The 109,346-nt window shown below is 49.0% G+C and overlaps 1 protein-coding gene and 1 long non-coding RNA gene across 2 annotated transcripts; both read left to right on the top strand.

Annotated features, from left to right (window-relative positions):
• Positions 1–9,605: 9,605 nt before the first annotated feature.
• On the top strand, positions 9,606–14,957 carry LOC114773665 (uncharacterized). Its single transcript, XR_003744410.1, has 3 exons — positions 9,606–9,687; positions 13,329–13,434; positions 14,535–14,957. It is a non-coding gene; the product is annotated as an uncharacterized LOC114773665 (long non-coding RNA).
• An 8,309-nt stretch (positions 14,958–23,266) lies between these two features.
• Positions 23,267–107,713, top strand: LOC114773666 (ecto-NOX disulfide-thiol exchanger 2-like; the record flags this gene model as incomplete). Its single annotated transcript, XM_028965901.1, has 8 exons — positions 23,267–23,289; positions 54,886–55,029; positions 85,547–85,678; positions 94,571–94,726; positions 95,821–95,871; positions 101,787–101,993; positions 104,055–104,288; positions 107,417–107,713. Coding segments are annotated over exons 1-8 (1,243 nt in total), but the record flags the coding sequence as incomplete, so codon positions are not given.
• Positions 107,714–109,346: the final 1,633 nt, after the last annotated feature.

The raw sequence follows: 109,346 nt of genomic DNA, 5'->3' as shown, positions 1-109,346 counted from the left end.
GATATATTTCTCCAGCATGTCCTGGGTCGACCCGGGGGCCCTCAACTGGCTCCTTTTGATGAGGAGGAGCAGCAGTTCTACTCTGAGTCCCTCCCGAATGTCCGAACTCCTCAACCTATCTCTAAGGCTGTGCCCGGCCACCCTACAGAGGAACTTCATTTCGGTCGCTTGTATCCGCGATCTCGTTCTATCTCTCATTACCCAAAGCTCATGACTATAGGTGAGGATTGGGACGTAGATAGACCGGTAAATCGAGAGCCTTGCTTTCTGGCTCAGCTCCCTCACCACGACAGATCGGTTCAGCCCCAATCCGCCTGTCGATCTCCTGCTCCATTCTTCCCTCACTCGTGAACAAGACCCTGATATACGATTTGGAGGTGCTGATCCTCATCCCAGCCGCTTTACACTCGGCTGTGAACCTACCCAGCAAGAGCTGAAGGTCAGAGACTGATGAAGCTAGGAGGACCACATCATCTGCAAAAAGCAGAGACGAGACCAAACTCTACACCACGGCTGTGCCTAGAAATTCTGTCCATATAGGTTATGAACAGAACCGTTGAAGGGCAGCCCTGGCGGAGTCCAACCCTCACCGGGAAGAGGTCCAACAGCTATGCGGACCAAGCTCACGCTCCTCAGGTACAGGGACTGAATGGCCCTTAACAAAAGGCCATCCACCCCATACTCCTGGAGTGCCCCCCATAGGGTGCCCCTGGGGACACGGTCAAAAAACACATGTGGATTGGTTGGGCAAACTCCCATGCCCCCTCCATCACCCTAGCATGGGTAAAGAGATGGTCCACAGTTCCACGGCCAGCACTAAAACAACATTGCTCCTCCTCAATCTGAGATTCAACTATCAATCGGATCCTCCTCTCCAATACCTTGGAGTAGACCTTTTCCACCCTTTGGTCCCACTTCTTAAAAACGACGACCACCACCCCAGTCTGCCACTCCACCGGAACTGCCCACGATGTTCACACAATGTTGCAGAGACGTGTCAACTACGACAGCCCTACAACATCCATAGCTCTGATTCTTCATCGGTGGGATTGAGGAGCTCCTCAAAGTATTCCTTCCACCGCCTGACTATAACCCCAGTTGACGTCAGCAGCTCCCCATCCACACTGTTAACAGTGTGTGCGAGTTGCTGCCTTCCTCTCCTGAGGCGCCGGATGGTTTGCCAGAACCTCTTTGGAGCCGATCGGTAGTCTTTCTCCATGGCCTCACCGAACTCCTCCCACGCCGAGATGTTGCTTTGGCGACTGCCAATGCTGCACCCCGCTTGGCTGTCCGGTACCTGTCTGCTGCTTCTGGAGACGCACAGACCAGCCATGCCCCATAGGCCTCCTTCTTCACCCTGACTGCTCCCCTAACCTGTGGTGTCCACCAGTGGGTACGGGGGTTACCGCCATGACTTGCACCGGCCACCTTGCGACAGTTAGCAACAGCTGCCTCAACAATCGCAGAGCGAAACAAGGTCCATTCGGACTCAATGTCCCCAACTGCTCTCTGGACACTCTGCCGGAGGTGGGAATTAAAGACCACCTTGACAGGTTCTTCTGCCAGACATTCCCAGCAGACCCTCACTATACAGGGAGTGCAGAATTATTAGGCAAGTTGTATTTTTTAGGAATAATTTTATTATTGATGGGTTAAATGCAGAGGACAAATTTCACTGTGTGCACTGTGTTGCTGTGTATCACGTGTGACAATCACTTCACTTTCACTTTCAGTTCAGATCTGACGGGCCGTTCCTCCCAATCACGCCCCTCCAGGTCATGCTGTCATTGTCCAGCAGGACAATGGCGTCCCCATTCGGAGCACTATCTAGCACTCGTCCCAGCGACTCCAAAATGGGTGTGTATTCTGAGCTGTTCCATTTCCCAATAGACAGTCCTTGTCCCCGGATCAGACCGCCAAAGCTCCGGCCTCGGTCTGCCACCCGATCCTCATTGCACCGGGCCAATTTGTCATGGGAGACCCTACTAGGGGCACCAAGTGCACCAGACAACATAGCTCCTAGGAACATCAGGGCTCCACCACGATAAGGTGACAGTTCAAGGAGGAATTGCAGAGGTCTTGAAATAAAAGGGCCAACACTGCAAATATTGTCTCTGTGCACAAACTTGGTGTAATTGTCAATAAATGCTTTTGAAACTTCAATGCTTGTAAATTAAACAAGTGACAAAATAATCTAAAAGCAGAAAACGGTGAAGCAGCAAACTTTGTGAAAACCAGTATTCGTGTCATTCTCAAAATTTTTGGCCACTACTGTAAGGACTGTGAGATAAGTCAGTGATATTTAGCGTTCGCTCTGTTCTTATTATTCTTCACCATCATGTTGTGGAGCTCCTTGTTCTTCTGTTCCATGTTGTATAATTTCTCATTTAGCACATTTATTTTGTATTGGAGGTGGTTGTGTTTTAGCTGAAGGATCCTATATTCTTTGTCCTACTGGCAAACGTGTTTTTTCATCTTGTTAACTTCTGAGAGTGGAGAAAAAAACTGTGACTGTTGCAGGTTCTGTGCCTTCTGCAACTCCACCACTAGCCTCTGGACCAGACCCTGGTAGAAAGGAAGAGACGCATTTTCGATCATGCTTATTATAGCGTATTCGCTGTCTGTGGATCCTGCATCCTCCTGTTCAACATTCTCAGTGCCCTACTACTCTGAGGACAAGTCTTCATCCACATGATCGTACATTGTGCCCCATTCGTCACTTGTACGCCTTGGAAGTAAGAGTGAAGCTTGATGATTGCAGTGTGAAATCACTAAGTGAAGTCTTGGCTTCATTGTCACCATGCATGTCTTATGCATTGGCTTCATCAACACCCTCTGTGCACTCTGAGGAAACATCTTTATCCTTCATGTGCTTGATAGTATATTGTCCTGATTTGTCCCACAGCCGATCTCTTTGAGGTTTGAGAGAGGAGCTTGATGATTGCAGTGTGAAGTTACTAAGCGATGTCTTGGCTCTTGGCTTCATTGTCACCATGCTTGTCTTATGCAGTGGCTTCATTACTGGTCAGTGGAAGCTTGAAGATCTCAAGGTTCATAGCCTCTGCACTTTCTTGCACTATTGGTCTGGTATTTGCACAATCCAATGCTGCCTTCAGTATTTGTACTTACACAAGGAAAAGGACTATGCACATACCGAAAAGAATTATAAGAAACATATTCAATGTTCAAAATATAATATAATGAACTTAAATACATGTGTACAAGTCCTACATGTCTTCATTTTCTGGCTGTTGAAACAAAAGGTCTAATCTGATTGGCTGATCAGGATAGAATAAAGAATTTAAGAACCAACCTGACTGGGGTCAAGAAGTTAGGGTCTGCTTCTTTACATTAATTGCTTGTTAGTGAATCGACTCCCCTCCTGTGCGTGTATACTGGGACAAGGACAGTGGTTCAGTAGTCCGATTGAATGGTTAAAGTTGGCCGTCACGTTCCTAAGTCCAGGGGTCTAAGAAACGCGACAAGGGTGTGGAGAGGAGGACGTCCACTGTTACACACGCAACCAAACAAAGCGTACAAACAGTGCTTTTATATACAGTCAGCTAACAGGTACAATAAAACAGCGGACTCAGGACAGCTAACCTACATCAGTACAGCCTAAAGGAAGGGACGGTCCAGCGGGGACAACTCAAACACGCACAAACGTTAACGAAAAGGGCACATAAAGCTAACAGGCTAACACAGGCTAACAACAAAAGCTCTATCACACAAAGCAACAAGAAACATGAATGAGATCCCCAACAGATCTCCGTGGACCCTGGGGACCTCCCAAAAGAGTGCGGGCCTAGCAGACCCTGGGGACCTCCCGAACACCATCCGAAGTCTCTTTATATAGGTGGAGGTGACCAATAGGCAGATGGTAGGTGAGCTAGTAGGCTTCAACTCCTCCCACGAAGTCAACCTAAAAGTGACAGAACACGTGGGAGCGTACATCCATTGGCAAGGAAAACGTACAATACAACCCACAATCACTCATGCAGTTCGTCAAAAGTCTTTCAATCTGCTTGTAAGTAACGACTCATTAAGGAAGAAGAAAGGGACATTTTATGATATGATTGATGTCTGATGACGAACCTCAGACAGGGCCTGCAATGGTTTCTCCCTGTTTCTCATTCTCTGTCAACATTACAGAAAACAATAGAATCTATTGAATACAAATGTGCATGTACAGGTGCAGTGGTTCCTCTCGATTGCCTGCTCAACTAAATTCAGAATATGATCAATAGCATTTACAATATTTACAAAGCAAATGGGCATTAAAATTAAATTTACATTTATGGCATTTATCAGATGCATTTATCCAGACCGACTTACAGTCAGTAGTTACAGGGACAGTCCCTCCCTGGAGACACTCAGGGTTAAGTGTCTTGCTCAGGGACACGATGGTAGTAAGTAGGGTTTGAACCTGGGTTTTCTGGTTCACAGGCGAATGTGTTACCCACTAGGCTACTACCAACCTGGTCTTGTTATTCTCTTTTCTGGCCTGTTGCATGAACTTTGGTCTTAACATTGCAGACATCTGGTCATTGATTCAGGAATTAGTATTTTGGTGATTCTGAAAGTGGCCTGGATGCACTCGTTCAGTGGAATTTTGAGAAAGTTCATTAAATACCAGTCCAGTGTAAAGCGTGTCCGCTGTTCTGGCTCCAATAAAAAGTTGAATAAAGTAACGTCTCTTAAAAATAAAATGGCTTGGCACAATTCAGCTCCTGCGTTCGCTGATGAGGGGCAGCCGTGGATGGCCGGAAGCCCCCGGAGATCCATCAGGTTGTCAAGTTTCTCATGCGAGTTTCTCATCCGTGCTCTTGCTCATCCGTTCCAGCTGGGAGTTCCGTAATTCTCCCATTTCCTCCTCGAGTTTCAAGTAGGGGCTCGATAGTGGCTCTTCCCTTCTATCTCTTCTATTTCTTTGTTCTCTCTGGTACTGTGTAATTTGGGGTGATTTTTCCCATTCTAATGCCCTTTCATGAATGCAGTTTTCCACACTGTCCAGGGAGCACGGCTCAGATCCGTATATTTATTTATTTATTTATTTTTTAAATAAAAGAGGCAGAAAGCAAAACAACAGCATGAAAAAAAAAAAACTTTAAAAAAAACTTTTTTTTTTTTCCTGGCGCTGAAATATCCTCGCCGTGGGAACCCGTCATTAGTGGTCGTTACACGCTGCCACTCCAGAGGTTTGAGTGCCGCCGGTTCGCAGGCCGCTGTGAAAAGTGCTTATGGGAAATGAAGAATATGAGAGACGATTTCAATAATGAATGTGAGGGCAGACTGCAAGGGAGGAATAAAGTAGATCGATCGAGAACTATTATGCTGTCACCAGCGTAGGCTGTTTTGTGCAAATATTAAATAGTCGTGTTTTATCAGTGCTGCTTGTGGGGTCATAATTGAAATCATTCTTTAGGTTTTTTTTTTTTTTTTTTTTATGCTGTTCTGGTGAGGAGCTGCTTCTATTCCATCCATCAGCTGAGCTTTTATTTATGGATGGATTTTATTATTTTTATTTTATTTTATTTTTTTGAGCCGAGTAGAACTCGCTGTCAAATGACATTTAATGAAGCTTTCAGCGATGATTACTGCGCCCTGGACACAAACAGGTGGAAATATTTGGTGCGGCTCCCTGCACGACGCCTGCCTGGCGCACACGTGGGAACGTGTGTTGGCCCTTGCTCTTCGGCCCCCGGCTTTGTCCGCTCGCAGCCGGGGACGGGCGATGGAGTGCTGCTGCCCGCGGGTTTCCCATTACACCCTGGGCTGCAGAGTAAATTGAAGAGTGCGCCGAAGAACCTAAGTGCCTGTTCCTCGCCGGGAACCAATCTGAGGTTCGGCACCGGCCGGCTTCTCCCGTGACCCGAGTTCAGATTTGGAGCGGCTCGGTAAACACGCACTTACCGGCACGGCGACCCGGCTCCCGGGCAGAGTGCATGCTGGGAGCCGATTAACAGGCAGCCTGACTCAATGGAAATAAAAATCAAGGTGCTGCTGCTGGCTGATTCCCAATGTGCCACGTTTGAAATGTATTGATTAAGGGATCATTAATCGCAGGCTGTGTGATGGGAAGCTTGTTGCTTGCAGCAGTTCACCAAGCCCACATCTCGGTAATGGCTCGGTCATGGTTTCCATTCGGTATCACATCCAGAGATATGAACTCAACATGGTTACTAAATCAGGTTTTACTTTTAAAAAATACAGTTTTTAAAAAATATCCTGTGCATCTACATAAAGAACGACATATATTGCATGCATTGTGTTATTGGGGTCAATAGAACATTCAAAATGAGCATGAAACTATTCCAAAACACCTCAGTTCATTGGATGGGTAACCCTCCAGGAATGAAGATGGTAGAGAGGTCGGATTTAAAAAAAAAAAAAAAACTCCTTCTGGACTGCTAAATATATACGGGTCGACTGCCCATACATTTCCCATACAATAAAACACACGTTCAATTATACACTAATAAGAACGATCCAGTTTCTGCCTATAGATTCCCATCAAATTCTACATATTCCAGATGTTTTTTTTATATTTCACAATGCAAAGAACATGTAATTACAAGAACGTTGGAACGTTATCAGTCTGCTACCAACTGTAATCCCATTCATACGTTTGTCCTGGTTTATTCTTCCGAGGAAGAGACGTGGAACAGTCAGTCTCTGTCTTGTGAAAATGAAAGTGTCTGAATCATTAGTCACGGGCCGACGCCCGTGCTAAATGTTATTCAATCTCCAGCACGCATAACATAAACCACGTCTGATGCATCCAAAATCGCTTCCTGGCTGCGACCGCAGTCTGTTGTCATGGTTTCGCATGTCCCGCACCAGGACCAGCCCATACTCTTAATTCCTGATTTCCTGTGAGTCACTTTCATCTGGAAGCCAGGGTTTGATGTGTGTTCCTGGTTGTCAAGACGAGGAACATCTTCTCGAAAGGTGTAATTTGTATTCCCTTTGTTTGCTTGGCTCTTTCAGCTCGCCTCGTTTCCACTGGACGGCTCTTTATTGTGATCTGGCCTGGTATTCCGTAGCAATATAACTTGATGTCAGGTCCGCATTTCAAAAACCACCCCATGCCATTTCCACTTTCATACAAGAGGCGCAGACGCCCACACGCTGTCTGTGCACGACTTGATAAAACAACAACATGCACCGAAGCTGTGGGATGTTCTCCAGAAGAGGCTTGTGTCTGAGCAGCCCTGCTGGTTGTCAGGAATATTTTACACTTTCAACGGGGCAGCGGTGGCCTAGCGGTTAAGGAAGCGGCCCCATAACCAGAAGGTTGCCAGTTCGAACCCCAATCTGCCAAGGTGCCACTGAGCAAAGCACCGTCCCCACACATTGCTCCCCGTTAGGGACAGTGGTGGCCTAGCGGTTAAGGAAGCGGCCCCATAACCAGAAGGTTGCCAGTTCAAATCCCGATCCGCCAAGGTGCCACTGAGCAAAGCACCGTCCCCACACACTGCTCCCCGGGCGCCTGTCATGGCTGCCCACTGCTCACCAAGGGTGATGGGTTAAATGCAGAGGACACATTTCACTGTGTGCACCGTGTGACACATTGGTGAGGCAGGAAGTATGTTCAGAGCGTCTCCAAAAACGTTGCCGCTCTGCAGGGGTCTGGACCTACAAAACAGTAGTCCAATAGTCACATATTTTCTAACACTGGAAACAACAGGAGAGCTACTGTAGCAGGGAACCGCTGAAGACTTTGTCGACCCCACCACTAAAAGCTGCTACAATGCACTCATGAGCGTCTGAAATGGACTACGGGCCAATTTCGCTCCGGTCTTACATTGTTGCCTGGGTGATAATGGCTGAACTTGACACTGGAGCGTACTTGAAAAGGGCAGCGGTTCCTGGAAACGCTCTGGCCAACATGCATCTCGCTTGCTGAGGATCCCAGATCCCGTGTAAGATGTGCACGACGGTCACATGTGCACGGGCGGGGGCAAGATTTGCCAAATCTTCTCTGGATCTGGGGTCTGGTTATGTTTGGATGCTTGCAAACGAGATTAGCACTCGGCGCATTTGTCGGAAGAGATGATTCTTCAGCATCTCACGGATTATCTCAATATTTGTTTTTCATTTAGGCCAGGCTCATTTTGCAGCAGAGCTTTTTATAGAGCTCTACAAAAACGATTTTTACAAAACAATAAAAGAAAGGTGGGTACGAACAGAATGCTTTAAAACGAACGTGTACGAGCAACGTGAATCAGGTCGTGTAATTTGAGGTCCTTGTGCGCAGTACTTTTCCCCCTTTGCTTTTTCAAATTGTACCCGTCTTATTTTAGCAGCCAATGCAACTTTTTCCCAAGACTAAACCATCGCAAATACAATGGCGGTGAGGTGAAGAGGGTTTTCCTCCTGCGGTGCATGCCACAATATGTTGTTATTCTTGGACACTTGGAGGCTTCTTGGTTGTATAAGGCCGTTCTTGAGCAGACAATCCCTTCAATAACCTCTGAAGAGGTTGAGTACCGAGAACCTGGTCCATTGACGGGGATTCTCAGAATATCTTCGTTATACCTGCACGGTTTTTTAACTCGGAATTCGATGGTGGCCTTTGTGCGAACCCAGCGTAGAAGACATGAAAAGGCACTTGGCCACTCCAACGACTCAGAAGGAAGATGAGCGTGCTGTGGTCCTGTCTGTCAGCTCCTTCTGAAGGTGATCACGTAAGTTCTCGAGTGGTGGTAACTTTCATTAATAGCCGCAAATGGACGGAGCACTTAAAGCAAATGAAATCTGCTTCTCATTAGGCTGAGGAGGCGGCGTTATTGTCTGAATTAAAATACCATCATCGACTCTTTGCTCATTTGGCAAACAATACGTCTTGATTGACTAAATGTGCTTCTGAGAGGGCGATTGGAAGAGAGGGAGAAATTAACAATGGCTACGTGATTTTCAGGTGATTTATGGAAGTCGGACGGGAGAGAACGTGGAACAGATGTATTGTGTTATCATCCAACGCTAGTTCAGCAGTGAAATGAAACGCAGTTTTTCTTTATTTGACACTTTCTGAGTTTGAGTCGCAGCGACCCACCTCTTCCGGAGACGTGAGACGAGCACAATTTGGACTCTGTTCTTTTTGTGCCAGAGAGGTTGATGTGTTAATGAAGACGCCTGTTTCCGTGCTGAACTTCTGCCTTCCTATTAAAAGCAGGGGGTGGGGGGGGGTTCTTAGCTCAGATGTCCCCAATGTAACAGCTGTGGCTCCACGGATGCGTGCACGAATGAGGGGTCAAGACTGGTGCGGTGGAACTTGGGTCAGAGGTCAGGTGACAGGTGGCTAACCGAGGAGGAGAATATTGTTTCTGCTGTGACTCCTCCAGGATTATTCTGTTTTAAGTGGTTTGTACAAAGGTGGTGCTTGGACAGCCGTATATTTACCAGGTGGGACTCATCATTGCATATAAAATCAAAATATCGAGTCCACAGGTGATCATGGTACAAGACCTGCAGTTTTTTATCGCCCCCTTGTGGTCTCCAGACTGCATTAAATGGAAAGTTAACTGAAAATATATGCATATGCATGGATGCCGATTAGACAATATATAATTTAACAATATCTCATTTTTCTTTCATCAGGTCTGGAGCAAGCTGAGTGATGATCGCAGCCGGCCCATCCCCGACTGGTGTACACGTACATGGACCAATCCGGTCTGGCCAGAGGTAAGAGGCATTTTTTACCAACACGTCGGGGCCAGTGTCCAGATTGTCCAGAGTGTACTGCTCGCGCAGTACATGCGATAAGTCTGCACTTCGCTGTGACAGTCCTGTGTCTTCCTGCACTTCACTGAATCTGCCGCAACTTCGTCGTCTATCAGCAGCCCCGGAGCCCGGCTTCGCTCTTCTTCGCTCTTCTTCGCTTTTCTTGCTTTGTTTACTCGCTGGCTTGTTTGTAGTCCTGAGTGACAGAAGCTGAGCGACATACGCTACCTTGGTTTAGCGAGATGAGACTTGTTTACTGTGACTGTCAAGATTCCCTCACCCGGCGGTGTTACGCAAGTCTAATGTAAGAATATGCAGAGTGACACGCTCACATTCGCTCACATTCGTAGGGCGAGTCAGAAGACGAATCTGTTCGTTCCTGTGAGCCTATGTAAATGTGCATATAAGTCGTAATCATTTGATCTCTGCTTGTTTTATTGGGCTCCCTCTGTGGAAGTCGGACCAGTTGACCCGCCTCGGTGGGATGACTGGGATTCATGTTTCACTGGTGCCGGGCTACAGAAAGTGATAGAGGATTAGCACTTAGTGAAATGGAGCTGGGCCAGACGCCCACAGAGAAAGGGGGGTGGAGGGGAGGAAGAAAGGAGGAAGGGAGGAGGGAGGCGGAGGAAAGGGAAGTTCATTCTCTGAGAGGGATTTAGAAGATGAACGTGTCCGTTTCCATTAGGCTCCGGCCGCGAGTTGCGGGGCGATAATGAATTTGCAGGCGGCCGCCTGGCCTGCCGTGATGATCGCTGTCCACTTCGCCGGTGGTCTGTCTCAGATGGTGTCCAGCTGGGTCAAATCGGGCCCCTGACCGCCGCCTCAGTCTGCGCTGGCGCTGAAGCCGTTAATATGCTGCTGTGTATTTATTGTGCTGCGGCTTTGCTCAATGTCCACAGTCTGTCTGTATGAATGCATTTGACCTTGCACCATGCACCCAACCCATACAAAGGCTCCATTCTGTATGTACTGCAATTACGCTGCAAAAATGGAAAAGATGGCATCAATGGCATTCTTGCATTTTATTAACCTGGCACAGGATGTTTGTCACAAAATATTAAACTAAATATTAAACCATTTATGTTCCACAACAGAATACAAAAGGCATAACATGGCCATGGGCTTCCATTGCATAAATTGCATAATAATAGACTGTTAATTTTACATTTAAATGCATAAGAAATCCAGAAAAAGATGAAAAAAATGCATGATGTGCTGCATGTTGCACAAAAGCCAAACCGCATGGCGTGACAAACGCATGGAGCTGTTTTTGCCCAGGGTGCAGGGGACGCGAGGGCTGAATGTGGCACGCTGCGCTCGAGTCTTGGCTGGCGCTGGAATGCACAGTAATGCGGAGTGTGTGCACGCGCGTGTCACCCCCGTGAATCACTGAAACGTGGTGAGGACTTCGGAGGCGCCAGCACCGCGCCCCCCGCCGCTGATACGGTGTGACGGGGTTCGAGTCGGGCAACGCGTGGGTTCAAGCGTCGGTCTGAGTTGCACATCCAGAGTGAATTGAGCATTTCAGTTTTTTATCATTTAATATTATTTATTTCATATGAAAATGTTATGTTTCACTGATCCTGAAACCATACTAATCCACCATTGTTTTATATTAATTCTGTTTTTTTTCACTAGTTCTGCTGCTAACTGCTGTAGGCAAAGAGTACTTGCTCAGGGTTGCCAGATAACTGATTGTTTCAGGCCCAAATTGGCCAAAATAAATTGCCAAAATGCACATAATACTATCTAAAAGGGATCTGACTGCTGCACCTGTGTCCTGTATTTTGAGAGGTCTGTTCCCCACAAGCAAGTATGGCTGCAGTACAGCACCTTCCTAATGGGTATGCAGATGACCAATCCATGAACAAACCAGTGCATGGTGCATTCTGCATTGCTTTTGGTATCAAATGAAAGCAAATGACCTTTAACCTCTGAATAGAAACATTTTGGAGTGTTTCACTATTACTTTCAACTGTGTGTGTTTTATGTATTTTGCATAAATAATCATTTCCATCGGCAGATGCCAGTTCCTCATTATGCATTGTTTCCCTTGTCGGGCTGAAGTGAAATTAATTACTTAATCTGAACGTCCTGTCTCGTGTGGAATTTTACGCCCGTCTCCTCCTCGCTCCCGTGGCCTTTTTTATGACTTAATTGTGAAATTTGAGCGCCGTGACCCCACGGACGCCTCACCGATAATGCGCGCCGCCTCCACTGTTGACCGCTTTAAAGGTTAAAAGGTATTTGGTCTTCTGTGAGCAGCCGGGCTTCATTCATATTCATGGGTTTGGCACATATTCAGCGCCGAGGGAATTAATATTGCCCCGTTAATTCTGCAATAAAATCATCTGCAAATCCTTACATCGCTATGTGATCCACCTATACATGTGCCCTAAAGCACAAAATAGGACTAATTTTCCTGAAATTCATTTGCTGAAATCATAAAAAAAAAAATTTAACCATGGCTCCCACCGGGCTGTTTACACACACACAAAAAAAGTAATTTTCCAAAAATAATTGGTAATTCATTGAGGCTGAGTTTGGTGTGTGTGACCATCCATGAGACGGACTCACCTCAGTCTGTATTTAATCCGGTTTGTGGAATATATCCATTTTTTATCAGCTCGCACTGCTAAAAAAAAACTGAGCCTTCTTCCCAACTTCCATTTCCAACCCCTGGCTTCCCATAAATACGCGTTTGAACCCCTTGGGATGGTCTCTTATGAAGAGTGACTCAGATGAATCTGGAAAATAACCGAACTTCGTCTGCTCACTCTCGGTCCTCGAGGGGAATGGAGAAGAAAGAAGAAGAAAAAACGGGGAAAAACTGACTACTGAAAGAGGAAAGAAAAACCGGGGGGAGGGCATCAGGATTTATTCATGGCTCTTGGTCAAAGTCATCCGTTAGAGAACTCCCCATTTAGGGAGCAGTGTTCATGCAGCAGCGTGGACCTCCGGAGCTCCTCCCTGTCTGGGCCGCAGCAGGCGGGTTTCATCGATTCCGGAACGGATGACATCCCAAAACTGGGTAAAATGTCCATTATCGCTGTGATTATTGCTGTGAAGCGCACGTTTTACAGTGCAGATGACACTCCGTGGTGGCCCTGTTGCAGCACCGTCAATTTCCTGAATCCCGAGTGGATTTTGCTGTGCCGTGCTGGGCCACGGATCTGGGTTCCCTCTCTGCGGGGCTGGGGAGCAGATTTCAGAGAGCTCGCCTGTCACAGCACCATTGTTAAATGTTTCCACAGGGAACGACAGAAAGTCGTCTCTTCTCTCTCCCTGAATCAGGTTCTGATGCCGGAAATTATTTTTCAGACTCATTTACCCTTCAAATTTTACTGCTTACATCAATTCAAATTTAATTTTAAAATCCATTCTATTCGACCATTTTTTTTGCCATCATCCATGTTTGCTCCAAATTGATTGAAGTATGGAAGCCATTTGCAAGTTTGTAAAATTCAACTCTAAACCACCAAAAAACTAAGAAACTGGTTGTAATGTGAAAATTGGACATGATTTGAGTCCACCGGTCCCTTCAATGATAGAGATGCACTACAAGTTCAACTGTAAACACTACATCTTCTCTCATGCAGCCACAATCTGAGGAAGATGAAGGTTCTAATTTATCTTGTGACCCAGGAACGGATTGATGAGACTGTGGGAAAATCATATTATTTACCTTGGATTTATGGAAATGAGGTGATTGTTCTTTTAACTGCACATCATTGTTTGGGGGCACAAGGAGGGAAAATGCAAGCGTATTCCTTCGGGGGTACCAATTGAACTAGAAAAGTTTTAATAAACTTCAATGTTGGCTTGGAAAGCAGTTTAAAAAAAAATTAAATTAGTTCATTTCGTGAAATTGGTTGAAAATTTTGTTTATTTGGGCTTTTATATGCATAATAACATGCTAATTTTAGTATACTAGCATCTAATGCTAACGTCATTTCATGAGTCATATGAAATTTGGTGACGTTTAGGACTTGTTGAAAAATTAGCATGTTAGCATGCTAACATAAAAAAATGCTAACGGTACTTGGCCACGATGAGTCACTTGAAATATATGAAAAAATGCTAAATATGTTGCAAAAATGGTAATGTTAGCCTGTTAACATATAAAACGCTAATGGGGTGTGTCGTTGATGAGTCATGTGAAATTTGGTGACGTTTAGGCCATGTTGAAACATTTGCATGTTAGCATGCTAACATCAAAAATGCTGTCAGGGCTTGGCCACAATGAGCCTTGGTGAATTTGGTGACATTTAGAGCATGTTCAAAATTTTGCGTGTTAGTGGGTTAATGCTAGCATGCTTACTTCATTAATGCTTACAAGGTGTGGCCACAATGCGTCACATGAAATTTGGTGACATCTGGGATATATATAAAAAAAAAATTGCATCCTAGCATGCTAACATCATAAATGCTAACATGGCTTGGCCACCTGAAATTTGGGACATGTTGAAAAAAATTACATGTTGGTATGCTAATGTTAGTCTGTTAACATCTAAAACCGTAACAGGGTGTTTTTGATGAGTCACGTGAAATTTGGTGACATTTGGAGCATGTTCAAAAATTAGCATGTTAGTAGGTTAATGCTAGCATGCTTACATCATTAATGCTTACAAGGCGTGGTCACATGAAATTTGGTGACAGCATGGGCTGGTTTTTAGTAATTTTCTGTCGATAGATAGAAATAGTTGCTTTGTGAAAACACAGATGTGGAGCAGGCGAGTGACAATGTCACTGAGTGCTGCAAAAAGCCAAGCGTTTCGCTTTTTTACATTTTTTTTTTTTTGCAGAGTGCTGCGACCTACCTCTCTAAAAAAGCAATTTCAGAAGCGGAGCTCCTGACTCTCAGAGCCCTGATTCCATGTCGAGAGGTGATTTGAAGCAACACAAAGTCCTGGACCATCAAGCAAAACTACTTAGTGTCAGCTTTCAGGGGAACTCGGTCAAAGGACAGGAATGCACTTTATAAACCTTCACAACCCCAATTCTTCCCGAGCAAATAGCTGATGCTTTTAAATATGCCAAAGGTACGATCAAATAGCAGTAGACTCACAAAATGACATTAAAAACAACTCAGAAAACAGAGTGGCCGAGTCGACATGTAGACTACGACTTTCCCCTTATAACAGTCAAATTTTCTTCACCCACTACCTGAAAAGCAAGGTTTTTAAACCGGATAAAGGTCAGTTTTAATGTCACTGTGTAGATATACAGTACAGGCCAAAAGTTCATAACTCCACATGTGTTCATTCATAGTTTTGATGCCTTCAGTGAGAATCTACCAACGTAAATGGTCATGAAATAAAGAAAACACAGAAGGTGTCCAAACTTTTGGCCTGTACTGTATATAGCATGAAATGTAATAAACGACTAGCTGGTAACATGTTGGAAAGTGAAATGTTCATATGCAGTTCAATTCAAATGCATATATAAAGCATCAATAAAATACAGAACACACAAATGCCTCAGAACAGTCAGAAATGTAAACTGAGATTTTTTTCTTGTTGTTTGTGTTGTTTTTAAATTACTTTTAACCCACACAGGTAGACGTGGAAAGATAAAAAACACATTTACATTCAACAGATTAAGATGAATAAGAAAAAAATGCATAATGTCTGCAAAATACTAACACACTTCAACTGGTGTTTTCTGCAGTGAAACAACCCCCTCCATGACCACAAATTATTAACAACAATAATAATAATGAGGGGCAGTGGTGGCCTAGCGGTTAAGCAAGCGGCCCCGTAATCAGAAGGTTGCCGGTTCGAATGCCGATCCGCCACGGTGCCACTGAGGTGCCACTGAGCAAAGCACCGTCCCCACACACTGCTCCCCGGGCGCCAGTCATGGCCGCCCACTGCTCACTCAGGGTGATGGTTAAATGCAGAGGACATGTTTCACCGTGTCACCGTGTGCTGTGCTGCAGTGTTGCACAATGGCAATCAGTTCACTTTGCTCGATTATTTATTGTTTTATAATTATTGCATACAGTAATTTGGGCCTGTCAGCATGACAGACCACTTACTATTGTGCTGGGCAGCAAAAAAGGACACGTCTTACGTTCAAGGCTGCCACGCAAAAACCGTTAAACGTACAGAAACAACGGAGTGGTCAGGCCGAAGGCCTGACCACTCCGCACAATATGACGTATTGTTTATTTTGGTAGGTCGTACGGCCCGCCCACAAATCGGGTTCAAAGTGTAAAAAGTACCGTTTACTATCGTGCTATGAACAAGTTTTTGGCTCCCTGTGACCAGCCGTAACAGCTAGAGACAAGGGAGTCGAGGCGAGGCCGAAGGCCTCGCCGAGACACACAATCTGACATATGGGACGAGTCGGTGCCACCAACGTGGGTTTGGAAAACCCGGATAAACCCGGAACCTGGGAAAAAGGCAATAAAAGGACATGTCTTACGTTCAAGGCTGCCACGCAAAAACCGTGAAACGCACAGAAACAACGGAGTGGTCAGGCCGAAGGCCTGACCACTCCGCACAATATGACGTATTGTTTATTTTGGTAAGTCGTACGGCCCGCCCACAAATCGGGTTCAAAGTGTAAAAAGTGTGGTTTACTAATGCACAGAGGAAGAGGTTTTCAGCTCCCTGTGACCAGCCGTAAAAGCTAGAGACAGGGAGTCGAGGCGAGGCCGAAGGCCTCGCCGAGACACACAATCTGACATATTGGATGTGTTGCTACCAGCAACAGTGGTCAGGAAAACATGGGACATAGGGAAGAAGGGCAAAAAGGCCATGTCTCGCATTTGTGGCTGCCACGCTAAGGCCGTCAGACGCACAAAAAAAACGGAGAGGTCAGGCCGAAGGCCTGACCTCTCCGCACAAAATGACATATTGATTGCTTGTTTGGGGACTACAGGAGGGCCACAAATTGTGATCAAAACATTAAAAGTGTGAAAAAATTTGGTTTCTTAAGATTTGCGAACAAACGCTTCACAGCACACACACAAGTCTCATATCACGTCGTGCGGCTTTTCCTTCCGCACGGTTTGACGTATGGCTCGGCTCGGCCGGATTTACGGTCGGCGCGCAATTCGCCAAAAAGCGTTTTCGGAACGCGTTTTTATCCTAGTCCAAAATTGGACTTTTTTGGACTTTGTGTCCAGATGGTTTGACATAGAAAAAAGATTTTGATGTTGTATCGTAGATCTCTCCAAGACCGACGCTTTGACGTATGGTTTCTCTCTGTCTGATTTACGGATCATTGACAAATTTGAAAAAACAAAAAAGTGTCAATGGGCGAAAAAAAATTTATTTATTTATTATTTGGGCCTGTCAGCATGACAGACCACTTACTATTGTGCTGGAACCAGCAAAAAAGGACACGTCTTACGTTCAAGGCTGTCACGCAAAAACCGTGAAACGTACAGAAACAACGGAGTGGTCAGGCCGAAGGCCTGACCACTCCGCACAATATGACGTATTGTTTATTTTGGTAGGTCGTACGGCCCGCCCACAAATCGGGTTCAAAGTGTAAAAAGTACCGTTTACTATCGTGCTCGGAACACGTTTTTGGCTCCCAGTGACCAGCCGTAAAAGCTAGAGACACGGGAGTCGAGGCGAGGCCGTAGGCCTCGCCGAGACACACAATCTGACATATTGGATGTGTTGCTACCACCAACAGTGGTCAGGAAAACATGGGAAATAGGGAAGAAGGGCAAAAATGCCATGTCTCGCATTTGTGGCTGCCACGCTAAGGCCGTGAGACGCACAAAAAAAACGGAGAGGTCAGGCCGAAGGCCTGACCTCTCCGCACAAAATGACATATTGATTGCTTGTTTGGGGACTACAGGAGGGCCACAAATTGTGATCAAAACATTAAAAGTGTGAAAAAATTTGGTTTCTTAAGATTTGCGATCAAACGCTTCACAGCACACACACAAGTCTCATATCAGGTCGTGCAGCTTTTCCTTCCGCACGGTTTGACGTATGGCTCGGCTCGGCCGGATTTACGGTCCGCGCGCAATTCGCCAAAAAGCGTTTTCGGAACGCGTATCTTATCCTAGTCCAAATTGGACTTTTTTGGACTTTGTGTCCAGATGGTTTGACATAGAAAAAAGTTTTTAATGGTGTCTCGTAGATCTCATCAAGACCTAATTTTTGACGTATGGTTTGTCTCTGTCTGATTTACGGATTATGCACAAATTTGAAAAAACAAAAAAGTGTCAATGGGAAAAACAAAAATTTTTATTATTATTATTTCAGCCTTTTTTCGGCACTTAATGCGGGTCGTACCGAAGCACGCACACCGGCGTGCTACATATCAAAAATTAGTTCTTTATTGTGTGAGGTGTGCTATTACTTTTATAAGCGATCGGACTGGGCGTGGCCGAGCTATTAACGATCAAACAGGGTCATTTCCCATTGAAATGTATTGAATGCTAGTTTTAGCACTGGTAGCATTGGTAAAATGGGGCCCCTTTTAAGTGGTACTGCTACTGTGTCATTGCCAGCAAAGGGGGTCCTACAAGGGGTACTGATACAGCAGCAGCGACAGCACTGTGATTCAATGGCAGATTAAACCAGCAGCTTCATTAGGATGACAATCATCCACATTATTAAGACCCCCTGGTCCTTTGGCTGCTTTATTAGGGACATTGTCCAAACATCACCAAATCTAACATGACTCATCTCGGCCACACCCTGTTAGCGGTTTTGATGTTAGCATTAGCATGCTAACATGCTAATTTTTAAACATGCTCCAAACGTCACCAAATTTACAGTGACGCATCTTGGCCACGCCCTGTTACCGTTTTTGATGTTAGCATTAGCATGCTAACATGCTAATTTTTAAACATGCTCCAAACATCACCAAATTTAACGTCACGCATCTTGGACACGCCCTGTTAGCGTTTCTGATGTTAGCATGCTAGCATTAGCATGCTAACATGCTAATTTTTTAAACATGCTCCAAACGTCACCAAATTTACAGTGACGCATCTCGGCCACGCCCTGTTACATTTTTGATGTTAGCATTAGCATGCTAACATGCTAATTGTTAAACATGCTCCAAACATCACCAAATTTAACGTCACGCATCTTGGACCCCCTGTTAGCGTTTCTGATGTTAGCATGCTACATTAGCATGCTAACATGCTAATTTTTTAAACATGCTCCAAACGTGACCAAATTTACAGTGACGCATCTTGGCCACACCCGTTAGCGTTTTCGATGTTAGTATGCTAGCATTAGCATGTTAACATGCTAATTTTTAAACATGCTCCAAACGTCACCAAATTTACAGTGACGCATCTTGGCCACGCCCTGTTACCGTTTTTGATGTTAGCATTAGCATGCTAACATGCTAATTTTTAAACATGCTCCAAACGTCACCAAATTTACAGTGACGCATCTTGGCCACGCCCTGTTACCGTTTTTGATGTTAGCATGCTAGCATTAGCATGCTAACATGCTAATTTTTAAACATGCTCCAAACAACACCAAATTTCATGTGAAGCACCTTGGCCAAGCCCTGTTAGCATTTTTGATGTTAGCATGCCCGCGCTCCTACGAAAAACGCCCGGACAGGCCCATCAAAATTTCCCCTGGAATTTTGGCTTCTTATTATTATTATTTCAGCCTCGCTCTTCGGCAATTAATGCGGGTCGTACCGAAGCACGCACACCGGCGTGCTATATATCAAAAATTAGTACTATATTGTGTGAGGTGTGCTATTACTTTTATAAGCGATCGGACTGGGCGTGGCCGAGCTATTAACGCTCAAACAGGGTCATTTTCCCATTAGAACGCATTGAATGCTAATTTTAGCATTGGTAGCATTGGTAAAATGGGGCCCCTTTTAAGTGGTACTGCTACTGTGTCATTGCCAGCAAAGGGGGTCCTACAAGGGGTACTGATACAGCAGCAGCGCCAGCACTGTGATTCAATGGCAGGTTAAACCAGCAGCTTCATTAGGATGACAATCATCCACATTATTAAGACCACCTGGTCCTTTGGCTGCTTTATTAGGGACATTGTCCAAACGTCACCAAATCTAACATGACGCATCTCGGCCACACCCTGTTAGCGGTTTTGATGTTAGCATTAGCATGCTAACATGCTAATTTTTAAACATGCTCCAAACGTCACCAAATTTTCAGTGACGCATCTCGGCCACGCCCTGTTACCATTTTTGATGTTAGCGTTAGCATGCTAACATGCTAATTGTTAAACATGCTCCAAACATCACCAAATTTAACGTCACGCATCTTGGACACGCCCTGTTAGCGTTTCTGATGTTAGCATGTTAGCATTAGCATGCTAACATGCTAATTTTTAAACATGCTCCAAACGTCACCAAATTTACAGTGACGCATCTTGGCCACGCCCTGTTACCGTTTTTGATGTTAGCATTAGCATGCTAACATGCTAATTGTTAAACATGCTCCAAACATCACCAAATTTAACGTCACGCATCTTGGACACGCCCTGTTAGCGTTTCTGATGTTAGCATGCTAGCATTAGCATGCTAACATGCTAATTTTTAAACATGCTCCAAACGTCACCAAATTTACAGTGACGCATCTTGGCCACGCCCTGTTACCGTTTTTGATGTTAGCGTTAGCATGCTAACATGCTAATTGTTAAACATGCTCCAAACATCACCAAATTTAACGTCACGCATCTTGGACACGCCCTGTTAGCGTTTCTGATGTTAGCATGCTAGCATTAGCATGCTAACATGCTAATTTTTAAACATGCTCCAAACGTCACCAAATTTCATGTGAAGCACCTTGGCCAAGCCCTGTTAGCATTTTTGATGTTACCATGCCCGCGCTCCTACGAAAAACGCCCGGACAGGCCCATCAAAATTTCCCCTGGAATTTTGGCTTCTAGTATTAACATTAAACTCATGTGGATCGTTGGGAAAATGCTGGGCTGGGAAATGCTGTTGTAGTACATATTTCTATGGGCAAATAACAATAATCATAAGCACCCAGCATCTAGAAATTACCTACATACATTTAGCATTCATGATATGGTTATAAAAGCGTTAAAAATACCTTACAAACCAAAACACTAATGGATCATTACACTAACATAATTAAATGAATTATGTATTGTAGTAACCACAGTCGTATGATCTCTGTATGAAAGTACTTTCAAATTAATCTTCAAGCCAATTGTAATTTCGAGTGTTAAAGTTCATTATTTTTATAAAAAAGTTAAAATCCTCCATATCGATGTGTATATGCAGTCAGCTTTTAATATTCAAAGCCATGCTCGTATTGACACGCCCCCAGGGAGGCGGGATTTGCAGTGGCTCATTATAATAACTCTTAAACCCCCTGGCAGTTTTTCCAGGCAGGAAAGATGCCGGCGCGACTCCATGCTTGTGGCATTTCGACCGCAAGGCGCCGCGGGCATTTCACGAGACCTCAGGGAGCCGTCCGCGCTTTATAAAAAGGCGTATAATTTGTCACCTTTAAGTCCTGCTCTGCCTTCCATTCCAGATATGTCCCTCAGTCAGCACTGGCTTCATTTACATCCGCTTTGCAGGAGCGACTCGGTGTAATCATGCAATTTCCATATCCAGGAAGTGGCTCTGGAAGAGCAGCGGCAGACAAACACGGCTCGTTTCTCCTTCTAATTGCTTCAAAGTTGCTTAAAAAAATCAATGCTGCGGACGTTTTAATAGAGACGAAGCACATGTAGGCCCCGCCCACGCCGTGGGGCAAAACAGCGCCGCGCCTGCCATTGATTTGCGCGGCACAGTTCCCTTCGCCGCCTTAAAAGCGAACAAGGATGTTACAAGATTAAAAAAGTAATATCAAGGCTCTTGGGTCTCACCAGCAGATGAGACATTTCTCCACGGCAGTGGTGCAACAATTCAAACTTTTCCATATGCAGTCGGTTCCAAAGTTCGACACCTAGACCAACATTTTATTCATTTATATATATATATCTACAGCATTTACCAGACGCCCTTATCCAGAGTGACTTACAACCAGTAGTTACAGGGACAGTCCCCCCCTGGAGACACTCAGGGTTAAGTGTCTTGCTCAGGGACACGATGGTAGTAAGTGGGGTTTGAACCTGGGACTTCTGGTTCATAGGCGAGTGTGTTACCCACTAGGCTACTACCACCCAATATTCCAATTTCTACACAGGTTGATGTTAATAGTGTCATGGCTGGCCACTGCTCACCAAGGGTGGTGCTTAAATTGGGGCAGCGGTGGCCTAGCGGTTAAGGAAGCGGCCCCGTAATCAGAAGGTTGCCAGTTCGAATCCCGATCCGCCAAGGTGCCACTGAGCAAAGCACCGTCCCCACACACTGCTCCCCGGGCGCCTGTCATGGCTGCCCACTGCTCACTCAGGGTGGTGGGTTAAATGCAGAGGACAAATTTCACTGTGTGCACCGTGTGCTGTGCTGCTGTGTATCACATGTGACAATCACTTCACTTTAACACACACTGCTCCCCAGGCGCCTGTCATGGGGCCCACTGCTCACCAAGGGTGACGGTTAAATACAGAGGACACGTTTCACCGTGCGCTGCGCTGCTGTGTTTCACTATGACGATCACGTCACATTAACTTCGACTTCACTCGTGGCGTTGATCACGTCACAGTGGCAGCGTTTTTTTTCTGTGGAGTGGGTGTGTCCGGTGGCCTTGTCCCCGCCTCTGTCCCACCACGCACAGCAGGGGCAAGTGCTTCATTTCCACCCTGGAATCAGTCTGACAGCTGATCTGTTGTGAGAATAAAACAGGACGCGTCACAGTGAACTCCTACGGTGGCTTTCGGTGAAAAGGCAGAGGGTTTATTTTTAGTCCCGCGGGCCCGGCAGCACGATTGTGGAATATCTCGACGGCGGCGAGGAGGCCGCAGTTCCTCGCCGTCGTGGAGTCGTGATGAACCTGATTAGAGGTTCTTTACCTCGGCTTCGAGCGGCCGCCGGGTGTTAATGAGGTCGGGGATAAACAGCGCAGCCGGCCGCCGCCCGCCACATTCCACCCGAGCGCCACGTTCAACCAACGGTCAGAGGTCACGGCGCAACGCCCTCCTTCCATCACTGCCCCTCTCCGGGGCGCCCACGTCACCGCCCTCGGCCGCAGGTGCCCTCCAGCTCCACCCCGGCTGGGAGGGGTCCCGGCGGTGAGACGGGCCAGCAGCAGGGCGTCGCAGCCTTCAGGCTGACGTCACACACGCGGTCGAACCCGGCCCTGCGGGTCCCGCTTCGAGCCTGAGAGCAGCGCCCCCTGCCGGCCGTCCCGGTACACGCACGCAGGGCAGAACGCGGCGCATTTCGGTCATGAAGAACCGAGACCGTGAAACGGCTGCGGGGTCTGGGACCTGAGTGGACGTGACATGCGCGTCACGGCGAACGTTGTCGCTGCGGCGGCGGCGGCGGCGCGCTTCATCTAGCAGGATCCTCCTCCTCCTCCTCGTCTTCCTCCTCCTCCTCCTCCTCCTCCTCCTCCTCTCCCAGCGCGCAGTCCCGTCTGTCGAGCGGGCAGTCCGAGCAGCTGCGCTCCGTCTGCGGATTTTACCGACGAGAGGACCGCCGCGATGTTCCTGGTCCAGTACACAGGTAGGCAACTTCCGCCGCTCCGCGACACTCAGGTGACACGCTGCATGTCACCGCGGCCACGTCGGAGGAGTCCGTGGGTTCGGATCTTCTGGCGCGAAGAAGCAGTAGGAAGCTGCACCTTCATGAGCAGGTCCGTCAATTCCGTCGCCGCTCGGTTTTATTCTCTTATAATCACAGCTTCCAGCCAACACCGGCAATTCTGCGCAGAGCCGAGCTGTGTTCTTCTGGTCCGCAGATCGCGGCTCCCTCCGCTCCTCCGGGTTTAAATAAGAGAAAAGATTCAAGGACGGAACAGAATAAAGTCGTAACTGACCCCTCAAACACACACTCACACACACATACACACACACACACACACGCACACTTATATATATATACACACACATACACACACACACACTATATATATATACACACACACACACACACACTCACACACTATATATATTATACACACACACACACACTATATATATATATATTATATATATATATATACATATTGTATTGTCTTATATATATTATATATTAATACAATAAAGGTTTTTGTCTAGATTCAATAGATAAATTGCACAATGAAGATATCGTGATTTTATATTGTAATTGTGAGTGAATTTATTGTTGTTGTTTTTTCTGGCGTTATCGACCGATTTTGTCGGCGGCTCCTCCACATCGACCCGGCTAAACTTTGATGCCTGCGACGGGAAGTGGCTCATCATGCGCTGCGACGAGCCACTTGCGGTCCTACCACGCGCGTCCCAGTTGATGGATGGGGTGGGCCGGGCAGATCTTCACGCTTGAGGATGACAGGAAACTGTCCCCTCAAATAGTGTCTCTGCAGCTGAAATCCAAGTCGAATTTGCTGTGAAGTGAAAGTGAAGTGATTGTCATTGTGACACACTGCAGCGCAGCACACGGTGTCGCGGTGAAACGTGTCCTCTGTATTTAACCGTCACCCTCGGTGAGCAGTGGGCACCATGACAGGCGCCCGGGACCTTCATCAAGGGGACCTCGGTGGCACCTTGACTGTTCGGAATTCGAATTACGGGGCCGCTTCCTCAACCCGCGGGGCCACCACTGCTGTAGTGTGTGTGGGGGTCATTTTGTACAAAGCGCCATTGAGTTCTACTGACTGCGAGGAGAGCTGAACAACCGAATATAAAAATATGACTGTTATACTAAGACTTCAAATAGACATCAAAACAGGAATATTATCGTCCACAGAAAAGTAGCTGCGTCCACCCGTCCTCTGATTCCATCTGCGTCTCCTAATGGACAGACATAAAAAATAATTCTTGCTCAAGATGCTTTCTAATTGCACCATTTGACAAGCGCCCTCCAGGTGAAGATGTTGGGGGTCTTTACTGATGAGCTCGTCTGGACGATTCGTACCTAGGGCCCATTACAAGACATCTGGTGAAATATCTCGCCGCCACTTCATGGGCTGCGTGAGAGCTGCGTGAGGCTGCGGATTCCGCCGTTTTACGCCCGCAGTGGTGGAGGGTTCTGCTCCTCTCGCTTTCATCGAGTTGATCTGGAACATTTCTACTCTGCTGAGATGTTGTCGGCTGATCTTCTCCAGTGACCTTTCAAGAGCAAGGCTGAGCTGAGGATTGAAGTGGAGTGTCATTGTGAAACACTGCAGCACAGCACACGGTGACACGGCGAAACGTGTCCTCTGTATTTAACCGTCACAGGCACCCGGGGAGCAGTGTGTGGGGATGGTACCTTCATCAAGGGGACCTCAGTGGGATTCGAACCGGCAACCTTCTGATTACGGGGCCGCTTCTTTAACCGCTAGGATGACACTTTGTACCGTCGTAGCCACATAGAGGAACAGGAACCGTTGAATCATTTTCCAAGATATTGTACAAAATGCTCATGGAAATGCAGTGATTGACAGGCAGGGACCGCTGCATGGCGAGGCGTGGCTAACAAGTTATTAGGTGTATCTGATGCTGGCTGACACCCGTATACGATCCCACGGTTTCTCCATTCAAATTCACTCTTGCCTCATTTTGAATGTATTTAATCGTAAAACTCCAACTCGGCTCATGTTGCCACTCCGTCGAACCAACCGGCCTCGTCTTTCCATCCTTGGCGTGTCAGGGTCAGTAAAGACACATCGAGCTGGGAACGCGGCCGATGTGGCGTGAAACCGTACAGGCTTTGGCGGCACAGATTACGGTGCCTGCAGAAACTGGCGTAAAATAAGGCGTTAGCTCTGACGTGTCCGTTCAGTTTAATTAAAGCCGAGGTACAAGCACACCGTAGCTGATGTCACACGTGGAGATGTGTCGCAGAGTTACGTTCGGCCTCCGTAATTAAACCGATGTTTACGCTCTTTGCCAGATCCCGGCGGAGTGCGTGTGCGAACGTTGAAGCCGTAATTGAGTAAATATGAGAACTCGGGATTGTGGGAAGTTGGGTCGTCGTTGTCATTTCCTGCCTCCTCGGCAGCTTCAATCTCCACGCCACCCCGACCCGCCTCCTGCTTTCGCTCGATGACATTAAACGCGAGCGGCCGTTTCGCAATGTTCTTGTTTGTGCTCCCAGACTCGTGTCGACAAGAGCCGCGGAAATGTCCCGCGGTCCCAATGCGTGCGAAGTATTTGAATTATTCGGTGGTGTTTTGGATGTGGAATCTGCTCGGCGGATGGTGAAAATTTGGCCGCGGGAACATGGCCGAGTGCAAATGCAGCGCGAAAGCCTGAACATTCCTGACCGGGATCTCCTCTTCTTGCGTTTGATTGGAGCAGTGGGACTGGAGGGGCCTGACGGGTGTCTCCAGGGTTCAAGTGTCCGTGAAGCAGGAGAGAGAGAGAGAGCATGTGCGGACAGATGCAACCACATACGAATAACGAGGTGGAAACGATGGAAGATGGAAGGTCTCCGGTCCTGATTTTGCCCCGCGGGTTCGGATCTCCCAGCTAATTGTTTAATCAATTATTGGTATTGAACGGCCCGGCGGTTGATTTTAACATTTACGGCATTTACCAGACATTTTTATCCAGAGCGACTTACAACCAGTAGTTACAGGGACAGTCCCCCTGGACACACTCAGGGTTAAGTGTCCTGCTCAGGGACACGATGGTAGTAAGTGGGGTTTGAACCTGGATCTTCTGGTCCATAGACTACCAAATGGCGACTACCGTTTTTCACATGTTGGAATTGAACCTCGCCGATGGGGACCGTGCTTTTCCTTCCTTCTTCCCTTCCTCGGTGTGTAGAAACGCGTAAAAAAAACCCGTCCCGGTGATTCCTCAGAGAGAGCCGGCGCCGCCCGGGAGAGGCGCGGTGCAGGATGGATGAGGTGGAAATGGACAGAGGGAGGAGAACGTCAGGCGGTGATGGATCAGCGTGAGGGGCGGGGCGGCGGAGGTAATATTGTAAATATATCGCCTCTCCGGAGATAAAACGGACCCGAGTTTTTGTTGTTGCTCCGGCATTCCCCCCCCCCCTCTTTTTTTTTTGGTTTGTCGCCCGCAGCTCTGCCAGGAAAAACAATGGAAGTAGCGCAGCACGCGCCATGATGGATCGGCCATGGGCCACGAGACACTACTACAGCTTTTTACGCCGGGCCAGTATTCCTGGCGGCTCCTGGCTGATTACCGATTACCGTTCGTCGGCGCCTGCCGGCTGAGGGCTTTGACCACGGCCTTGCTCTGGAGTGTGACGTTCCCGTCGTGGAAATTATATGGAATAAATCGTTGTGAAGTGTCCGAAAAACAAACATACGCAAATCCACCTGAAGCCTTGTTGGGAGGAGTGCAGTCAGACGGTGAATGGATGGAATAAATACGAGTGGAGGCCGCGGCGACCTCCGTACCCGGAGCGCTGTGGCGTTGGAGGGAGATTCATCTCAACACTTGACTCTCTGTTTTGCCCACCTTGAGCCCCCAGAAATGCGAAGGCCTCGGAGGGGGAGAGGGAGGCTGGCTAGGCGGCTGCGTACACGAACGTCTGTGGGTTTTTTTTTTTTTTTTGGGGGTTTCGTGCTTGGAATTCGTTGTGCACTACAGTGTTTCTGAGAAACGTGGCAATAATGTTTTTTTTTTTTTTTTAAGGTTCCTTATCATGGAAATGTGATTAGTGAGATTATTGACCATTAATCCGAGTTCCTCCAGCCTGTCTACGGTGCTGCAGTGGCTAGAAATGGCGGTCGGTGTAAAGAGTGTTTCAGTCGTTCTGCTTCACCGTTCAGAGAGCGGCAGCTCAGACGGTCTGGTCTGGAATTTGTCCCCTAATGACATCATAAGGGGAAAGGTTACCTCTCGTTTCTCATGCTTTTTCTGCCCAGAGAATTTTCCACCCCGCCCCTAAAACATCACTCTACCACCGTCATGGCTTTGCAGTTGCTCGGTGTTTGGATGTTAGTTCCGTCACACGAGAACAACTCTAGGAACAACTTTTTCCATGGAAAAAGCGAAGACACGACTTCCTGTCTGCACCAAACATTGGTTGGTGGATGGTGCTGATGATGCCATTTCAACTTCTATAGGCCTCTCTCCTCTCATTAGCATTTAAAGTTACATTTAAAGACGATGAAATGGCGCATCCTGGGAAATCTCAGTGTGAGACGGGATCAAAGTGGCTGGAATTCTGCACCACGGCTGAAGAGACTTTTAGGGACCTTTTAACAAACAATTTCAGTGAACTCAATGAAAATCGTGATTTTAAAAAGGAATTAGACGTGCGTCAGTGTTTGAGTAGATTTATGGTCCGTGTTATCAGCAAGTCGAGTCAACAGCAGTTCCACTGCACCAAAGTGCTGTACCGAAATACATAAGAAGAATACAGCAAAAGACAATGACTGTAGAGGCAACAAACAGTCATAAAATACATTTTTAAAATAAAAAATGAATTCCGTTCAGTAGCGTGCTCAGTTGTGCTGCCCTCAGTAAATTTCCACCGCGTGGCGAAGGCGTTTTGCAGTCCTGTACTGTTTTTTTTTTTTTTTTTGCCGGCGAAGTGAAAACACCGAACCCATCAAAGACACCCTCTGTGTCGTGTTTTTCTTTCTCCCAAACCCCAACGTGGAGCTCGAAAGGCACATAACCAGCACGATGGGATCTGAGTGGACGTCAAAGGGAGGACTGTAGCTGGCTGTTTACCGCCCCGGCGGTGGCGGCTGTCCGGACCGGCCCCTACCTTTCCAGCGGATGAACGGCCCCCTGTGTGTGCGATTTGAGCCTAAAATCGTTTACCTGCAAGATAATATTTCATTTCCTCCCCACGTGTCGCACGGCTGAAGAATCAATGCCCCGGGGTGCGTGGCTTTGCAGCGATTTCTATTTTTACCGCAGGAATGTTTCGTATGAGAGGTCAGTCTGGAGCTTGAGAGCTTCTAGTTGCGATAATGCACCACATTCACATTTCACATGCAGATATGGCCGGGCGCATAATTCAGGAAGGTATGAATGCAGTATGCCCCTCATTAACTTTACCCTTCACACTCTTACTACCCCAATATTATTACCCTAAACCATGTTTATTGCAGGTTTTGAGCCAGAGTTCTTCTTAGTCTAGACGTCTAAGATCTAAAAACGCACAAACCTCAGAAACGAGAATAGATTTCTGCCATGAAATAAAGGACTGTGAGGGCTTTTTGTTGACAAAATTAAAGCCATGCAAAAATGTCCAACCTCCGTCCATACCGCCCATGACCTTCCGCTTGATGCGTCTGTGGTCCTGGTGTCCGTCTTTCCCTATTGTCCAGATCGCGGGACAAAAAAGGCTGCGGCGCTGCGGCCGGCCGCAGGCTTTTTCAAGGTCTTTCATCCATCAGCGTCTGGAGAGGAGATGCCGGCTGAAAGCGCCGGTGGAGCAGCCGCTGAAAGCAGGCAGCTGTGCCCTCTGCCCCCTCGGGCCTGCCAGTTAGGCGGACTGGCGGGGAAAATGGCTTCCTTGTGCGCTTCCGTTATGCGGGATTTAATCAGTAAATCACGTGCAAGGAATTTTTTATTTTTTTCGTATTAAATTAATGTTTTTACGTTAATTTAGCTGTTCTTTCCCCCTTCTTTTTCCCGTACCGTGCCCGGGGTCATGTGATGCGATGCCAGCATGTGGTTTCGAGCATGTGGCATGTGTGCACAGAAGCAGCAGCACCGGCAGCGATGGAGTCCAGAGGGACCCCGTCCCCGTCCCCGGCGTTCCTCTGTGAGAGCTCATCTGCGTCCGCGTCTCAGCGGCGTCCGCGGTGGCCGTACACGAAATCCCAGAGGCCATCTCGCGGCACGGCGCTGCATGCGTGCGGCTTTTCATGTCCTCCGCCTTTATTATCGTAACTCCACAGCCGGGGACGGCGAAATAAACTCCACACGCACACTGGCGTTACGGCAGCCCACGTCGGTAAATAAATCGGCATTTTCTCACAGCTACGCCGCGTGCTTTATGTCTGATGCCTGGCTTGCCGGGCAGGAATGAAGCCAGAGCTCCGTGGGCGCCGTCTGCTGACGCCGTTTTTTCATCGTCTCCACCGCTCTCCCCGAACTGTCTTCATTGGCCTTGTTTCTCTCTGCGTTATAAACCAGACGCAGGACGTTGCAGAGCTTCTGGAAATAATACTGTGGAGGGAGGCAGGTCATGATGTTCTGGCACGTCAGTATGTGGCATTTATCATCATTCTCAGTCCCTCCCTCGCTATCCATGTCCAGGAACCTTTTCAGGTTCAAGTTCAGGTCTGCAGGAGTCGGATGATGAATTACAAATGCACTTCGTCCGTGGGGTGTTAATGAAGACAATTTCAAAATAGGGCAGAGGGCTAACTGGTTCCGGAGCGGCTGTCAAACACCCCAAGTCGTCACAACTAATTTGCTGTACAGTAATTATAGTGTCCTTGCACAGCAGGGTTGGTCAATATTGTCCATTTTAAGGGGACATTAGTTACTGCTGATAACGTCTCTGAACCTCTCGACGTGTTGAAGTGGAAATGCCAGCACTGCCGTGAATAGTGGCCCTCTGCGCCCTGTCACCATCCTAAACTGTTTTCGGGGGAAAGCTGTGGTCCCCGCGCCCTGCCACACCTCTCGTACCCGGCGCTGACAGCTGCATCAGCCTCTCCGCCTTACGGGTAACATCACACCATGCGGCCGGGCAGCTGTGAACTTCCTGGTGGCAGTAGCCTGGAAAATGCCGTCGTGCCCTCTGACCGGAATTTTCCCCCCAGCTGGGTCATGACCGTGGAGCCACCAGATACCCGTCCCTCCGAGATCCTCGTATCGCACTGCATCACCAACATCACTTGCCTGTTATCGTCCTTTGTGACTTGACTGTGTTCCTGTGAGGTTCTATAACAAGATCCCTTTAATTTTTAACTGTCATGGACTTGCATTTTGGGGTGCTCTGGTTTGTGGGGCAGTGGTGGCCTAGCAGTTAGGGAAGTGGCCCCGTAATCAGAAGGTTGCCGGTTCGAATCCCGATCTGCCAAGGTGCCACTGAGCAAAGCACCGTCCCCACACACTGCTCCCCGGGCGCCTGTCATGGCCGCCCACTGCTCACTCAGGGTGATGGGATAAATACAGAGGACAAATTTCACTGTGTGCACCGTGTGCTGTGCTGCTGTGTATCACAATGACAATCACTTCACTTTTTTTGTATTAAATCCCCCTTTATGTGCATAAGTCGAGAGATCGCGACCTCCAACCGAGACTACAATGAATACAGCCATTTTACACCCCCCAAAAATACAGTGAAGTTGTGGAGGGGCTGATATACCGCTCTTCCCTGTCTGGACTGCACCTCGGGAGCTCAGGGCTTCTAACTCCTGCCCACCCTGCATTTCATCTGCCTTCGGCGGGCTTTGTCGCCTCTCAGTCCAGTCCAGCTTCCTGTAGAAGACCGGCGGGGGGAGGCGGGGCAGCTCCAGTCGTCCGTCGGAGGTCAAGAGCCGGGGGGACAGGTGTGCCGTGCTCGGGTACCGCCGGGCCCCTGGGATAGATGCTGACAACAGCCGACTTCAACATCATGGCGCTGAACAGCGCCATTACGGGTGGTGGGGGAGTAATTGGATCCACAAATCACGGAATGGGTGCAGGTTTATGGTGGCACGCTGCTTTATGGCCCTGTAATTCAGCGCCCGGTGGGGAGCCTGTCGAGGGCGTTTTGACGCGCTCGGTGACAGCAGATTTGGGCGGGTATTGCGACCCCCCCCCCCGTCTCTGCTGAAGAAGGGCCGGTTTGAGAGCAAATGGCAATTATGGGGCCACGCTGGGCCTAAGCACACGGGGACTCTCTCTCTCCGGGCCAGACCCGTCTGCACGGGCTCGCCGGGCCATCTCCAGCGCCGAATTACAGGCGGTGGCCTTTGTTTTGTCGGCTCCCCCGCCAGTTCCCGCTGTCCCAGCCGTGAGGAGGGGGGGTTATTAATGGAGCTGTCCGCTTTTACAACGCTGGTTGATTACAGCCTTTCCCCCCAACACCGCTGGCCTTGTTTGCTGGGAAGGAGTCTCGGGAGGACGATCGGGGCGCCTGGGTAATGTGTACTAACCGCCCCCTGATACCTGTCTGTGCTCAGTGTCTACGCTGGTAGGTGTGCGTGGTGCACAGATAGCCAATCTGTCCAGGAATCATGGGGCTGGCTACACCCAAACTAGCCATAGTGCAAGTGAGTTCACAATCCGGCACAGTAAGCAGTCGGTCACCTTCTTCTGTCCCGGTTCTCGCCACCACCCACCACCTTCCCCGGCCCTGTGAAGCTGGGCAGGGCCAACGCTGGAGAAGTACAGCGCGTTCCGTCTTCCTCGGCTGACGAGTGAAGTGTGGACCTTCGGGGGTCAAGTGAAGCCCGCGGGAAGCTGGCAGGGCACGAGGAGGCTGAGGCGGCACAAAGATACTCTTTAATTTTTCAAGCCCATCACCTCACTCCCTCCCGCCGCCGTCCCGCTCCCCCGTGGACCGGGCCGGTTGGCAGCGGGAGAGCGGGCGGACCTGAAGATTAATTGTTTTCTGTAGGTAGGCGGGGGCACCGCCGACGGCCGGCTTACTTGCGCCCCCGCCGCGTGGCCATATGCCGCGCCGAATCTGTTCCTCCTCCTCGCCGGGGCCCGCAGGCTGCTCTCGGGAGGGGTCTAGGCCAGGGAAGGCCCTCCGTGCCTCGGGCTCGTTCATCTTTCCCGCGGATCCGTGCTTGAAATGAGATTTGTCTTCTGAGGGCTTTTTACACGTTTTCTAGTTAAAAATTAGAGAGCAGCGGGGACCGCCAGGCTAATATCATGTAGCCTTTTCTTTTTACCTCATTGATTCAAAGGCTGTCAAAATGTTGGTAAGGAGCCCTCCTTAGAACTGCGGAAGTGTTCCTCCTGCCATGTAGATGGCCAAATTTCGCCGTTTATTTCCCTGGGCGATGCATCTCGATCTGCAAGATGAGGAGAAAGTGCCGGCAAGTGCTTTTCTCGATTTTGCCCCCGCTAGGTGTTTATCACCGTAAACTCTTCATTCGAAGTCCACCTGCTCAGACCACAACGGGGCCCTAAAAGTCCAGTCCCAGAAGGTCATTTATCTCGTGAGTGATGAACAGCAGCACGACAGCGTCTCGCCAGAGTGACAGATGTCTGGCGCTCACGTCACCCCCAGGGGCCATTGGTTGGAGGGATTGCAGACTCTGATGAGCACAGCACTTGGTAGGAAGAAGAACAGAAGCTAAATTGGTCTCAGTGAGGGAAACATTTCTATCACTTATTGAAGCGCAGTACGTGCCCACAGCATGTCATTTTGTGTCAAGGAGGCCACTGTACCTTCTAATAAATTTCTAATAAATATCATTTCTAATTAGATTTATTTTATAAATAATATAAATAATATTACCACGAGCTGAGCAGGAGGGTTACTGCCCTGCACCTCCAGCCAGGAGCCTCGTAGGATTCCTGCTTTAAACGAATCGTATTAACGTGCGAGATGTTTTCCGAGATGACGTATGGTGGGTCCACACCGTTTTTTTCCTCCGCCAGCAGACGATTCGATGGGGAATTAGCTGCAAGACGCTCAAAATGTGTTTGCCATCGTCTCTCATGCCCGTCCACATACTTTCCTTCCGCGAGCAGTTGGTCAGTAATTGACAGAGTAATTAGGCCATGTAATTAGAAACAGGCTTCCATTAGCGCAGAGAGGCCATGGCTCTTCTTTAATGAGATCTAATGCTTTGGAGCTCTTTCAGAAACCGCTCCGGCTCTGTGGAAGTCCTTAAAAAAAAAAAAACTTTTTTTTTTTAATAAATCGTTTAGTTAGCCCTGTCGGTTGACAAAATCTCGAGCCTTTTTTGTGTGCGGTGATTGTAAAGTGGCGTTAGGAACCGCCCTCTGTAAGCTGCATATCTGTCGTTTTTTACTGGGGTCAGGGTTTAGTGAAATGTTTAGTTGTGTTGTTATTTCTTTCTGCCTCTTACGTTCTTGTTGAAGGGTCCACCCGACTGCAAATGTTCAGAAGTGTGTGTGTGTGTGTGTGTGTGCACTGTGTGGCCTTTGTAGTTTCCCATCGCCTTGAGCATCTCGAGCAGCTCCTCCCGCCTCGGTAGCACAGCTGGGGCTTCAGCATCGGATGGAGACGCAGAAACTGTCCCAGTTCACACGCAGAATTTGGGACTCGAGTCCAAAGTTGCTGGGAGTTCTCACGTCTTAAATAAATCAAAATGTAAACGAGGCCAAGCAAACAACCTCTGCAATTCGAATTCAAAAACAGAATCTTGTGCATTTGTATAGTCAGTAGGCCACTTTGTGAACTAGCACTTTCTGGACTTTGTGACATTTGACATTCTGTATTTCCAGATGTTGAAATCCCTCTAAAGAACTCTGGCAGAGACGTTTTTAGGACCAGGAGCATCCGGGATTAATGGAGGTCTCTTCATTTAACTCTGCACCCACCTTTTAAACCCACCACAGCTGTGTGTGTGTCTGGGTGTGAATGCATCTCCAGGTGTGTGTGTGTGTGTGTGTGTGTGTGCATGAAAGCGCTGGGGCCGGGGAACCCCACATCAATCCTGCCTCCTCTGATCAAATGTTTGCCCTGTCCGGCTCTGGAAGGATTAAATTTTAATGGTGTCGAGAAGCGGACCCCTCGGGTTGAGCTCCGACGCCGCGGCGAGAAGCACATCTGTCCCCCGCGGCCCTCGGCGATGGAGACGGATGGTCTGTGGCGGCAGCCCCTTCGCCGGACACATTCGTCTTCGCCCTCCGCCGGCGTTGGATTGGTAATTAACCAGTGGAAGGTGCGGCTGGATCTGGCTGTGCAATTCCGGCACCCACGTCCCCCTCCTCGGTTTCCGCTTCCTCGTCGGCGTCCTAATGCTCTTGTAAGAACAGATAATTAATGTCGGGGGGGGCTTGCCGGGGGAGTCGGCCCCCTTTGTGTTTTCCCGACACCGCCGTGCCGCCGGTTTGTTGGCGCGGTGGAGGGTCGGAGGCCTTCTGCGGGCAAGGTCGAGTCCAGCCAACACGCCGGAGACGGGTGGACTGAGGCTTTTAAAGTTGAGTCCTATCACTTGCTCGGAATCAAAGCCCCCCGCGCCGGAAACCCACGGCGAGGATTCGCCTAATTAACCGCACTTCTCTGTTCTTTCCGTGTCTCCGTCGACCGTTAAAAATCCACCGCCGAGCTGCGAAAGTGGCCGGCGAATCATTAGCATTATTCTGGTTTTCTGGGCCATGCCGGAGACAGAAAACACTTTGTTTTCTCGTCGGCCCTGGAAAATGAGGACTTTCCGCGTGACATGGACGACTGCCGCCGGGCGAAGGGGATTTATGCTCGCATAAGAAAGGCACCGACAAGGCAGCTTTAGGAAGCACTCGTCTCCCCGGAGACGCCTTTTTTCAGGTCGCACTGGTACCGCCGGCAGGAACCGTGGAAGGTGAAAGTGAAGGGATTGTCATTGTGTTACACAGCACACCTCTGCTTTTAACCGCCCACCGTTGGTGAGCAGTGGCCAGCCAGGAGCCCAAGGACCTCGAACCGGCAACCTTCGGATTTACGAGTCCGCGTCCTTGACCACTAGGCCACCACTGGCCCACTACACTACACGTTTGCACCGGAATGTTCTAGGTTCTGGTGTTCTTTGGGGGCTATAGAGGGTCCAACTCTGGGATCTCTATTGAAGAAGAAGAACTGTCATATCTACATTTACGGCATTTACCCAGACACTCTTATCAGAGTGACTTACAATCAGTATTTACAGGGACAGTCCCCCCCCTGGACACACTCAGGGTTAAGTGTCTTGCTCAGGGACATGATGGTAGTAAGTGGGATTTGAACCTGGGTCTTCTGGTTCATAGGTGAGTGTGTTACCCGCTAGGCTCCTACCACCCTACATCTGGGTGATGTGTCCCCTTCCTGCTCAACAGCACAGGGGCTGGTTGTCCTTTGGTAGGTGAAGAATGTGTCCAGGGGGCGTGCAGGTAGGAAAGAGAGGCTAGTGTGGTCACCGCACCAGACCGGCCGTATTTCTCTGCAGTGATGCCCCCTACATGCTCTGCTCTTCTCCGTAATGGTTTTTTAGCAGTGCATGCTGGGTAGTTGTCTCTGTGGGTAGCTTGGACTGGAGTGTGACAGTGAAGGTGGCCGTCAGATCAGCACTTCCTCCTCCTTTGTTTAGTTATTTATTTTAGTAAGTGTAGTCATAGCAACAAGGCATCATATTTTTGCCTTCCCGAGGAGTCTTTCAGAAGGTTGTAGACGTTGTCACCAGGCCTGACAGTCAGAAGGATGGGGCGCTTGTTCGTCTGCAGTGATGCTCCTCCTAGCAGAAAGAGGACAGGCCAGTGGGACGGGTCTCTCAGTGCATGCTGGGTAGAGCACCTGAGAGTGACAGTGAAGGTGGCCGTCAGATCATCGCACGCTCTGCACTGATCCATGTTACCCCCCCCCCCCCCCCCCTTCACTGTTGTTATTTTTGTTTATATATATATATATATATATATATATATATATATATATGTATGTTTTTTGAACGAGTAGTCATAGCAACAAGGCACTGGCCTCCGCCCAGCTGGCCGAGCGTGGCGCTGAGATCATTTTAAGTGTAATCCGATGCTGGTCGAGGACCCGCTCGCCCGCTGCCTCTGGCTTGATGTGAATGCCTGATGAGGGGACAAGTCTCCATTAGGTGAAGCTGTGCAGGACGTGACAAGTCCCCCCCCCACCCCGTCCAACAGCACTTTTTGTCACTGTTAATTATCGTGCTTTTTGCCTCATCGCCGGCGCTTAAGACAAATAAATAAATAAATGAAGCGGAAACTGTCACTTCCTGCAGGCTGCGAACGCCAACTTTTTATCCACCTCCAGAACGAGTCATTTCATGTCATTTCAGGTCAGTGCACTTGCAGGGACGAAATACGGGAAGATGAAAGTGCGCCGTTCCCGTAACGAGGTCGGGTTCGCGCCGGCTGTGTCACCGGGGCGGACGAAAATGGCCCTGCGTCCAAAATAAACCCGGAATCGACACGACGGGCGTCTGTCACCGCGCTGGCCGCCCACGCGAGCGGCGCGGACGAGCGTGAAGCGTCTCCGAGGCGCGGCTCCCATGCAGCCGCCGGTGCCAGGGTATTGGGGTGTTTACACGGAGCCTTGCCCCGGACTTTGTCGTGGGTTTGCCCACCGCGATCTTGCGAGGCCGCTCCTGTCCCCCTGGCCACTTTGCTCTAATTATCGAGCGGCGAAGGGGCCTGAAATAGGCGCGGTTTACGAGCCCGAGATTTTATTCCATGACACGGAACATGGGTGTGGGTTCAACGTTCCAGCAGGACCCTAAATAGGTATCGAGTGTCGCCGGCGGTGGATTTGGCAGGGCCTGCGGGCTTCTGGACGCTTTCCCGCGAGGGGGTTGTCTCCACAGCTGGGGAAATCAATTAAAGGAAGCTGCTCTGTCCCTCCACGGCCGTAAATCCGAGCCGCGCTTGAGGACCGCCGCGCGGCCAACGCCACTTCGTGCTGAGTGTTCTGCGCCTGGACAGGAAGTGGGGACCGATGGAGCGTTCTTCTGGGATCAATGTGCTGGCCGTCATGGTGACAAATCAGGGAGTCTGATGGGAGTGGGAGATGAAAGCTGCCAAGAACGCCGTTTTTATTATGAACTTACATGAACATGCGTGTAGGAAGCCCATGACGTTTGATCACCTCCAAACCCAGACGGACATTTTCGGGGAGATCAGGTCACCCCAACTTAGTTGCACTACGCTACACAACTCTACACAACTCAACATATGCAGGTCATATAGTCAGATTTTAAATGCTACTGTAATTTAACAGCTCCGGTGGGAGTGGTCGGGCGGGGTGGCCAATCAGATTTTAAGGGTGGCCTGTGGCCACACCCCTGCACGTGGAGAGCGAGGCTAATTTGGCACTGGCTACTTACACTGGCAGCTTAAATGGGCCTAAAATAGGAATAACAGCTACAGTAAAATTTGCTAATGAACTTAGCATCGGCTTCAAGGCTCTTTTCGCTCACGACAAACGATTGAGACGTCACTGCTCTTTACGTTGGCAAGGGAAGGCGGCGATTTAGTCTGTCCCTGACCGTTTTATTAGCTATTTCTCTACAGCTTGGTACGGAAGTCTTGTCACTGGTGACCTTTTGTCTTATTTGTGTGGTCTTGTTCGGATGGGGAGCCTGCAGAGGATGTCAGTGCGTTTCATGTTATGCCCGCGCATGCATTGGAGACTTTTCCAACCACAGTTCAAACACAGATTCTTCATGTTGTCTTCGTTTTGGATGCCGAAGGACAAAACGTCATTAACGTTGAAGCCCGTGCGTCTATTTCCCTAAAAGGAACTCCACAAAGGTTGCAGGGCAGTAAACAAGTGAAGTTAAACATCGTAGGAGCGCTTCTCTGCGCAGCGGATGCATTAGTCATCTTTAAAGTCTCCGTCTCCCTGAACGCGGTGAAAATGTCAGGGCGTCGCAGTGTGCCGGTCGGTCGACTCTCTTTATTATGGGGATCCCGTTCGGTCCCCGCTGGGCCGGTTCCACCTCGCAGGGCTGAGAAATTGGGATCCGTGGCCAAAATAATTGTCCTCGTTTCCTTCATGGCGGAAATGGCCGCAGCGAACCTGCCGTCTTCCGGGCTCTGAAGGGCGCTTTCGCATCTCCTGCTGTCGTTTTTACAAAGCAGATAGTTCCTAACAGGCATGTGCTCAATATGATTATATTAGAAAAGGTTGTTTTATTTATATAAAGTTTCATACAAATTTTCCCTTTCGTGAAAACTGCAGCTAAATATATTTTTTCATAACAAAACAATGAATTTCAAATAATAATCTAAACAAAAAATAATTTAAAAAAAGTACATTTCCAAAGTAAAGTAAATCCAAGTGTTGCATGCGTAGCTGGTTTTCGGTGAAAGAAGGACGTTACTCGACTGCTTGAGTGTTGTGGGTAAAACACCAGGGCGGCTTCCCTCGCCGCCACCTCCATGTTTTACCGCCTCCTACGTTACGGTCTACGTTTTTTACAATGCAAAAAATTGCACTGGAACTAATGAACAACACTCTCAAATTGAACTAAACAATGGTTCAATTGGCCTCTGGAGTAGTCATGAAATATTGATTATTCTTCGGCATATTTTTAAATTAGCTGCACATTCGGCATCTGGAATTTGGAGCATTTGGAGAATTCTTGTACGTCTTAATTTTTCTGAATTTTACTCACTCCAAACAGGCAAAAGATCGAGGTCTCGGCGAACGGGGGAAAATCCACCCGTCTTAAATCCGCAGGCCTGCCGGACCCGACCCAGTGTGCAGCGGGGGCTCCGGCCCTCCTTTATTCACCTGTTTGTTGACTGCTGCCATTGTTGTTGTTCTTTAATAGGGTCTTTCCGTTGAAAGTTGAGCGCCTGGGGGGACGTTAGGATGACCGTTCAATCGGTCCACTGAACTCCTCCACACCAGGAAAAACCGAAACGTCTCAATGCAGCGGCCCTCCAGACATGCAGCGGCGTTCCTTCTGTAGGTGGGAGGAGTGGGATGAGGCATTTTTTAACATTATAGTCTGTGTCAGACTGGCCCACATGTTTCAGATGAACGTCAACTATCGGAAAATTTTACGGCATTTACCAGACGCCCTTATCCAGTAGTTAGAGGGACAGTCCCCCCCCCCGGAGACACTCAGGGTTAAGTGTCTTGGTTGGGAAATCTTAAATCTGTAATTCGACATCAACTTTTATGGCGGTTACCTAGCAACCCACACTTTTTTTAGATAAACTCTCTGCAGTGGTGTTTCCCCTCCACGTCGGCATTTACGTCCTGGTGAGCACCTAGAGATATGGCCCTGACCTCCTCTTCTGTCCCTGTCTCCTCTCGTCCTACTTCGGTCGCCGTCTCTACTTATTTCCTGGACAGGCGTCACCAGTCCAGGGAGACGGTGTCTCACTTCGCTCTCCTCCCTTCCTCCGACGGGCCGTGTCGTGCTCCATTAAAAAATTTGCCCTGTTGTGTCGTGCCAAAAGCCGCTGGCCGCGGCACTAACGGAAAGACGGTTTCTTTGCCAGGAGGGAGACGGGGACAAATAATTCAGGCGGCGAGCGCCGCCTCCGCTCACCCGCCGGTACATTAGCACTCTCCTATGTGACAAAACATTTTATTAGCACCTCGCTCCAGAGCTGCTGCTGCGAGCGCGGCGCGTCACGCCATGTCATGGGAAAGTAGCTGGGCCGGGACCCCGGGGACCCCCGCCCACGCCGAGGTGCCATTCTCCCGTCCATTACTCGCCGTGGAATGGAGGGCGGAGTGGCCGCTCTGATGGTGCCAGTGTCGAGTCGTCTTGGCCAACAGGGTCTTCGTAGAATGCGCAGCACAGCACACGGTGACACGGTGAAACGTGTCTGCTGTATTTAAACCGTTGATTTGATCAGTGGATTTGAACCCACAACCTTTCTGCTTACGAGTCTACCTCCTCACCCGCTAGACCAGCACCCCTCCGCCCTTCGCCAGAATTTGAGTTGTACGTTACACGGCCGCTCGGGTGGTCTGAGCCGTGCGGCGGGGGGTTCGAGGTGCATGACATCGTCCCCCGTCGTGGCGATTCGTCCCGCTGAATGATGAAGGGTGGAAACGTGAGCCGAGGTTAAAAGGTTTGCTGGTCTGTCGTGGCTTCTACGAGGCTTGGCGGCCGTGGGACGTGCGTTTTGTTCGCCGGAGTCGGATCTCTCTCTGCAATCGATGGCGCGTCGGGTTTCGTACGCCGGAAATAAAAGCCTCGCCGGTTGCCCTCCCGATTTGTCAAGATGGCAGAGAGGATGGAACAATCTGGTCCCTTCACACTGGCACCGCGGAGGATAATCACCCACGCACCGTCGAGTGGGCTCGCCAAGCCAAGGATCCTCGTTTTTGACGCCCGTCTCCCGCATCACGCACGTGGGATTATGCGGAGATTATTTTTAATTAGAATAAATGGTAATAATTTTCCGGCAGCACAGTCGCGGCCGTAACGGAGACGTAGGTCCCGCATTAGCGCCGCCTCCGTCCGGATCGGATCTTAAGCCCCCATCAAGGAGCAAGACGACACGAGAGACGCAGGAAATGGCACTTTCAGAAGCCGATCAATGCGGGTAAACGGCCGTGAAATTTCAGCGTGGAGCCCAGATTTATAAAAAGAGGAGGATTAACGGCCTGAACAAAAACGCCAAATGAGTGATTATTGGCAGCTGCTGGGTCGCTTTACGGAGGCGTCGGTGGAGCAGCGTCCAGGTTTCGCTCTAAATCAGGAGCCGTACCCACCTTCCACTTACATGCCGGGACCGTGCCGTGACTCGGCCGGTGCAGCTGTTGTTTCATGCCGCTTATCGTAAATTAAGGCCGCAGGTCGGCGAGGGGGGCGTCGCTGACGAATCCTCTCTTCTTTATTTAACACGAATTCAATCGATCATTTTCCTGCATTCCATCAAATTCAAACTATTTTTTTTTTCTCACAAACACAGTCGTACACGGTATGATATGCAGTGAAATGCTTTTAGCGACTGTACAGACCACAGTATTGCAAATATTGCAAGTAAACAATGGTTACCAATATGCAAATATTGCAACAATAACCAAATATTACACTTTTATGTCTTTAACATAAAACATAAAATATGTATATATGTATAATATGGTATAAAGTGACAAAGTATAAAAAAAAAAAGAGTTAAAAGTTAAGTTTGTGCAAGGATTTCTGGGGGATTGAGTCCAGAAGTGATTGAAAGAATCAGCCGTACAGTTTGCAATATGAATATGTAATGAAGGACTTCGATAAAGCGCCGCGCCATTTGCTCCACAAAGATGCCGCAACGTTGTTATTGTTTCATGTTATTACAACGAAAATTTTGTTAACACTAGAACTCCCAGGTTTTTCTGACCCGCTCAGCCCTACCTGAGGTAGGCCAAATGGCCCCGGGATTTGACACTGAGAACTCAACCCTATTCATTTGTAAATGGGTGGCCCATTGGAATGTGTCACTCCCCGTCCACCCATAAAAACATGTAAAAAACGTAAAAAAACGGCCCCTCTCTGGGAGTTCTAGTGTTAATTACACGTTCACGCCAGCTTATTTAGTCTAAGAGGTCAGGTGTAAACTTTTCTCCAGGAAAAGACGCTGTTTACATTTACATTTACAGCATTTATCAGACGCCCTTATCCAGAGCGACTTACAATCAGTATTACAGGGACAGTCCCCCTGGAGCAATTTTAGGGTTAAGTGTCTTGCTCAGGGACACAATGGTAGTAGGTGGGATTCGAACCCGGGTCTTCTGGTTCATAGGCGAGTGTCTTACCCACTAGGCTACTACCACCCTAGTAGCCTGTTATTGGGGCACAGCGTGGAACCACATGAACATTTCTTGGTCAAAATCATTCTGCGTTTAGTTCGACTTGAATCCGACTTTTTGCGCGTCCCTGCTGACGGTTGCGCTGGCAGGGTTCCCGTCTTCAGAGTCTCTTTAATTGCAACATCTGCTTCCCGCACGTTCGGAGGTGTAACTCTTCATCTTCTCGCAGCCAAGGTCTTGCTGCGTTTAATTGCGAAGTGCATCGAATTAATGCAATAACACGTTGATGGCTGCAAAGTGTAAAAACAGGACGGCAAGGAGGCGGGACAGGGACGGCCTCCGTGTCACGGCGAGACCGCCGACGGGCGCGGCTCTTCTGTTGACGATTAGCGTGGCCTTTTTAGCGACGCCGTTGCCGCTGATCACTCATTTTAAACAGCTTGGCCGCGGCGTCCCCGGAAAGATCCAGGGCCCTTTCAACGCGGCAAAGTTGATTAGGCCGCAGAGCCGAGACTCATTAGTTTTGTTTAATGGAAGTGGAGGGAGTGGCTGGCAGATTTAAATAAATTAACCTTCAGCGACGCCCCGGCGGCACGGCGGTGGGGGACTTGTCCCTCCTGCCACTGGTGTAATGGGCTCTGATTACATTATTTCTGCATGGAGTGCGCCGTTGTTTAACCCCGAACCTGCGACGATTAGCCGCCTCGCTCCCGCCGCTCCGCTCTCTACAAACAAGCCGCTGTTCTTCCTGTTTTTCCCCCCCGAACAACAAGCACACAATTTGCGCGTCTCGTTTTATTATTTGACTCTCGCCGCAGGGCCCTCGTGCACGTTTTTCCGTTGTTCTGCCCGAAATGAGATTGCAGCCATCGTGCGCCGTGCACAACAAGCTGTGATTTACAACCTCAGGAGGGGGGCGGAGCTCCCTGCAAGCGCGATTAGTTGTAATTTACATGCTTTCACGGCACGGGCTGAACTGTAAGTAATGTTTTCTAATGATTTGGTGCTTGCTAATGGATGAGAAATTAAAGGAAGAATGGGAATGAGGAATAATGGAGCCATTCATTGTGACCACCAGCATCATTGTTGCCGTGGTATCTTGTCGTGATGCATCATGGGAGTGATGATCTATTAGAGCTGTCAATTGGTTAAAAATATTACATGTTAAACTGTTAATTGTGATTCACTCTGTTCCAGAGTCTGCTGTGGGAAAGAGGCATCAGTTGAGGAAGCCAATCAAACCTATTTACACAGTTTTATTTATTATGGCATAAGTGTCACTGCTGCGGTCCCTTTTACGTCACCCACTGTCACCCTCACACGTTTCTGCAGCTGCGTTTTTGTTTACTGTATGCTCACACATACGCATTGCAGAAACGTTAAATATTTGCCATGAATATTATGCATTGCGAATATTATGCATTAAATAACCACAGCCATTAGCATGTCAATTTTGAAAGCCATATTTCTATTTTCGTGTTCATGAATTATTTCATTTTGAATTCGTACTTTTTCTTCTCCAGTCAGTTCAGATCTTCTTCAGATTATTAGAACGATCATCGCCATAATTAAGGTACGGTGACAAGAGACCGGAGAAGCTGGAACCAGGACCGCTGTGGTAATGTTGCTTGTTTGAATGCCGCTAGGCTGTTATCCTCATTAAAGGGGATTTAAAATGGAAATTTATCCTGAAATTTTTGTATCTATTCAAATGGGAATTTAACCCTAGAACTAAAAGAAGGAGCACATGTGGTCAAACTGACCGTTATGACCCCCCTGGACGGGGACGTCTGCTCTGGCCAGACCCAGGCTGCAGAGGTGCAGGTCTGCAGATGCTAGAGGTGAAAGTCCTGACGCCCAGGGCCCATCTGCATCTCATCAGCACCACGTTTACTGCGCTGAAACGACCCCTGACCCCTGTCTTGGGTGAGGGTCGTGCCGCCTGACCCAGACTGGATGAGGAGATGTCTGCAGAAATTTAGTAGAGAAAATGTCATGTTTTCAGCCGGGAATGCATGAACTTTTACTAAACGCAGAAAGCCGCTCTCGGTTGTTGGGGAATAATAATGACCTTCATTAGTGGTTTTTTTACCGTAAGACACCGCTGTGGTTTTAAATCAGGCGGACACGCCTTCCTTTTTCCTGGACTGGAAAATGTACTTTTCTAAAAGCCTCACTGGTGCATCAGTCAGTAGAATTGGAGGAGACGGGGTGTCTGCTGTGCTTAGAGGGTCACAGCAAGCGACCCTGCGTTGGTCTGGACATCATCAGCCCCCTAAAGCCTGTCACTGCCACCCGGTTCTACATAAAGCTCTGTTTTAGGCTGAGGCACACTGATTACAGCACGAAACCTGACACGTCTGATGCGTGTGTTCATGAGTGTGATATCTGATTATGTGTCATTATGAGTTCTGGGTGTGTCTTTGTACATTTGTGCATGTGTTTGCGTGTAGTTTTAGTCTAGTCTAGTCGTTTTAGTTTTTTAGTAGTCTTGTCATGTCCAGACTAAAAGTCTGACTTATCCATGACTATTTTAGTCTAGTTTTACTCAATGCAAATGGTATTTTAGTCTCTTCTTATTAGTAATGGAATTATATTCAGGCCCGTCAATATAGTAGAAGTACCAGATAAAAATAACCCATTTCATAATTAAAAGGAGGTTATTTTATTATTGTATTATTGATTACTCGATCAGCAGACATCCTGTTCTCCCTGGGTGTTTCGGCACACATTCTGTTTTCTTTTCCACTTCATTGTAAAGAAAGTGTCCAAATTTGGCATCGTCTTTTTTCTTTGCTAACCGAGCACCATATAGCCCACCACAAGCAATAATGTGCAGGAAATGTAAATAATAAACAGGAAGTGGGGAAGTGAGATGGGAGACGCAGGAAACAGAAATACTGCGTAATAATAATAAGACGATTAAACGAGAGGAAATAGCGAAAATAGACATTTTGGTCCAATTTCTTTATTTGTCGACAATATTACATAATTAATTTAATTATAGTTATTGTCACATGACCAGCGTTTTGTCACGTCATGAAGGTTTGTTGACGACATTTCATCCAAAATGTTGTTGATAAAAACAACACTATTTGCATGCTGTGTGTCTGCAGACTCGCTGCAGGATTGTGGAGATGACAGGTGGTCTGACTGGGGCCAGCAGTGAGCCCTGCTCCTCCGTGAAGCTGTGTGTGGTGTGTGTGTGTGTGTGTGCATGCGCCTGTGAGTGTGTGTGTGTGTGTGCGCCTGTGTGTGTGTGTGTGAGTGTGTGTGTGTGCGTGCGAGAGTCAGAGTGAAAACAGTAAAAGTGAATAACAACAGGTCTGTGGCACCGGCAGCCAGAGCTTGTCAACATGGCCCGGGCGCGGCAGCTGCTGTCATGCGGCTTCTCCGTCCCTCCTGCCCACGACTCGTCACCCCGGCTGCCAGCTCACCGTCCTCCTCGGGTATTTGTCAACAGTAATTGTCCCGGTTGAAGGCGAGGGTCCATCTGAGCCGCGGAAGAGCGTGAGAGAGAGGGCGGGGCGGGGAGCCGAGTGTCTGTCCTCATTTGGACTTTTTAAGCACATTGTTCCGTGACCTGATTCTATCTCTGCCCGCGGTAATTAGCGTTTAGGAATAATGTGGCACATATTATTCCTGCCGCCGTCAGAGAATTGCAGCCTCGCAGTCGCCGTCACAGTGTCACGAAATGTGTCCTTCGTCCCTCTTCTCCACTGGGAATGTGACCGCATAACACTACACGTCACAGGATCCATACCATACATCATGGTGCATTATGGGAAGCTGTATATGGCTGTGAGGTGTAAATACAATGATAGGATATTTTTAATGAACACGACTAGACAAATCACAGCTTTTCATCAAAAACAAAGAAATAAGTGTCATTAAATACAAGAAACGTCTTAAATAAATCATTCACCAAAATTTGCATGGAACTTAGACCATATTGCTCAGTATTTGTGTGGTCATAATGTTGCATAAATGAGAATGCATTATTATTTTGCCATAATTTTGCAGAATTGACTTGAAAAGCAACCTCCTGCATCATTTTACCGTGTTCTACCAACATCTCGATAAACAGGACCTTCCGCGGAAAAGAGAAGCCAGTCAACGTAGCGTCAGCTGATCAGGCCGCGGGGCGCGAGTGCGTACGTGTACAGGTGGAGGCGCGGCCGCACTCGCCTCCATTGAACAGTCAATAAAAGCCGTTTGCGAGCAGCGGGAAACCGCGGCAATGTCGGCGGCCCTGTTTATGCCGGGCAGGCCGCTCTCCGCGGGTGCTAATCGATTCCATCACGGCTTCAATTCAAAGTCGATTCTGATGTGCCGGTGCCCTCGGAAGCCGGACGTGGCTGGGAGTTGGCCCCGCGTTCCCTTCGTTTGTCCGGAGGGGACGCGGTGAAGACAGGAAGAGCCGGTGATAAAGGGATGCTGCTTACATCTCACTTCGACGCCTGGCCGGCGGCTCAAATGTAAAACGTGTCACGTTCGCCGCTATTAATACGCCGTCCCCGCTCGGGCGAAAAGCTACGTTAATGGACTTGTACGAATTCCCGGGACAATTGGCATGTTCCCGCTTCCATGATAAGCCGGATCAGTCAGGCACCTTGTTTATTCATCTGTCAGGGGACATAAATCACCGCGGCCGCTCGCCGGGCACGCCGGCTAATCTGCGCAGCCCGCACACGCCGCTAAGAATAGGCGGCCACTTCATTGTGTCCTCGGCTCCGTCCGTCCCAAACCGCCCCGGGGGGCCCTTGTGACCGGGGTTTCGTCACCAGGCGTCTAATTTTGTACCGGGCGGCCCGGCGTGCCAACTGCCAGCGCGACTCCAGACTCGTGCCGCTTGACCTTGAGAAGTTGCCGCCACTTTACTTTCGATTCCTTCCATTATTTTGTGGCAAATGGTGTGGGCTGAGTGAGGTGCATTGTGGGAACATCACCTGCGATGGAGCACTAATGCATTGTGGGTCTCCAGTGACTGGCGCGACCTCTTATTGACACCTGGCCGTTGGGCGAGGGCGCCTCCGTGGCCTCTGGTGCTACGCCGCAGCGGCGAGGATTTCCGCACACGGCAGAACGCTCGGGGATTCTCAGTCGCCTGTGTATAGGCGCGTCTTTCCCGGAAAGTCCTGCCCGTCCCCACAAACCCAGATCTGGAGCAGAGGAACCGTTGACCGCAACCTGTCACCGTCACGAGTGTACGCAGATGTCGAATTTCACCGTCGGCATTTTAAAACCCCGCTCATTCGTAAATATCGGTTATTTAACCATGTAGTCGCCACATGCCGAGATAAATTCGTTCTTCGGCTGGAATGGCCGTAAGCAAAAACGAAGTCACATGTGACAAAGTCCAAAAATGAGCTGAACATTATTGAGGGAGGTTTAAAATCTGAAGTGACACCTGAAGCCTCCAGTGAGGAGCGGTGTGCAAGTGGTGGCCCTGGCGGTTAAGGAAGCGGCCCCGTAATCGGAAGGTTGCCGGTTCGAATCCCCATCCGCCAAGGTGCCACTGAGCAAAGCACCGTCCCCACACACTGCTCCCCGGGCGCCTGTCATGGCCGCCCACTGCTCACTCAGGGTGATGGGTTAAATGCAGAGGACACAATTCACCGTGTCACCGTGTGCTGTGCTGCTGTGTATCACATGTGACGATCACTTCACTTTCACTCTCTTTAAAAATTTGTGAAAGTTCTAGAGTGATCTGTCGATCTGATCTGACGATGAGGGTGAGAGCATTGCACCGTGCACAACTGGTTGTTTTTGATTTGCCGTGACCATCGTTACCGTGAGAGGAACCTGTACCTGACGGGGGATCCTCACCGACTCCTTCTGTACGAGTGTGTGCTCGTGAAAGGTTTTATTTCGTGCGTCTGCAGCTACAGACGACTCGTCCCCGGTTCACCACGCTCCTCCGGCGTGGGCGAGACGCCTGCTCCGGAGAATAGAAAGCGCGGCTTGAAACCCTCCGCCGCCGGTGCCATTAGGAAATGAAAATGCTGCGACCGCAGCGGAAAGCCACACAGACGCCACTTTCAGCCCGGTGGCACTCGGCAGCGGCGGCCTTTGTTCTCCGGCCGAGTGCCGGGACTCTGAGAGGGACGCAAATTAAATTCATTAGGTCGGTGATGCGCCGCAGCCCGGCGACTCCCGGGGACGGGCGGTTTGGGCTTAATCTCCGTGTTAAGTTGTTTTTCATGCGCTGGCAAGATTAATGGTGTAGCCAGCCAGCACACGGCCTCCGCCCTCTCTCTCTCTCTCTCTCTCTCTCTCTCTCACACTGACAGAATGTGAGACAGGCTTCGCGGAACTCCGTAAACAGCCGTGCATGGTGTGAATTCCGCTTTTCCCACCCAGCGCAGTTATCGCACGTCTTTATTGTTTCTCCTACGTGTGGACGTGGCGGTAAAATGCACGCGTTTTGGCCGAGTTTTGGTCTACTCCAGGTTCTTGGTGACCTGTGTCACCATTATTAATAGCGGTGGAACTGATTGTAGAACTGGCACAGTTCTGACCACCGGCGTCTACCAGTTCCGGACTGTCGGGATGGCAGAAGTGTCCCCGGCTGCGAGCTTGTCCTCGCGCCGAGACCATCAGAGCCCCCACAGTGGCCAGATCTGCCCCCCCCCCATCTCCGCCGTCCCCACCAGAGCCCCAGAGGGTCTGAGGTAGGTGCTTTTGATGCCATCTGCTCTGCAAATGCAGCCTGGTCTCATTTCCGGGCGATCCCGCCGACGCGGTCGCCGGTACGGCCCTGTGGGTTGGATGATTCGCGCCGCTCGGCGAGGCGTGTGCGCGTGTGTGGCTGCTTTAATAACACTGGGTGTCACGACGTGAGCCTCTCGTTGTCATCGGCGATATCGATCCGTCAGCTGTCGCTAAGTGAGTTCGACGCCTGCCAGCTGCCGTTACCATCAGGACCCGGCGCTCAGAGATCTGTCAAAAATCAACGTGCCAGAAGAGGACAAACGGCCCGAGACGTCAAACAATGTCTCGAGACGAGTCGTGCGGTTCAGTCCGCAGGACGAAGCGGAAGGAAGCAGGACGGGGAGCTGGACAGGGGGACATTTACATTTACAGCATTTATCAGACGTCCTTATCCAGAGAGACTTACAGTCAGTAGTTACAGGGACAGTCCCCCCCTGGAGACACTCAGGGTTAAGTGTCCTGCTCAGGGACACGATGGTAGTAAGTGGGGCTTGAACCTGGGACGAGTGTCAGGCGAGTGTCTTACCCACCAGGCTACGGATTAAGGTAGCGGGATGGACGGGCGCGGGAGACGTACACCCTTCGCACTCGCGGCGGCGCGTTCCTGCAATCCCAGCATTCTCCCCACGGGCGACCGCATTAGCGGCGGTGTCGTTTACACGGCCGCCCATCGATCGCGGGCTATTACAGACACTCTATTAGCGGTAAGCAGCCTGAAAACACGGCCCGTGCGCTCCGCGTGTGGGCTGTGCCCTTGTTGACTTCATCCGGCTGCCCATCTCTCCTCCACCGACCGTCTCTTACGTCGCGGTTTTGTTCCCTCATATCAGCGCTTTTTTTTTTTTTTTTTTTACGCCCATTAGCCAGTCCTTCCTGCTCGCCCGGCCTCACTTCCTGTTCACCCGCTGGGTTCTCCTCCCCGTTTCTACAGCTCGGTCCAGGTGTTGAGCAGGAGGCAGGGCTCCGTGAGACGGAGCAGATGGAATAGGAAGTGAATTTGAGAGACAAGTTTCACTGTCCTGCTCCGCGTTCTTGTGCATGTCTCGCGTGTCTCTGTCTCGCTCTTCCTCCCTCCTGCCTGTTCTTCTCCCGCCGGAGGCCCACAGGCTGGAGGGATCTCAGAAGCGGTCTTAATTAAACTGGATTGTATAAATCAGACACTTTTACCCCGGCCAAATCCAGCTTCGTAAGAAGAAATGAAGCTCGTACCTGAGAAGAAGCTGGGAGTGGAGGATCTACCAGGTGCTCCAGATGGCTGTGACTGGGCTACCAAAAGCAGGGGGGGGGGGCGTGAAAAGAGAAGCGTTGTTTTGTAGGAGAAGTGTCTGTCGCGTGATGTTCTCCTGACAGCTTCTGAGCTCGCAGTGACTCCCTGTGTCTGATTTGCAGGTTTTGCAGAAGTTCATACATCTGGATGACATCAAGCATGTAAATAAATACCAACTCGAGTCGGTCCCATTCAGGGTGACTGTCAATGAGAACGCAGGACACTGCTGAGTGACAAACGACTTCTTTTAATCCGGTCCAGCTCGCTCTGCATCCACGTACTCCGTCCAGGTGGCGATCAAAGCTCACGTTTGTTCATTTGGTTTTTATTTAATCTGTTTAAATTCTGTTTTCAGGCCAACATCTGCAAGCCAGCTCCCCCACTCTGTCCACCTCGCCCTTTGACTTTAGGCCCCCAGAGTCTCATCGGTTTGTCCGCGCTCGGCCATTCAGGTTCGTACGTGTTCGTAAGAAGGTACAGTGGCCTTGACCTCCAAAGTCCAACTGAAAAGGGAGATATAACACTCATATGTATGAGGTCTCAGTACGCTTGACCATGGACACCAAGATATAATCAGTTTGCCTTTGAGATGCTCAGAAGAACAGGAGCCCAGTACCATGGATATGAAAAAAATAATTTTAACCGGTAATTATCTCACAGGAGTTCTAGATTAGAGCTAATGTTCTGTTTTAATTGAGACACGTGATAGTGAAGCAGTTGTCATTGTGATCACAGCACACGTGTCCTCTGTATTTAACCATCACCCTTGGTGAGCAGTGGGCACCATGACAGGCGCCCGGGGAGCAGCGTGTGGGGACGGGACCTTCATTACGGGGACCTCAGTGGAACCTTGGCAGCTCGGGATTCGAACCGCCAACCTTCTGATTACGGCGCCGCTTCCCTAACCGCTGGGCCACCACGTTCGTTTTATTCGTCACCTGACTGTTGCGTCTCAGTTAGCGTCTCGGTTGTGTTTATTTATTCCAGAAAAAAGACGCTCTGAGGAACATCATCTCCCTGGAGAGTGACACACCCGCTCTCCTAAAAATAAAGACAAAACGCAAAGTCTCACACTTTCTTCTCGGTTCCTCCATTATTATGGGGTCATATCTGAGTTCCCTGTTGAGGGCGAAGTGGCAGTCTGGAGCAGTGACGGTTCTCCTCTTTTTTTGATGGTTTGTCTCGTCGTGTTTATGAGCTCAGTTGTCTCTGCCTGTCTGGAACGACAGTGGAAAGGCGGGGTGGGGGGGTATTGTGATGAAAATGTGCTTACGCAAAATGGGAGATGTGAAGAGAGAGAGAGAGAGAGAGAGAGAGAGACAGGAGGCAGGGGTAAACAGGGGGCTTCAGAATGAAACGTTTCCATCGGCTTCTCCTCTCGCTGCCTCTCCCTCGCTCCTGTTTCAAAACCGGGGGGGCAAAATAAAGAGAGAAAGATTTGCAGAACGTGGCTGTGCAAATTGTGCGAGACGCTGCTGAAAATCCTGCTTGTAAACACATTAGGGAGCGGCTCGTCTTTCTCTCTGGGGCGGAGATAAAGAGGTGTTCATCAGGAGGTTCCCACCCATCCATAAATACATGAGCTTGCCGGGTGTCAGGGGCCGCTGTCAGCCTGCAGACTGTGTGTGTGCAGAATCAGAAGGAGACCTGCGGTCCCACAACGCGCAGCCTCACACACACACACACACATGCACATGTAGTCATAAACACACATCTCTGTGAGGACCGTCTTTAGCGCTATACATTTAATTCCTAAATACACACCTAAATAGTCATCCTTCTCACACACACACACACACACACACACACTTACACACACAGACTGTATTACTTTACACACTTACACGATCATAAACACGCACACTTGTTTTTACCTCTTTGTGAGGACCTAAATACTCTCTCTCTCTCTCTCTCTCTCTCACACACACACACACACACACACACACACACTTATACACACAGACTGTATATCTGTGCACACTTACACAATCATAAACACACACAGTTGTTTTTGCCTCTTTATAAGGACGTAAACACTGTCTCTCTTACTCACATTTATACACACAGACTGTATATCTGTGCACACTTACACCATCATAAACACACACAGTTGTTTTTGCCTCTTTATAAGGACCTAAATACTCTCTCTCTCTCTCACACACTTATACACACAGACTGTATATCTGTGCACACTTACACCATCATAAACACACACAATTGTTTTTACCTCTTTGTGAGGACCTAAATACTCTCTCTCTCTCTCTTTCTCTCACACACACACACACTTATACACACAGACTGTATATCTGTGCACACTTACACAATCATAAACACACACAGTTGTTTTTGCCTCTTTATGAGGACGTAAACACTGTCTCTCTTACTCACATTTATACACACAGACTGTATAACTGTGCACTTACTCAAATATAAACACATTCTTGTTTTTGCATCTTTTTGAGGACCTAAATACTGTCTCTCTCACCTACAAACATATATGCACATACTGTAAAACTATGCGCACTTACACAATCATAAACACACACTCGGTAGTTTTTGCATCTCTGTGAGGACCTAAATGGGTGCCTAAACACTATATCTCTCTGACTTACTAAGCCTGCCTTGTGCCACTTCTGACATCTGTGACACTCAGAGAACAAGCTTTTCATGGACCTATTTGCTGCTCATGGCTGCTCTACATCACAGTGAAGGTGGTAAGGGGGGGTTGAAGCAAATTACGGTAGGGGTAAGTAAATTAGGCCACAAACATAGAAACCCCCAAAAATCAGTGTGCTGGAGAGAGAGGCAAATTAAATGAGTGTAGAGCACAGGCCCGGTCTGCCGCTGTCAGATCTGTACTGATGTGCTGCCTCAACAAGTCCTTTGACAGGCAAAGCACTGCTAATAAGTGATCCGTATACCTATTCAGCGCTGACAAATCAAAGGGAGCACAGATCAAGGCTCTGGATAAGATCTGCAAATGGTCTGTAAGACCTCACACACCGACGTACATTACTTGGCCACCAAACACCGAAAGAGGCAAAAGGAACACAAGGCTTCGATGGATGTCTTCAACACTAGGGGGTCCGGTGACCCTAGCCTGACCCCGGGTCTTTTCCCAACAGCTGCTGATGCTCTAAATATCCGCCATATAGCTGACTGGTACAGGAGTGACGTTTTGGGGTCACCCAGCTGCGCTGAAAAAAAAAATGTGACCAGATTTCATGATTCACATAAGACCATGTGTTAGCACCATTCATCTGCACAGAAGCTAGACAACTATCCCAACATTTCTCCCAGGAATTAGTGCAACACCTTAAATAATCTCAATTCAGCAGCCTTGCTAGTTTGCGCAGACATTTTTTTCAAAAGTATTTTTAGCTGCTCATATATTCAGATGTTCTCCAAATGGCATTTCCCCAGTGTTTCTGAAGGCCACTGTTAAAAGAATAATTGCCTTGACTGCTTTCGCACATATTTCGGCGAGACTGCTCTTATTATGGTGCTACATGACATCTGTCTGAGCGTTGACTCGGTTAACTCTCCAGGTGCGGTACACTTCTAGGTAGATTGTAGAACAGTTTCTCAGTGGCTCAGAACATACGTGGAAACCAGAGATCATTCTTTTTATTTGATAATGGTGTCCCTCAGGTTCCCACAATTGGACCCCTGATGTTTAATCTTGACATGATTCTGGGGCCCAATTCGTATCATAAGCATGTAGAGGTTACAAAGACGCATGAACTGTTTATGAAAACCCACTCAAAACCAGAAACCTTCTGTATTATTATACAGAATAATAACAACGTATTAATGTTTTTTTTGTTTGGTTTTAAAATGAATCTAGAAATCATTGTGCAATTAGAACAGAATTTCATTTTAGGGACTGTTTTTTTGGGATTCCACTCCTCCTGCGTGGGAATGAGAAGGGAGGAAGGATAGATGGATGGATGAATGGATGATGGATGGATGCATTTCATGCTGGCTGTTATTTAGTGGGGCGGATGGTGGGTAGACGCACATCTGTCTCCGATTTGGCGAATGTTCTCATTGCATGTTTTATTAGAGAGGGGAGACTGTGTGCCTTTTCATATGTGGTTGTGAGTATCAGATGTCGTCATGGGAATGGGACATTTCAGGGACGGTCAAACTCCCGTTGAGGTTAAGTTTATGGGTGGGGTTGGGTTTAGGCGCGTAGTTATTACCCTTGCCGGTCCAGAGGTGTCCTGCAGGCAGGAACGTAGAGGTGACATTGCGACTCTAGCCTGCTTTTATTATTTCATTTTATCTCGAACAGAACAGGTATAAAGCCGAAAATGAATATTTCATGAGTGTTAAACCCGGCATCCCTCACATTCCCCCGTCCTCCTGAAGCGAAAATAATGTCCCGTACCTTCTCAGTCATAGGACAGCGTTGGTTCATTATAGGCGTTAACGTGGCTTCCCCCAAGCTGCTCTCCCTCTTCTACTCTTCTGTAATTTAGATGTTTTTGTCTTGATATATCAAGGTATTGATGAAAAGTTCCTGTTTTGCCTGACAGGATTAGAAATCGATTGTGCTGCTGTCCCCGTCCCTGCGTCGTAGCCTGCAGTTAAATTAGATAATGAGATGCTATTAACTCCGATTGAGGGCGAACGTGTGATCACAACCTTTTGTTTTGCGTAATCCCGGTCTTTTCTCCAGAAATAAGAAGCCTTCAGTAAATCAGTCCTGCCATGAAGCCGTAATAGAGAACGAGGAGCATAAAAATAGTTTTATTGTATTTTTATATGGGTCCTGTGAAGGCTGATGGTGGGCTGCCGTGGGTTTATTCCCGCAGTGCATTGACAGCTTTGGTCCTGCTTTTTACGGTTATGGATGGATTTGAACTAACCATCTCTCTCCTTCACAGGACTTAATGCGCTGCCCTTTGACCCCGCCAGCAACAACGAACCGCTCCAGTTCAGCAGCTCGGGAGGGCCGCTGGCGCCAGACTGTCCCATGGAGAACAGCCCGGAAAACGGCAAGAAGAGAAAGAGAGCCAACCTCCCGCCAGGTACGTCCCTCGCCACTCGGACAGTGGACAGCCTCGTCCTGCCGCCGGCCTCCCCCAATTCTCTCCACCGCGTGGACCCTACGGGGTAGCGCTTTAATCTGGAGGTTTGCAGCCGCCAGAGCCGGTCAGGCTGCTTGAGCCCACGGCTTATTCTCTCCGTGCGATGCAGAGGGACGTGAGCGAGGGGACTGAAGATGGAGGGAGAGAGAGAGTGTTGCCTGGAGCATCTGTCTGCCTCTCTGTCACCAGTTGTCGCTTTTTTAAATGAGGGGCCTAATTTTAATCAGTTCAAATAATAATTAAAGTGGAAGTGTGTAATTAATTGCGTTAGGATGAGTGGAATAAAGAGGCCTCTCTGGAAGGAGAGGTGCTACCTTACATTGCGAGCTCTCGCTCAGACATTAATTGGCCGGGATTAATTGGTGCTGTTAATAGACCACGCTGTTAGCTATTTTGCCACCACCTCTGCTAACAGCTGAAAGCCAAGAAATCATAATGCACATCTGCTCCTTCAGTACGCTACCTACGCTATGTTCACGTTGAAGGAGTTCACCATGGCCAAACGCCAGCCCCTATTTTTTACAAAGTTCGACCGGCTCCATGGCCACGAGCTTGACTGACGTCCTCATTCTGGACGATCCTGGAGCCATCACATTTTCCCCTGACGTACATCCCAAAGTGTTCCTGGATTTGTGTGGAGTGCGGCATCGACAATCACCACGATTGTACTTGCACTACGAAAGTGACGCGAAGTGCGTGGATCGGGTCTGGGGTAAAACTGAAGGGGCTCTTTCTTCACCCAAGATGCATCTGTCCAGCAGGTTTTTCATGGAAATCGGGGCAGTAGTTCCCAAATCGTTGCACTTTCACGTTAAATGTAATTTTTTTCGTGGCCCAATTCTGTGATTCCGTTTTCAGGGGGCCGAAGCTGTGAACTTTGCAGCATTTCTGTCATGTCGCGTGGAAGGCGCAGTCAACTGGCGTTAAATCAGGAACAATGGCTGCCACATTACTGCCCAGCTGCGGTTTTCCCCTAATTAAATCCGAACGTGCTTCACCGCGCCGTTTTTAAACGGAATCAATGCTTTTGGAAATTACATATCATCAGAGCCCGAAGCTATTGTTCTTCGTAAATTACGGCGTGTTTTTTTTTTTTTCCTGATGTGAATTCGCACTGTAATTACGCCTCGTGTCGCCGGCTTCCGAGAGCACCGCAACCTCCGTGCTTTTTATGTCTTTTAAGAGTCGCATTAGCGGTGAAATCAGGGGGAGGCGCTCCTCTTGAATGTTCCGTTTCATCGTTGGGTCGCGGCGCGTTGTGCACGCTCCAATACAATGGAGGCAAGCGGCCCTGAAATGGAGCTGATATTGCGTGATGGGCGCTGCTTCCCCACATCAAAGGACGCCAACAGAACCCCCACATCAAAGCCCCCGTAATCTAATCTGGCCGTTCCAGGAAGGCCTTGTACGCCACTGAGTGTTTTTATGAGTTCCTTTCTCAAGTGGAATTGAGGGATGGTGGAAGATACGATGCGCCGTCAAATGGCAGCTCCGCATTGTTGGGGCTGAACCACGGGCTTCGCGATGCAAACATAATCCCATAGATTTTTGCGCCATTGGGGAAGAGCCATGTGTTGTTGAGTCTCACCCACAGCAGGAGAAGCCATGATCACAAGCTCCTCCCAGGCAGGCCGGGGTCGTGGGGTCAAGGAGATCAGTCGCTCGCCTAAAAAGCATCTTCAGAATTCACAATCGCTTCTTCTCACCATGTTCAGCTGCAGCAATATGCTTTTGTCCTTTTGTAAGCGGATGGATTTGTCCCATTAGCCTCGGTGCATCATGAAGGTGTCAACCGTCTGTGGCCGCGGTTCACCTGCCCGAATTTCACCATCGAAATGGTGTCGGTCGAGAAATGCTTCAGCTTCGCCGCCTTTGAAAGGGGCGTGAGAAGCAAAGCATAGAGACAAATGTTCAAGCGAGAGACGCGTACAAATGCCTGCTTTTTTGTGGTGACCTATTTTGGAGGAACTTGAAAGTGCTGAGGAGCGGATTTCGGTGTTATCCCGGCACCTCGGGCCAGTTAACATGGACCTGCTGAATATTTGAACATGTTAGCCTTTCTCCGTTACGGTCCTTCACTTCGTTTGTTCATGCGCGTGTTTCTTTTGTCCAGCAGAAACGGAACGGAATTAGTAAAGTAAAGTTAAGTGAAATTTGTACTCTGCATTTAACCATCACCCTTGGTGAGCAGTGGGCGGCCATGACAGGTGCCCGGGGAGCAGTGTGTGGGGACGGTGCTTTGCTCAGTGGCACCTCAGTGGCACCTTGGCGGATCGGGATTCGAACCGACAACCTTCTGATTACGGGGCCGCTTCCTTAAACGCTAGGCCACCACTTATGCTCATTTTAATGTGGCGCTAATGTGTTAGCTTTTTAAGTTAAGTGAAGTGATTGTCACATGTGATACATTCTACCTTCATAATTCTACCTTCATAAGGTAGAATTAAAAACTAGCCGTGTGGGGAAAAAAATGTATTTAAGTTCAAATTAATTGTGATTAATTGCGAGTTCTACTGGGTTTTGTATGTCGTTTTCTTTCCTTCAGTGCGCCTCTTTATCTTTATTTACATGTCTTTTCATAGATAGTCATATATTTATTCACCTCATTGCCTAATAAAAAATGTGACAACATGACACTTCCCTCCCTGTCTTATACCTTCTTTGTGCTTTGTGACATTTTAAATAATTATGCGATGTAAAATTAACACATTGCAGTTTCCATATGATGTGATGAAAAGTGATGAAAAGTGAGACCAGGTTGTTTTTTTTTATAATGGTACCAGGTCGGACATGATTTTTCACGTTGTCTTGTTGAATTCTCCCGTTGCTTGTGGCTGTTCGAACCTGCCGTTAACCATCATTTAGAGTTGCGCTTCCTGCAGGTGCTGTCGCAGTGGTTGCGACGTGAATTTGTACGTGGGCACGGTGTGGCCCAGGACACGTTGCTGCTATGCGGCTATATGCATCCCACAGGCGCCTCTTGGGTGCCTTCACACATAACATCAGATCACCAGAGACTGAGGGTCACATGTACGTAGGTATTTACCGTATAGGCTCGTCGGCGTAATCTACTGGAATCGAGTTATGTGTTTTTGTTTAGTATTTTGAGAAAAGTAAAATTGGCTCTGTGTGATACATGCGCCCTGCTGGTATAGGGCCATGCTGGCATAGCTGTGTCGAGTGGGATCGTCTCACGGGCGCTAACCTTTCTCCCGGCGCTATTGACCGAAGCCGGGCCGCAGATAAGTGTAGACAAATGGATAAAAACGGTGCCTCCTCTCCCACACACCGCATCAGGCTCCACGGTAACCGGCGGTGCGTGGGCGCGCTCTGGAGCTGCGGATGACGCCCATTGTGTGCCGCGCTGCAATCTGGGTGGTATATTAATATGCCTGGTGTGTGTTGTGCGTGTTTCTATCTGATTTCTATTTTTCTGTTTTTATTAATCCTCATGGCGCCTACAGACCGGTCCCCAAGAATTGTTGCATTTCATTGGTTTATGGGTGGAATTTATTGGAATTGTAGACTGAAGAATCACTTCCCATTGGTCCACAACGACCATGCTGCAGCGATGAGCTTCTCTCACTACGTGTACACTGTGTGTGTGTGTGTGTGTGTGTGTGTGTGTGTGTGTTTGTGTGTGGGGTGGTTGAACTACGGCCCGTTGGTCTTTTTAATCCAGCTCGCAGAAGATTGGTACAAAATTGCCAAAATCAGACTGCTTTCGTTTGACTCTCCCGTAAAGCCTGCCGTTCCACCAGGTGGCACGTGAGGTGCAGATGGAGCTGGTGATGTTTGTCCGAACCCCACGGGTTTTTACATGGGCTTGCACGGTATCTGAGCGGTCTGTTTCGATCAATGCGAGAAAGATACGAAAATGGATGAAGAGTTGAGACGCTGGCCTCTGTCGATTATGGTTAGTTGGATGAAAGATTTGGAGCTCGATTTTAGGGCCGGTGTAACGAGATAATGTGCAGATCTTTCGCTGAACCAGGACTAAGAAATGCGGGGTTGGAATGAGAGCTGGTAGGCGGAGTTAACAGTACAACACGCCCACTTTTCACGCCCAGTGGTACCTGCACTAAACTGTGTTTAACCCCCTATATCAACATGCAACTACTTACATCCGACCGGCACGTTTCCTCCCTCTCTTTCTTTCTCCGATGGGAAGGCTTATCGGCAACACCGTTCACAGTAAAAGTGAATATTAACAGTGTAACGTTTATTTTTATGTCTGATATGTCTGCATCCGGTGCCGGACCGACCCGACCCGGCCCGCCTGTCCAATTATAAAACATCGAGGGCTTGATCATCCCTGCCGGCACCCTGTGACGGTTTCAGGCCGGTTCTGCGTTCCTCAGGGCAGCTGGACGTTACTTATTCATGCCCTCGCTTCTCCTCACGCGCCTCCGTGTCTTCTCGTCATCAAACGTGTGTCTTTTCTGACTATTTGCGCCCTGGGCTGCCTGCTGAGGGCCTGTCTGTGTGTGTGTGTATGTGTGTGTGTGTGTCTGTGTGCGTGTGTGTGTGTGTTGCCCGGTGGGGGGGGCGTGGCCATCAGATTGTAGGGCGCGTGATGACTGGGTGTTATCGATGCCCGCGCTCCGACAGCCCGGATTATGGATGGTGTGGAGTGACGGCTGACGCCGAGGGTTCGGTGTCAACACCAATCCTCTCCCCACCGCCGCGTGACGGCGCCGCTCCGCGCGGTTAATCAATCACCCACGCCCCCCTACCACCCCGACCTGTCACCGTGGCGACAGACGGCTCCCGCAGGTCTCCGCCGCGCTCCTGTTCCACCTGCTCCGGCTTTTGCAACAAAATGGAATAGAAGGAGTTTTAATGAAGCACATTTATTCACCTCTGCTTGTGTGGTGGGTGTCACTTGGCACGTTGGTTTGGGGACGCGGCAGGTGCCGTTGACTTGCACCAGTTGTGCTGCTTTTTGTGTGTGTGTGTGTGTGTGTGTGTGAGTTCGCTAATACATGATTTGATTATTACTCTGTTGGTAATAAATGCCTGCAACTATTATGCACACTTCAGACTCCAGTTGTACACAGTTTTACTAGTTTTATAGTGTGTGTGTGTGTGTGTGTGTGTGTGAGAGTCCATATGTTGTGAACATCTGTGTGTATTCTCCTCACGTTCCTCCATGCTTGCACCCATCTGTGTTTGTCTGTGTAAATGTGCAAATGTGTGTCTGTGAAGATCATTTATCTGAATGGCTGTGAATGAACTGATCTCAGATCAGCCCCGTGCTCCAGTAATGTCAGGAGCGACGAGATGACCCTCCCACGACCTGTGCACCGAGTGAAGAGGAGGACTCAGTGCCGCGTTTTAATAAAATCCTTTGCTGTTGCTGCTTGGAAACATGAGAAGATGGGAGTAAAAATAGACGTGCTGGAGATATTTTACTCTCCTGTACATCAACATTTATGTCAGGACTGCAAAACGTATTAATGCAACACATTATTAAGACACTATTTTCTCCTTTTTGCAATTAAAGCACTTCCTGTTGTGACCTTTTCATGGAAAATGCACGTTTTCGGAATGTTTGCATAATACAAGGTAAAAAAATCATTTCATCAACGTCTTAACACATTTTTTTATTCCCATTTCTCTCGTTCCTCCCGTCGTCTGTCGCTCTCTTCTTCTCCGTCTTTCTCCAGTTTTTGGCCTCTTTTTCATCTCCCTCCTCCTTCCCCATTCAGCATGGGTTCTACATGCGATTTCTTCTTTTATTTCTCTCGGCTGCAGAGGCCCGGCACGGTGCTGAATACCTGAGCACTTGTGCTATGAAGGAGAGCCGAGCCGCCCGAGGCCCAGAACCGCAGAGACTCGGCGAGGCTCTGCTGCCGGCTCGTGTTTTCAGCAGGACTCATCTGAGGAGAACTCGCTTTTTATCTGCCAGACATGGTCGCGTCTGAAGTCTCCCATTGAGTCGGTAGGAAGGAGGAGATGAAATTCTTAAACTTGTGCACACATATCCCCAAAAAGCCAATCATCCACTCTCCAACAGCTGGACTGGGAACTAAAGCATCAAGCCAATTGCAGAGTGTAGCCCCTGGTGAAAGTCACCAAACCTTTGAAGTAGCTCTTTTTTTTTTTTAAATATGCAACGTGATTCTGGAATATCTTGTTTAAAACACGCCGTTTGGAATTAAAAAAAAAACTGAGAAAAACTTGGAATAAATAAAAACGTAGATTCTGATCTTTCCGGGCAGCAACTCCCCTTAGCAAAACATCTCAATTCAAATTGGCTCACTACTGTTAACACCCACGGCGTCTGGAGTTGGGATTGTCTGAACCATCACGTTGCTACGATCTCCAGATCCTGCAAGTTCACTCTCAGGCTACGCGGCTCATCATCCAGCCAACGGTCACCTCTAAACTGGACTATTGTAACTCTCTCCTGGCTGGAGCCTCTGCGGTCACCATAAAACCCCTCCAGATGGTCCAAAACGTGGCCGCCACCTCATCTTCAACCAGCCGAAACACACTCATGTCACGCCTCTTCTCACCTCTCTCCACCGGCTCCCGGTAGCTGCTCGCATCGAGTTTAAATCCTTGATGCTGCCTACAGGGCTGTAAATGGAAGTTCTCCCTCTTACACCAACACACTACTAGCCAGATACACTCCTGCACGTCCTCTCAGATCTGCACACGAAACGAGATGGAAAATTCCCTCTTCACGGGGTCTCCGGTTCCAATCGACTCCGTTCTCCTTTGTTGACCCTGGCTGGTGGGACAACTTGTCCTGCTCCATTCGACTAGACGAGACCACCACCACTTTTAAGAAGCAGTTGACAACCCTCTTATTCAAAAAGTATTTCAGACGAGTCCAACACACACACACACACACACACTCACAAAAACATAAATCGTCTAGCACTTAACAATCCCCCTGCATATTCTATTCCTGACAAGTTAGGCCTTATCAGGGCTCTTAGTTTGGTAACTACTCACAATTTAAGAAAAACGAATGAGAATTGCTTTGGATAAAAGCATCTGCCACGTAAAGTAAAGTAAAGTAAACTAGTGCTGATTCATCTGCACCAATGCATTAAACCACATGAGAAGCGGCCTGGGTCCACACCACATACACTATATTATACTCTGTGCTCTGTATTATACATCATATAGCTATTAGCTGGAAATTATGTGTTCTTCCAGTGTAATAATCTGTGACAATATTAATTATTTAGTTAAAAATGATGCATCAATAATCATTATCCTATATGATCATAATTGAATTGATCATCATGACACAAGTAAATATTGAATTGTTGGATTGTCTGGTGGTTTTAGTTTCATATGGCCGCCCTTGTGCCCTTTCCTATAAGGACATGAATGTATTTCTGAATGTAATGGGGTTTCCATTAATACTCATCAAGTGTTTAGTGATGCATGGGGGTATCGGCGTCAGAGTAGAGATGTTTCTTGAAGGTCACCATTGGCAATCGCCTCCAAGGGGTCAAAAGAACCCAGACTTTGCAAGAAAGCCCCGACAGTATGGTGGAGTCCCTCCATCCATGTATTCACCTTTTATCTATTTATACCTTGCCAGGGTATATAGTAGCAGATTTGCCATATTATATTAATGTTGGGTTCTGTGTTGTCCACTGTGTCCCAGAATTTGAGGCTGAAGTAGCAACTCGGAATTTATACGTGGCCCAGGAGGGTGAAACGGTGAATAAAAAGTGCCTGAAAGAGATTGGAAATATTGTGCTATTAAAGCTTATGTTATTAATGTTTTTGCCCCCCCCGAAGATACTTTAAGTCCATTTTCTTTCATGCCTCCTCGTCTTAAAAAGGGCCCTTTTCTCTTCGGCCTGCGTTTCCTCCGGGCTTACTTTTGTTCCAGGCCAGAGCAGACTTCCACAGCGGACCTTGTAAAAATAAAAAAGGTAGAGAGGCGGAGGCGGAGACGGAGAGTCAGCGGAATAGCCTTTTCAAAAAGAGCCTTCGAGCGACGGCGCTCGGGTTAACTGACAGCCTCGGAGGCAGCAGCTGAGAAAAAAAAACACTTCCCCCCCCTGGGGGTGTTATTAGTGTGCATTACGTTCCATTAAACCCTGTACGTATATATATATATATAAAAGTAGCAGGATTATATGAATAGTGCTCAGATGGGTGTGTTTTAATTCCACGGGGGTAGAGCGTAACAATTCCAGGAGTAAGGAAAGAAATATTCCAGAATAAAGAGCCTCTATATCTGGGAATTCTGGTGATTGTGCCACGCTACCCCAAACAGTTGAAATTTTCTGCAGAATTTTTAGCATTTTAAAACGCATTTCACCTCTAAAGAAATACGTAGACAACCCTAGTAATTATGTAGCAAACAGTCAATTAAGCTTTCAATTAATTAATCACACACTTTGCCATTAATTCTTAAGACTAAAGATTTTTTTTTTCTGTTCTGGTTAAATACTGCCCCCTGTGTGCTTGTATTTAAAACGCATTTCACCACTAAAGAAATACGTAGACAACCGAGTATTTATGTAGCAAACCATCAATTAAGCTTTCAATAATTATTCGCACAGTTTTACAATTAATTGTAAATCGCAATTCATTGCTAATAATGATTGAAACGATTGAAACGATTGAAACGATTACAACTATTAATTCATTGCCTTGACGGCCCTTTAATACTCATCGATTATAAAGTGTCTGTAAAATAGGAGGCATGTCTGTATTTTAAAATGCACAATCCAGCTTTATAATGTTAAATCAAGTTTGATGAGTTTTTTTTAATATATGCATCCAGTATGAAGCAGGACTATTTTGATTGCAATTTTATGATGAACTGTGCAGCCCACCCTCACTTCCCATCTCACTGTGCACCTGTGTGGGAGACGTCCCTGGATGTCCTCCTGCTGCTCTGGTTCTGCTTCTGATTGGCCGGCTTGTTACTGATGTATGTTGCGTTGTCCTGCTTCATATTGCTGCTGGTCTCATGGCAACCAGGGCGACCGTGACCTCGATTAAACCAAATCGCGGTGCTTTACACGGGTCTGTCCCAGACTCACTGTCACATCGTCCATCGGCCCTAATTAGAGGTGACATTTACAAAGTCTTTTATTAGGGCTGCAGTGGGGGCTGCTGTGTCTGACGCCTAGGACACAAAGTCCCAGGTTCAAACCCCGTTTTACTACCATCGTGTCTCCGGGGGGACTGTCCCTGTAACTACTGGATATCTGACAAATTCCATAAATCTGTAGTCTGTCTGGTGGGCTAGTCTGGTGACTCCATACTGATAACCGTTTTCAGTTCAGACTAAAACAATATTTCTAACGTGGTTGAATTTCGATTTGACGTATACAGAAGCCCACATCCGTTTTACTCTCTGTCTCCGTCGTCAGCTCATCATAATTCATAATTCAACACTCCCGGAGCAGAGGAGACGATTAAATCCAGCCGCTCCTCTCTTCCGACGGCCGCCGGTGACTGAAGAACGCCGCAGATGTTCATCTCCCGCACACGAACTCAGAAGCAGTCTTACACACACATACTCCGTCAAACCTCACTTTTCTGCAGCTGTCCCCCCTTTCCGGAGTCACGAGGTGACAGAATTGTCCTGTGGGGGGTCCCGTTACAGCGCCGCCACCCTGCGATACAGCTGGCTGAGTGGTAAACGCCACCTGCGCCGCGGGACGGCCTCGGGGTGAGTGTGTGTGTGTGTGTGTGTGTGTGTGTGTGTGTGTGTGTGTGTGTGTTTTAGTGCTGTTAACTTCTTCATTGTAACGGTCAACCGATTAATTGACTAAAAAATTTGTTTTGTCCGCTCTGTGTATATTTAATTTATGGTAATTTATTGTCATTTCGTATTGTGGCGTCATGCTAACAATGACACGGTGGTGACGAGACATCAGATTTGCTTTTTTCATAAGTCCAATACGAAAGTAAATGTTTACATTTACATTTTTACATTTACGGCATTTGGCAGACGCCCTTATCCAGAGCGACTTACAACGTGCTTTCAAGTTACCATCGATGAAGAGATCAATTCCGGTTCACTAGGACCCCAACTATGAATACATCTATTTTATTCACTCTGTTGTAGATTCTGAACACAAAGTTCGACAACAAGAAAATTACAATTTAATCTAAATCTTCTCTAAAGAGGAAGGTCTTGAGCTGTCGTTTGAAGGTGCTCAGTGACTGAGCTGTTCTGACCTCGAGGGGAAGTTCATTCCACCACCGACGGGCCAAGATGGAGAAGAGTCTAGATGAGCATCTTCCTTTTACCTTCAGAGATGGAGGGACCAGGCGAGCAGTACTGGAGGCTCGGAGTATACGAGGTGCAGTGCGAGGTGTAATAAGGGTTGTGAGGTAGGATGGTGCTGCTCCATGTTTGGCTTTGTAGGCCAGCATCAGTATTTTGAACCTGATGCGTGCAGCTACTGGGAGCCAGTGGAGGGAACGTAGCAGAGGGGCGGTGTGGAGAAGTTGGGAAGGTTGAAGATCAGTCGTGCTGCTGCATTTTGTATGAGTTGAAGAGGTCGGATGGTACATAGTGGTAGACCAGCTAGAAGGGAGTTGCAGTAGTCCAGTCGTGAGATTACTAAGGACTGAACCAGTAGTTGGGTGGCCTGGGTTGACAGATAAGGGCGGATTCGTCTGATATTGTAGAGAAGGAATCTACATGAGCGGGAAAGATTGCTGATGTGAGTTGAGAAGGAGAGTTGGTTGTCTATTGTTACGTCAAGGTTGCGGGCTGTTGCAGAAGGAGAGAGCTGCGAGTTGTCTAGGTAAATAGCAAGATCCTGATGTGGTGAAGAATCTGCTGGAATGAATATTAGTTCAGTTTTGGTGGGATTGAGTTGGAGGTGATGGGCTGCCATCCAAGACGAGATGTCTGTTAGACATGCAGAGATTTTGGAAGCAGCATGAAGATCAGAGGAAGGAAAGGAGAAGAGGAGTTGTGTGTCATCAGCATAGCAGTGGTAGGATTATCCATGTGAGGAAATGACCTCACCAAGTGATCTCGTGTAGAGGGAGAAAAGGAGAGGACCTAGCACCGAGCCTTGAGGGACACCAGTGGAGAGTCTATGTGAGGTAGAGGTGGATCCTTTCCAAGTCACTTGGTAAGATCGCTCATCAAGGTAGGAAGCAAACCACTGCCATGCTGAGCCCCGAATTCCAAGCCTCTTCAGGATTGACAAGAGAGTCTTGTGGTTAACGGTGTCAAATGCAGCAGATAGGTCGAGGAGAATAAGAACTGAGACAATACCTCAAATGTTGACAATACCTCAGTTTCGACCGTGATTATAACAAAGCATTTCGGAGACTTTAAAGTAAAGTGATTGTCACACGTGATACACAGCAGCACAGCACACGGTGCACACAGTGAAATTTGTCCTCTGCATTTAACCCATCACCCTGAGTGAGCTGTGGGCACCATGACAGGCGCCCGGGGAGCAGTGTGTGGGGACGGTGCTTTGCTCAGTGGCACCTCAGTGGTACCTTGGCGGATCGGGATTCGAACCAGCAACCTTCTGATTACGGGGCCGCTTCCTTAACCACTAAGCCACCACTTTATTATTGTACAACTACAACTTTAATCTCATAATTGTGCGACATAATTCCTATAATATTACAACTTTATTCTGGTAATTAATTGGTTGTGATTATTCACAATCAATCACGATTAATCACAATTCATTCTTTAGATCCTGCTATATTATTTAAAATTATTACAATCTAGGCGAGAGGTTGAGTGCATTAATGGTGCTGTTTCCCGTTCATGTGCCGCCAAACTGAATTGTGGGTCCGTCGCTTAGTGTTGCATGAGGCAGAGATTTTCAGATCAGATCCGTTTATATAGATGTCCCAAACGCATTGGCCAGGCCATCAAGTGGCTCTGCGGTTATAAGCGTCCGCCATGGCAGGCGGCCGCTTGTTTATTTTAACACGAATGACCGTGATCAACATGTTCGTTTTACAGCGCTTGTACTTGATATTTATTCAGTCTGGTTAATAACCGCATGATATTTAAAGGGTGAGTAGAGCCCTGGCGTGCTCACATCTGTTTAGAAGCCATGAAAAACCCCGTTTACTTGGCCACACACACCGATAACACACACTCTGGCACGACACACACACGACACACTCATTATTCTGAGAGGTGAAGGGTCCCCTGGCATCGTGACACTGTCCTGAGTGACTAACGTCCTGCGGAATCCTGGTAATTCACTCTCTCTCACCCACGCACGGTTTAGGCAGCAGCGGTGACCCACGCCGCCGCGGCTCGTAACGAGGCGCAGGACGCCGCCACCTCCACCTCCACCCGTCACAGGCAAAGCGCAACTGTGAATGGTCGGCCATAGCTGGGATTCCTGAGAACCGGGAGCTATTTGTCAATCAGTCTGAATCCAGCAAAAAAATAAAAAACTCCCAGTCTTCAAATTACTCTCCACAAATAGGACAAAACCACACGTGCTTTTACAACGCAAAGTCCTGCTGTAAATACATCATTTTGCAGATATTAATAATGTGTCCCGGGCTGCGTGATGGAATACCTTATTACACATCGTATACCGTATACTGTACCGCGCGGGGCTGCTGAAGTGTGTGTTTTCTCCCGGTGACGCTGGCAGCCCGCGTTTGAATATAGATGCTTATCCGTAATGAAACGGGGGACGGGGAACGAAAGGCCCATCACCCTGGGCTCACAGTCTTTTAATTAAAGGCAGAATGGGGGGATATTGATTCCCCGTGTGAGCGCCGCACCTCGCGCCCTCCATAAATGAACAGCTTACCACTGCTTTTCATTTAAAAAAAAAAAAAAAAAAAAGAAGGCGTGTTTGGAAATGGGTTTTGGCAAGATGAAAGCGCCGAATTACTTTGAAGCTGGCAGCGTCGGACCTGGGGATCAGGGTGGATTGGAACTTGTTGTGATGGCGGCGCGTCCATCTTCGCGAAATGACTAGCTGAGCTGAGACTCGCACACTCGTTATTCGTCTTCTGATCTTTAACCAGGAACTGACGCTCGTGCAATTCATCTACTCGTACGATATCTGTCACCTGTCTGTCTCTGCGTGTGACAACGTGCCCCGTATCAAAAAAAGAATAAATTCTTCATGTTATCTAACGTCATGAAGAGCAAACACGACGCCGTAATAAAATATGAACCCACATCTCATCTCAGACACGCCGAAGCTGCACCACGCTCCACCCAAGGAGATATGAGTCGCTGCATTGTAGGGAATACGTTAGAACGGTCAATCGGTGCGATTCATCTTGAAATACATTTACACGTCACGTCAGAACCTGACGTGGTCGTGTCTGCGGTGCAGGGAGCACGAGAGCAGAAACCCGTCTCTTTAATGGGTTTAAAATGTATAGCAGTCTTTACTCTTAGTAATAAATTAAAGTTAATATCAATAACTCAATTGTGCATTTTGTTACGCAAATAAGATAAGATTAAATTGTAATAGCTTGAATGTGTTAAAGCACATTTATACATTTAAAAAGGAGAAATTAATCGGGACTGGGATGCTTTGTGGGTATTTTTACTTTATGAATGAGAACTAGGCCCGTTCGTGTGTGCAGTATGACCCATTAAATCGATATGAACACGAGCAGTCGGCACAGTTGTGATGACAACATTTCCATTTACGTCCATTTAGCCAACAACCAAACATTCTACGTTCTGTAATTTAGCCTTTTTTCATGTTCTATGCATCGCAGCTGTGGTTCCATTTTAATTCTTTAGTACATTTCTTTGCATTCTCGTCCTTGCGTGATTATTCTTGTTGCCATAAATACACACAGCAAGAGTCATATTGTCATTTTGCATTTTCATTTGTTCCCCGGCATCCCAGTGACATTTATGGCCACTGTTATTTCCCCCTATCACTAGTCAAGCCTTTGAATGGTGACCTTCAGCTTGTTGCGCCGGCCTTTAAAAGGTTACTTATTTATCTCTACATACACACCTGCATGCATGTGCGCCTACCCGCCGCGGTTCACGTCTTCTCCGGCGTTAATTAGCTCATTTCGAACCCACGCGAAGCCATTTTAATTATGCGCTCCTGTTTAAAACGATTACCGTGTGACCAATCAACAGGTTCTGCACGGAACAGTTGGGCAGGCTGCGATAGTCACAGACGCGAGCGACCGATTCGGCGGCGTATAGCGGACAAAAGGGCCGCTCCCCTCTCCCACGCCACCTGTTAGGGAGCCGCGGGATCCGTCACTCCGGAATTCCCCGGCAGACAGCCCTCATTCAGACGGGCACACTGCTTACTCAGTCAGCCTGGAGGAGCTGTCACCCGCGCGTCACTCATCCCCGTCGGCCTTCGTGTGACGGGTGGTTTTGGGGCCTCCGCCCGTTTGTACGGCGCGGGATTATCTCCGCTCTGTGCGTGTGCGTTTGCGCACAGTTTCTTGCGGTTCCTGCTCGCTGTGACCTGTCACCCATCGTGTTGGTAGTGGGCGCGGTCACATTGTCCGCTCAGTGTAGAGCCGTAAATATTAGTCCTTTCCGTACGATTCGCTGCTTGCGAGTTCGTTTCGGTAAAACAGTTTCGTATGTAAATGCTATTAAATGTTCGTTGGATTTGCAGTTCTCTGCCACCGTCGTCAGGTGAAAATGGATGCTGAGGAGGTGAAACGAGGCTGGATTTGATCATTTACCGAGCTTTTAAAAAGGCTCTACAGAGAAGAAGTGAGGGAAACACGCACCTGGGCGTGTCACGTATTGACGGGAGGCTGTGTGAGAGCTGTCAGTCATGCCTGCCGGCTCCTCCCCTTTTTAACCCTTGCTTATAAATGCAATTAAATTTCATCCTCTGGGTGTCAGAAATAATTAGACACCAACAAAACATTGTGTGTGTGTAGTTAGTTCCTCCTCGCCGACATACGGATAACTATCAAGCAGCAGTCACGGCAGATATTTTCTGTAAATACAGAAGACAAAAGGCTGTCAATGTTGAAATGGAACACGAGAAGTTGCACCTCCCATAATTCCTCTGGACGTCATGACCGTTAGTGGGACTCTGGGGAATGCGTTCTGCGTGCCTTGCCTCTCATGTGACACATCTGTTAAGTTGCTGTCATGCTGTAGCTGTCAGGCCTGCAGCTGGTCACGTGACGGAGCTGCATCTGCCCCCCAACAGCCACTTGCCCGGCCGCAATGTCAAGCGCTGCGCCTCGCCGCTGGCAGCTCCGCTTGGAATAGCTGCCCCAGAATGCCTCCGTACCTGCCAGTCGGCTTCAGAGGGACCTGCTGTCCTGCGACGTTGACCTCCACCCACAACAGGACTCTGCTGGCTCATTTCGCGCTGTGGATTTTCCATCTTTTACTTTTTCCTTTCTGGAAAGGCGTGGCAAGCTGCGGAAAAGTGGCCCGGTTTTATAGTTCCTCCTCTAGACTCAGGATCTGACGACCTAGATGAGATGATCTCAAATGGAAAAAACCCGTGGTTCGGCAGCACCGGGAACGTGAATAAAAGCCATGACTGTACATGCGTTAACACAGTGTTTACGGTGGAATGAAAAATGGCCGTGCTTGCGTCAGTAATGAGAACAGAGCGCGTTTTGCCGCTCGGCCTCCTCCTCGGGCTTCTGTGGACCAGCCCCTGTGACCGGGTGGTTCAGACAGCGTGCTATTTGCCGGACCCGCGTTGTTGTTCCAGTGTGACGGATGGCATCGCCGGTGTTCTCCACGCGAGATTTATGCCCCGAGAAAAGCCCCTCCCCCTCGGCGCCATCACGGCATCGGCGGTGACGATGGAGATGGATCTGTCTCTGGGGACCAGGCTGCTGACATCTCCTTAATGCCCCGCTCGGCCAGTCCTTTTTATAATTGGCTGCTGTTGATAAGATCCTGGCAGCCGCGGCACCCGGCAGCGAGTTCAACCCGTACGCCGATAACAGTTCACCGTATTTCTAGATTTCTTCTGCACTCGATCGCCTTGTTGTCACGTTCCTGGTGGCTCCTGCACATCCTCGCCGCTGCCCTAACCTCCCCATTGTTTTGTCACCTCACGTCCCCGCTGTCACTTTATCGGCGCGTTTGTTTCCTGCGGCGCCGCCAGAGAGGATTATTTGCATTTCCGAGCATGAGGGCCTTCGGATAATGTGTTCATCTGTCTCCAACTAGCGGCGTGGGACACTGTTATTGGTGCTAATGGCGCAGGGAACGCGCATTAGCTCCGCACACGACGCCCTTCCATCACGAACAATCTGCATGGCGCATTACACGCGGCGGAAGCCCGGCGGTGCGGATCCGGTCGAGAGAAGAAGTAGGCGAGAAACAAACCATGACGGCCTTCTTCCTGCCGCCAAGTTGGACCCTCCAGTCGGGGATAGACTGCTGTCTGGGCCTCAACGCCCCAGGGAAGTCCGGCCCTGCGCCGGGGGCCCCGACGCGGCCTTAATGGCCCCGTGAGGCTAATCAAAGTGGCCACCATCCTCCATGCAGCTGGAGGACGAGCAGCGCCGCTTCCACCCAGTAGGAAGTAGGTAATAAATCGCCAGACGTGTAGAAAGATAATAGAACGTGGACTAAATTACCTACTTCCATTATGGCACAAGAAGATGCCAGAACCTCACCAGAACACTGCAAATTGTTTGTAGTAGAAGGAATATTCTGTACATATGTTTAATTAATCAAGTGCATTGGCCCGATCAATAGTTGTTGTTTTTTTGTTAAGCCAGCTACATCTTATTAGCCTATTAAATACAAACTTTTAACTGATTATATATCAAGTGGCTGATGAAAGTGAAAGTGACGGCACCGTGACAGCACAGCACACGTGTCCTCTGTATTTAACGCAGTGGGCACCGTGACAGTGCTTTGGTCTTCCTGACTGCCGAATGGCATTTTTTTTGGTATCGTTTCGTACGTGTGTTTATATGTCCACATGGTAGTACCCTAGTGGGCAAGACCAAAGTCCCAGGTTCAAACCCCAATTACTACCATCGTGTCCTTGAACAAGACACTGAGTGTCTCCAGGGGTGGGACTGTCCCTGTAACTACTGATTGTAAGTCGCTCTGGATAAGGGCGTCTGGTAAATGCCATGAATGTAAAATTTTTAGTTTGTTTAGCATGAGTTATGTAGTTTAAAAAATGCTTTAAGTGCTTGTCAAGCCAGGCCTAAATATAGAAGCGGAGCTCCTGAAGCATCGTTCTTCTTTGGAACCTGACTTGGGTCTGTTTGAAAGGGAATAAAGGAGCCCGAGCCCATACAGACACAGGATTCTTTTCATAAGCTGATTTTGGAGCATGCCCCGTGAGCGCCCGGTGGATTATTTCAGCGCCAGAGGATAAAGCGGCGAGAACCAATTACAGAGGACGATGCACGAAGGCGCCGAACTCGCGTCCACGTTACCCAGCTCTGGTTTTTTTTTTACGTATTCGCATGAACAGCCTGCGAGATGAATGCCGATTGCTCTTCCCCCGAAGCTTGTTTGTGCGGTTGATTATTTCCAATTGCACTTTGCCGTTTCCGCTCCAGCCATTTAAACCGCCCGCGTTTAGAAGCGGCGAGTAGAATCCGAAGTGCTGCCTTTCAGCCGCCCGGCACGACAAGAGATTTCAATTAATTAAGACCAATAGACAGCGGCGCTGTCACTTACTTTACCATAACAGAGCCCCCCGCCGCCATCAAGGCTTCCTGTGCCGGATTCTGACGCGCACCAGTTGAAAAGAGGAGTCCGGAGCTCAAGCTGCGCCGCGGGCGCTGCTCTGGAGTGTTTTTGGAGAGCGTTGGCGTCCGGTGTGTTGGGCGCGCCGACTGGACTCTCGGGCCTTTGTAATTGGTCTGGAGCAACATCTCTTCCCTCAGGCGTTTGCCAGGATTAATCTCTTCGGTGTGGAATCCACCGTTCGTTTGGCTGGGAATGTGTTTGTCTGTTTCATGAAATGTGTTGGATAAGAGAGACAAACCATGACCAGTTCGGGGGAGAAAACGCTGCAACCCGCAATAAAACAACTTCTCTCGGACAATTACAGGAATGTGTTTGATTGGCTGTCGCTTGCTCCGTTCATGACAACACGAAGTGACCGACCCAGAATCCTGAACACTTTAATGGTCTCTTTAATAGTTTTAAAGTCTTGAGAATGACTGACTGATAATCGTGAAAGTTTAGACTTTCTCGCTTTAACCAGTGGGACAGGTGGCTTCTTAAAGTGAAAGTGAAGTGATGCAGCACAGCACACGGTGCACACAGTGAAATTTGTCCTCTGCATTTAACCGTCACCCTTGGTGAGCAGTGGGCGGCCATGACAGGCGCCCGGGGAGCAGTGTGTGGGGACGGTGCTTTGCTCGGTGGCACCTCGGCGGATCGGGACTCGAACCGGCAACCTTTTTGATTACGGGGCCGCTCCTCGGCGTACATGATCCGCTTTAACAGCATTTTTGGCTTCGTTTTGGCTACCCTTCAGTACTCTGTGTATGTACGGCCCGCAGAGTGCGCCGTGTACTCGAGTAGTTCTGATAACAGGGCGGCTGTTTAATAAACCCGTTTCTTGTGACATGCTCTCGAAATGATTGAAACACTGCGAGTTTATGAAAAAAAAAAAAAAAGAAATAAGTCGGCGTTCAGTGGGACATGCGGCGCCGACGCTCTCCCGGCGTACGGACGTCTGCCACAAATTGCCCCGGTAATCCGTCATGCGGAGAGTGCGGAAATGAAACCGGCTCGGCTGACATCGAGGCCGCTGTGGCGCCTGGACTGATAGGCCGCGCCGAGAGGTTCCGTCCCGCTTTGAAGAGGTCCGTTCTGCGGCTGGCCTGGAACAAATTGGCAGCTGGTAAAGAAGGACGCCTCCGCTAATATATTTCTGCTCGCCCGGTCTCAACACTGCCAGCGTCCTCCTTCAGATGAATAAAGGACTCTGCGCCACCAACAGGGCTGTAGGTCTTTCTTCTCACCTTCTGACCAGTGGTTGATGCCCTAATTAAGTAAGGATGTCTAATATAAGGTGATGGGATAATTTAACTGGAGCGAATCAACATCAATCCGGACCCACGTATTAGCTAAATTCTGTAAAGCTCCCAAGACGAGTTTTAGGGTGCTAGTAGCCTAGTGGGGTAACACACTCGCCTATGAACCAGAAGACCCAGGTTCAAATCCCACTTACTACCATTGTGTCCCTGAGCAAGACACTTAACCCTGAGTGTCTCCAGGGGGGGGACTGTCCCTGTAACTACTGACTGTAAGTTGCTCTGAATAAGGACGTCTGGTAAATGCTATAGAAAAAAGGTACAGTATGTGGTTGCACGTAGAGTATGTATTAAAATAAAAATATGTAAATATGTATTAAAATAATGGCCTGTTATTTAATAAATTCCAATCTAATTCTATTGAATCGGAGTGACGGATTGAGGCTTGTTTGTGCAACATTTTAATTTGCATTTGTGATGTCGGTTGGAAATCTGCTGGTTTCCAGAAAACTCCGTACTTCGTGGAAACGTAATTCCTGTGCAGAAATGCAGGAATCTCACTGGTAACCGTAGGTGGCAGTATTTTTGGCTGCCCGGGCCCTGGTGGCGATTCATCATGCCTTTACGACCGGGTGGATGATGGCACATGGGTGCTTTATGCGCTGCCGTGCCAGATGTCTTTAAATGTTGGGAACAAGATGCTCGAAGGACATGTCGCTGCCATTTGGCTCCACCATAAACATCTAACATTTGGGTAATGAAGGATTATTAGTTTGAAGTTTGAAAAGTCGGCCAGAGTGCAGCTGAGATTCTGCAATTTCTCCTCCATAATGATCAGTATCTGCTAATTAAGCCATTTTAATCAATTAAACTTAATGGAAATGGGTGGGTGGGTGGGTGGGTGGGTGCCATGGTGCAGATGAGAACCTGAGGCGGGCGAACATCCGGAGAACGTATGAGAGGAAGAGCGGAGCTCATCATCCGCCTCACTCATTTGTTCATTAATGAAGCAATAACAGAGTCATCAGTCAGCAGGAAATGGGGAGGGGGGGCGGAGCTTCACGGCAAGCTGTGATGAAGACAAACCTGCGTCGAAATGGTTTCGGTCCCTCCCAACTCGTTGGAAGCCCCGCCTCCTCTTATCATTGCGATGAGGGGGGAATATTTCTGGGGATGTGGGAAGAAATACGAGGAGCGATTCCCAGCGGCAGACATGTTGTCATGGGAGCCCTGCTGATGGTGCTGAGGATGGAACATGATGCTGATGCGTTTTCCTTTCATATTTGCCAATAGAAAAAAGCAGAAAAAACATATCCGGAGGGAAACTATTATAAATTAGTACATATATAAAAAAAAAAAGATATATCTGAAACGAGGAATTCATACTGGATATCCGCTCATTCACGGGCGCTCTTTTTACAACATAAGAACAAATTAAATGTAGTGAGAATCTAATCATGCATCTGACAGATTGTGTAAGAGGCTAAAACAGCTTTTTGGTTTACTGTTAGTCCTGTAAATGTCGGGCTTATTTGAAGACGTTCACATTTACATCATTTACATTTACAGCATTTATCAGACGCCCTTATCCAGAGCGACTTACAATCAGTAGTTACAGGGACAGTCTCCCTGGAGCAATTTTAGGGTTAAGTGTCTTGCTCAGGGACACAATGGAAGTAAGTGGGATTCGAACCCGGGTCTTCTGGTTCATAGGCGAGTGTGTTACCCACTAGGCTACTACCACCACGTTCACGCTCACAGGACCCACTTATATCTGTATTTTGTAACAGTAATAAATGGCTTGATGACGTGAGAACGTACAGCGAAACTCCACATTGCGTTCGTTGAGATTCGTGTCGCAGGGACCGCGGTAAATCGTGGCTTCGTTGGTGTTAATTGGACGCGCTGATCTGAACGAGCAGCCAGGTCACCACTATTCACAGGAAGGAGCTGAGCGGCGCCGAATCTCGTTTCTTCCCTCTCCTCCCCTCCCGTAACAGGTCCTGTCCATCTCCAGGCTGCCAGGCCTGTCAGATTCATCGTCATCACCACGATCAGCATCATCATCATCCTCGGCTGGCTGTGATGTGTGTGAGATGCCTTCAGCCCAGCTGCCAGGAAACAGGGGCATTTTGCACGGATCTCTTATATTCTGGCTTGTGTAAATTTCGGCGAAGGACACACTCGTTCAGGAAGACGGGAACGCCGGTTAATGACCCTTCAGCGGTTGGCTCGCGGCCCCTGCAGCCGTGGTGGCGGTGACGCCGCTGTCACGCCCCGTTTGTCCCGCTGTCACCCGTCCTCCTCCTGGTTTTTACATTCGAATTCATGACGAATTCTGCTGAAACGACTTGATCCGACCACCAAAAAACATGGTCTTGCTAAAGAACGCGGCTTTTATTCGCATTATGCTGAAATCGCCACGAGGGTCATGTTCACCGCCTCCGCCTGTGCTTTTGTTTTCATCCTTAATATTCATCATGCATTTTAATATTCGCGTCAGAAAAATAACAATCCTCTCTAACAGTGACGGCTGGCGCCTGGGGGAAGACCAAAAATAATAGTTTTTCATCTTTTTGAGTAATTGTAAAGTCTTAAATTAACGCTTCAGGTTTAATTAGCTCCCAGATGCACACCTCCCACTGACGGGATGAATGAAAGGCGTGCGCGAAGATCCAGAGGACGGATTTTCGGAGATAATGCAGCAGGCCTCCCCGTTGGCATTAGGACTCTCAAAAGATCCCATTTTAAAAATAAGGCCGATAGCCCAAAATGTTCAGCCGTTTAATTTCGAACGAGCAGAAAAGCAGATTAGAACGTGGGGCACCGAGTGCAGCCTCGCGTCCCCCCGTCTCGCATTCCAATCGGCCTCCAGGCCCCTGGTGTGCGTTTCTAATGAAGATATAATGAAGGACAGTTAGCGTCCTTCTCTTCCCGCCTGTAAAAGAGCAGAGAGACACGCCCACAAACATTCAACTGGGACAAAAGAAATCGCTGAAAGGCGGTAAACTGGTGCGCGCCGACTCAGAACCGCCCCGCACCTCGCCTGGCGCTGAGGCCGGAGTTCCCACATCAGATGACGTGCGCCCGCGTTCCGACGCCTGGATATCTGCAGGTAGTTAGTCGTAGCCTCGGTTCGGTCCCCCGTCTCTGTGCAGAAGCAGTAGCGTGGCAGCGTTGGAACGCTACGTGATGTAGTACGACTGTGGTCCTCTTATCCGGAGCGATTTGTTCTAATTACACTGAAAGTGTGGGGACTTTACCATCACGCTCAGCTCATGCAACGTTTTATTGCAACATTGTAGCTAATTAACATAAGAGTAACGTGTCGTTTAAGTACATTAGGCCAGAAGTAATTGCAGAGTTCAGTTGTAGCGGGACGTTCTGGTAGTTTTACTGTTAATTAAGCACTAATGCATATATTACAGAGACATTTATTTCACTTCATTTTGACGCAGTGTCCAGTTTATCTCAGAGTCCCCCTGTTAGACAAAGTTAAATTCACCCTAGTTAGGCTGTCCTAGTGAGGGTACCGGGCCACTGTAGCACCAATATACCACTATTACCACATATTTCAGTATCGGTCGTACAGTGCAACCGTCTGCCGCTGCTTCTGTTTGTTTTTCTCCGAGATACTGAATCAAGCGTCCAGACTACTGGCAGACCCCAGTGATCAGACCAGCAAATAAATCCTGGTTCCTGACAACTGCTAAACAAGGACATACCATGAAACAAACCAGAGGGTCACCACAGCCACCACCACCGTTACAACTACAGCTTCAGGGATCTTCAAATGGACCAGTAGCATCATTATGGACACGTAATCTAGACCATGACACTGAATACATCCTGGACTTCTCCAACCCTACAACTGTAGGACTTATTATTATATCATCCCCAACCCTGCACTGACACCATTTGCAGGCTCACTCTACCCTGGAAGGGGGTCCCTCTCTCTATCACTCCTTCCCAACGTTTCTTCCTTTCTTTTTTTCTCTCTCCTAGAGTTTTTTTGTGTGGAGTTTTTCCTTGTGTGCAGAAGGGTCAAGTGTGGGGGGTGTCAACTGTAGGGCCTGTCAAAGTCCATTGAGACGTACTGTATGTGATTTTGGGCTAAATAAGAAATAAATGTTGTTGTTGTTGTTGTTATGTTGGGGATGTTGGTCCCCAGGTTCAGTCCCAGGTTCGAACCCCGCTTACTACCATCGTGTCCCTGAGCCCTGAGTGTCTCCAGGGGGGACTGTCCCCGTCACTACTGACTGTAATTTGCTCTGGATAAGGGTGTCTGGTAAATGCTGTAAATGTAAAATCTTGTTGGTGAGCTGCTAGTGATGCTGCTGTGGCCAGCAGGTAAAATACGGTAAACAGGGTAAATGTATATTTAAAGAGATGCACACTCAGAATATAGGCACACCTGGAACGCCCTTCACACTGCAAGGTCAGAACAAAGTGTTGGTACCAAGGCAGCTTTTGATGCTTCTGTCCAGATACGTTTGTTATCCTGGAGGCTTTATCTAAAATCGGCTTTATTGGGTTTTCCATTACGAGCTGCGTCCCCCGGTCCCTCTCAGCGTGGGTACAGGAATCAATCCCACTCCGCTCGGCTCAGTCCCCCGCTGGAACACCACACTGCACCCACGAGTTCGTGGAACTTCAGACGGATGAACCCACAAATAAAAAGATCAATAAACGATTCACCGGAGTGGCTGGTTTCTGCTCCCATCTTCCATTTCTTGCTCTCCAGTGACGTGGTAACTGGTTAAAGATGATTGGTTAGTAGCTATAGGCAAACGCTTCATTATAACGCCTTTTAATTTGTGTACGTGTTACATGCAAAATGACTACTCTTATCAATAATCAATACAGATCATGATTGCATGTGCCTGATTCATTCATCAGAGCACAATCTGGAACTGGAACATTTGTAAGACTTTCCGATTGATTCGGTTTACGGGATCAGTTTTGAAGGGATCATTTGGCCAAAGAAAAAGATGCGATTTCGCCTGGGAACTGGAACCTTTATGGCGGAATATACAGTAGAGGCCAAAAGTTTAGTAGCCTAGTGGGTAACACACTCGCTTATGAAGCAGAAGACCAAGGTTCAAGTCCTGCTTACTACCATCGTGTCCCTGAGCAAGACACTTAACCCAGAGTGTCTCCAGGGGGGGGACTGTCCCTGTAACTACTGATTGTAAGACGCTCTGGATAAGGGCGTCTGGTAAATACTGTAAATGTAAAGGTAAGTTTGGACACCTTCTCATTCAACGTGTTTTCTTTATCTTCATGACCATTTACGTTGGTAGATTCTCACTGAAGGCATCAAAACTATGAATGAACACATGTGGAGTTCTGTACTTAACAAAAAAAGGTGAAATAAGTGAAAACATGTTTTATATTCTAGTTTCTTTGCTCTGGTTACTGCTTTGCACACTCTTGGCATTCTCTCGATGAGCTTCAAGAGGTCGTCACCTGAAATGCTTCTCCAACAGTCTTGAAGGAGTTCCCAGAGGTGTTTAGCACTTGTTGGTCCAGCTCACCCCAAACCATCTGGACTGGGTTCAGGTCCGGTGACTGTGGAGGTCAGGTCTCCACTTTATGTTAAGTACAGAACTCCACACGTGTTCATTCATAGTTTTGATGCCTTCAGTGAGAATCTACCAACGTAAATGGTCACGAAAATAAAGAAAACACATTGATTGAGAAGGTGTCCAGACTTTAGGTCTGTACTGTGTGTGTGTGTGTGTGTGTGTGTATATATATATATATATATATATATATATATATACACACACACGAGTTAATAAGGACCCGAGTCGCCCTGCCTCACCTGGTGAACACAGGTACTGCAACGGAGTCTGTTTATTTAACCGATTAGGATCATGCCGACGCGCCTGCCGGAGACGATTTGAATAAACATGAATATTTGCTCTGTCGCTGTAACGGAATTATTTGGTATTGAGAGGGAGTGGTGATAGTATTTGCAGCGGGTGTTCGAGCGCAGCAGTTACCAGGCAGCCACTTGCTTGTCTTGTCTGGGGAGGGGATTGCGGCTTTGGGTACTAATGCTGCGTTCCCACGGCAGGCGCGTAGCAGACGGGGTTCTTCATGTCAGGTAATGAGCTGTGAGATGTCTCGCGCTCCCTCGCTTTTATAAAACACACTCTTTAATGTCCGGCTTTTTAGATCAGCAGATTTACTTAATTTGGCTGAACTATTCATGAGTTAGGTGGCCGCAGACTTCAAACAAGTCACGTATTTGGAAGTCGAGAAAGCACTCGGAGCGTGAAAACCTCCACCGGGGACAACGGCGGAGCCCCCTGTGAAGTGCAAATTCATCACAAGAACCACTCTGAACGTCTGGAAAAATTTGGGGGGATCTTTTGAACAAGAGACGACCGCGACTTTCCGTACAGAGTTTGACCGACTGCGTGTTTGTCCATTTGGTTCAAGTAGTAGGAGGATTCTAAGAAAATTGACCTTTGACCTTTGATCTCCCCCGATGAAGAGTGTTTAGGCCGCTGGGACACATTTATTGGAATGTTTGTAGTATTTGTGCGTTGAGAAATCCATTTGCGAAACTGGACTGATTCTTTTTCTGCTCTATTTGGCAGCAGGTTTACTCCTCTTGCTTGCATGTTTTATTTGGGGTAGCTGCAGAACACGCGTTCCTGTTTAAACATTAAACCGCTGCCGGAGCGACGGCGGAGATGTGGCGGATGGACGGTGAATTACGGTGGGAACGCAGCTCTGCTTCGTATCGCTATTCCACCGTTTCACCTACTCGGTCACATACACAGTCATACACGGTGTGATATGCAGTGAAATGCTTCTAGCGACTGCGACAAATATTGCAAACAACCAAATATTACACTTTTATGTCTTTAACATTAAACATAAAATATATGTAACAGCAAAGTATAAAAAGTGAAAAAATTTGTGCAAGAGTAAAAAAAGAGTAAAGAGATTATGGGGGGGGGTGAGTCCAGAGTGATTGAAAGTGAAAGTGCTGGAGTGTATTGGAGTTGGAGGAATCCTGAAGTACAGGGATCAGCGCGTCTTAAGGAGGCGGCTTTGACGGAGAAATCCCGCGGCAGGAAACCAGGCCGCCTGCCGCCTCCTGGGACGTTGGGTGATCATGTGATAAAAAACATGTCCGCTTTCCCGCAGCGATGAAACAATCAAAACCTGAGCTGTTCTCACCGCAGTATAACACGAGCTAACTAAGCTGAAAGGTCCGGTTCTTATTTATCTGGAATATCTGGAATGGTGCAAATAGTAAACCTGAACCGTGGTGTGTTGACCTCAGTGGGACAAACCGCTTTGTTAAAAGTTTTTCAGAAGTCTCGCTGGCTTCTCCATGGAGATTCAGATCGTACCATCTCAGGCCGGCCCCTTTCATTAGCGCCTGATCCCAAACGAGTCAATCCGCTATCTGCCACCGTCCCCGAGTCCCGGGAATGGCGATAAGTGGCCCTAAGATATCATACAATTAAGAGATGAAAGTCTGAGCGCCACCGACATCATTAAAGCTGCCGGCAGCAGCGCGGGCCCCGGCTAATGAAGCTATGCATTGTGGGACTGGAGATCCCAGTCTAGCCGGGATCAAGAGGTAAGTGTTGATTGCTGGATTCACACGCTCTCCCACAATGCACTTCGGTACGGCGATTATGCCATCACCTCCGCGCGGGGTGTTCTGACGTCACGGAGAATCCGTTAATCCGTTAAATCAGGGCCGGAATTGGTAAATTAACAGATAATTACGCTCGTTAGCTTCCGTTTCCTCTCCGCCGTTTCTTTCCTCCTCCGGGTGATCCTGGCGTCGATGTTCCTTTAAGGCCGCTGTAATTGGTCCGTTAGCCGTTGTGGGTCGTAATATAAATTTCCCGGCCTGTCCCGCAGAGAGGCTCCTCTCCCGACGGCTTTACGGCGGCGCCGCACCGCGCGGTGTCCCTAATGCATCTCCTCTCTTGCCAATGAACAAAGACGAATAAACAAATCAAGGCGCGACGGATTGATTGGCCGATGCCGCTGCACCCTCCACAGCTTATCTCATTCCAGGCTCTCCCTGGAACCCCATAAACCCCATAAACTACACGCAGCAGCACTTACTGCAGCATTTATGAATGGAACGGTGATAATTCTGTATTTTTTAAAAATCTTTTTTTTTAGTCGTTTGTCATTGTATTACAACACAAGTACTTTCAGAAGTTTAATACTTCTAGTTTTGTCGGATTTGTATGTTTTGGTGTGTGCTACTCACATATCAGCCAACTCTCTAACAGTGACATTTAAATTCAATGGAATTTTGGCCAATGTGCAAAAAATGATATATTTTGCGCAACGTTAATTAAAACAGAGCTCCTGGCATCTAAGAAAACCTGATTATGCGTTTTTTGGGGGGGAAGACAGATTAAGCGATCCTAAGTGCCACTAAACACCAGTTCGGGAGTCTCTGGCGTTCGATATTGTCTGCAGAAGGCACCGGTATTCCTGCCAGGATCGTATTTTTTGCCGTTTCCCCGCCTCCACATTAGCACAAGCTCAGCTGAGCGTGATGTTGATGTCTCGGCTGTTCGCTGCTCGGCCTCTGCGCCTCCACGCCCTGTTGATTTGACGGAGTGGAGGGCCGGCGAGAAGCCTGGCCTGAAGGTCACCGCCGGCGCCGGGCTCCATCAAGACGAACCGTGGGCTTCTCCCTCCGGGTCCCACCCTCCCACCGGTAATCGCCGTGCATTTGTCCACTTCCTGACCCAGGAAACACTACCAAATAAACATCTAAATAAAAAAGCCGCTTTTTTGACCCGGGTCACGGCTCATGGGCCGGCACCGTTGTTTAACGAGAACCCCCCCCCCATGTTCCGCCTTCGTCCCTCATGTGTGCGTAATTGGTTAAGGCACCCCGGGAAAACAAGGCTTTCCGCGCTGCCCGTGTCATGGTTACCAGATCGGGGCTGTAATTAGCGCGAGTGCGGAGGCGGGAAAATGAGACGTTTTATTACGGGAGCCGGGCAGCTGCAGCTAGAACAATCGGGGACCATCAGCAGCACCGATTGTCCGGGCTGCCGAGGGACGGCCTCAGCCTACCGGGAACAGCCGTTGACACAGACCTTTGAGATGTGAAGCGCATTCGTTGGCCCGGGTCCTTATTAGCGCTAATTGCCGGCGTGGCCGCCCCAGGCAGGTCTGGATGCAAATGCACGTTTGTTGTGGGAATTCGTTAATTGTCACCTTTTGGACCTCATTGGAGCAGCCGTTGCAGCTAACCGAGGTAAGTATATGGCCGGTATGATGCATTTCTGCTTTATTCTGAGCAGTAAAGTTGGACCTGTAGATGTAGACTTCAGTTTAAAGACTTTGTCCTACTTAGTACAATAGTACAAGGAAATTGAGGTCCTGCCCACCACCACCCGATGCAGAGTGTGCAAAACGAGTGGAAGGGATGGGTGGGGTAGCATGCTGGTGTGAATTGCATTATAACGCACTGTAGAAGCATCATAGCAGATGCAGTGTGCATGTTTGCAGTTTATGAGTTTATGGGTGCTATTGCCTGGTTGTAAGGCTGTAAAATTGGGTGAAAAATTGCTTTGGCCAGCCATTAAAAATACAAAAGGGAATCGAGCTCAAGTGCATGTCCGCATGACCAGCCACTGCTGGCCAAGGGAGTGTAGATGCACAGCTAATGAGCAAGTAATATAGAATGTGAATAGGAGTGCATTTTCCCCCATTCTCAAGAAGCCCAGAACAGCTTTGAACCTTAAAATAAATTAATAAATGAATTATTGAAGAAAAAAAAAAGATAAAATCCAAAATGTATAGGGTTTATGGCGTTTTATTGCTTCTGGGAGTTGTAAGAACCAGGATCACGTTAATCTCCCTCATTTTGGAGAAAATATTGCGCCGTGTTTCCAACGCATCTGATATGATTATGAATATATGAAGAAGCGACGGGACTTTTATTTTCTTTTTTTTCTTGTGTGCCCGGCTGCTCTAGACCCCACCGGAGCCGAGCCGTAGCTCCAAATGAAGAGGTCAGGACCATGTTTTGCGGCAGATAGGATCTCAGGCCGTAGTTTTCTCCGGTCGGCGCACGGTGGTTTAATGAAGAGGCTGCCGTGCAGATAATGCTTTCCATCCTGACATTCAAAACAGGATTACCGCCGGCTTTATATTATCCAGGAACAAATAGTTTAAGTGCACAAAGCGCCGGCGTTTTTTCCAGCAGCAGCCCGGCCGGCTTTACCGCGAGTGTTGGACCACCACGTCCAAATTAAACTACATCGTGCTGCTGCTCATTAGCCCGCCGGTCTTTCCCCCATAAATCCCGCATTTATTAAATATTCAAAGCCTGCGGTCCGAGGTGAAATACCGAGGCGACCAGAATCAAACATAGATCTATGGACACGTGATGGACACGTTCTTAATGCATGACGAGGTGTTGGTGGAAGCCACCCCTCTGTGGCCTGCAGAGTACAGCAGCCGCATGGAAGCACGGCCATCGCCGGTCCTGCTGCCCCCGGGGTGCGTGAAACGAGGGGAAATTGCAGTCTTGGCGAGGGCCGGGCGGTAATGAAGGGACGTGGGTGGGTTCCGTTGTGAGGCCTGCACGCCACGTTCCTGTTCGGGTGCACGTCGTTGTGCACTATGAATACTTTTGTCCTCTGACGTGTATCAGTGCTTAGCTGTGAAAAACCTTTGCATTTTACAATTACGGCTTTTACCAGACGCCCTTATCCAGAGCGACTTTCAACCAGTATTTACAGGGACAGTCCCCCCCTGGAGACACTCAGGGTTAAGTGTCCTGCTCAGGGACACGATGGTAGTAAGTGGGGTTTGAACCCGGGTCTTCTGGTTCGTAGGCGAGTGTGTTACCCGCTAGGCTACTACCACCCAGTAGTTACAGGGACAGTCCCCCCTGGAGACACTCAGGGTTAAGTGTCTTGCTCAGGGACACGATGGTAGTAAGTGGGGTTTGAACCCGGGTCTTCTGGTTCGTAGGCGAGTGTGTTACCCGCTAGGCTACTACCACCCAGTAGTTACAGGGACAGTCCCCCCTGGAGACACTCAGGGTTAAGTGTCTTGCTCAGGGACACGATGGTAGTAAGTGGGATTTGAACCTGGGTCTTCTGGTTCGTAGGCGAGTGTTTTACCTGCTAGGCTACTTGCACCCATTAAAGAAACAGAGCAAAACAGAGCAGATGCGCAGCGTCCGGGAGGAGGAGGCGGCATCTTCTCCCGGCCGACCCGGCGAAGCCGCGCGCCGCCCTCTGTACTCTTAAGACCCACAAAGCATAAAATAACGCGCCCCTCCCCAGCTCTGGCTGCTCCTAATTCACATGGTAATTTCCTCTCTGCCGCAACACCCCGCCGGTGAGCCGAGGCTATTAACCACAAAGCGTCGGGGAATCTTGCCGAATCTGCTCAAGTGATTTGCGGCTCTGCTTGACTCGTATATAATGTTCCCTTTTCTATGCCTCGCTCACCATTTCTTACACACACACACACACCGTAATGTCGTATCTGCGTGTTCTTCTCATTACGGTCGCGTTTTGGTCTGTTGCAGAAGGTGTTCGGAACATGAGCCTGGACTCCAGCCCGATGGCGATGCCGATGTCCGACCCCAGCGCCTGGGCCACCGCCATGAACAACCTGGGAATGGCTCCCATGGGAATGACGGGCCAGGCCTTAATGTCAGGTACGTCCCCCGGCAGGCCGTGCGGGGACCGAGTCTGGAGACGCGTCTCCTCCGTGATTCCGCCGCGTTAATGCCCGAGTTAAGCTGAGATTTATGGCCCAGAGAAGTGTGTGGGCGAACGCAGAATGGCTGCTGTGTGTGTGTGTGTGTGTGTGTGTGAGTGTATTATGTCGGGCAGCATCCCAGGCAGCCCCCCCTTTCCTCTCCCATGACTTGCCGACGTCGGCCACTTTCCCGCGCTGACTCAGGACCACGCCGATACGAGTCTATTCCCAGCCGGGGGAGGTTTCGAACCCGCTCCATTCTATTTTAATAAGCAGGTAGGTGGCCACAGCTGCACCGCATGGTGTCATAGATCTGACACACACACGCACACACACACACTCACACACTGGCCAAGTGAAGACTAGTGCCCACGCGTGGGGGGGGCGACACTAATCCCTGACCGCACCCACTCGAACTGCCGTTGAAACGGCCTCTTCGGCGCACGACAGGCGTGGGAAAGGGGGCTCGGAGGATTGATGGACCCCTGACGCGGCGGCGGCGGCGAAATAAATATTAAATGAAACACAACCAGGCGCTTTCCAGCGGCGCAGCGCACGTCGGGTTTTCCTCTCTGTTTTTCCTTTTCCGCCATCCATCACGCTAATGTTAGTGTTGGTCGAGCCGCTGCCGCTGTCCCATCTGCGGTGATTAATGTCGCCGCGGCGCCGCGTTTTCCGCCCTTCCTTTCTTATTAAAACGACTTCGCCGCACTCACTATAACTCACCACCGCGGCGGGGTTTAAACGCGCGCTTCCGTCAACGCATCTGCCGGACTGGCCGAGTCTCCAGGCCGAGCGAAGTCGTCGAAGGTCCCCGTGGGATGGGACGCCGAGCGGCTTCTTTCTTCCGGGAGCCCCTTGATCGCTGAGCCGTGAGCAGGGCCGAGCCTCGTACACGTCACATGACTGATTTCCCCTGGGAGGGACGAGCCAGCCAATCATGTCCCTCCCACGACCTACTTCCTGTCCTCGGGGCCGCGTGACGATGGCTGGAGCGATAATGGCTTCCACAATACAATGTACCCACAAATCAACAAAAAAAGTGAAGTGATTGTCACTTGTGATACCCAGCAGCACAGCACACAATGCACACAGTGAAATTTGTCCTCTATATTTAACCATCACCCTGAGTGAGCAGTGGGCGGCCATGACAGGCGCCCGGGGAGCAGTGTGTGGGGACGTTACTTTGGCGGATCGGGATTCGAACCGGCAACCTTCCGATTACGGGGCCGCTTCCTTAACCGCTAGGTCACCACAGCAATGTATAGTTTATGTATAGTTTTTATATTAATCGCAACCAACTTTTGAATACAGTGTCATTACCATCGAATCACTACCACTGGTCACGTACGAGGTCGTTACTAGAAAGTAAAGTTTTAGCGCGTTTGATGGATGTTTGTGGATCGGCCAGTGTGGTTTACTCACCTGTCCTTGTCTGGGGTCGTGTGGAGGAAGGCGTGGCAGCTGCCCCGGGATTGGCCATTTTCCCCTCATTAATCACCGGAGGGAGCAGCTGTTCGCCCCCCCCCGGTCCCCACGCCGGCGATAAAGCCCAACTTTTCCCTGCAACTTAATTACTGACCTGGCGATGCTGCCTCAGCGTTCTGCTGCGCGGCGGAAATTATGACAAATAATCTTCATCTCCACCTCGCGTGCACGTGCGTCGTCTTTATTCATCTCTGCGCGCAAAAATACACACACACACACACACACACACACACACGAACTGGGCGGATCATGGTGGATATCAGTCCTCTGGATGGTTTGGATGGTTTGCAGCCCGGTATTGCTTTTTAAAATAAATCTAAACTTTCCAGTGGCGTGGGGAGCCAAGGTTCCACCAGAGATAAGCGTTCCTCTCCTCTCCTGCAGCCTCTCATCCATTAAAATTACGGCAAAAAAAAAAAAAAAAACCCACTCCATTAGAGCGTCCTGCACTCTGCCGGTATTTATAATTCATGGCTAATGGCTGACCTCCTTCGCCGGTGGAGTCTGCAGGATGTCCAGAGGTGTGTTAACACCGCGCTCATTTTTCAATATTGTCCTAACAGCACGGTCACATTTGGCTGGTGTAGTGGATCTCTGGCTCGGCTACGGTCCCAGGGCTCTCACTTCTACACAGGAACATACACGCCTTCCACTAACTACCGCAAACACTAACATGCAGAACAGTGAGCAATGCACCAATATGAAACCATCATTACAGATATACACCGAGTATTCAGTGTAAACAACGGTCCAACAGGAACACTTCAGGTGTTCTGGTGATATATTTCACATTCAGCACAGAGGGAGTGTTTGCTGGTGTTGCCATTACATGTATTACATCTTCTGGGTTCCAGAAATAACCAGATCTAGTCTCTAGTTATTTGTATGTTTAAAAATTTAAAAAGGGGAGGAGCCTGTATGCATGATTGACAGCTCTCAAACAACATGTCCTCATTCTGGACTATTTTAACCCCCTCCTGTCTATATGTGACATGTCCAGGTGTATCACAGTGTCCGTCTCCGTTTCCCTCCGTTCACTACACTGCTAACACCACGCCCACTACCAACACCAACATGCAGGTTATCAGGCGCTTTAATTCCAGCGAACGTGACCACGCCCACTACCAACACCAACATGCAGGTTATCAGGCGCTTTACTTCCTAGTGAATGTGACCACGCCCACTACCAACACCAACATGCACGTTATCAGGCGCTTTAATTCCAGTAAACGTGACCACACCCACTACCAACACCAACATGCAGGTTATCAGGCGCTTTAATTCTAGTGAACGTGACCACGCCCACTACCAACACCAACATGCAGGTTATCAGGCGCTTTAATTCCAGTAAACGTGACCACGCCCACTACCAACACCAACATGCAGGTTATCACGCGCTTTAATTCCAGTCAACGTGACCACGCCCACTACCAACACCAACATTCAGGTTATCAGGCGCTTTAATTCCAGTAAACGTGACCACACCCACTACCAACACCAACATGCAGGTTATCAGGCGCTTTAATTCTAGTGAACGTGACCACGCCCACTACCAACACCAACATGCAGGTTATCAGGCGCTTTAATTCCAGTAAACGTGACCACGCCCACTACCAACACCAACATGCAGGTTATCACGCGCTTTAATTCCAGTCAACGTGACCACGCCCACTACCAACACCAACATGCAGGTTATCAGGCGCTTTAATTCTAGTGAACGTGACCACGCCCACTACCAACACCAACATGCAGGTTATCAGGCGCTTTAATTCCAGTCAACGTGACCACGCCCACTACCAACACCAACATGCAGGTTATCACGCGCTTTAATTCCAGTCAACGTGACCACGCCCACTACCAACACCAACATGCAGGTTATCACGCGCTTTAATTCCAGTCAACGTGACCACGCCCACTACCAACACCAACATGCAGGTTATCAGGCGCTTTAATTCCAGTGAACGTGACCACGCCCACTACCAACACCAACATGCAGGTTATCAGGCGCTTTAATTCCAGCGAATGTGACCACGCCCACTACCAACAGCAACATGCAACATGTTGGGTGTGACACACACCACATGCTACAGCCTTTGTTGTTTTAGAACATTAATATGGTTGGTTGTGGTCCCTTCCTAGATGCTCTGTGAATCTTCCAGCACCTGAGTGTCTGACCCATTTCTCCTTCTCCTACACCTGAGTGTAGAGGACAAGGCTGACCCAGATTTTAGTTATGTTCTCATTTCTTACAGCAACAAGGTTCTCCCCACGTTCCCCCGCGTCAGAGACGCAGCCCCTCTGGAATGCACAGATAATATTAGCATTACATTTATTTGTCTTTCACATTGTTGCTATAATGCTTTTTAGCCTGGACTGTTATACTACGAAGGACAGGGGCTTTGGGACGGTCACCAATCCAAACGGATCAGCCCTTGACCATCCAGCCAGCTGTATAAATGGGTCTTTTTTTCCAGAACATTTGTCAAATTTCTGCCTGCGCACACTTCGCTTTTCATGAAGCCGCAGCACCCTGCCCCCCTCCTGGCATCCCCAGTGGCCACACCCACCTCTGCCACGTGCACCGTGAATCGGGCCGTTGTTCCCGGCCGGGCACTTTGCAGGCACTGAAGCTTTCGGGACGCTTTATTTTTTTTGTTCTAACGGGGAGCTTGGCGCTGAGCTCAGCAGAAAACCGCCGAATGTGAAGCCAGGCTGGCCCTCGAGTTTGGCGGCGAGAGCGGTGCCATAAATCCGCTTCACATCTGTTTTCTATAGCGGCCAAATAAAAGGCGGCGTAACTTTACAGTAGCATTTGTCACGGTTGTGTTCAAACCAAATAAAGGTGTGATGGTGAAAATGTGTGATCTTCACCTTATGCACGTGTCTAGGACAAAAAAAGACAACATGCTTGTATGCAAATTGTACACTTTGACTTTTTCCAAACGTTCAAATGATAAAGAAAATGACAAAGTAGCTGTTACAAACCATTTATAAATGCTTCATATAAAACGTCCCATAACTTTGGTGTTACATGGAGTACACTGTTGAACACTTGAACTTGTGTTTTATAGAATCAGACGGTTTTCTATTCATTTCTTACCTAGTAAAAAAAAAAAAAAAGAACACAATATTGTTACAAAACGTTAATCAAGGTTCTAGCCATGATAGAATATTATGAATAATAATAATAAAGTGAAATAGTTGGTGTTAAAGCAGTTTGGTCTATTACCGAACTACTGAGGTGCCTGACGGGATGTGGCCTGGCTGATGCGCTTGATGAAAGTGAAGTGATTGTCACATGTGATACACAGCAGCACAGCACACAGTGCACACAATGAAATTTGTCCTCTGCATTTAACCCATCACCCTGAGTGAGCAGTGGGCGGCCATGACAGGCGCCCGGGGAGCAGTGTGTGGGGACGGTGCTTTGCTCAGTGGCACCTCAGTGGCACCTTGGCGGATCGGGATTCGAACCGGCAACCTTCTGATTACGGGGCCGCTTCCTTAACCGCTAGGGCCAGCACTGCCCCACTGATGGTAATGTTGCTAAACTCTCCGGTTCCATTATAAGCTACGCAATTGAACGAATCTTCACGTCTAATACAAAATGTCCATTTATGCGAATATCACCGGTTAGTTCAGCAGTAGGCAGCACAGCAAACAGTCCTCCTTTAGGCGTGGCCTGAGCGTTGGTGTAAGCGCTCGTGCAAGCAGTCCGTAAGCGCCGGCGTAGGGTTGTCCTGGTCAAAAACCCTTTGCCCTTCCGGGTCAAACACCTACCAACAACCTAGAGTTTGGTACCTTTATACCTGAATAGGTGCATGCGCCACCCGGTGTTCCACCCTGGATGTTACAACCGTTAACAACACGACATTTGGCTTCTACAGTTGGGTTGAGTTGGTTTCTGAAGAATAAATTTTTTCATGATATGAAATATGAGCTGTGGATCTCGTCACACGGGCCACGCGGCCTGATTAACCGCGGCATGGAGGCGTCGGCGCGGCGGAAGTCGGGGCGACTGCGGGGGCTGCAGCTCGGCTGTGAAACGCCAGGTGAACGCCGCGGATGCCTGACTGCCTCCGGCGGGGGGGCGGGGACTCGTGTAATGAGAGCAGATGACCCTCTTCGGAGCACTGATGTCATTGATTTGTTGTTTGGATTCTGATTAGGGCCGGCGATTCGAGGGCTAAGGCAAGATGTGTGGAGCGCGGCAGAAGCAGCAGCAGCAGCAGCAGCTCGCGCGGCGCCGTGAATGCATAAACAGGCCCTCCCTGCATCTCTGTCTCTTACACACACACACACACACACTCTCTTCTCACTCTTCCTCTAGCTGCACTGGACTGATTGTGATTTAAAGGACGAGTCTCTCCTCCACGTACGGCCCGTTGTACAATCCGGGCGTGGTTTCACGTTCTCCTGCTAGGATTCCTTGGCACCGTCTGTACCGGATCGTTGAGCTTTGTAAGACAGAACATACTAAAAAGGTGGTGCTACATGTGCATATATGTTTTAATATAATGAAAATTAAATATGTATACATATAAAATAAATGCTCTTTGGATCGGACCTTCGCGGCTTATTAGAGAATACCCAGAGTGCCTTGCATGTTCCTGAATCGGGCTGCAGAAAAATGGCACGTGACCACACTCCTGCGCTGAGGACCATAACTTCTCCACGTCCAGGATGTTGCAGGACTTGAGGATGCGGTTCGAACAATAACACGAACACGCGCAATCCCGTGTAACGTAGAAAACCTCAGCACAGGCGTGGAACAGGGTGTTCAGAAGCGACCAGGTCTCTGTGCAGCAGAACGGCCTTTTGGGGAGACTTGTGGTCAGCAGACGAGCTTTTTAATCCGCTATCCCAGCTCGAAGCGGACAAATCCTGTCCTGCTGTTCCTGTCCTCCCTGAGCCGGACCCGCCGCTCTTTGTTGTTCCGGGAGAAACCGGAGCCTCGCGGCGAGGAGAAAATGGTGCTGCAGGTTTAGATGCAGGTTCCATGCCGCCCGCGGTGATGATGGGACGTTCTCAGATCTGTTCGCATTGCTGACGTCGCATCTAATTCTCTTTATCGTTTAAATAAGCTGCTTACTTGCTGCTTTGATGTTGCATGTTGGCTTCAGTCCAGTTGACCGCGCTGCTGTTCATTTCTCTCTTTTATTTTATTGTATTTTACACAGTTTTACGTTTTATCTATAAAATCAAATGACTAATTTACTGCGTTTTTATGGGATCCACACATGGGGCAGTTAAGGAAGCGGCCCCGTAATGAGAAGGTTGCCGGTTCGAATCCCAATCCGCCAAGGTGCCACTGAGGTCCCCTTGATGAAGGTCCCGTCCCCACACGCTGCTCCCCGGGCGCCTGTCATGGCCGCCCGCTGCTCACTCAGGGTGATGGTTAAATGCAGAGGACAAATTTCACTGTGCGCGCAGTGTGCTGTGCTGCTTTATTTACTCGGTCCTGTACTGGAACTGGTCATTTTTTTACTTTATTCTAATAAAGACGTGTTCGCTGGTATGTCCCCGCAGGCTCTCTCTTGCCTGGTGGCCCTCGGTGACGTTCTCCCCTGCACCCCGCCCACGCCTCTTCCTTCCGCTCTGCTTTGCCGGAAGATTCCAGGGAATAAGGATCCGTAAATAATTTCCGCGCTGTGAGTCACGGCCGGCGAGCGAGATGGGGCTTAAATGGAAAGTAACGTCCACCTTGATCGACGCGGATCTTCCTCTTGCTCACCTGAAAGGCGCGTTTTGGGGTGTTCCGGGAAAGCCATGAATAAATATGCACACGCCCCGTTCAGGCGGGCCGCGGCACCCGGAAACGCCGGCTGGAAACCCGCGTCCTCTCCGACCAGAGAGCCGCTTGAATAATTCATCAGCCCTGTGCCCATTACCACGGCGCCCGGGTACAGACTGTACCGAGGGGCACCGAGTCGCACCTGCCGGCGCCAAGTCACATGAAAGGCCGTCTTACACACACACGGCGAGAGCTCCTGACTTGTAGATGCCGCCCGGGAGACGCCGCCAGAGGCCGGCTTCACCCAGACAGACGTGACGTTTTTTAAGACGTGTTTAAAGCACTGGCCTCCTCTGATCTGAGATCAGCAGGCGGGCCTTCGCCTCGCCCCCGACGCCCTGCCCCTCCGGCAGCTCGGAGCTGATAGCTGATCCCCGGTCAGATAAATCCTGCTCTCCGCGACCCCGCATCCTCCGCTCTGCTGCGGGCGGCGTCGATTCTTTAATCTCCACCGAGCCGGACCCCGCCGGACCCCACCTATCCTCCGTCTGCATCAGCTGCGCCGCGTCGGAATGCAGGGATGGAATTTCAAAGTTGGCCGGAGCCCCTGGGTGCTGCTGTGCTGCAGTGGAATTCTAATATGACGGCGTCTCTCACTTCCACATCACTCGCTCCATCTGGCGCCGCCATCGTGGCCCACCAGCAAGGGTTAAATACAGAGGACACGTTTCACCGTGTCACCGTGTGCTGTGCTGCAGTGATTCACCATGACAATCACATTCCACTCTGGAATTCCGGTGGCTGCGCCACGAGAGGCGGGCAGAGGCGCCACGGGGTCGCCCGCTCGTAACTTCCTGACGCGGTTATTTCTGTTTATTTCGGGGTTCATTTTCTCTGCTGTGAGACGTGCGTGTCTGTGTCCTCCACATCAATCGCTGTAAATGAAAGAATCTGTGGACTTGAAACCCGTTCACGTGGGCTGTGTGTGTTTTAGCAGAAGCCAGCGGTGTGTGTGTGTGTGTGTGTGTGTGTGTGTTTTCTGTGGGCAAAGGCCAGCACAAACAGTCAGAGCGTTGAGTCAATATAGGCTGCATGAGGGGATGAGTTGAGATGCAGTTTTATTTATTAATGAGCGCCGGCGCTCGCTGTATTTTTGGCTTTTTTTTCCTCGGCGGTTCTGGCTTCAGCCGGCGGTGCCGTGCTAAACTACTGTTACTAAAGGAGAAATAGAAAAAGACTTACAAACAAGACGTACAATCGACAGAAATAAGGGGGTAGTCGTTTGGAAATGTTTGCTGCGGTGCCCTTCTCTTACCAAAAATCAATCAATAAAAAATAATCACAACAAATCAGGATTTCTTTAAACTAAAGCTTGCTATATCATTTTAAAACGATTGCAGAGACAAGTGTTTGAAAGAGTCTCGGTCCTGAGCAGTACATTCACACGTGCATACATACGACCCAGCTGCATTAATGCCATTTCGAATGAATCTCGATTAACGTGCCCATTTTAAACGGCCAAATATACGTTTATTGCTGTGACCGAGGTTAAATATGTATGGTGGCTGTAGAATTATGGTTATAATTTCACCCATGCTGTATTTTTTGCATTTCTGTGCCCCCCAGATTTCGACCCGAGCCTTGGCATGATGACTGGTATTGCCCCAATGAACCCCATGCTGCCTGGCCTAGGCATCGTGCCGCCACCCATTTCTCAAGACATGCCCGTCGTCAAGGAGATCATCCACTGCAAGAGCTGCACCCTCTTCCCGCCCAACCCCAGTAAGACCCTCTGCAGACGCTCCATTCTCGGTGTCCCCCTTGCCATGTATGGTCTAGCTGACCTGGGATCAGCGTTGACAGATACGTCTCATCCCAGCCTCCATCTCACACTCCAGTTAGCATTTATGCATCGACAAGCATTCTTCTCCACTCTCATGCATTTTAAATGACCGTATTGACTTTCGGCCGCCGAGCAGAGCAAGAAAAAACGTCTCTTTCATTTCTGTCTGAGGTTCTGAATTATGCTGGCAGCTTAGGGACCCGCTGGAGGGGGGAATATTGACTTGACATAATAATTGTGATGGGTTCTAAGGTCTGGGTCCAGGAAGAACATTTCTGGACCATACATAAGCATGCTTAGAGATACGTCTTTGGACGGACCAATCACGACATCCTTCATTCGTAAACTGAATAAGCGAGTGGTTTGATTGAGATTGAAGCGTTTGATTTGTTTTGCTGCCAAGATTTGAGACCTTTATAATCACAGACAAGGTGCACCCAGAAAATTTAAAGTGAGCATTTAATACCGGAACACTAATGTGCCTGTTTCCCAGAAATCAATGCTGCTCACATTCGTTTTTAAACAGTTTTTACTGGAGTTTTTTTTTTTTTTTTTTTTTTTACCAGTGCAGGCAGAAAATCCTCATTAGACCAAGTGAAATTCTACGAATGCATGTTTTATCCCGGCAGGGCACAGAATATCATGCGGGAATAATTTAGGTAAATGGAGTCGAGTGGGACCTCGCTCCTTTTAAACATGTGGACAGATGATGGAAGTGAGGGAGCGGAGACGAGTGCAGGATGTCGTCCCATCAGCATTCATGGTCCATCTGAGGGGGATGGAGGCCTGTAATTGGACCAATGACCTCTCTGCAGACAGGACATGTAGAATATGCCTCGCTGGCCGGGGAGGTGGGAGGTCTCCATCTTCCCTACAGACGGGGGTCAGGAGGGACACTAATTACCTGCTCTCCCTCTCTCTCTCTCTCCCTCTGTGTGTGGTGTGTGTGTGTGTGTGTGTGTGTGTGTGTGTGTGTGTGTGTGTGTGTGTGTGTGTGTGTGTGTGTTTTGGCTTAACACCGCGCTAATCACAGACTGCACAGTGTTCAGCGGCCACCACCTCAGGGCCTCAGTTCAGACATCCGGTGCCAAATACTTTATTTACTTATTGATCTTGTACTTTTTCTCGCCTTTAAGAGCTAGAAGTTTTGCATAGATCTCAAAAACACCTACCAGTGTGTGTGTGTGTGAGTGTGTGTGTATGTGTGTGTGTGTGTGTGTGTGTGTACAGACGTGACCGTGTTTCAGTGATTAGTACAGCGGGATCGAGATCAGTGAATCTACACAGAAGGTCATTGATAATTCAATTTCTTTTACTTTACATGCCTAATACGTCTCCTTTCATGCACTGTAATTTACTGCACATGAATAAAATAAAAATAAAGTCAAGTTGTCATTAGATACAGTTAGTTACACATAAATACACTATGTTCATTACATAGTTATTACCTCATGATGTTACATCACATTGAGAGAGACGGTTCCCGACTCATCCTGATGCAATCCGATGTGGGAGCGGAGACACTCCCGCAGTGGGAATATCCCCCCGACCTTCCTGTCGAGGTCACTTCACTGGTTAAACGGGGCGCTTTGTTAATCATCGGGACGTTTTTTGATGGTTTGTGGTGTGAGACAGGTCAGGACCAGGCGGTGCGTTCTCAGACCCCGAACCCCAGCGCTCTATATCAACACTATCGAACGCCGTGTTTGTTCTTCATCTCTCAAAAAGCAAAGGGGACAGAGGACCCAGAAGAATCGCTGTCATACAGGGGCTCGGTCACCACTCGTTCTCTTGTCTCAGAGCGACGCGCAGGACGACGAGAGAGGAGTCCTTTTACCCACCTGACCGCACCAGGCAACGCGCAAGAACCTCCCAGGAAGCGCGCTGGAGCTCTCATTACCCATAATCCCATGAAAACATGGTTGCCCTCTCACCAGTGGGCGGGCTCGCCATGCAGTTGATTACTGCAACTTTATTCTTGCACTTCAAGAAGTGAATATGAATATTATTTTTTATTAAAATTATTACCCTCATGAATATCAACAACATTTCCCCGCAGCCAATGAGAAGGCGGGTTGGAATTTAAGTCATTGTATCTCGTACCCTCTCCTCGGTTTCTTGGCTCCGCCCCTATCCCGCTCGCCGCTGCTTGATCAGAACAAGGGTGCTTCAGGCCGCAAGTCTGATGAAAAGATCTTCGCTGGAGGTCCGTGATATGTGGTGCGGTCCCACCCCATTAGTGCTGTGAGGGGACGGCGCAGATTATGATGGCGGCGCGACAGTGAGGGCATAACAGCCGCCTCTCTGGTTCATTTAAGAGCCCATGACCCCTGCCGCTCTGATTTACTGGACCTGAGGAACCTAAAAGGAGGAGCAGGAGGAGGGTATCACAACCTTTACGTTTTATCCCTCTCTGGGGGCAATACTGAAGAACCACGAAACCAAAAAGTCCCTGTAAACAGACTTCTGTAATCTACCAACGGCATTAGTCCCACAATGCCTCACACCACTGGCCCCAGATCAGTCCTGGCACCCGTCCCCACCCGGCTGAGACTGACGAGAGGTGTGTGTATCTGTTGTGCTCATATAGGAGCCATTTCAGCAGATGTGGGGGCATCTGTGAGGCCAGCGGTGGCCTAGCGGTTAAGGAAGTGGCCCCATAAACAGAAGGTTGCCGGTTCGAATCCCAATCCAACAAGGTGCCACTGAGGTCCCCTTGATGAAGGTCCCGTCCGCACACACTGCTCCCCGGGTGCCTGTCAAGGGTGATATTTCACTGTGTGCACCATGGGCTGTGCTGCTGTGTATTACAATGACAATCATTTTTTTCTTTCACTGGGAAAACTGATCAGATACTAAAAAGCAACAGCCAATTGATTAGGCTTTGGATTCTAAGGTTAGGTTTATTTTTTAAGTTAGGTTTATGTTTATAATACAGATGATATTTCCCGTGTGCATGTTTTACGTGTAGGTGTCTCAGTGTGTCTGTGTCTGTGTGTGTTTCTGTATTAGTGTTTGGTGTGTGTGTGTGTGTGAGTCAGCAGCCTGTTCTCGGTGCACTTGTCATCGTCACAGCAGGTTCCGTATGTTCTCCATCAGCGATGCAGCAGCACCCCGAGGTGCCCCGGCGCCGGGCCTGAGACTGACCTTTACACCCGTCACGCTGTCTGACTGGCGGCTGCAGGAGACGCATCAACCCTCATCTGTGTCAGAGCTCATCCGTGCACACACCTTGTCCGTGCACACACACACACACACACATGCATACACATACACACACACACACACATACATACATACATGCGCACACACACACACAGTGGTGGCCTAGCGGTTAAGGATTCGTCCCCGCAATCAGAAGGTTGCCAGTTCGAGTCCCGATCCGCCAAGGTGCCACTGAGCAAAGCGCCGTCCCCACACACTGCTCCCCGGGCGCCTGTCATGGTGATGGTTAAATACAGAGGACACATTTTGTTGTGTGCACAGTGTGCTGTGCTGCTGTGTATCACAAGTGACAATCACTTCACAAATACACACCCACACACACACACACACACAACACACACATTTGTAAGACTCCCACCCTCATTTACAGGGTTGAGTTGAAACGCTCTAGTATCCAGACGACAGTTTTTGTTTGTTTGGATCAGCAATGCGTCCCATCATTTTCTGTCATGCGCGTCCTCTGTAGAACCCGCAGCTGTTGGGTGAGAACGCGGTGGCGGCCTCGGCGGGTTCCGTGTGAAGAGTGTTTGCGATCAGCACCGCAGGGCTTGAAACGCCTGCCTGCTTATCGCTTCCAGGAAGACAAACGGCAGCGGCGGGGACCCGAGCGCCACTGCGGCGTTTCCGGCTTATCAGCTCGGACCCCTCCGCGGTGGACGTCTAGAACACGCTGCGCTCCTCCGCACACCTCCTCGCGGGCGCTGCGCCCCGCCGAGCCTGGCCTGGGAGCCGCCGGAGTTATTTACGGGGCCTGTTAGCCTTCAAACGGTTCTCATTTCAAACGGAACACGTGTGAGGGGCGGGACCAACCAAGCGACTCGCAACCAGCCTCAAACAGTGATCATCACCTAAACTTTGATTCTACTACTGAACGTGAAGTGACTGTCATTGTGAAACACTGCAGCACAGCACACGGTGACACGGTGAAACGTGTCCTCTGTATTTAACCATCTCCCTTGGTGAGCAGTGGGCACCATGACAGGCGCCCGGGGAGCAGGTGTGGCCACGGGGCCTTCATCAAGTTTAACGTGAAGTGATTGTCACATGTGATACACAGCAGCACAGCACACGGTGCACACAGTGAAATTTGTCCTCTGCATTTAACCATCAGCCTTGGTGAGCAGTGGGCGGCCATGACAGGCGCCCGGGGAGCAGTGTGTGGGGACGGTGCTTTGCTCAGTGGCACCTCGGCGGATCGGGATTCGAACCCGCAACCTTCTGGTTACAGCCCACTAATCGCTGGCATGAAGGAAGGAAATGGACGTACTCGTGTGTATCAGCGGAGTAGTTCTGTACGGGTGGGTAGCGGTGATAAAATCCGTCTTCGTCCGTGTGCGTGGCTGAAATGTGGCTGCGTGAGGCAGCTTTTGATGTGGAATTGTTGCATCGAGGAGAGAAAATTGATGCGACGTTATTGGCGCCTCATTTGTCAGGTGTTTATTACCGGGGGTGAAAATAAATGCCGCGTCTGTGCCGGCGCTCACGGAGCGTCAAAATAAGAGGTTCTCTTGCCGTGTTGTGCACGATGGCAGATATGAAGCGAACCGCTTCAAACAATCGAAGCAGCGCCGCGCGGCGCCCCACTCCAGTCTAGAGCCTCGCTGTAAAAACAAATCAGTCGCCGGGCCGGCGCTCCACACGTCCAAATGGGCACGTTTCCCTCCTTGCGTTTCCCTCGGTAAAAAGAAAAATGTGAGGTGATTGTCACTTGTGATACACAGCAGCACAGCACACGGTGCACACAGTGAAACGTGCCCTCTGCATTTAACCCATCACCCTTGGTGAGCAGTGGGCGGCCATGACAGGCGCCCGGGGAGCAGCGTGTGGGGACGGTGCTTTGCTCAGTGGCACCTTGGTGGCACCTTGGCAGATGGGGATTGGAACCGGCAACCTTCTGATTACGGGGCCGCTTCCACCACTGGCCCCACTGGCCGGTTATCGAGCCGCCATCGGAAGGTGCAGAAGGCCGGCAGTCGGGTCGGCGCCATCTGGAAGATGCCCTTTAGCGTGGCCGCTGCTCCGGCTCTGCGATAACAAGCCGCTATAATAAGGCCGCGCTGTCAGACGGCTGACCTTCGGCACAGCCGCAGGTCGCCGCGGCAACCGGAGGACGAGGGGAGGCGGCGTCTCGGAAAAATAACAACACCGTAAACAGGGATTTGGCTGAGCGGGGCGCTGAAGGATGGGGTGTGGCGTTACAGGGCGTGGACGGGTGTGATGTGAAGTCGGAAACGTGAGCATATTTACCATGAGCCACCACAGTCTCACACCGGACTAAACCAAGGTCACAAAAAGGTCACGTCTAGACTCCGGTTTTCGAGGCGAAAATCGTTATATTTTCGTAAACTGGTTTCTTTTTCAGCACAGCAGCTCGGAGATGAAACACTACAACCGTAAAGTTTTGTTCTGGAAGGCCACGGCGATATCGGTGGTGCAACCAGTCAGCGGGAGCGCTGGACCAGGGGGGATTTCACACCCTTTTTTATCGATTTGGTTCACCAACTGGCAGGTTATTCTCCATCACGTCACGTCTCGAGCGCTACTCGGAGTTGCGTAGTGGATCAGAACCTGACGGGACTTTTCACCGTTTTCACAACTCCGTCGGTTTGGATGAGATCCGGCTGACATGCGGCTCCCTGGTTTATGGATGCGGCCTCCTCCCGCTGTTCCTGAAGAACGGAACATGAAGAAGCTCTTCTTTTCTCTCGTACGAAGCAGGGCCAGCATTCCGCACGGGCAGGTTTCAGGGGGTATTCCATAAATCCATAACTTTCCAGACGCCGGCGACCGTGACAGTCCTCCTTCAGACGGGCGGCGATTGGCTATAATCCGGAACCGCGGGTCCATTGATTACTTTCTCGCGGCAGCCCAGACGGAGCTAATTGCGTTTCTGGGGGATGAAATGTCTGATCCGTCAGAGATTAACTCTGTAGATCCTGCGCGGTGGCGAAGGAGGTCGGTTTAATTAGCCGGGAGCGTCTCCGCGTGCACTTTATGCTGATGCTGGTTGACAGACGGAGGAATTACACGTACGTCTCCTCTGGAATTAATAAAGAAGACGCATTAGTCTGATTCATTTCAGACCTGTCACTTTATTGCGTCTGTGCGCCGTTCATATTAATTCTGTTTGTTTTATTCCCGCGAGCGATGCCAACGTCAGCCGGGCAAAAATGTGACTTTAATTCGCAGCGTAAAACAGTTGCGAGAGCGGCAGCGGCGTCCACGTGGTGATGGATCTTCTCGCCCTTTGGCCCTTCGTTCGCTGCTCGGCCACAGATCCCAGTCGCGTTGGGGCCCATTTACCTACAGAGGCGGCCAATTAATCATGCGAACATTCATGATGTTAAAAGCCGACTCACTTCAATCAGATCCGTATTTTTCTGCAGAGTGACTTCTGTTATCAAGCAGCAGTATTACATTGATTATGAACGTATTTGTGGAGTAAATGCTGCTTCTTTCCCCCGCAGAACCCTCGTCTTCAGTTGTGGTGTTTGTTATAAAGACCAAATGCACAATTGCCTCTCATTGCATAATGGCAGCGAGCCAACAGATACCCAGTTTAATATTAAATATGCACACACCAAAGACAAGGTGCAAAATACAAAAAAAGAAATAATAAAATATATGCCACAAGGTAAATGTGGACACAGTAATAAGAACTGCGAATATCTGCAGGATGAGAATATTGCACAAGCAGATTATTACACTTGAGGGGATGAGGGGGACGTAGATAAACAAGGATCAGTGGTTTTATTTTTAATTATTTTTTCCCAGATCTGCCCCCTCCAGCCACCAGGGAGAGACCCCCCGGCTGCAAGACCGTGTTCGTGGGAGGACTGCCGGAGAACGGCACCGAGCAGATCATCATGGAGATCTTCGAGCAGGCAGGCGACATCGTCGCCATCCGCAAGAGCAAGAAGAACTTCTGCCACATCCGCTTTGCCGAGGAGCAGATGGTGGACAAGGCACTTTTCCTGTCCGGTACGAGTCCTCTTACCCACAATGCCCTGAAACGTGCACTGCAGCCTGATCACCACTTATCTAGAGGTGTTGTTCATCCCATTCACACAACGCATGATGGATGTGTGGGAATCGAGAGGCCCAGTGGGGACATTTTCTGCGCTTGCACGCCGCAATATGAGGACCACGGCCTGGTGAATGGAGGTCAACGAGGAGACAAGAAAGCTGGCCCTTTTATAGCGTAGTAAATTCCCATTTCTCGTTATTGAGTCGGACCAAGGGGATAAAACAGACCTTTCCCTCTCGTACCTTATCGGGCTTCCTCAGCACGCCATCGCCAGACACGGCCCTAAATCACCATCTGTATGCAAACAGCGGGACGTATATCCCTGCTTCACAAAAGCCCGTTTAGAGGCGCGGGCCGCGGCAATAATGCTCTCGCCGTTATTTACCGTTTTCTGACTGTTGCCGTCTCCTCAGGACGTCACGAGGAGAGAGAGGGTGGGGCCACTTATTTATTTATTTGTTTGTTTGGGTTTTTTTTTTTTTTGCGAGATGGAAGCTGTGGCCCATATATTACGTGTCCTTGTGACGGGGCTCTGCAGGCCTTTCCATAAATAACGCCACTCATTTCACACAGCGAACACACCATATGAAATATTTAACGACGTCTGGGAGCCGTAAAGCCAAAGGCGCGGGAGGGGGCGGGCGCAGGGCCATGCGGGGGCGGGCCGCGGCGGAAGTGCGCGAAGGACCACTCTCATTCCTTCTGACAGGGCTAACACGAGCGACCTCTCTGTTCCCCTCTCTTATTCATCCTCCTCCTCTCTTGCTTTTTTCCTCTGCTTTACTTACATCTCACACACACGCACACACACACACACACACACACACCTAGTACACAAACACACCATCTGAATTCATTCCGCCCACACTAACCTCTCCTTTCTTTGTTTGAATGCTGATGAGGGTGAAGGTTAGATTGGAGGGTGTTTTATAGATTAGCAAGCATTTTACACTAAATCTTCAGTTAAATACACACACACACACAAAAAACACCCCACACTGCAGTAGTTTTGGTTTTTACAACTTTACACATGAATGACACGAAATCGAGCCGATTCATCACAATCTGTCAGTCGATAGGTCTCAAGTGTACAATTTCCTCATATTTTTCTGATTTCATATAACGTCACTTGTATTGTAACTGTGTACTCTGTGTATGTTGTGTGTGTTGTAGAGGTGTAGACGAGTGATAAGAGAAGTGTTGTTGGGTTCGAAGGGTTTTTTTTGAGCCATGGCTCAGAAGATATTAAAGATATTAACATTGACAATAAACATTGCTTGCATGACTTGGGTATATTAATTGTTTGGCAATGCTAGGCTGGATCTGGCAACACAGGCTCAGGAGCATTACGGCATTTACCAAAAGCCCTTATCCAGAGCGACTTACAACCAGTAGTGACAGGGACAGTCCCCCCCTGGAGACACTCAGGGTTAAGTGTCCTGCTCAGGGATACGATGGTAGTAAGTGGGGTTTGAACCTGGGTCTTCTGGTTCATAGGCGAGAGTGTTACCCACTGGGAGCATCGTCTGTAATGTATGTTGCATGTGTGTAAGTCTAAACTTACCGACACTAAAGTCCAACATGCAGCTCAAGAGGTATTTTTTTACTCGAGAAGATCCGCAGATGATATATTCCGTCTTTCCCCGTCTCATCCAGCCGCGCGGTTCTGTTTATTCGGCTTTCATGCGGTTCTGACAGAGGCACAGACAGATTAGAAGTGGTGCCTTTAGAAGGCCGGAGAAGACGGGAGGGCGGGATGGAGGGACGAGTCCCCGAAGATGGCATTTCCGCTCGCACACCGGTAATAATGCAGCTGGGGCTTTAGAGCGCCCAAGGTTCCCCGCATCATAAATCACGGCGTGGATTACAAGGGCTTCCAAGTGAGGCCGAATCCGGCAGTTCGAAGCGCATGGATAAATACAGAATGGGTTTTTAATAAAGGTCAGTGTGCTTGGGTTCGGCCTTTTTCTGGTTTACTTGGTCACAGCCTCACGGGGAGTCCCTCTCTGCCGCAGGGTACCGGATCAGGCTGGGCTCCAGCACGGATAAGAAGGACACGGGCCGGCTGCACGTGGACTTCGCCCAGGCGCGGGACGACCTGTACGAGTGGGAGTGTCGGCAGCGCATGCTGGCGCGCGAGGAGCGCCACCGCCGCCGCATCGAGGAGGACCGGCTGCGGCCGCCGTCCCCGCCCCCCATCGTCCACTACTCGGAGCACGAATGCAGCCAGCTCGGCGAGAAGATCAAAGGTGGGCGCTTTACGGATTCTCCGGTTTTCCCCGTCTCATCTCATCTTCAGTTTTAGTTCCATCTGCAGCTTCTGGCCAATTACAACAAAATCACTCAATTTTTTTAATAAAAACCAGTAGAATAAACCCAGATTATACTGGAGCTTTTTGTATCATTTCTTTATGAATAGGGGTGTTGGAAAATATCGATTAATTCATCGGGATATAATATCGGGATATAATCGTGACCCTTGTACTGTGATGCGTGTCGTATTTCCATCCTTGCCAATACACACCCCTATTTCTGAAGGAACGTTCTAGAAGTGCACTACAAGTATTATTCCTTTTCAGACGTTTGTGTGCAAGAGGTATAAGAAGTGCAGAGAATGGGAGCAGATGGACGCTGCACATATTGACAGACCACCCAGAATGAGGAAGTAGGGCGCGTGAGAGCTGTCAATCATGCCTACAGGCTCCTCCCCTTCTTAAAGTTCGGAAATAATAACAAGCTGGGCTGGGTAGTTAGTTCCAGGTAACTAGCAGGCGGTGGTTTGGACCTGGGACAAGAGGAGCGCTGCAGCACTTAAGGAAGCCCCTCACCGAGACCCGGCACCCTGACAAACCTCCACGGCCAACGGCGGTACAATTAGTCGGCAAACGAATCATTTCCACTCCGGGTTCGACAGAGAACCGCGGCGACAGGCGACTTTTCACACACTAGAGTGTTCCGCAGCCAGCTGCCATGCGCCTCGCGAAACGGCACGTTTGGTGTCGAAAGAGGAGGAACGAAAGTCTCATCACGCGTTCTGTCCCCGCTTCATACCGGCTGAGGGGCTCTTTTAACGATTACGCCAGGTTGCCGTGGTTTCGGATGATGGATTATTAATGCAAATCGCTGGATGGAGCTTTGAGGGGCTGTGCAGTCAGAGACGAATGTAAATAAATCAGCAGGACTGTTCACACACACACACACACACACACATGCATGTGCGCACATACACTCACACACCCGCACGCACACACACACATACATGCACACACACATGCACGCGCGCACACACTCACACACACACCCGCACGCACACCCACCCACGCACGCACACACACACACACACACATGCACGTGCGCACATACACTCACACACCCGCACGCACACCCACGCACACACACACACACCCGCGCGCACACCCACGCACACACACACATACATGCACACACACATGCACGCGCGCACACCCACACACACACCCACGCACACACACACATACATGCACACACACATGCACGCGCGCACACATACACGCACACGCACGCACACCCACGCACACACACACATACATGCACTCACATATGCACACACACACACACGCGCACACACACACACACATACATGCACACACACATGCACACGCACACACACGTGCACACGCAACACACACACACAGGCCATTTAAGACCGACAAAGCCATGACTGTATGAATATGGACGTTTTGATCGTGCACACTCGCCATGCTTGTTTGCTGGTGTAAGTCGGGCTCAGTATTCACCGGTGTTGGCGAGCAGGAGGAACCCGCCGCACTGAACACGATCGCTGCTGATGTTTAGAATGATTGACAGCTCTCATGCACAGTGAGTCCTCATTCTGGATTATTGAAACTCACATTAAATCTCACTGTTCTGTTATGTCCTTTATTGTTTTTATCTTATTTAAAACCTGAGAGTTGTGCGTTTGGTACAGTTGGCCATTCTCTATAAATCCATATATTCAGTCTGTAGAGCGCACCGGTACGCTCGTTTTTAAAAGAACAAACAAATTGCACATAAATAAGATGCGCTTGTCCATAATCCACCGGCGTCCCAGCGTCTAGTACTGGAATTGAGCAGCCTGAAGGTCCACAGGAACTCTCCGGCAAAAGCCATCGATCGTCATCGTGCTCACGTGCAGCGGCTCTGGTTGCTTCTTCGACAGCCAGACTGATCGCTTTTAACTCGAAAGTCGTACACGAAGCACGAAACGGCTGGTCAGAAGAATTAAAAGTAAAAAGTGACCTGATTGTCATTGTGAGACGCTGCAGCGCAGCACACGGTGACACGTTGAAAGGTGTCCTCTGTATTTAACCCTTGGTGAGCAGGGGGCACATGACAGGCGCCCAACTGGGGAGCAGGGTGGGGGACGGGACCTTCTTCAAGTTTAAAGTGAAGTGATTGTCACACGTGATACACAGCAGCACAGCACACGGTGCACACAGTGAAGTTTGTCCTCTGCATTTAACCATCACCCTGAGTGAGCAGTGGGCACCATGACAGGCGCCCGGGGAGCAGTGTGTGGGGACGGGACCTTCATCAGGAGGACCTCGGTGGCACCTCAGTGGCACCTTGGCGGGTCGGGATTCGAACCGGCTACCTTCTGATTGCGGCGCTGCTTCCTTAACCGCCAGCCCACCACTGCCCCAGGGCGGACGTCTGATTTATTGAGACGCCTCTTGAAAAATAGCAAAAAGTGTTTTTTCCGTGTGAGTGTGAGTGTGAGTGTGAGTGTGAGTGTGAGTGAGCTCCATTGTTCAACTCCATTGGTGTTAAACGTGTTGGTGGCAGGAAGCAATTTACCCAGAAATCAGCGGGTAAATTACGGTAAATTACCGGCGTGTCTGTATGTGTGTGTGTGCGGTCGCTCCTCAGCGTCGCCTGTTTGTTTGTGTGGACAGCTGGTGAGCCGACGCCCGTTCAGTCGCGAGTGCGATTGTGTTATTAACAATGAGAACCAATCGCCTCCCGTCCCCCGGCGTTATGATAAAATGTCCCGGGCCGCGGTGACCGGGGACGAGGGGACGTGACGGACGCGTCGAGCCAACAAAGAAAACAATGAAGCGTTAATGAAGGTGACTCTGTGACGCGCGGTGGCTCCAGGCCGCGGTGAATACGGTGTGAACGTGGCGCCCTGCGGTGCTCGGCCTCGTTCGCGCCGTCTGGCCTGATTCGCCTCGTCCCGCTAACTAGCGTCGGCGACGGGAACCGACCGTGACGTGCCGGGGTCCCTCTGTGGCACGCCGCCGGCGTGGCACCTTCCTCCTCGCCATCTGTCGCTCCGCCTCCCTTCTCACCCGCCGCCCCCCCTCCCTCTCTCTCTCCCTCTCTCGCTCGCCGCCAGACGACTCCAAGTTCCCCGAGGCGGTGCGCGTCCTGCTGACCTGGGTGGAGCGCGGCGAGGTGAGCCGGCGCAACGCCAACAACTTCTACTCCATGATCCAGTCGTCCAACAGCCACATCCGCCGCCTGATGAGCGAGAAGGCCGCGCACGAGAAGGAGATGGAGGAGGCCAAGGAGAAGTTCAAGAACTCACTCGCCTGCATACTAGTACAATGTAAGCACAGACCTGCACACACACACGCCTTACACACGCCTTACACACACCTTACACACACACACACACCTTACACACATATACGCCTTACACACGCCTTACACACACCTTACACACACCTTACACACACACACACATACACACATATACGCCTTACACACGCCTTACACACACACACACACACACACCTTACACACACATTACACACACACGCCTTACACACACCTTACACACACACACACCTTACACACACATGCCTTACACCTACCTTACACACATACACACACATACACACCTTAAACACACACACACACCTTACACACACATGCCTTACACACACACACCTTACACACATGCCTTACACCTACCTTACACACATACACACACATACACACCTTAAACACACACACACACCTTACACACACATGCCTTACACACACACACCTTACACACACATGCCTTACACCTACCTTACACACATACACACACATACACACCTTAAACACACACACACACACCTTACACACACATGCCTTACACCTTACACACACATGACTTACACACATGCCTTACACACATACACACACCTTACACACACACACGCCTTACACACACACACCTTACACACACATGCCATACACACACCTTACACACACACACCTTACACACATACACACACCTTACACACAACCCTTACACATATGCCTTACACACACACACACCTTACACACATACACACCTTACACACACACACCTTACACACATACACACACCTTACACACACGCCTTACACACATACACACATCTTACACACACATCTTACACACACACACAGGCGCACACACATCTTACACACACACACAGACATGTTGCACGCACACACCTTACCCACACACACACACACACACCAGCCTTACACACCTTACACACACACTGAATGGAGGCAGTCAAGTGTTGTTCAGCGCCTCGTGTCAGGTTCACACGTCTCATTATTACTGAATGATCAAAAGGACGAGGAAATGAAACGTCGGATCGCTGTCACGCACGTGCGCACACACACTCTCACACACACACACAAACACACAACACACACACACAACACACACACACACAACACAGAGAGCTGGGAACAGCAGGAGCGTGTAGAACAGGAACAGGAAGTGGGTAAGTGACAGTGACTGCTGCCCTAATGACACTCAGGGTGGTGCGGCCCCTTTCGGGCGCCACGTCGGGCCCCGAGTGCGGCGGCGGTGACATGCGCACATGCCTGCTGTCATCGCCGGACACCGGTGCTGAGAGATGACAGAGGTGAGCGCGGTTAACAAGACTCCTTCTCCTAATTTACCCGGGACACATGACAGGGTTCCCCGCCGCCGCGGTGCCCTTTATCTCTCGCGTCTCTGGTACAACCGCCACCCACCTCAGCTGGGCCTTTCCTTTGTAATTCCTGCCTTTTTTTTCGTTCCCCTGGTGGCGCGGGGCTCGGAAGCGGCGGCGAGACACAACTGGCGTGGTACGAGACTCGTGATAGGCGTAACATGGGAAGGGCCGTAATGTAGCTGCGGCAAGAGCTCATCACACAAAAAAATTCACACAAACAAAACAAACATAAATCAGCGTTGTTGTGCGGCGGCGGCGGAGAGAAGGTAAGTCCCGCCCCTGGCAGCGCCGTGGCGGACGCAGGTAGGGTATGTGGCACGGCCCGGCACGCCTCTAC

The sequence above is a fragment of the Denticeps clupeoides genome, unplaced genomic scaffold (assembly GCF_900700375.1).
Source record: "Denticeps clupeoides unplaced genomic scaffold, fDenClu1.1, whole genome shotgun sequence".
In the NCBI taxonomy this organism is placed as follows: domain Eukaryota; kingdom Metazoa; phylum Chordata; class Actinopteri; order Clupeiformes; family Denticipitidae; genus Denticeps; species Denticeps clupeoides.
Note: the sequence above shows the minus strand (reverse complement) of the source record. Positions and strands in the feature narration are given on the sequence as shown.